Raw genomic sequence first — 144179 nt, 5'->3', positions numbered from 1 at the left:
GAGGAGGTGTGGAGAGCTCTCACTTAGTCCCTCTCCAGCGGCCAGTCCTGCCCAGTTTCTCTCCCCATGTCCTTCTGTCTTGCCACCCTAAGCAAATGCACTACCCCTACTATTTAAATTTTCAAGATTTTTTAAAAGAATAACAACTATTTTCTTTCAGGTGCCTTCAGATTATTCTTTCACAAACATCTTATATATAAATTGACTAATACTATGCAGTGAAAATGGGTTCCACAGGGCATCTAAGTACATTTAAGAATACTAATGACATTTTTCTCCATGGGGCACTAGTATGAGTTTCTGAAAGTGTTAGAAGAGCTTTAGACACACTGTGAGGGACGAGCAGCCAGCTTTTGGGATGGCCTTTTTATCCCTTTGTTTCCACCTTTTCTGACTTTCTCTCTGATAATGTGAAGAGATGGTCCACTCACCTCATGGGATGGTCAGTGCAGACTCCTCGGCCTGGTCACACTGACCTCTATCCTCACATCTTCAGGTAAACTCAACAGGTTCCCGGGGATTTTCATCTGTGTTTGAATCTGCCAACGGGGGCTCCGAGTTCAAGGGATCATTAGGAACTGTGTTCCTAGGCATCTGCTTTTCTTATTCCTCAACACATTTTATTTAAGGAAATGAAGAACTGTAGCTCCTAGGGTGTGCGTTGCACCCTTACCTAGGAAGCAGGCCCAGAGAAGCAGGCCCCATGGAGGACAGAGCTGGGAGGCCAGTGAGGGAGCCAGGGTGCAGCCGAGAGGGCCCTCCGCAGGAGAGGGACGTGGCTTCGCAAAGTGGCAGACCGCAGAGCCGGGGTGAGCACCCTTGTCCCACCTACGTGGACAGCGAGGCCGCAGGCCAGGAGGATTGGCTCAGGGCTCCAGGCCAAGGCAGTGTGGACCGTGAGCAGCTCTCCTTCACCTTCAGCAGCTTGATTCGTGTTTCAGAGAGAAGCTCAGGAAAACTTGTGAGTAGCAGTTGAACTAGGAAACACTGGTCCGATGACCTCTGGCTCAAATCTTCTCTCTGCAGAGCTTCCTGGGAGCACGCCTTCTCTCAGCTCCGTGGACTGACTACATGTGACATTCACCCAGATCTCCTGGAACGGAAGTCCAGGATTGCCCCCCAGGGAGAGAGGGTGCTGGAGGGTGCTAGAGGCTCCCAGAGGACGGAAGGGCCCATGCCTGGGTGGGGCCCGGGAGCCAGGTGGGAAAGCAGGCAGGGCCTCAGGGCCACCAGGTGAGTGTGTCTTCTCCAATGGGTGGATATTTGCACTGGTTGGAGGCAGAGGCACCTGGGAGGCAGAGGCTGTGGGAGGTGAAGAGGAGGCAGTGGGTATCCCTGGGCTCTGCCTGACCGTGAAGCCATCCCTTCCTACCAGGCACACAGGAGCAGCGTTTGCCACAGGACGGCTGCTGGAGGGTTAGGGTGCTGCTTTCTACATATCACTTGTGCCAAGAAGGTTGCTGCGTCTGTGCCAATTTGGACTTCCTTTCAGATTAGAAATTTCTTGGAAGAAATCACATTTGGGAAGTGACTTGGTTATAAGTGGAGTAAGAAACCAAACATCAGCTGTGGGTCATGAAATGGTACTCCTTTATTACTGCACGGAAAGAATCTAGCATTTCTAGAATTTCCAGAATTAGACATGGCAAGTGTCCTGAATTCGTGGATATAATTTTGAAATGTATGCCTGGATCAAACCCTTTTCAGGTTTAGCTCAGTTATCCTGACACAGTACCTGGTTGTCTGTAGAATTAAGCCCTGAAGGTCTTGACCACACATTCCTAAAACCAAACACCCCGAACCTCAGAACTTGAAATACATCTTTATTCCCTTTTGTGCTCAAAAAGGGAGAAAGCTGAATTCTGTGCTCAGGCCTTCTGTAAATATTTACTGAGCACTTATTCTATTTGTAAGTACTTACCAAGCACTTATGACATCTACAAAGACTCACTGAGTACTTACTACATCTATAAGTACTTACTGAGCACTTACTACATTCAAGTCCTGGCTAAATCACTGTGGGAAACAAAGGTGGCCCTGTGGTTCTACAACTGAGGAGGACCTGAATTCAGTCAGCTACCTGGAAATCTGATTGCTTCTTAGTCATACAGTGTCCTATAAATACTGCTAGGAAGAACAGCACCATTCCTACCCAGGTAGCATCCACACAGATTAAGTAGTTTTTAAAAATCTACCCGTGGTCTGCACAGGATTTGCCAGGACTGAGCCAGACTTGGCACAAGTGGGAGTGACAGCGTGTGGTGCGGGTCCCTCCTTCTCCTCTAGATCTCCTTCCTTGTGGCCCTTCCCTTTCCTCTCTAAAGCCCAGGTCCGCATCCCTCTGCAGGCCCCACCCCAGGGCTCCTGCTACTTGGCCGATTTGGAGGGCAAAGCTCTTGCCAACCCCCTCACTGTGCTCCTGTGCCCTACACTCTTGCTAAGCAAGGCCTGAGCTGGGTCACTTAAGCATCTAAAATTTAAGCCCCCTTCCGGGGCCAGAAAGGTGTCCTTTATTCAGCAGGATTTCGTCTTTGTCCTGCGCAGTGCACATTCACTGAGCAAGTAGAACACAAGTGATCACAGCCCATGTCCTCAAGGCAACGCACAGGCCAGTGGCGCCAGGTGCCCGCCACCAGCAGGAGCTTTGACAATGGCTTGTCACCTCCACAAGGAGGGTAGCATTTAACCCACCTATTTTTTCCATTATGTGAAGTCATTTAAGAAGGCTTATTTCTTTTTAATAGCAAAATGAGACAACTGAATATTTATCCTTTTAAGCATCTTTTGAAAATCAAAATTACTCTTTAATCCCAATTGTGATTATTAACCAATTAGTTCTTTCACATCTCACTTAAATAATTTATTGCAGAACACACTCAAGGACAATTCTCAGACCCAAGCACTGCTTCAAGTTCATATAATCACGGCAGCCTTGGAACAGCATGCATTCCCAGCCCGAGGGCTCCCGCAAGGCTGCATGGTTTCACGGGGGCAGCTGCCTACCTGCTCGGGGAGGGGAAAGTGATGCCTCAGCAATCATGTGCAGAGAACCCAGCAGCAAGCCAGGCTGCACCGTGCCAAGTGTAAGTGCCAGAGAGGGCCACGTAGTAAGAGCACTCGCAAAACCACCCATGGGCCTGAGCCGGAGTGTTTGCTCCTGCGCAGGTGTGTGGGCTGGGCTGGGAACGCTGTGCAGAGGGCGCAGGTCGCAGGGTAAAGAGGTGGGAAAGCAGAAGCCGAAGGCTCTAAAGGACAGTTTGGTACTGGCTCCCGACCAGGTTCTGTGATGGGCAGGCAGCAGAGACCACCTCTGTGGTTGCCCTCCTTTTTTGACACATGGTCAGAGTAAGATATCCATAGATACTACGGCCACTGTGAACCAAGACCATGGATCTCTTGGTATGTCCGAGAGAGGAATTTGCATATTCCTGAAACCCTTAGAATCACTGTTTTTTTTTTAAGGGAGAGAGAGATTGAGGAGGAAAGGTTTTGGAGGAAGCTGATAAGACCCGGCCTGCCCTCACTGGCCTGTGGACCTGTGGCCTGGAAGCAGGGCGCCCACCCCTGGCAGGCTCCACAGACAGAGGACAGCCTGGGCCACCCGTCCACCTCCTGCACGCCATTCCCCTTCCCTGGATGGGGCCCTCGAGGGGCTAGCGGCAGGCGCAGGGAAAGGAAGCCTGCTCTTGTGCCAGGCAACCCAGCAGGCTCACAGCTCCCGGGGAAGTGGGAGGAGGCGCATGGGATCTAGAGTGCAGGATTGCCTGGCCCCACAGGGTCCTCTTTTCCAAAGTGTGTTGCTGCCCTTCCTCTGCAGTGGACCTGCACCATGGGCCTGAGAGGACCCAGGAGAAGTTCACGGTGGGCATTTCATGCTGAAAGACACTGTTGATAGATGACTTCACATGAAAACACTTCTCAACACAAAAATGCCAAAATTTATTGAGACCTTGAAGGTAGAGTGTAAAAAAAAGTTTAATGAATGTGTGAATTTTATATTGAAGACTCTCTGGGAGTCAGAATTAATACGGCAGAGCTGACTGACGAATGTGAGCAAGATTATTAAGCATGTCAAGAATTCTGAACTCCAGTAAGCCATAAAAATCACATTTACAAAATAAAGGTTTGGAAGAATCATTATGTGATCCAGGTGTGTGGTTTTATATTAAGAGACATAATTTGGAAGACTTCTTATTGAAGAAGGGCATCCTTGAGCTATAGAATGAAGTCACAGGTGTCCAACACACGTACAGTGGACTTTCACAAGCAGAACACGCCTGCCTTTCCCGGAATTCTCTTCTAGCCCCTTGAGCCCACCACTGCTGCCTGCTCCAACGGCAGCCACTGCTCTGACCATGACCCCACCTTGGTTTTTCCTCTTGGAATTCTCACAGTAGAGTCTTGTAGGAGGCAGTCGCTGGGCCTGGCTCTTCATCCTAAGATCTGTCACATTGCTGTAAGAAGTCACAGCTCAATGGTCCTTGCTGCCTTAGAGCTTCATGTGTAACACCAGCTCAACCACGAGTCCCTGCATGGTCTGCAGCTCCCAGCTGCTGAGACATTGCTGTTCAATATTTAGTCCACCAATTCCCTGTTTTCCAGAGTGTTACCATTTACAAGATGACGGGCGTCACCATTCCACAGCCCCCGGAGCTGACGGTGAATCTCTGTTGCATGTTATCTTTCCAGATGGGGAATTCAGTTTCCCTCTGAAATCTGATGTGCATGTTCCTGATGGTAAAGTCTGGTGCCTTTCACTGTGTTCATTGGCATCTTGTCCTGTGTTTTTTCCCAATGATGTTGTTATTTTTTATAAAATTTGGTCAGATGTGTTACATTTTCGGGTGTGAATCTTTTGTTGGATGGGCATGTGGCAAATATTTTTTCCCTTGCTCTGGGGCTTATCCTTTGGCTCTTTCAATAGTGTCTTTTGATAATCACAAGTACTTAACCATATTGTGTCCAAATTCTTCAATTTTTTTCTCCTTTTTAAGAAATCTCTGCTTACTCCAATCATAAAGATGGTCTATTGTTTCTTCTAAAAACTTTGGCTTTATTTTTCACATTGAGATCTGCAGTGCACCTGCACTTACCTGTGAATTGATAGGGATAATCTGCTTTCCCTGTGGACGGCACATGGCCCTAGACCCTCGCCCTGTGCTGTGCACATGGGGAGCAGACTGGCCCCACACAGATCCAACCTGGGGACACACTGGTGCTTGTAGCCTTCAGGGATGTGGCTGTTTTCAGTGTCAGGTCTTGCACACTTGCGTTTGATTTATTTTTGTATGTTTTATACGTGTAGTTATAAATTTTTCCCACTATGCATTTTTTATTATATGGGAATTTGATTGATTTGTGCAGAGAGTTACCTTGCTAACTTGACTTTTAATTCTAGTAGCTTGCAGAAACTTCTGAACTTTCTAAACTCATAATCATGTCATCTGCAGAGTAATTTAGTTTTAAGACAATAAATACATCAGCTGGATTCTAGGCAAAGAGTGCTGATGGAAAGAGTTCACTCTTATCCCTCTACCTGTGTTTCTTTTATAAACTCTTCTTAATTCGGAAAATACAGAGAACACACAGACACACATGTGCTAAAATCTGCAGGTGTGCCTGGAGTGAAAGAGGACACAAAGTAAAGCTGAAGAGGGGACTTGGGCATTTCCGTTGGCAACTTCTGTGAGCTGTTTGATTGGCAATGCAGTGACATGCCGCACGGGAGATGAAGGGGCTCATGTGCCTGAGACGGCATGTGGTTCACTTTGCATCTGAATTCCTTCCCATCGTCATGAAAAATGTGTATTCAAGAGATTGATCTGCATGAGAATATTATGGCTCTCCTTTCTCAAAGAGAAAATAAAATCATAAACTTTACAGCCATTCTTTTTTTCTGATTATCATTACTTTTAATTAAAACATCTTTGGGGTTTTTTCATGATAAGGTGATATGAAGAAAACCTAGGACTAAGGCCTGGGCAGGTAGCACTTTTCTCAGATATTGACCTTAGGGTCTTGCATCTGGAGCCTGGAATTGCTTGGGGCCAGAAGCACAGTGAGCAGGAGATGCAAGTGGACCAGGGACCACCATGTCCAAGTGCACTCGGCTTCTCTCGGGAGATGGAGTGTGCCGCTCGGCTGGCAGCTTCAGGTGGGCCTGGTCACATACGTATTGAGATCTCTACGAGGCCCAGCACTTCAACACAGAGTGCTTGGTGCTGAGACTCCGAGCAGTGGAGCAGGGCCCAATCCTGGGCTGGCAGCTAGGCAGACAACTTGGAGGGCCGCTTGCCCCACACTGTTCTCCTGGAGCCTGGTGGCTTTCTCCATGAAAAGTTGATAGAAAAGGAAAGGAGAGGAGGGTATGGGGGCACTACAGGAGGACGGCGAGGAAGGGGTTGTCGCGACCCCTCGCCAGCAAGGGAAACACAACACAGGATTCTTCTTTCAGCAGTTTATTCAGGACCCTTGAAGCATGATAAGAAAACAGGAAAGAACTCGAGCGGTCAGTCTGCCCTGGCTTAAGTACCCAGCCCTGCCAATGAACTAGCACCACGTGGAAAAGTCTAATAGGTACAGCGCAGCGGAAGCAGGCCAGAGCCCAGCCCCACAGCCTTACAAGGAGTTGTTTACCTCTAACAACTCTAACTGCTAAAGAAGCAGAAGCAGGAAACCAGCGCCATTTTCAGGGTGCGGTCGCCAGCTCCCAACAAAGGGTGGACATTAAACTTGCTGTTAAGTAAGAAATAGGACCGGAGCAGCTCAATGAAGAGCACTTTCCTGGCACACGCAGCCCGGGCCCACCCCCAGCCCTGCAGGTGCACACATGAACACACGTGCACACAGAGAGATGGGCACACATGCACACATACACATGCTCAGGTGCACAGACACACACACATGTACACGCACAGGTGTACACAGACACACACATGCACACATGCATTAACAGGTGCACACAGAAAGATGCGTACACATGTGTATGTGCACACATACATGCATGTGTACACATACACGCACATGCACACAGAGACACATTCACACACACATGCACATACACATGCACAGGTGCACATAGAAATGCACACACATGCACATGCACACACATACATGCACATGCACACAGAGAGACATGCATACATGCACACACGTTCATGCACACATGTACATGCATGTGCACACCCATGCACATGCACACACGTACACGCACATGCACACAGAGAGACATGCACACACATGTGCACACAGGCATGTGTTACATACATATAGGCATGCATACTCATGCACACATGTGCTCACACAAGCACACATATGTACACACGTGCACAAGGAAGCAAAAAGAGCCATAATTCCTTCAAAAGACTAAAGAGCATTCATCTCTCTCCTGTTTTGCTGAAGGGAACCATAATTTGGACAAACATGAACAGAAATCCTAGAAAGAAGTTGACTCTGCCTGGCACATAAGGCCCCCCAGGCTACCCCACCTGCCTGGTGAGTTCCTGTTATTGTTTTCTTCTGTTTCATCTTATTGCTTGTTTATTTGTTTATTTGTTTTTTGGCATTTTCCAGAAGATGCCTCTGTAGGACTGTCAAACAATTATAGTGTAGAAAAATGTAAAATGTCATTTCTATGTCCTTAAAAATAACTGGACATATAAGGAATAGGAGAAAAGTCCCGACTTCAAAATAGAAGTGGGAAAAAGACCCTTTATAAGATGAGAGAAGTGAGTGATGGCCCTTCTCTCTGCAGCAGGCTTGTGGGGCTGCTCTCTGGGGTTCATCTCATCTGCTTAGACATCAAGAGGGACCAACAAGCGTGGCCTTTGAGGGTTGCAAGAAGAAGCTTAGGGCAGATCCTGGAGGACAGTCTCAGAGTGGGGATCCACTCAGGACAGGGAGCATGGTTAGTAGTTCTGGAGGGACGGCCAGGGTGCATAGCACAGCCTGGTGACTGGCACCTTGGGGAGGGACGTGTGACACTGAGTCCTCACAGAGCTGCCGTGGGCAGCCTTAGAGGGAAGAGCGTGGAGGTTCAGGGAGCAGAAATGTCAACCCAGGAATCCTATGGGCAGAGACAGCATCAGGGTCCTCCACGCCAGGACACCTGGCCCCGGTGAGTCAGGGAGTGGGGAGGACGTCCCTCTCCACCCCAGAAATGCCCCAGCCACTCGGGCCACTTTCCTGCTTCTCCAGGGTTTCTTCTGGCCTGATTCATAGTCAGCTGGTTTGTCCAAGCCATCCCTGAGAAAATCGCACGCATTTCCCCATCAGAGACCAAATCGCCCTGAAGGCCTCCATGATTAGAGCTTCTGTCACTTTGGGTACATCGTCTTAAAATTTGGTGAATCCTGTCTATTTTTACTCCCCAAATTGTGAACACACACCCAGGTACACACTCATGCCCACCCTACCCCCATGCTGTGCTAGGTCCAGAGACCCTGGAAGACCTGTGGGGTTGAGGGTCTCGGTCACGGCCAAGTGTTTTATATGCTGCCTATAATTCAGGGCACAGTGACTGTGGGCCCAAGCACTGCCCACTCTACTGGTGGCTGATGCCCAAGTGAAGGATCCACAATGCACTCCACCAGGTGTGACCACACATGACTTCTGGGTTGACATTCGAATTTGTTCTTCCCTGGTATGGTAAAAGTGCTTGTTTTTACTTCACAAATAAGTAAAAAACAACAACGACAAAAAAACATTGCATTTCAAAAGCCTTTGCATTTTGCCCTGTGACATCACACCCTCACCCACCGTTGACTTCTTCATGCTAGGCTTTGGATCCTGTCCCCACAGCATGCCATCGGGAGGTGCCAGCCTTTGGTCCCTGGGGCCTGCCTCTGAAGGGACACAGACCCCAGCCCCTTCTCACTCTCTCGCTTCCCCACCAGGAGGGTGTGGCTCTCTGCCACCTGCTGCAGCCTTGGTGTGTCATGCCTCCCGGGCCTGAAGGCCAGTGGCCACCTGATCACAGACTGGACCACAGTTTTCCTCATAGGCCAATATGGCAGGGGCTTATTGTGGTTCCAGCACAGTGAAAGTGACCATGGGGCAGTGAAGAGTGCTGGACAGCCTGACCCACACATCTGCTGAGCTGGGGCAGGTCCCCTCCCTGTGCAGAGATGCTCTTGGAGAAAGTGGCCTATGACACCCCCTGGACACGGGGTCCATCCTTCCACGGGAGCTCAAACTGAGAAGGTGGTGCAGAGAGCCGATCACAGGGTTCAGTACATGCCAAGCCTGGGCAGGTGCAGATCAAGACTGGAGATCTTTCTTAAGAGAAGGGAGTTCAGAAAGAAAAGGCTGACCAGGAACAGCCTTCCCTGAGCGTAGCAGAGCTCTGTCTGTGCTCGAGTGGTGAGGTTTCTTCATATGCACCCGATTCCTGTCCGACAATGCAGTGCTGTGGCTCAGAACGATCGACCCTGCGTGTGCAGAGCCATCGCATCACCACCTAGTGCACATCTTGTCTTGCTGTTGAGTGCAACCCTGCAGGATGTACATGCCCCACAACTTGGTGATCCAGATACGTGACTGGGCATTAGGCTCATGAGGGGCTATGACGTTGACTTTGACACTGGACCTTCCTACCATGACACTGATGAGTCACTGTTAAGTGGTTAATGTCAACAAATGTTCCCATCACTTCTGAATTCTTGCCAAGCCTAGAAGTTTCCTGGGGACTAATGTTCAACAACACCAATTTCCAAGAATTTCTTCAAGTTATAGAAGGACTCCTGGTACTTACTAAATCTGTGAAACCAAATGACTTCATTTGTGTACTTTTTCTTTGGGTTTCAGATGTGAGGAAATAACACAAAAGCAACAATTGTGACTGAGGTGGGTGTGACAGTCCTGGACAGGAGACAGGCGCAGACAGGAGCCCAGAGGGACTGCATTTACTGATATTTCATCACTCAGCAAATGCCCTGAGCCAGCTCCACCATAAGGCACCAGAGAATAGAAATTCTGGGAACTGCAGGACCCACCTAGTGTCCTTAGCTCCCAAAACCATTTCAACCAAGAGCTGGCTCTGGGGGAGGAGTCTCTGGCTTTGTCACTAAGTGAAGTTGGACAGGGACATCCCCTGAACCTTCCCAACCCCTAGAGAGGCATTCAGACCACAATTGACATTTCACCTCCCCCAGGGACAGCCCATGTGGCCTGGGGATGTTGCTCTGGGTGGCTGACTTTGAAGGACACACAAGGACATTGTTTCAGGAGGTGGATGGGTTCTGCACTCTGTCAGGAGGTGGCTGCATGTACACACAGGAATTTCCACCACCTGGATTCGCAGGTTCATTTTCCACCACAGGTCAATGGTGTCTCAGGGAAGTGGTCGAATGGCTGCAGGCAGATGTCGCAGGTTTCTTGTAGTGTGTGCAGCCCGAGATTGTCTGTGGCCCAGTCTGGGAGACTGGTCCCATAGTCACGCTTAGCAGTGACCTCTTGGGGTTAATTACATTCATACACATGAGTTAATGGTTTACAGCAATGTTCGTCTTCCCATGAATTATTTATATAGCAATTTTATTAACTTCATTTGTCCATTATTTTATCCATTATATGAAAGTCTACTGTGGCCCAGATAATACAGCAATCACTGTGGAGGCAAAAGTGGCTCAGACCTGGGCCCTGTCCTTGAAGCACTTTGCAGTCAGTAGGCAGATAAGGACAGGAATTGTGCAGTTACCCTCTCTCTGGTCCAGCAGGCACCAGAGGAGGGGTCAGAGAGGATCATTCTAAGGCACCTGCAGAGGAGGTGATACTTATGTGAGGGATGGAGTAACAGAATTTTAATGACAGATGCAGAGGTCAGGCAAGTGGGTGAATAATGCGAGATGATAATGAGACAAGGTTATGTGTGTGCATGTCTCTGTGCATGAACACAGAAGCACACACACATGAATGTGCACATGAACACACATCCACGTCCTCAAGAGTGTGGCACGTTTGTAAGCACACCAGTGAGTACACTGGCAGAGATGTCCCCACTAGGTCCTGAGGTCAGGTTCCTGGCTGGCCTGGTCAGCAGCAGGGCCTGGCTGTGCTGGGGTGGAGAGGAGAATGGGGCTGTGGGCTGAGTGGTGGGAATATCCTGAGTGGTGGGAATATTCTGAGTGGCAGGAGCTGGAGCATGGTACATGACCGCCCTGAGCCCTGGCCTTTGGGGCCAGGAGGGGTAATGGGGCCCAGGACCCTTGGTGCTGCACTCTGACCTGAGCCTCTCATCATTTCCCCAGAAGGCAGAGAAGAGAGGTCTACTTCTCCCCTAGGGTGTGTGGGGCTGCATCTGGCTCCCAGGATGCTATTCTGGGGGGCAGGTCTTCAGGCTGGATTAGAGATGTGGGTTTTCAGGTTTTGATGATAAAAGGTATTCCTTAGTAATCCAGTGCTTCTCGGCATCAAGCTCCTGCACAGGTATTGTCTCTAGTTTTCAAAAACGGCTTGTGAGATTGACTTAAAATTTTAATGATACAGTGGAAGAAATGTAGGCACAGAGATCTTTCTTTGCCCAGAGTGACCAAGTGACAAAGGCTTGCCTAGGAACACAGCCCTTGTCACACTGCTACGTTTCCAAACTCAAATCCCAGGCTTCTCAAGACCCTCTTGTGTGAGTTGGCCTGTTCCACTCCTGGTCCTTCTGGGCACAGCACAGAAGGCCCAGTGACACAGGAGGTCAGTGACACAGGAGGCCAGTGAGGTGCACCCTGCCTGGTGGCCCTGGCCTGTTGCTCTCCAGCCCTCCTGAGGCTCAGCCAGGAGGCAGGTTGTGCAGTCTCTATGACAAGATTTCACACTCTGTCCAGCGGCTCTCAGAGTGGCCCCTTGGATGGGAAGCTGCCCTGCCTTGCTAGGGGAAAGGGGCCGTTCACTCCCTTCCACTCCATGTTGTGGCACACTCTGGACTGTGGCCATCGTCCCTGGTCACACTCTGGACTGTGGCCCTCACCTTCCACTCACTGAGAACCGCTGAGAGCCTTCTCCTGAGTCTGCCGCTGGGGGTCATGTCCACAGCCCTTCCCTGGCCTGGAGGCTGAACCCAAACCCCCACTCAGAGGGTCAGGGTTCCCTCCCCACCCTGCACATGAGGCCTCAGGGCACACACATAGTGGCCTTGACACAACCCAGAGAGAAGGAAGCATTGCCCACTTCACAGGTGCCCAGCGGTGGTGGGGGGCACGTCCCACCTTCCTGGAGGAGCTGGAGGCAGGCCTCAGACTTGGCAGGTGCAGACCACCACTCTAGGTGGGTTCCTCTCAGAAAGAAAACAGTTTATTCCAGGTCAGCTTCAGCTTTAATCTGTGTCCATTGATTAACTTTAATGTGTGTATCCACTGTGGGAAAATGATCAGATCTCTCAAAAGATTGAAAATCCAATCAGAGACTAGACTACGGGTCTGGAATTGGGACCAAGGAACCTCATCTGCAGTGGACTAAATCCTGGAAAGACTAATGAGGTCTCCCTGGAATCCGATGCCATCTCGGCCTCTGGTCTGGAAAGCCACCGGCCCGCTCTGCCCCTTTAGCATCACACAGCTGGGAGCTCGGGGGCCATGCAGACCTCCTCAGTCCTCAGCATCTCGGTTTCAGCAGAAAGGTCAGGCAATACACTGACCTCAGGGTGAAGGGCAGGGATCCCAGGGCAGGGCTCCCAGGGCAGTGCTGGGGCAGACTTCGGAGACCAGAGGGGACTCTGGCCTTGCAGGGCCCACCAGCCCCTTACCAGGCCTGGGGTCCCCTCTTGGCCTGCACCTGCAAGTTCAGCACCCTCCTCCTCCAGTTCTGGTGCACAGTCAGTGTGGACCAAGAAAGGACTAAAACTGAAGGGACCTGAAGAGACCCCCTGGGCCCAGTATCTCCCCGTACTGCCGCCAGAGAGAGCACGGCCTGAGGGTCCCAGAGGAGAGCCCTGGGGTTCTTCAACCAAACCTGGCCAGACCTGAACTACCTGGCATTGGTGAGGTCAGGTTGAAAGGCAAATGCACTAACCTAAACAAAAGAGTGTCCACCTTGAGAGGGCCCCACACCTGGTGACCAGGCACTTGCTGCCAGAACGAGGTCTTTTTATTCTTCTTTCCTCTCTTTCTTACTTTCTGCATTCTTTGGGAAACCATATCTGGTTTTAATTCAAATTTCAAGGAAAATACCAAAATTTTGCTTTAATTGTCTTTGTCCAACTTCCTGGGAGTCTGCGAGTGTGTGCTACCCTACTTTCATATCCCCTGCATCGCCTGTGTGGAGTCCTTCCGTGGGGACTTCCCAATTGTCAGAGCTGAGCAGCTACAGGCCCACTGCTCAGATGACCAGCAACTTACCAAAGTGTCTGCATGTAGCTGTGGGGACAAGAGCCCCCACCCCTGTCAGGGCCACCTTCCTCTCAGCCCAACACTCTTAACTCAACAAACAGCCATGTTCCATGAAAAAATGTGAAGCTCTTATGTGACTTAAAGTGCTCATAGGGAGTTGAGTTTGCACTGGAAGCACTGGACCACGGCCACCTGGGGGGGGGCAAGGCCTCCTTCCTCTTCTCCTCTGAGCCCTGCTGAGACCCCTGGGCTCACCTGGTAGCCCAACCAGCAAGCAAGGGTCTCGGGGAGGAGCCTGCCTCTCGGGATCAGGGCCTGAGCTCACCCTTGCCCTCCTCCTGGCCACACTTGGCTTGTTTGGATGCTGTCCCCCACTGTCTGACCAGCCACCACCCAGGGCTGTAGCTGGAGAGATGCTGGTGTTGGTGCCCTGGGAAGCAGCCCACAAGTGACTATGTGTTCAGGCAGCCCTGGTGCTGCCCACATCCAGGGCTCCTGCAGAGAAAAGTGGTAGGGCCATGAGAGAGGCCATGGCTTTGCCAGGCCCAGTGGAATCAAGGGCCGAGGCTGAGACAGGGCAGAGACCTGACCTAATAACCTGGCAATGCCCCGAGGGCCTCACATCCCAAATACAGGGAATTCGAAGAAATCCCACTTCCTAGGGCCTGCATAGGCCAGGGGTGAGGTGGGACCCTGTACTTCTAACGAGGGAGACTCTTGGTAAATCGGCTGAGAGGCAGCGCTGTGTGCTCCAGGTCCTAACTGGCCTCCAGCTCAGTCTCTGCAGTGCCCCTGAGAGGAGCCCTGCTCATTGTGTTGTGCTCCGCTGAGAAGGGCCCCGCAGAGCCTCTGAGTTGTCCAGAAAGGAGGTTCTCAGTGCTGCATCACCGGGGCCTGTGCCCCAGAGCCACAGATTTCTATGCCAGCTCCATCGCCTGAGGCTGGGCTACATCTTCCAGAAGAGCAAGGCATCCAGAGATCCTCAGAGATCCACTGCTGGGTGGGCACGTGCTCGGGAAGCAGAAGGAGCGCTGAGCACTCGGAGGACCTCCAGAGAGGCCACCCCATGCTGCTGAGTGTGGGGGACATGAAAGAAGAAAGGGTTGGAGAGACACAGGAAGCAGGTGCAGATCTCCCCGGTTCCCCTCAACCTGCCTCTGTGAAGGGACTCTGCAGCATCCCTGGACCCCTCCCTGTGGCTCAGAGGTCAGACGTCACTCTGTGTCCCAGTGGGCAGCATGAGAAGCTCACTCCATCTCCTCGTGCCACGTCCAGAGGATGAGATCCCTGGGTCCCTGGGGTCTGATCTCCTGCCAGAGACCTACAGGTGCTGGCTCCCCACCTGCCCCGGCCCTGTTGGAGGAAGGTCTCCTTCATCGTCATCTGCTCTGACCTTACACAGAGGAAAAGGAGAGGGTCTCCCCAGGCCAGAGGCCAGCTGTGCATCTGCTGCAGGGTGGATCAGGCCCGGGAAGGCCTGGTGCTCTCCTGGAAGAGGCGGGAGGCCTCTGCTTTGCTGTTCCAGGAATCCACTGCAGGAAAGAGCCATCCTCTGCCAGCGCGAGCTCATTAAATGGCTTCTGCCGTATTAATCTTTTGTTTCTGCTTAATGGAGGTTACGGTGCATGGGAGAAGGTAAGTGTAAAGGGCAAGGGCTCAGTGCAGAATCTCCATGGGAATGGCAGCTGGGTCTCCAATTGGTGGCTAGCTCCCTGGCACCCACCCCCGCACCCTCTTTATGAGACTCGGTGGGCAGCACCCCACTCAGCAGCCCGCAGGTCGCAGCCCGGGAGGTCGCCAGCTGCGGAGCCCGGCCCACCAGCCTGCCCAGGGCCTGCCCTCCACATCTCCAGGGGTTTCACCAAGTCAGCAGAAAAGCACTGAGTTGAGAGATTTCCTGTGAGCAGAGAGCATGTCTGCGCAGCGACGTTTTCAAAGAGGGGAAAGAGGACTTCTGCCGGGTAGCAGCAGGCTCTGCAGGGCCCGCCAGGCCAGGGCAGGACTCCGTGAGGAGCAGGAGCATCCCTGGGAGCTCCCGGGAGGCTGACCACGGCCTGGGAATCAGGACTTCCCGCGGTGCTGCTGGGGTCCAACAACCCCCGATGAAGGGGCTCCAGGCCACTGGGTCCTGAGTGGCCTTCCCAGAGGAAGCCAGCGAGCAGGACCCAGAGCAGACTTGGAGGCCAGGGAAGGCCAGAGGCTGAGAGGAAAATCTGGAGGTTCTGGCCAGGGGGACACATCTTCCCCCCAGAATATTTCAGCTTCATAGTCTCTATAAATGTTCTCTTTTCACATTCTGGGGTGCTGGGGCTGCTGCTTAAACATATGCTCTGGGGGAGACACAACTCAGCCCAGCACTGTCAGGCTCCTTTGTGAGACCTGCTTCCCTGCCTGGTGGCACTCTGGGTCCCATCCCGGCTCTCCTCTCTGCCCACTCGTGCCCTCTCCAGACCTCTCGGCCACCTACTCAAGCATGTGGTCAGGGTTGTCGGGAGACTTCTCAAGCTCCACGCCTTCAACACCAAAGTGAACCCTGGTCCTGAAAGCTGTGCGTCGGCTCCTGAGTCTGTGTTCTGCCTCTCCGTGGATTTAGTTAAGAGTTCACCCACCCTCCATCTACCCACACCAGCAGTATTTACCAAGCTCTGGGTCTGGACTGCGTTTACACACAGAGCTCCCAACAGAAGGGGAATGTCAGGTTTGAATTAAATAATCTCATGGACCAAGGGGAAATGTCACCAGCAGCACCACCAAGAGACAGAGAACAGACCCACAGGGCACAAGTCTGGGGAGCCTGGCCAGGACACTTTCCAAGGGACCGGGGATAGTGTGGGAAGGACTGGGGAGCCACAGGAGCACGAGGGAGGGTGTCTGCTGAGGACGTGGCTGGCTTTGTCTGCTGAGGACTAGGGTTCTCCACTGTGGTGAGTACCCAAGAGCCGTCCTTCAGCTTGGAAGAGTGGTGACTGGGTCAGTGGGACAGAGACCAGCCTGGAACAAACCCAGGGGAGTGGGAAGAGCTCTCCCAGGAGGCACACCTTCGTGGGGAGGGGCGGAGGGGCAGCCAGGTGGAGCTGATGTCAGGATGGTCCTGAACTGCACTCACCTGTCCTTAACAGGTGAAGAGAGGCCGTGTCTGGGAGCTGCCCACTCCTCCACCCAGCCATCTGTTGCTGCAGCCTGAGTCCCTCCTGGGCAGTGCCCTGGTTGCAGAGAGCTCTTTCCCGCCTCACTGCCCTTCATGGGACATCCTCAGCAACAGCTGGCCACTGCAGGGCTATTAGGGCCCAGCTCCCTTGCCTCCAGAGCAATCCAGGACATCTGCTGTCCGGTCTGGAGCTTTGTTGGCCACTGACTGCACTCCTCACAGTGCTGACCCTGATACCACTGCTCCCAGGCCACCCTCCCCATGTCACTAGGCCAGGGGCTCCTCTGCAAAGGACACTCTGATCCTCTGTTCTCTTTGGTACACAGGGCCTTCCTTGCCTTGAGGAACAACAGGAAGGCTGGACTCAGTGCTCCCTGGACCCCCTTCCCCTCCTCATAGCGACTCCCTGTGCAGCTCATGGGCAGCTTGCTGAGGGACCACAGCCCTGCAGATCTCTGAACCTGCACACGGTGGCTAGAGGTGCCAACAGTGCTCGGCCTGCCTTCTGACCCTTGGGCCTGCTGTAGTCGAGTGCATCCTGCAGCCACAGCCCTCCTCCACTTCTGCCATTCCCTCTGCCTATGACAGGCAGTTTTGATGCATGAGGGCTGATAAAAATGATTCTCTTGAATGTGCCAAAATGAAATGAAGAAAGATTATTAACCTGCATGAGAAAATTCAAGCTTCACAAGTTGAGGTGGCTTCAAGGAAACAACCTAAGAGTGAAGGATAGGGCAATCAGTCAGCAATTAGGATTTGGAGCAAGCCTTCAATAATGAGAAGTATATCATCCACACCTCTCATCCTGGGAGAACTGAACAGCCATCACATGCCCCAGACCACCTAGGTAAGAACGTGGCTCAGAAACATTGGTTTTATTGGGAATTCAAAACTTATTGCTGCTGGGCATGGTGGCACACGCCTGTAATCCCAGCAACTCAGGAGGCTGAGGCAGGAAGATCACAAGTTCAAATCAGCCTCAGCAACTTAATGAGACCCTGTCTAAAATAAAAAAAATTAAAAAGGGGTTGGGGATGTGATTCAGTGGTTAAACACTCCTGGTTTCAATCCTTGGTACACACACAAAATAGTTATTGTTATCCTGAGGGTAGATTGTCACACCCACTCTTTGTAGGTACTTATTTCCTTGTTGACAGATTCTATGTGTGCTTGATTGTTGTAATTGTTTTTTGACATCTGCCTATTTGATTACAAGGGGGATTGTACAGGGTCAGGACTGTTCATGCCTAATATCTACCTTGGCATAGGTAAGTGCTTAATAAACATTGGGCTGGGTGAATTGGTTGGATGAGTGTATACATGGATAGAAGGGTACATGAATGAGAGGGTATACAGATGGATTAGTGGATGAATGTAAGATGGATGGAAGAATGATGGAAAAAATGGTTGGTGGGATAGATGGATGGATGGATAGATGGATGGATGGATGGATGATATGTAGATAGGTAAATGAAAACATAGCTGGGTTGATGGATAGAAGAATACATGTATGTAGATGCCCTCTTAACTTTTGAAAAGTGACTAGTGAGACAAACTGTCAGCATGCGCACACACGAATTATCCACACTCTGGGGATTAGGGGCACTAAGCTTCTATATAGCGGATATGATCACTGCTATAATCTAACACCTAACTAAAGACAGTCTTACTTTTGAATGGTCTCCTGTCCAAAATAAACCCATTTGCCATAACTATGGATTATTTCTTTCTCATTCCTTCAGGGGACCAACATGATATATGTTTGATGAGTTTGACAACCTGGGCTTTGCTCTGATGACTTTGGCCATGGTTGGAAGATGGTCTTACATATCAGTCCCCCCATCACTGGATTCCTTTTCTGTTTAGACATGGTTACTCACCTTCAGGTGCCAACTGTGAGCTCTACCAAGCTGACCTCCTGCACACTCAGGCTGGGAAGCACATTACTTTATACTAGTATTTTGTCTGTCCTTACCAAGAACTGACTTTGCCAGACACCTTACTAGATGTTTCATCCCGAAGGAGTCCTTGTCTCCAAGTCACAATGGCCTGTGCATGTCAGTTGTGAAAACTGTGGCCTGCATAGATCAAACCTTTTTGAATAGATGTAGACAGATAAATGGAGAGTTGGAATCCTCATCAGTCTGATGCCAAGCCAGTTCACTAGGCTTAATTAATCTACCACCAGCCAAGGGAAATGGATGCTAATTCACTGGGCAGTTGCTTTGTTAAGTCTAAGCACTAGAAAGAAAAGAAAGACTCGCTTTGTGAAACTAGTTTCGGGACACAGTGGTTACGTGACCTGTGCAAGCTATACAAGACACAGCTAGTAATTCTGTTCCAACACACAGAGGAGAGGTCACACTCCTATCCACCAGGGTGTGGGTCTACTGCAGGGTCTGACCAAGGGCTTGCTCCTGCCCCACTTCACATTGCTCTTGGAACACACTTAGCTCTGCTGACAATGCCAGGTGCTAGCTCCCCAGGTCCCTCTCCAGTCAGACAGCCTCAGGGACAAGAGAGTGGCATGTTCACTTCATTTCTACCACCTGTGGACTCCCCAAGGGCACACCCTTGCTCCTGGGGAGACCAGGGGGAGAGAACACCCAGAACCTGTCATTTCAGTTCATCCACCATCAGCAGTTTGGGGAAACTGAGTCATCTCCTATTACGTCAGTTCCACTTGAAAGAAGACGGAATACCAACCTGGAGAGGTCACTGCCACCGTGACATGAAATACCATATTAGAAATCACAGTATAAGCCAGATGTGAGGGCACCCCCTGTAAGCCCAGCAACTCAGGATGCTGAGGCCCAGGGCTGCAAGTTGAAGGCTAGCCTTAGCAACTTAGCAAGACCCTGCTTCAAAATAAAAAATTAAAAGGGTGGTGATGTGGCTCAGTGGTCCAGCACTCCTGGATTCAATTCTCAGTACCAAAAAACATGCTGCGTTATGAGTTCTGGAGTAAAAAATGGTGCATTATTGTGAACTTGGCTTAGCAGTGTGTCACATCACAACTTCTACTCTCCCTCACCAGGAGCACAACCTGTTAACTCCAGGGGTTACAGAGAGAAGAAGCAGAGACGTGCCGCCTGTCCAGAGCTCCACAGATTTGCAGGCCCAGTGTCTACGTACACTCCCTTTAAACCAGGTGGTCCTGGCACCGGAGAGCAGCCTGCTGCCCAGCGTCAGGTTCAGTCCCTGCTCCATGGGCCTCCTCCTTTGAAACTGGTGCTGGGTGCTCTGCTGAGGTCCACAACCCAGATCCCACAATCAGCATATAGATAAAGACTCTGGACGTTGTTACTCACAAGTCAGGTTCAAGCACAGCACAGTGAGCAGCACTTCCACCCAGCAGGATGGCTAGACCTGAAGGGCTGGATGAACTGTCGGTTCCTGGAAGGTCAGGAACCTCATGTGCGGGAGGGAGTGCACAGTACAGCTGCTTTGGAACACACCTGTGCATTTCCTCACCTATGAACATGGAGTTAGCTACTGTGTGACCCAGCAGTTCTCCCAGACACGTTCCATGAGGAGTGAAAACACATGCACACACACTGCCACACGGATGTTTATAACACCATTATTTCAAAAGGTGGAAACGACCAAAAGTTTGTTATTTGACAGGTGAATAAAGAATTTGTCAGACCAGGCAGTGGGATCTCATTTGGCCACAAAATGAAATGAAGAACTGACATCTGCCTCGATGTGGATGAGCTCTGAGAACAGGTTAAGCAGGAGAAGCCAGTTATAAGAGCCTGTAGCACAGTATGCTGTGGTTCAGAGAAACCCTTGGAGCAGGTGTTATAGAGACATGAAGCACTGTGGTGGCCGCCGGAGCGGGGTGCGGGCACTCTGCCCCACTGGAAGTGATGACAAAGTGGATGGGATTTCTTCCTGAGGAAATTAGATTCTAAAACTGGCAGTGCTGTGGGTTGTGCATCACCATGGAATGCCAAAGCCCACTGAACTGCACTCTATATGGGTCAACGATATGTTGTTTTGGGACTTGAATCTCGACTACGCTGCTTTTGCAAAACCCCACTCGCCCAAAGCCGCACACACCAGAGTTTTTGTCTCAAGCCTCATGAGGGTTTTCGACCCCCCCCCAGCTTGTCAGAAGTAATGGTTGAGAGGAGAGCCATTAAGATGATGATAATTAAGTTAAGCTGTCTATAATTGCTGTGACTGGATGATGCTAGATTGAAACAGGCTGTGTATTCAATTGTTATTAGACCCCTGCTGTCTGCCTGGGCGCCAGGTGGGTCTGGGTCTTCTGTGAGCCTGATAAAGGTCTGTAGGACAGACATGTTCTGGCCAGGTCAGTCACTGTGTGACCCTCCCCAAACTCAGGCTCTGGATTAGAGGGGAGCTGAGCCTTTAGAGTGCACTTACTGTAGAACCCTCACCCCCAAGCCAGGGTGGGCGTGTGGGGCAATCAACAGCCACCAGGACCCTCTGTCCCACATGCTGTTATCAAGAGCAGCAGCATCCAAGGGAGGCTTAAGCTAGGTCCAAAGTCCTGGGGAAACCAGTCAGCACACTCCAGGCTGACCGCTTCCCTTCTGTGTGATGGATTGTGTTCACTGACGCAGGGAGCCCCCAAGGAGGGAGCAGATAAATGGAGTCCTAAGGAGCCCTGGAAAACATCACAGTACTGAAGACACGCGGCACGACCACAGGCCCCCGATTCCTTTGAGGACAGGAATGGAGTCAAAGCTGAAGTCTCTGGGAACACCTGGCTGAGCAGGGCTGGCCTTGGCCGGACATCAAAGCCAGCATCCGATGAAGGGTGCTCAGGACCACCCTCAGATGCGGCCCCACGCTCCTGTAAAAGGGTGCTCTGGGTGGTCCTGCGCTCCTGTGGAAGGGTGCTCAGGACCACCCTTGGGCACCGCCCCACACTCCTGTGGAAGGGTGCTCTGGATGGTCCTGCACTCCTGTAAAAGGGTGCTTAGTACCAACCTAAGACGCCACTCCACGCTCCTGTGGAAGGGTGCTCTGGGTGGTCCTGCACTCCTGTGGAAGGGTGCTCAGGACCACCCTTGGGCACCGCCCCACACTCCTGTGGAAGGGTGCTCTGGATGGTCCTGCACTCCTTTGGAAGAGTGCTTAGTACCAACCTAGGATGCCACTCCACGCTCCTGTGGAAGGGTGCTCCGGGACCTCCCTTGAATGCCACCCCAGACATGCCTTTTCCAGGAGGGCGAGGAGAAAGACTGGGAGTTGAGGACAGGGTTAGCGCTGTCAGCAGCTCAACTGCACTGGGGAGGGCGCAGGTGGCATCGGAGGCAGACGGGCATCCTGGGTGTCGCTGGAGCACCCTTTCCTTATGGAGGAGCACACTTTCTGATAATTATTTCCTTTCGATCCACGATGCAGTGATGGCCTGTGGTGAGCTAGGGTCTGTACACCGTGAAGCTCTGGGTTCTACTCTCCTGGGAGGAGCCGGCTCCACGCAGGAGTCTCCCTGTCTGATGTGCTTCGCCCTTGCCTACCTGGGTGGGGGCTGCAGTCTTCTTGGAGGGACTCGGGACTTGTATTTCTGAACCTTCACTAGTTTCTTTCTCTTTTCCCAACTCATCTTTCCTTAAATTAGCGTTTCTCTGTTGGTTTGAACAATCACAGCAGATGTTCATTGAACGCTGATAAACGCTCAGGTCTGGTGCCGTCTTTCAGGGTTCTTGGTCAGGTTCCTCCTGAAGCCCGTCCTGTTCTCGCCCCCTCCGGCTCATGTGCTAATCACTTTTCTGTCTCCTCTGTGCCTCTTCAAAGGTAGGTAGGTTGGGAGCCTGGGAATCCTGCTGCACAGGACAGCTGCTGACCTCAGGTTTCCATCCTGTTCTGCAGGGATTACAAGCTAAGGCACCAGAGTATCTGACGGATTTAATTCTGGCATGAAAACAGTTCATGGTAGAAAACTGACATTTCAGATCTGCAAGTGATCTTGAGACTCATTTAAGACAGGTGTGTCATTTTTAAAGGGAAATCATGACTTTGGACAGTTAGGAACAGGATGTGGCCCAGTTCCTGTTCTTGGAATAAAGGCCAGGGAGTGGGTGGGGGGCTTGAAGGGCCCCTCCCACCCCAGCCCCTCCTCCTCAGGATGTGACCCTGTTGGGAAAAGAGGCAGCGCAGCTGGAGTCATTTTGAACCGAGGCCGTCCTGGAATAGGGGCCTCTGGTGCACACTCCTGAGGGCCAGTCCTGGGGAACAGTGAGGACCGTGCCCTCCCCCTGAATACTGAGCCCAGTCTGTCTCCCTCCTCCTGCCCTCCAGAGCTACTAGGAAGAGCTTTCTCCCTTCCCTCACTAGGACGAGACCTTTGGCCTCTATTTTTCCGCAGAAGGACTTCTTTCTCTCTGCAGTCCTCCAACACTGAATCTCCCCCTCCCCCTCCCACCACACTGAAGCTCAGGGTGTCTGTCTGACCTAAATCGCCCTCTTCCCATGTCTCCGCGGTGACAGTTGCTACAGCCCTGACACGGGATAGGTTAAGATGACTCACACAGTTTTTCATTTAACCGGAAAATATCGAGGAAATAAATCACATAAAATGGGTCCGGAGTGGCTGTCCCAGGCTGCTCCCACTCTGGACTGGCTGCGGCCACCAGCGACTGTGAACCTTTTATGATTAACACTTAATATTTGTATTTTTCTTTCTATTTTACTTCCCTTTTTATTAGTGTCTCTATTTTCCAGCTGACTCAGTTATTAGTCTTAATTACTTAGCATATAGCATATTTTGGAATGATAAACATGAGTCCTTAAAGTTTGTTTTTATTTATTTATTCATTTTTTAACAGAGGATTGAACCAGGGGTGCTTAACTACTGAGCCACATTCCCAACCATTTTTACTTTTTGAGACAGAGTCTCACTATGTTTCTTAAGGTCTTTCTGGCCTCAAAGTAGCAATCCTCCTGCCTCAGGATTATAGGCATGTGCCAATGCATCTGGCTTGTATTGTTTTTCTTTAAAGGCTGCTTTAAATATTTTGTATTCCTTGAATTTTCATGCAAATTTTAGAATCATTTTGGCAATTTCTGCAAAAAATGGGATCTGGGATATTAATAGGTATTGTGTTGACTATGCGGGTCCATTTTGGACATATTGTCATCTTAACGATGCTGAGTCTTCTGATCTATGATCAAATGACACTTTCATTCATAAAGGCTTCCTCAAATTAATTCAACAGTTATAATCTTCAGAGTATAAGTTTATAATTATTTTGTTAAGTTTATTTTTAATGATTTTGTTCTTTTCAATAGTATTGTGAATAGAATTGTTTTCTTAATTTCTTGATTTTTGTTGATGTGTGTAGAAATATAATTTATTTTGTATGTTGATTTCATCAAACATCTTTATTCTGATGAATTTTTAGCTGTTTTCTTGGGATTACATACATATAATTAAGCAAGGTAAAAATAGAGTGCTACTGTACCCCCTTCTCATCCAGATTTTCCTGTACTGTCAGGTGACCTTGGCCAGACCTCCAGTACAAGGTGATAGGAGCTGGGAAGCCCAGATGCACTGAAGTCGTTCCTGATGTAGGTAGAAAGCACACACGATTTTATATTTAAGCATGACGCTAATTGTCTACCTTTACAGATTCCCTTTACAAAGTTGACCTGCACATGAGGTACATAATGAAGTACAATGCTAGTTGTGAGCTCTTACCCAGGACAGTTAACAAATGGCTTTGTTCCTGGCGTAGGTAGCGAGTACTCAGTATATCATAATTATGTGTGATGTACTCAGTATATCATAATTATGTGTGATGCTAGTTGTGAGCTGTTACAGATGCCCTTTACCCAGTTGAGTTGCTCCTGATTTCCGCAGAACCTACTCAGCTTTTCATAATTAAGTATTATGTTAGTTGTGAGTTTGGACAGATACCCTTTACCAAGTTGAGTGATTCCTGATGTTAGTAGGAAGGACTCGATCCTTCATACTTAAGAAGGTGCTAGTGATAAGCTTCACAGATGTTCTTCACCAAGTCAGCTGCTCCTGAGGTTTCAAGAAAACACTCAGTCTCACGATTACGCCAGGCTCCTGAGAACCTTTACAGATGCCCTTTACCACCATGAGTTGTATCTGATGTTAGCAGAAAGTACTGTTCCGTAATTAGCTACGATGGGTGTTGTCACCTTTTAGAAATGCCCATAACCAGGCTGAACTGTTCCTGAAGTTACCAGACAGTGCTCAGTCTCTCTGACCTGTGTACAGTGCTAGTCTGAGATATCGCAGGGTTGTTTCTCCAAGGTGCGTGGCTGCTGGTGTGAGAAGGAGCACTTGTCCTGCATCATTAGGAGTCAGGCTGCCAGGGGGCTCTTGGTATTCCCTATTTCACTGGCTCCTGGTATCCGTGGAAGGAACTCAGGCTTCCATAATGACATGGGAGGCTAGTCGTAGGTCAGCAGAGGCTCAGTCTTTATAACTAAGGATCTGGCCCTTGGTGCCCTCAGAAACCCTTTCCCCTTGCCCCCTTGAAACCCTCCTGACGTTGGAAGAAAGCAGTCTGCCTTACATCACGCCCTCCCTGTGACCTTGACAGCTGCCATGTAGGAACTCGAGTGACTCCTGATTTACTAAAAAGCAGTTGTTTGTAACCACGCATGATGCTAGTTGAGCACTTTCACACATGCCTTCACCAAGTTGGAGCAAGTCCCTGCCAAGCCCCTGGGTAAGTCCTCTGTCACGGAGGGGGAGCATTTTGTCATACTTCCCATCTGTTTTGTAAGCACGTCTCACGTGTCCTTTGCTCTATTGATAGGATTCATTAGAGCGTTATGTGTACGCGTGTTGAGACTGTCTTGTGTCCCAGGATCATGGTAGTTGGGCACGAGCCTTTAGCGTGTTCTGCCTTGGTTGGCTGTGAAGGATTTTCACTCCATAGTGCAGACAGTGTTTGTTTTCACCTTACAAATCGGCACAAGTGGGACGAGAGGAGGTCGTCCCAGCCCGGTGTGTCACAGGTGGGAATGGTGGCCTGACTGGAGCCCATGTTCCACATGACCACTCTCTGGAACATGCCAAGTTCAGGGGACACATTTGCTCGATGCCACTGCAGATTCTAAATCAGGATCAGCATGTTGTGTATCCCATGGTCTCCCAAGGGTTCTGTTTTCTTCTATGGCAGATCATTTTCTCAACTGATGTCATTGGGAAAAAAATGTAAAATTGTTTACTAAAAATCTAATATGCTAGTCTAATGGAGTTTCTGCCCAGCTGCCACAGGTGATCATTTCACACAGTACGCATGTGGGAAAATTCCACGTGAACATCCTAAATGTGTCTAATTTTTGCTTGACAGTGACACCTCAGGCAAGTGGGAGACTGGGAATCATGCTGCAAAGCTACACATGAAACCAGGTGCCCCTGGTCCCCGTGCGCCAGCCAGGGTGCCTGTGGAGAGAGGCTGGAGTAGGCCCTGACGCTGCCGGTGCTTGACTCTGAGTAAAACTTTTCAATAAAACTCTTGTTTGGCTTTATTTCAAATAGGCCAATTTCGTATTTTTCCCTTAGCATCTGGCACAGTGCTGTGTATAAATTAATCTGATTAAAATTTTCAAATTGATATGAAATTAATCTATAATTTCTAAAAGAGCGTACAAATGTGAGCAACAAGTGATGAAGATGCTATTAACACCTAGTACACGTGTGTCAAGTTTCAGGACTGACCATTTGTTTTTCCAGCTCTTCCCATCTAAGGGTCACATTGATGAGGATGTTGGAACGCACGTTGGGTTGGGTGTGATCCTTGATGGAGGATTGTGATGAAGTGTGACAGGGACGGCTTGTCACTCATTGACCCAAAAGGCCAGGCTGCGGGTAAAGCTCCGTGCACGACAAGTACTGAATCCCAGCTCACAGCAGTGCAAGCCTGTTCTCAGATGAGCTCCCCACACTAGGGTGAACACTTGGCTTGGGGCCCCAGTGCTTCCAGTTCAGGGAGGCTCTCCCCCACTGCTGTGTGTCCACTCACTGGCCTATCTTCATGGCTCATGATGACAGTCACTCCAGACAGTGCATCTGGGCAGGAAGGAGGGCCCAGGTGTGCTGACCCCTAAGCCAGAAGGAGGCCAGAGCCTGTGCAACCACATCCATCGGCCTCCTCTTGGATCTGCTTGCCCAGGACCGCCCAGATGCCCAGCCTGGGCCCTTCAGGAGAGGGGACTGAGAAGACCAGGGATGGCTTAAATCAGGGTGGACAGACACAGCTAGCAAAACCAGGAAGACGAGGGCAGGATGCTGGGTAGATAGCCCAGAGTGACACCTCAGAAACAAGGATGAGCCCAGCCTTGGGGGACAACCTGTGAGTGGCATAGAGCTGGCCTTGACTGAGTCCTGTGTCCAGGGGCCAAGCCAGTTACCAGTGTGGCTGCCACCTAGACTCCTCTCTTTGCCTGTTCCTGCCCTGACCTTTCTGACTGCTGGAGTTGTTCAGAAGCTGCCAGAGTTGAGGCTGCCTTCTTCTGACAAGAGTGTAACAGCTCAGCTGCAGCCGTCAGGAACAGCATCCACACTACTATGGAACAGAAACAGCTAGACCTGTGGGTGGGCACCGCTGTCCTGCCCTCTCTCCCTGGCTGCCACCCAGTGACTCTCTCCTGGTGGGAAATGGAACCCTGAGGCTGCCCAGGAGCAGGCTCTTCCTGAAAGCTGGCTGCTGCCACGTCTCACCCTTGGTGCACTCTCCAGCTGGGAGCTCTCTGCCTTGGGCTGCAGGCTTTTGTCCCCGAATCCTCGGGCCATTCTGAGTACCTGCTCTGCAGAGGTCCCTGATGGCCATGTGGCACTCGATGCCTCTTCTGATGCTCCCAGAAACCCCATGAGGTGGTGCCCCCACCCCAGGTGGATGAGGAAACTGAGGCCATGAACCTCGTGCAGGAGGCGATGTGGGGTGAGGACTCGGTCCCGCCTCTGCCTCCATCTTCAACCGCAACGGCCATCTCCAGGGCCTTCTCCTAGCGCCTGTTTCTGCCCTGCGCGAGCTCTCCTCTGGGTGCCTGGGAAGGTAGTGCTCGCAGTCCATTCTCAAGCTGCAGCTTAGTGTACATGTATAAACCCCAAGAGTCTTTGCACAAAGTTCAAGGAATAATGCCCGATTATTCCACCCAGGAAGCCGGAAACACCAAGGTCAAGAAAGAGAACCCAAGCAGCCCCCAGCCACCCACTCGCCCTGCACGTTTCCTGTGGTTTCTTTTGGTTTGAAGGCAGCCGCCAGGCCCATTTCTGAAAGAACAGAGCCCTTAATACATGTCTGTGAACATGAAGTCCTGGGTTGGCGCCGCTGCCCCTTTCGCTGCTTCACTGTGAACATCTCATTGTGACATTCCTCCTAGTCCCTGTGTGTCCCCCTCCACGGCAGTTAGCTGTAGAGTGACCCCAGCCAGGTCTACCTCTTCTACTTTGGAAGGAGGGTGGTGGAGTGCAGTTTTGTTCTAATAAGTTCAGTTCTCTTATGACTACTCTCCTCCTTTCTGTGGGAGCCGGTGCCTGGTTCTGAGAATTTGCCGAGTTCGTAGGTGCATAGTTCCCTGTGCATACTGCAGGCTTTCCAACGTGTGTTCTGATTGTCCCAGCAGGGTTGTAGCACTTACTCCATCTGCTGTGTAGTGTGGCATGTTATGAAGGCCCCTGCTTATCTGTCCACTGTGCTTTCTGAGTCTGGTGCCCCTGTGTGCCCACTTCTCGTGCACACATGAAAGTAATCGGCAATGCCCGTGGTTTCCTGCAGCAGCCACACAACCTTCGACTCGTGAGAGCCTCCACTGACCCAGAGCCATACCACCTGCTTTGAAGGAGATGTATGTCCCATTTGTTGCACACGCTCACCAAGGACCCGGGAGGCAAGCTGCTGTGGGGTCACCAGCAGGGACACTGGCCCCGAGTGTGCAAGCTGTCACTTAGTTTTTAACACTTCTTAGTTTCTTAACATGAAGAATGCTTCATAAGTTACTAAATCAATGCATGAGTTAGCATGTCTCCACATAAATATGGTACATATACTTTGTGGATGCTCCATAAGTGCTCTTTAATATGATTAGACTGCTAATTCTTAGTTTATTAAATTGGGCATTGCAAATTTATGTTGTTCTTGATAAACAAGCAGAGGTTTTATATTGCTGTCCCCGGTCTCCCTACCAACCCAGCTACAACAATGATTCTTTAAATTAATAAATAGTGACTACATTATGTGTTGGTGTCCCAGGGCTGTTGTGACAAAGTGCCGCAGACTATGTGACATCTGTTAACTCAGTCTGCGTGCCGGAGGCCCAAAGTTGGGGTCTGCAGGGCCGTGCTCCCTCCAAGTGCACAGGATTTTAAGATCTTTGCCTCTCACAAGGTTCTGGTGGTCTGGTGTTTCACAACACTGGTCCCTACGTGTGTCATTACAGGTTGTTTTCTTTCTGTGTCTTTGTTTTCTCTGATTTTGTAAAGACACCACTCATACTGGATCAGGTTTTTTTTTTTTTGAACTTTTTCATCTGTCTCTTAGGAAGTCTTTAGTAAGTCCTTAGTAAACACAGATAGGGAATATATTTTTAATTTTCATTTTTATTTTCCTAGTTTTAGTGGCATTTTACAGTCATATGAATGGTCCCTGTGCAGAGCATCCTGCTCTTGTTTTATAGGTATGATATAAGTTTTAGAATTATGATTTTCTTTCCCTTTTTGCAGTATCTCCCTTTCCTCCATACTCAATTCTTTTATTTTTCTCAATTACATTTTTCTTTTCCGATGTTAAGTGACCCCTATTTATATGTGTGAACGATGTGGGAGCACACTGACTGGGAGCTCACAGTGTGTGGGTGAGCTGGGTAGACGGCTGGATGTTATTACAGATTGGTCAGGCTGAGCAGCCATTTCATCTCAGGACCTTGAATGCCCAAGGGTGAAATTGGGATGATGTAGTTTCACAGAGATTAACACTCCAGCTTCTGCTCGGTACAGGGATCCTAGGAACTGAATAGTTAATCGTCTTATGAGCTGTCATAATATCATATTAAAAGACCACCTTGTTCTCAGCCTCTCATCTCACCTCCTTGTAATATCATGACATAAACCCATGTCTATGCTCTAGATTGTGGACAGGCCTCTGGGAATGTGATTATGGCAGTTATGCGCCTTCTGCATGAGGGAATGCACCTGTTTTTCTCATTACCCAGCATTATTAATGATTCCAATGATTTCTTCAAGCTTCACCAGAGCTGTTTGGCAGACTCTCTTTCATATCACCCTATGCAGATATTTTCCTTATATTGCCTTCTCTGTTAATAAATCATGACTTCTTCATACACAGGTCCCATTTATCATTCGTTGTTATGGATTTATAGACTTTTAAATCTCCCACTATTTTAGGAAGCATAAAGTGCAAAGGTATGTTGTCAGTCCCCAGCTTCAACCAGAAGACAATCGCATTGTTATTCTGTTTCATTTTTCAGTGTGAAGTATCTGTTTCCTTTCTATTGGTTCACTGTGATAATATGTGTTGGAGGGGTTCCTTGTTATAGATTCGTACATGCCCACAAAATGACTCAGTTCATTTTATTCCCCATCACTTCCATTCCTTCCCCTCCTCCTGCTCTGCATTTGGCCTTTTCCACTTAACATAAAAAGTTCCATCTGTTTTCCTGCCTGTGACATACTTTGTTTTTCTTTAAGGCTGAATAAAACTCCATTGTGTATACAAATACTACATTCTCTTTAGCTGTTTATAGGTGCCAGGCCTGGCTTCATACTGTGACCCTTGTGCACTGTGCTGCTATAGCCAGGGGTGGACATTCGTGGCTGCAGTTTGGCAACTTTAAGTCTCTCGGGGAAATCCTGAGGTATGGTAGAGCTGGGTCATATGGTGGCTGCATTCCTGAATGTGTGAGGAACCCCCACCGTCTTTTCCACTGTGATCATATAAATGACAGCCCCACCAATCGTGTATCAGTGTAACTTTACCCCACATCCTCATCAGCAATTACTGTTATTTGTATTTTTGATGATTTCCATTCTCAATGCAGGGAGATGACATCAAAATGTAGTTTTGATTTGCATTTTTCTGACAACTAACGATGTTGGATGTTTTAAAATTTATTGGTTGGCCGTTTTTAATTCTCCTTTTCAGAAATGTCTGTTAGTTCACTTGCTCACTTGTTTTTTTTTTTCTTTAGTGTTGTTGTGGACTTCTTTATATATACTGGATGTTAATCCTCAGTTGGAAGAGAAGCTAGCAAAGCTTTCTTCCATTCTGATCTTAAATTTTTTATCTTTTGTATAAAAATTAAACTTTTTCATCTGTCTCTAAGGAAGTCTTTAGTTAGTCCTTTGAAGACACAGATAGGGAATAGATTGTACTTTTCTTGGCTGGGCTGAAGTTTTTAAATTTGATGATATCTCTTTTATTAGTTCATAATAAATTAACCCCAACAATTTATTAATCCCAATAATTTATTGATTATTTCCTGAGTTCTAGGAGTGTTATCCAGGAGGTCATTGCCTACCCCTACGTGTTGGAGGGTCGACCTCTGGTTTCGTGCAAAGCTTCTGTTGTGGTTCTGAGATCATTGACCCACTTGAGTTGATCTGTGTGGAGGCTGAGAGAGAGTGTTCTAGTTATTCTTCAGTGTGGATATACAGTTTTCTGGTGTGGGCATTTGAGCTCAGGCTTTATCACTGAGCTATGCCCTCAGTCAGGGATTTTAAACTGTTTTTCTTTAGGTGTTTTGTTTGTTTGTTTGTTTTGTGGCCTCAACATGTGGTGAGAGGGAGGAGCTGCATCTTATTCATTTGTTTTATTTCAAATAATTCCAATTTCAACAGGAGAAATTATTGAACAATGAATTTTTACCCAATGATATGTGAAACGATTTTTTAAAAAAATATGTTGCATTCTGTTTCAGATTTCTGTCCTTTAAAAATGTCATTGGTATCATTTTGATATTAAACTTACACATATTTTCACAAATTTGCAAAATATAACAAAGTACCTAAGAGAACCAGAAACTGGCATCTGTTCATGGTGCCTGGCGTCTGTAATGCGTGTGTGCTCCACTTCAGCTGGACACTGGCATTGCTGTGAGTGCTGAGGAGCCCCACTTAGCCACTTCAGGTCACATGGTGAACCTTGCTCTTGGGCTAGATTTTCTTTTACAGTGTGCCTGGTCACTGCTTATGAGGATTTGATCTTACAAATATGCCAGAATTCATTTCTGCAGGTGATTTCCAACACTGGGCATCACGTCAATTTTAAGTTGTCTATTTACAGTTTCTGACTTGCTCCTGCGTTCACTCTGGGATCCTCGGTGTCTGTGGATTAGCCCTTCTCTTCTGTCACTGAGCATCCTCTGTCATCGCTGCTTCCTTCCACGCTCTGGAATCTGGCCAGTTCCTGGCCAGTGGGCTCCGTGTTCCACCCGTCCCAAGGCAGCTCTGGATGATGCCCCACAGCCCCAGGCTGGCCCTGCACTCTTCAGGCCCCTGACCAGGGTCTCCGCCCTCAGCCTTTGGAGTGGACATGGCCTCCTCCAGGCGTCTCTGCCAGGTAGCTCCTCCTCCTGTACCACATCATCCCTCGGGCTCCCAGATCCTCAGATGCCACCTTCTAGACGAGGGTTGCCCTTACCACTCAGACGCTCGAATCCTTTCTCAATGTTCCTCATCCACTTTTGCCCAACTTTTTTTTTTTTTTCCCGGTAGCAGTTTCAGCGTCAAACAGACCATGTAACTCATTTCTGTCTCCACCTGCCTTTTCCCTGTCCTCTATCCCCTCAGAAGGGGACCTCCAGGAGGACAGAGTCACCCTGTGCCTGGGCCTACTTTCACAGTGTGTGACACACAACAGGCCTCAACACCGTTGTGAATGAGTGAGGCCCATTCGTTGTTTTTCTAAAACGCCCTGTTTTATCCTTGTGTTCCTTTGTCCCTTGCTGATGACCTTCCATGGGTCCTTGGCAGGGGATGAGTGCAGGCTCCTGGACCCTGCAGGGGGCAGGGAAGGATCTGGCTCAGGAAGCCCAGGTTGCAGGAGGGGCTGGTCACTGAGACAGCAGCAGGAGCAGGGCAGGGGTCATGCCGGGGACTGTCCTGGAGCCTCCATGCGCAGTCCTCGCTCTCCTGGAAGGTGTAGAGGAAGGTGCAGGATGGAGCTCTGTGGTCAGGTGGGAGCGTCCTGAGTTTCCTTCGCTGCTCTGCGGAGGGCCACTGGGGGGGAGAGGGAGCAGGGGTGGGGACCCCTCTAAGGAGCCCCTGTGCAGGGGGGTGCTCAGGTCCAGGAAGGGGCCTCAGCAGCAAGACCCCAAGGCAAAGAAGTGTGCCCCTTGGCAGCGTGGCCCCCAGGACTGAAGGATCAAGGCTCTGTGCATCGTTGCACAGGAGGAAGGCAGAGGCCGAGGCCTGGCTCCTGGTCTCTGATCTGAGGGTGCATTCAGCAGCGTGTTCCTGTGTGCATGCAGGAGGTCAGAGTCAGGAGTGCAGTGACTTCCAACCCACATGTCTGAAGGCTTGGGCTGCTCAGGTGGAGCTCTTTGAGGATGCTCAGAGGGTCTGGAACTGTGGCAGCCTCTGGAACAGAGATGGACGCTGAGGTCTGCAGCCTGTGAGTGGGGCCTGAAGTGCTGGGCAAACCTGAGAACCTAGGGAAGGGAGAGGGGATGGGGAGAAGACCCCCCAGAGGAGGGTCTGGAATGGAATGGAGACAGCCAGCAAAGAGGGAGCCAGCAGAGGCAGCCCTGGGAGAAGGGGCAGCCCACCGGATGTGAGGCCCGTGGCCTGGAGGGTAGCTCTGGAAGTGATGGCCAGGAGCCATGACTTGACATTCCTTAAGGACAAGGTCGGCAAGCGGGATGGAGAGTCGGAAGAGGTCTGCGGTCCTGCTCTGGGCTCTGAAGAGGAGCGTGCATCCCAGCAGTGGAGCTCCATGAGGGTCCGGCAGCTCCTCTGGACAGACCCTGGAGAGATGCCCAGGAAGCCACAGGGGGCTGTCCCTGCTCTCTGAAGCTCCTTCCACACTCATGCCCTTAGACTGTGGCCCTTCACAGACCTCATCAAGGTGGACGAGTCACCTGTCACGTGAGAGGTTCTCTTGGTACAGATGCCCTCCAGAGGGTCAGCCTAGGCCGTGGTGCCTCAGCTTGCTGCAGGTGGCACTGGTACAGGGACACTCTCTGTGCAGTCTTGGTCTGGAGGGGCTATTGAAGACAGCACACGGGGGCCATGGGAGTGCAGCTGTTTTACCAACGGGACAAGAGTCCGAGGAGCTGCTCTCTGACATTCTTGATAAGCTCGAGGAGCACGGAGCACTCTCTCCTGGCAGGTCAGCCAGGGTGGTGTGGCTTGGAGGTGGTGGCGGCTGCCCTGTCACCCCCTGCTGCCTGAATCCCATCATGGCCAGGGGGTGACGAGGAGGTGCTGCGCTCCCTGTTCTGCTGTTCCCCGTGCTGCTGTCACTGCACTCAGTGCTGGCTCCCTACTTGCCAAGGCCAATGTCTCGGCTTGGCACCAGAATCACGAGGCACTCACAGCTTTGTAGGTTCAAACAGCAATTCTTTATTCCCGCTCTCACACCGCCTCCACACAGGTCCAGGGGCAAACACGTTCTGCTGTCTCCCGCACAAACCACCTACTCCACGAGGCTATCTCCAAATCCCATTTTAATCTCACGAGAACTCAACGGGAACAAGCAGCAGGAACACCCTAATCCCAGCAATAATCTTCAACTTCCAACTTCCCTAAAACCCATTATCTTAAACTGGCAACGCCTTAAACTCAAGGAGCTGGTTACTTCCTCAAACCTGATCAGCTCTAAACCCGGATCTGCCTAGGTCCTTGAGCAAGGTCACCTCATTAAAGCATGCATGCAATGTCCCATCAAATGTCCTCTAAGCAGGATGGGGTACGCTTGGCAAGGAAATTTCGATGCGTCATTCCTACTTGGTAATGGCCCTCAGCACCTACTCTGTCACTGCACTCAATGCTGGCTCCCTACACTGCCACTGCACTCAGTGCTGGCTCCCTACTCTGTCACTGCGCTCTGTGATGGCTCCCTCCACTGCCACTGTGCTTGGTGCTGGCTCTCTACTCTGTCACTGTGCTCGGTGCTGGCTCCCTACTCTGCCACTGCACTCAGTGCTGGCTCCCTACACTGCCACTGCACTCAGTGCTGGCTCCCTACTCTATCACTGCGCTCTGTGCTGGCTCCCTCCACTTCCACTGTGCTTGGTGCTGGCTCTCTACTCTGTCACTGCACTTGGTGCTGGCTCCCTATCTGTCACTGCACTCAGTGCTGGCTCTGTGCGCTGTCACTGTGCTTGGTGCTGGCTCTCTTCTCTGTGGACCTGGAATGCAATGGTGTCACCCATGTCAGAGTTGGGCCGACAGAGCCCTGAAGGGAGAGCCTGGGCCTCCTGAGCTGGGAGAGTGCAGCTGGACAAGGGACTAATGGGCACTGAACACACCCAGGCACCCTTTGCGCTACCTGGAGAGAGCCCATCACACACAAGTGGATGACCCTGTGCGAGAGGACAGCACGGCAGGGAGAGGTGGCCGAGTCCCCAGATTCCTGCTGGTGGTGAGACTGGCACTCGAGTGGGGCAGTCTGGCCAGGTCTACCCGGTTTGCCCCTTTGTGTTGAAGAGCGTGCCAGTGTGCACACTGTAACCCACTTTGCCTGCACACCTGTCACAGCCACCTGCCTCTAGCAGACCCGCACTCCTACTCATTCTGGAAACTGTCGCTCTTTGCAACATTACTGGTCAGCTCCCGTCCAGACTCTCCAGCTGATTTTAGCAAGACGGTCTCCCCTCAGCATGTCCGCCTGATGAGTGGCGCTCATGGCCACCAGTCATTAGCAGGAGCTTCCTGAATCTGGTGTCCCTGGCACGATGCAGAGGGAGTGGGCACTTCAGATCCACATGACAGACGACCTGCTCGCTCAGGTGCGCCTGTGTTTCCTCCGCTGACAGCAATGTCACAATTCCTGCTTCTTGTCTGAATATTAATTAGTATTTAAGACTCATTAAGCTGGTTTTAGTGATTTATTTCATCCTGTAATTAGATATTATAATTAGATTATATCTATCAGATTTTCAACTTTCCTTTAATAAGAAATTGTTCAATATGTACAGATAAAAATTTATCAAATTATAACACATCATTTGAGCTAGATATAAATCCGGTTTTGCAATAGTTGAATAATAGCATAATGACAGTGTGGAGTTTTGTTTTTATGGGAATGTGTATTTTCTAGGGGTGGTGAGTTGTCCCAGGCATTGTGGAACCTTTCCAAGTGACAACTGTCCCTGGAACTAAGCCTGACCTTCAGAAGCGGGAGGACTCTGGTGCCATACCCAGCAGCACCTCTTAACTCTCCTGTCCTGAGACTCCCCGTGGGAACTGGCCTAAAGGGTATGTGTGGCAAGTGGGAATGAGGACCAACGGCAGTCCCAGGTCCTGTGTTGCAGTGCAGTGGTGTCCACACACTGGTCAACCAGTTCCAAAGGCAGATGCAAAGAGCAGTTACTCTCTCTTACTAGGTACTTTAAAGTTTTAAATAATTTTTACAAGGAAACCACCCATGTGTAATCAACAAAACTGTAATCCTTGGCATAAATATGGAATATCATTAGTTTTAATTCAAGCATGGCAGATTTGAAAAACAAATAGAAGTGTAAAATGGAAGGATAGGCCAAGAGAAAATACTTAAAACGGGAAAAATTTTAATAACTACACAAAAGATTATCCAAATGGCCAGTGAACATATATTCAAGCTCATTATTACTGCTCAAGGAAATACAAATTAAAACCACAAGATACCATTACATACACACATATGACAGAACTTAATAATTGAAAATATGTATAAAGAGCAATATGATCTTTTATGTATTCTAGTAGCAGTGAAATCTGTACTAGTTTGGAAAACTGCTTAGTATTATTTCTTAAACTTGAAGATATACATACTTGATGACAAAACATTTTTATCCCTGAATATGTACTACAGAGTAATTAACTGCATAAGTATACCAAGAGACAGGCACAAGAATAAAATTATGTCATTTGCAAGTGTAATGGTGGAACTAGAAAATATCATGCTAAATGATATAAACCAATTCCAAGAAACCAAAGGCTGAATGTATTCTCTGATAAATGGATGCTGATCCACAGTGGGAGTGGGGGTAGGGAAGAATGAAGGGCCTTTGGATAGTGCAAAGGAGAGTGAGGGGAGGGTGAGGCATTGAGGATGGGAAGGACATTACAATTAAACAGATACTATTAGCTTATATACATGTATAATTACAGTACTGGTGTGACTCAGCACCATGTACAACCAGAGGAATGAGAATGTATGCTCCATTTGTGTACATTGTGTCAAAATGAATTCTGCTTTACTGTCATGTAAAACCAGTTAGGACAAAAAAAAATCACAGTACCTGGCACATAGTAGGTGTAAATAAATATTGTTAAAATAATTTACACAAAAGAATGTTCATAATAGCAAGTTTTATCAGTAATAGAAAAACATTGTTGGGCTGGGGTTGTGGCTCACTTGTAGAGTTCTCACCTAGCAAGTGTGAGGCTCTGGGTTTGATCCTCAGCACCACATAAAAATAAAATATAATAAAAGCAAAAAAAATTTCAACCATAAAAAAATAAATTACATCTTATGCAGAAAACTGGAAGAAAATTTAGTACCACAAACACCATTATCAGTGATGCTTACATACATAACTTTGAGAGATGACAATATTCTTTTTTATATATGTACCACATTTTGTTTATCTGCTCATCTATTGACGAATTCTTGGGATTCCTTCCACCTTTTGGCTACCTTGCACATCTCATTCCCTAAGGATTAGTGGTGTTGAGTACCTTTTTGGCCCTTTTTTTGAAAAAATATCTATGTAAGTCCTGTGCCCATTCTCTAACCAGAATTTTTAAATAATTTATAAATAGAAATTCTTTATACATTCAGGACATGTATTGGAGACATGATTTCCATGATACTATTTAGTATTTTAATACTAATTAGTACTCATTCAAAATAAGTTCAGTTTCCTGATACTTTGGAATGAGAATCATAAGAAATAAGGCTGGACTAGTGTGACTTAAGGTTATCACTTTCTTTAGGAATATAAAACACAATATCAGAGTAGATTTAAGCCGCTGTTTTAATTTAAAGTGGCTATCTACTTCAGTGACAAGAAAAATCTATTTGTGAACTTAGTATTTAAATAGTTTTTGAATTTTGTTTCCCCAAAGCACATACATTATATGGTCAGATGGAAAAACATTTATATAATGAGAAATTGTTAGATATCATACATACACAGTTGCCTAAAATTTATTTTCAAATATATTGCTGAATTGCTGTTAGTGATAGCAGTATTTTAAAGTTCTTTTTGTAGAAAACATTTTTCTTTTTTGCTGTTTACAAATCGGTCCCCTCACATGGTTGATTATAAATCTTGTTTTTCATTTTTTCCTCATATTAATTCATATGAACTACTCTTTATAAAGATGAATTTTAGTTTTTAAAACATTCTTCAATCATTAATAGGAAGAAGAAAATAATCTCATTTCCCAATTCACAAATTCTTTATGATATAATTTTACATTCACATGAAAATATCATTCTGTCCTTCATTGCTAAAGACATATGTACTCTCTGACTTCAGCAAATTTAGAGAAAGTATTGTTTCCTTTTTTTTTAGGAGGTCTCTAGTTTAAAGCTTCAGGGGAAGGTGTATTGTTACACCTCCTAAACCTTTTAGGCACATTCTTCACTTCTCTGTGGTTTACTTCCTTTATTTGTGCCATGTTTATGATAAAAAGGCTTATCTTACAGGGATGTAATAAAGATTAATAAGATAATGCATGAGAGAACATGGACAGAGAAATACAAAATAGTAATCTTTCTTTGGTTTAATATCTAATTTTTAAGTGTTTATAAAATATGTCATTTATTTTAGTAAATTCTGCCAGGTTTTTTTGGGGGGGTACTTCCCATGTGTAGGAACTCTAGTAAAAATCAATAGAAAAACTATATTTTAAGGTGTTTACATTTTAATGAAGAACACTGAATTACAATATAAGTGGTTAATACAAGTAATATTATGAGACCACCATGGTAGATCTCACTAAATCTGCATAGAGCAATCAGATAAAAATTCATGTGAATTTGTTGGATGAATAATGATTTACCTAGTTAAGTGTGTTTGACCTTAGTTATTTGAATAAGTCATGAAAGATAAATACTGAAGAACTATTTATATTGAAAATTGAAATGGGAGAATGTAGTAAAATTCTGACTAGATCTTATAATGGGGAAAAATATCCTAAAAATGTTACTGGGAATACTGACAGAACTGGAATATGAAATGTAGATTAGGTAATAGATCTTTATCAATATCTAATTTCCTGAAATGTATCACTGTACTGAGCTTCTGCAAAAAAAAAAAAAGATAAAAGAAAGTAAGGAAGGAAGAAAAGAAAGAAAGAAAATACTTATTCTAAAATATACCACTGAAATATTAAAGGAGTCAATATCAAATATCAAATATTTGAAAATTTGTGATACATTTGATTTTTTCATGTATTCCAAAAATGATCTCAAAAGCAATCAGAAATATTTCCTGTTCTTCTCCAAGGAACTGGAAAGTGTCAAAAACTACTCTTAAAAGGAGTAAAATGGTGCACAAGAATGATGAAGTTTGTGGCAAAATGTTAAAAACAAATTACTGACCAAATATATAGGAGTTTATGTGTTATTTATGCAACTTTTCTGTGAATGTGCTGTCGCTTCAAAAGAAAAAAAATAGAGAAAAGGCTTACTTGGAATACAAGTTCATTTAAGAGCCATTGTAAATATCCTAAAGGCTAAGTTCATTGGGTATTTAGCAAAGCCAACACTTAGAAAGCATCTGGAGCCCATGAAAGAGTATGATTAATTTGTAAGTGGAGGCTCGGCCTCGCTCAGTGGCGCCATGAGAGGAAAAGTTTGCAGGAGCGCTGCGGGGCCTCGCGCGACCTGACGCCCGCTCCCTCTGCGGCGCCTGGTCATGCCCAGGCCAGAGCGCCCAGTGGCGTCCTGGCCCCGAGCCTCCTCCTCCGACCCCAAGGGTCGCCTGGGGGAAACACCTTGGGGCTCCTCAGGCGGGTGGAGGAGCAAGTGTCCCAGGAAGACCCACGGTTAGTGCGGAGGGTTGGGGGCGCGTGGCGGGGCACTCCGGAGGGCAGGCCCCGCGCGGCCCTGGCCCCCGCCCCCCGCGCGGCCCTCGCCCCCCCCCCCCCGCGGCCCTCGCCCCCCCCCCCGCGGCCCTCGCCCCCCCCCCCGCTCCCCCCGCTCCCCCCCCCCCGCGGCCCTCGCTCCCCCGCTCCCCCCGCCCCCCCCCGCTCCCCCCGCCCCCCCCCCGCTCCCCCCGCCCCCCCCGCCCCCCCGCTCCCCCCGCCCCCCCGCTCCCCCCGCCCCCCCCCGCTCCCCCCGCCCCCCCCGCTCCCCCCGCCCCCCCCGCCCCCCCCGCCCCCCCCGCCCCCCCCCGCTCCCCCCGCCCCCCCCGCTCCCCCCGCCCCCCCCCGCTCCCCCCGTCCCCCCCCGCTCCCCCCGTCCCCCCACTCCCCCCCCCCCCCGTGCGGCCCCCGCCCCCCCCCCCGTGCGGCCCCCGCCCCCCCCCCCGTGGGGCGCCCCGCTACCCCCATTGCGCAGGCCCGGCCGCCCCAGCGCGCATGCGCTGGGCTCGGGAGCGCTGAGTTTCCTGCGTGAGCAGCGGCGGGGGCGTTCTCCCCGCGCAGGGGCGGGCGACGTTCCGCGCCCCCACTTTGCTGCGACCTTTGCGGGCTCGCCGGCGGGTGCGGGCGGTAAGCGTCTGCGCGGGGCGGAGGGACGCCGTGCTGCGGGAGGGAGAGCTCCGTGTCAATTTTTTTCTGGCACCAACCGCGGCCGGAGCCTGTGGCGCGTGGGCGGTGAGCGCGGGGACCCCGGCGTGGCAGAGCCATGGATGGACCGGATCGGGGCCTTGGACTCTGCAAAAAGCTGCGGTCACGGTCGCAGCGAGACCGGGAGATGCGCTCCTGGGTCCGTCTGGGGGTTGGCTCGTCGGGCGGTGGGGCCGGCTGGACTCCAGCGCCCTCGCTCGCTTTGTCGTCGGGCTCCTAGGAGGAAGACAATGGGAAGCCCCTGTCCTCCGCCTGGTCCTGCTCAGACCCCCGCGGAGGAAGCGGAGCGAGTCCACCTTGGCCAAAGAGGACATCATCGATGGGTTTGCCAGGACCAGCTTTGTCCCTTTTGAAGGGCTGGAGGTAAGCTCCCCCTGCCCCCCCCGCCCCCCCCCCCCCCCCCGTCTGTCTTTACGCACAAAAATTGGAAAAAAATGGTTTCTGTGTTCCTTCCAGAAACAGCACTGTTACTTGCACTTGGCTTCTGCTCCTAACTTTGCTACTCTGTATGTATTTAACCCTAAGCAAACTTCATAATCTTTTGTACCTCATTTTATTTTATTTTTTTTTTAAAGAGAGAGTGAGAGAGGGGGACAGAGAGAGAGAGAGAGAATTTTAACATTTATTTATTTTTTTCTTAGTTCTTGGCGGACACAACATCTTTGTTGGTATGTGGTGCTGCTGAGGATCGAACCCTGGCCGCACGCATGCTAGGCGAGCGCGCTACCGCTTGAGCCACATCCCCAGCCCCTGTACCTCATTTTAAAGGTGTTGAATGTATAGATTGCTACTACACCTTCCAGCAGTGGAAGTATGTGATTTTACAGATGACTGAATGCTCTGAATAAGATTAAGAAAGCTTTTTTTTTTTTTTTTTACAGTGTCTACAGGTCAATCCAAAGTACTGTAAGTGTCCTCAGCTCTTAGGTTGTTTGGTATCATTGAAAACTATAGTATGGAGTTGTTTTTTAAAATAGGCTCAAATTTTCACTTGTCTTAGTGTTTCACTTTGACTTGTAGTGATACCTACTTAGAACTTTAGGGAAGATGGGTTAACTAGTGCAGAGGATGATAAGATGTCTGGAAAAATCATTATTTGAAATACTCTCCAGATAAATAAATAAATATTCTCCCAGTATTAGGGATTGAACTTAAGGGTGCTCTTCACTGAGCTACATCCCCAGCCCTTGTAAGAATTGCTTTATTTTGAGGCATGGTCTCCCTACATTGCCCAAGTTGGCCTTGAACTTGTGATCCTCCTGCCTCAGCCTCCTCCATAGCTAGAATTGCAGGCATGTGCCACCATGCTTGGCACTCTGGTTATATTATTTATTGTGCTGCCATATGAATTTTCCACCTGTTCTTCTAACTAAACTTAATTGTGTGTATGTTTATATATTTATCTATTAGGGGATTCTATCTTAAAATGAAATAGCGGCATAAAAAGGAAAAACCACAAGTATTACAGAAAGTCTTTAAATAGATATTGGTTTTAGTTTTACCATGTATAACCTGTGTATCTTTGTGCAATTTATTCAAATCTCTGATCACCTGGCTCCTTGGATGTGAATTCGAGTGATAACATTGCTTATATTTCTTTATATCTATAGAGTAAATGTTGGCATTACTCAAATAAGAAGGGCTTAGAATTATAACTGTTGATAACTCCTTCAAAAAGATGTTCCAAGAAGTAAAATGAGCCTATGAAAAATTCTTTAAACATAAAGTCCTATCCACCTGTTCATCATTATTAATTGTTACTATTGTTAGGCTTTTGATGCAGAATGCATGCTACTTAATTAATATTTGGATTATCAGATATGAGTTTTAATTTGTGGAATATAGTTTTTCTTTAATGCTATCAAGACATATTGCATTAATATTTATTGGTACTATCTTTGCCTTCCTAGAGAAGTCCCTACATTATCATGATTTATTTAATTTATTGAACGTTTATTTTAAATAAACATTTAAGAATGTATATTTGCTATGCTCTGCTTTAGCTATATCAAATTTTGACACACAGTGCTTTGTTTTCAATGTCATTGAAATTACATTGTAATTTGCTATAAAACCCTTGTTTTTTGTAAAAGAATGCTTTTGAAATTTATTCCTGTCCTAATTTTTTTTTTATTTGCAGTTGGTTTGTTGACAAAACCAGGTCATTTATTTTATAGTTTGTCTTACTCAAAATTTTGGTAATGTATCCTTGTCACATGTTTCTTTGTCCCCTCTATTTCCTGAAATTTGACTATTAAATCTAGAGCCTTAATCAGGTTTTAGTGACACATCTCTGGAAAGAATATAGTAGCCAGGCATGGTGTAACTCGCCTGTAGTTTCAGCTACGCTGGATGCTGAGGTACGAGGATTGGTTGAGCCCAGGAGTCAGCCTATACAACACAGGGAGACTCTGCCTCCAAAAAAATAGAGAAAAAAGAAAGAAAACTTCATAGGTATTATTTTTGTGTTACCATTAACTGACAGTAACATGTTATCATCTTTTCTAATGTTAGCCATCAACAATTATTGTCTGCATCTTAAACAGTAATTGATAAAGGACAAGAGTGTATGTAAACATTACTTTTAACTGTTTGTTGAGATATTTCTATAAAACAAATGCACTCATATCAGCAATTTGACTCCCCAGATCAAATTCAGTCAGAGAAGGTCATATGAAAATGGGATAATTTCTTTCTCTTTACTGGATGTTTTTTTTAAATAATGGACTTGTTCTCTAGCATGAACATGATGAAGCGTTCTTTTCTTAGTATCATTATGAAAGCACAGAATGAAACTTATGTGATTGTTTCAATTATGGAATCATGACACCAAATTTGTTCAGATTTTTGCATTAGAAACCATCCTGAGTCCTTCTAACATAAACTCCAATATATTTTCATAGTTTTCTTAATTGTTTCAAGATCATCTTGTGCATTTTTATTACTATTATTATTATCAATATATATTATACAAAGTATTGGGTTTTACTCTGACATTTCCATATATACATGTATCATATTTTGATCATGTCTACCCTCCATTCTACTTTCTCTTGCTCTTTGCCCACCCCCCAGTATCCTTCCCCCTTCCCAATAATTTTTTTTTCTACTTCAATTCATCTCCTTCCCACTTTTTACCCTTTGAAAAAACACTAAGGCATGGTCTATTTGGATTTTTTTTCTTTTGGTGGTGGTGGTGGGGAGGGGGGAACTAGGGATTGAAGCCAGGGGTACTTAGCCATTGACATCCCCTATTTATTTTTACTTTGAGACAGGGTCTCACTCAGTTGCTAGGGCCTTGCTTAGTTGCTGAGGCTGGCCTTGAACTTTTGATGCTCCTACTTCAGCCTCCCAAACTGCTGGGATTACAGGTATGCACCACTATGCCCAGCTCTAGTTGGATTTTATGGTAAATCTATTTTTAGTTTTTTGAAGAATCTGTAAACAGTTTTCCATACCAGCTATACTAATTTACATTTTCATCAACAGTTTATACAGATTCATATTTTTTCCACATTTCAACTAGCATTTGTTATTTTATTTTTTGCTTTTGCTTTGGTTTGTTTATTTATATGACAAGAGCCATTCTGAATAGGGTGACAGGAATCTCCATGTAGTTTTTTGTGATTTATTAAGGCTAAAGATATTATTTTTACATATATTTGTTGTCTTGTATTTGTATTCTTTTGAGAAATGTCTGTTCAGATCATTGGTCCAGTTACTGATTGGAATATTTGTTCTTTCTGAAGATTAATTCTCTGTCAGATGAATAGCTGGCAAAGATTTTTCCCCATTCTATAGATTTTCTCTTCACTCTCTTGGTGGTTTCCTTTGCTGTGCAGCAGAGTTTTGATTTATTGTAATCCTATTTGTCAATTGTTGCTTTTGTTTCCTGAGATATCAAAGTACTATTCAGGAAATCATTGCATGTTCCAGTATTTTGAAGTGTTTCCTATATGTTTTCTTCCAGTAGTTTCAAAGTCTTAAATTAAGATTTTGATCCATTTTGAGTTGATTTTTCTTCAGGGTGATTGAAATCTAGTTTCAGTCATCTGCATGTGGATATCCAGTTGTCTTAGTACCATTTGTTGAAAAGGCTTTTCTCCAGTATATGACTTTTGGAACTTTATTGAGATCAGCTGTCTGAAGATACATGGGTTTATTTCTGGGTCCTCAATTCATTTATATTTATATATATATATATATATATATATATATAGAGAGAGAGAGAGAGAGAGAGAGAGAGAGAAATTGTAATGAAAATTGTATTATCTGTAAATAGGGAGATATATCTTATTTATGTTTATATTCTTTTTTAATATTTATTTTTTTAGTTGTAGTTTTACATAATACCTTTATTTTAATGTGGTAGTGAGGATCAAACCCAGGGCCTCACATTTGTGCTAGGCAAGTACTTTGCTGCTAAGCCATAACTCCAGCCCCTTTATATTCTTTTTTTTTTTTTTTGTATCCATGGATATCTGTTTTTATGTCTATACCAGGTTTTTTTTAATTAAATAGCTCTGTAGTATACTTTATTTATTTGCTTGTTTAGTCATTTGTTTATTTAATTTTAGCATTACAATTCTTAATACACCTTTATACCATAATTTATCATATTTTTGATTGTATATAAGGTATGTTGACACCAAATTCACATCTTCATATTTTGTATACTGATGAGGGTCTCTATAGTATATTTTAAAATAAAGGATTACAATGCCTACATCCTTAGTCCTTTTACTCAGAATGATTTTGATTATTTGTAGTCTTTGTTCATTCCAGATGAATTTTAGGATTTTTTTTTCTATTTCTGTGAAGAACTGTGAAAGATGTCATTGGTATTTTGATTGTGATTGCATTGAATCCATAGATCACTTTCAGTACTATGGCTGTCTTAACAATATTAATTCTTCCAATCCATGAACATGGAGGATCTTTACATCTTCTACTCTCTAATCTCTTTCTTCACTACTTTCCAATTTTCACTGTAGTAATCTTTCGACTCCTTGTTCAAGAAACACTGATTTCTTTCTCAGTCCATTCATTACTGATATATAGAAAAGCTATTGATTTTTGTATATTGATATTGTATCCCTACTACTTTGCTGAATTTATTTATCAGTTTTGAGTCCTTTGGTGGAATCTTCAGGATTTTCTCAGAATATAATTGTATTATCTGCAAATAGGGATAATTCAACTTCCTCCTCTCATATTTATATCACTTTATATATTTTTCTTACCTAATTGCTCTGGCTAAAATTTCAAGCAATGTACTGAATGAAAAGGTTGAGAATAGATACTCTATTTCCTGATTTTAGAGGAAATGCTTTCAGTTTTTCCCCATTCAGAATGATGATGGATATAGTTTTATCATATATAGCTTTTATCATAATAAGGTATCTTCTTTCTATATCTAATTATTCAGAACTTAATCATGAAGGACTGTTGAATTTTACCAAGGACTTTTTCTGCATCTATTGAGATGATCATGTGATGTTTATTCTTGATTCTATTTATGTGCTGTATGCTGTATTACATTTATTGATTCATATATATTGAGCCATCATTGCATCCTAGGAATGAAACCAACTTGATCATGATATATGCTCTTTTTAATGTGCTGTTGAATTCCATTTGAAAGTATTTTATTGAGGATATATATTATCTATGTTCATCAGGGACATTGGTCTATAGTTTTTTGTTGTTGTTGTTGTATCCTCATCAAGTTTTGGTAACTGGGTGATATATTGCAGAATGAGTTTGAAAGGGTTTCTTTCCATTTTAATTCATGGAATAGTTTGAGGAGCATTGGTGGTCGTTCTTTAAAAATCTGGTAAAAATTCATCAATGAATCTGTCTGGTTCTTATACTTTTTTGTTGGGAAACTATTTATTACTGCTTCAATCTCATTGCTTATTATTGATCTATTTAGATTTTTTTATGTCGTATTGGTTCGATTATGGTAGGTCATCTGGGCCCAGAAATTTGTTAATTTTTTCTAGAATTTCCAGTGTATTGGTATATAGTTTTACTCAATATTGCTAATGATCCTATGAATTTCAGTGATATGTGTCATATTATCCTTTTTTCATCTCTTTATTTGTTTGGTTTTTTAGTAGCTAAGTATTTGTCAATTTTGTTTATCTTTTCAAAGAACCACCTTTTAGTTTAATTGATCCTTTCTATTCTTGTATAAAATAAGTGGTTTTTATTTTGAAATTGCATATAGACACTGTCTTTTTCTTATAAGACTGCAAGTGCTCCTGCAACCCCTCTAATAAATAAGCACCACCCAACTTTTCTGAGGTCCAATACTATTTCCAAACCACATGTTTCAAACATTCTGCCATTGGATGCACCCAAGAGGAGGTGTGATTATAAGTTGCTATTTTAAGGAGCTTTTTTTTTCAAGCAAATAGCTGGTCTATAAACATTAAGTCTTACTTAATGCATATATTACAGATGAAAATGCTTATTTTCAAATGAAAATGTTTTTAAACAACAGTCTTTGTGCTAATTCATGGGCTTCTAATTTGTATGTCTTCTTTACCTAATTTTGAGATTCTGCAGAGGAAATACTGGTGTGTACCTAAAATCAATACTCTATTTTTTAAAATGAGCCTTTTAATAGAACATATTGTGATTACCTTTATGTGTTCTTATGTTCAAAGCATTGTTCTATGTGTACCTTTTCCTTTAAGTTTTATTTTTATTCTTTTTCTTTATTGTCTTATTTTTACTCTCCCAATTATTATTGGTTCCCTTTAATCCTAAATTTGGGAATCTATTAGCAAACAGCTTTTTATGACTAAGCAATCTGAACATTCTTGCTTTATTCATGTGGAAGGTAGATGATTTTTCAAGTAAATGTGATTGAACATAAGATGATGTATTATGTTGCTTGTAATCACACAATGATTTTAATGACTTTGAGAGCAATTTTTATTTTGAAGTATTCAATACAACAGGTGGTCTTCTCATATATGGTTGAAGGATTTTATTTCCTCCTCAGAAATTTACTAAATTCTAGCCTCAAGAAATGAACTCTTCCCATCACCTAATATGCATTTGGGTACTTTCTTAATTTAAAAAAAAACCCAGCAACTTGATTATAGTTTTTTTTTTTGTAAACTATCATGTGTCTTTAGAACATAGCAATTTGAATAGAAACACATCTTTAAAGAAATGCTTAATGAAGTTGTTACTTAGAAAATCAACTCTCTTATTTCTATTAAGACATCTAATTTAATGTTTGTGGTGTAAAATCTCATAAATCAGGAATTTTTTTCTGTGATGGAGTCATTTTTCTGACAAACTTTTCCAGAGTTACTGCTTGGTAGTTGAGTGAAGCTTTGCAAAAAAGGTGATCATTGAGTTCAGTCTTAAAATGAGTGTGGGAGTCCATCGGTCAGGTGGAGGACCCTGTCCAGAGATTCAGTTCCTGAATACAATAGCTTGCCTGGGTGTGTGCAAGGATCAGATTGAACCAGCAAGGAAATCTAGAACCAAGTTAGGGTCAGAGACTTCATTTTGTGCTTGTAGCTTCTTTGCATTTCTTCATAGCAAAAGCATTTTCAGGGTTTTTTTTATACTTGTATTTACCCTAAAATTACATCCTAAGTGTGTAAGTTATTATACTCTCAAGTAGTTACCAAAGCATCTTTTTCTGTATATAGAAATCATCATAGCCCCTGCTTATAAATCTTTCTTCTGGATTTCCTCATTTAATCCATTCCAGTGAAGTTCCTTTGTACTTGGATCCCCAGGAGGTCTAGGTTGTCTCTTAAAATTCTGGACTGTGCTACCAGTGACCTTACTGAAAGCTATTTCTTTTGATTCTCGCCCTCTGCTCTATGACCACTTGGTGCCCTCTGTTAAGTAATCTTTTTTTAGTATGTTGCCTTTGGCAAACTACACATCTTTATACAATTTTTGATTATTTTTTTTTTGATCTGGACATCTGGATAGTTCTTTGGTGTATTGTTCAGCAGAACCCAGAATTTTATTTGTTTTTCCCTAGAGAAGCTGAAGAACCATTTTTTATTTATTCATTACAAAAGTGCATGTATGCACACACGTGAATTCTTGGTTTGCCTAGGCATCTTAGTGCCTTTTCCTTACATTCCTGGCCATATTTGATGTGAATAGTCACCCTTTGGTCCTGATTTTTTATCTTCTGCTGCATCTCACTGTGTACCTCCGTACCTTGCACAGATCCAGGAGGAGTCAGTTTTTGTTGTTGTTGTTTTTTTTTTAGATGGGGATTGAACCAGTGATGCTTTATCACTGAGCAACATCAAAGGGTCTTTTATTTTTGAGACAGAGTCTCGCTAAGTTGTTGAGGCTGGCTTTGGACTTGCAGTCTTCCTGCCTGAGTCCCTGGGATTACAGGTGTATACCATGGTACCCTGCTAGGAACCAACTTCTTATACTTTAACCACATCCTATTTTTATTTTCCTTATTGTCACTCTTTTACCCATTGTCTGAATTGGAGATACCTGAATTCATGATTCACTATGTTCACTCTACTCTTTAAGAGGCAGCACATCTGTTCTTTTGTTAAATCCATGGGCTGATAATTTTCACTATGTGATTTTAATAGTGTCCCCCTAGGTCCAGGTCTTAAATAAATGAAGTCATATTTAAAACTAGTGTTTTGTGGATGTACTTATGGGTGTAGAGATGAGAGCATCTTAATTTTAAGTTAGACCCAAATCCACTGGTGAGTTTGCCAATGATGAGTCCACAGAGAGGGCACATAAGGTGAAGACAAAGCAAAGGTGATGTCATGCTGCTGCATGCAGCTAAGGAGCACCAGCAGCCAGCAGAAGCCATGGGATCATGGCCTTTCCAACACCTTGATTTCCTTGATTTCAGATTTCTGGCCTTAGAAACCATGAAAGAAGAACTTTGGGTTGATCTAAGCTACTCAGTCATGGTAATTTGTTATAGCAGTTATAGGAAACCAATATATCAGTAACTCCAATTGTAACTCCATTCCTGGTATTCTTCTGGTTGTACCTTGACCTCACTGTTACTTAGTGACTCATTACACGAATAAATCAACATATTTAAAACCAAAATCATTTTTTCCCTTTTAGACTGAAAAGCTAAAGATCATTTTTTAGTTTTTTCCTTATTCTTTCACATCTACTTAGAAACCAATTCTTCACATAGTCACCCTTCATAATGTCCTCCATTTCCTTTGCTGAAGTCATTCCTAGGAAAATACAGGCAGAGTAAGGTGAGAAATAGTATTGAACTTATCCTCAGGATGCTCTAAATGGAGGAAGCTGCCACATTTCTATTTGTTAATTATCATTTCCCAGTTCAGAAACCTCAGTTTGCTGTGATTGATTTTCTGGGTCTCAAGTTTCTTTACAGACTGATCATAACTTTTAAACTTTTAATCCTCATCATTTTCAGGATGCTTTTAACTCTGACCACAAGATTTGACTTACTGTCTCTCATGTGAAATCCTGCTTCCTTTCCTTTCATAATTGAATGGCCCGATTGCAGGTACAAAAGTGCATGTATGCACACACATGAATTCTTGGTTGCCTAGGCATCTCAGTGCCTTTTCCTTACATTCATTCCTACTATCCCATTCAGTGGATCCTGGTTTTTTTTTTAACTTAATGAAGAATTTTTTTTCAGATTTTATCATAGAATACTTTTTACTTTCTTTTAACATGTCTCCCTGTGCCTTTTTATTTTTTTTATGTATATGTTTAGGTAGCATGTTCATATATTACATAATGCTAAAGATAAAAAGGGGAATACAGTGAGAATCATCATTTTCTGCTTTGTCCTCAACTAAATTCTTCTGCCCAAGGCAACCAATATTGACAGTTCAAGTCCCTTTCAAGAGCTAATGAATGTATGCAAATTCAAGTCAATACTCATACTACCTATTGTTCTTTTCCCATGGTCATGTGCTACCTATACCATGTTATTCCTCACTTTTGGTACTTAATGATTCATTTTGGATATCCTTATTAGAACATAGAGGGCTTCCCTTGTTTAAAGATTGAATAATATTACATTGATGGATATAACAGGATTTACTTACCCTGTCATCTAAAGATAAATATTAGGGTTAAATTGTTATTGTTTAAAGCGTAAAGCTCTGTTAAATTTTCCTTTTGTCCTCTTCCAGCTATAGGGCAGGAATTGTATTCTCCAGCAAAATCCTATAACACTGTAGGTATTCAAGAGAATTGGTGGTATAGTACAGAGAATTGACAAACATTAATAAGTAGAGCTTCCACATATCCAAGTATATTATATACAATGAGAATTTGTCATATCACAAAATTTTAGTATTTATTTCAGTTTTGTATTTGTTGAATTTTCTGAAACACTTGGATAACATAGGTTGCTTATATTTAGTTTTATGGTAACTGGACCACGTGGCTTTTAGAAATGTTTTCTTAGGCTTTTATAGAAAATCCAGAATTTTGACAACCTTATATTTAAAAATCAAGGATGAACACCTAAAACATTATATTATATATTACACTGTGCATATAAATATAATTAAGCATTGGATTGACATTACTTATATACAGACATTCAGAAAATTCAGCAAAGCATATCAATTACTTAGTTTACTGATTACTTGCTGAGGCTGGTCTTGAACTTGCAATTCTCCTGCCTCAGCCCCCTGAGTTACTAGGATTACAGATGCCACCACTCCTGGCTGAACTTTGAATTTTAACAAGTCACTATTTTATGTGATTGAAAGTACAGGCATGTTGGGGAAAATGTAACTGGAAGAAAAAATATTTGTACAAATCTGTTCTTAAGTATGCAGAGAATTTTAGATACACTTATGTCCTATGATTTTCATTGTCTGTGATGCAAAATAAACTACAAGGGTGCACTGTTTAACAGAAGTACAGTGTTGCAATCTTTTCCATTTTTTTTCTTCCAAACTATACTAAAGCAGAAAGCAAATATTGGAAATATTTATGTGATATTAGAAATACAAATGTTTACTTTGTATGAGTAAAGTGACAGAAAATAAGTAAGAGAGATAAATACCAGTAATGTCTGACAGTGATTTATAATTAGCAGTTTTATCCATTTTGAGCTTTGAGTTCATTTTAGTGTTCTTTTAAAGTCACTAATACTATGTTTCCCACAATCAAGGCTTACCAATAAGTTAGTTCAACTGTATCTTGAAAAAAATTGTCAAACATATCTCTTTTATATATTTTTTTGGCTGCCCGTATTTAATAATTTGCCTAATTCCTCTAAGACATTTCTCAATATCGACAAATTAAGATATTTGGATTGTGTTTTTAGAAATTATACTGAAATTATTCACATTACAGGCTGTTGATTTTCTGAGCTGATTTTGGAAACTGATTGTGCAGTTTCCAAAAAGAATTCATAAAAGTTTAAAATTAGTAAAATAGTCTAAATTTTTCTTGGAATAGATCTGTACCTAAAATTTTCCCCATTTAAGACTGTATTTTATAGAATATATATTTCACTGTCAATTTCATGTCCTTAAATTTTTCTGTACTTTTTTCCCATTATTTCAGGCTTCATGTCATTTTCTCTATAAAGGTGGATATATTCCTATCTACAAAAATGTTCATTTGAAAAGAAAAACTTTCCAATTAGAATTTTTCTGGCAGTTTTTAATGGAACTTTTGGAGCATTTTGTGCTTTTAATGATTCAAAATGTCAATTCTGTGACAAAATATAAAATATTTGACTCATTCTCTTATTTATGCAAACCATATCCCATGCATTAGTATAGAAAATATATACAGTTGTATATAGTAAGACCAACATGTGTGAAACAGGAAGTCAGAAATGCAGTGACTTGACTTAAATTGAAAGTGACTTATAATTCTGGAACTAAAACTAAGTTCAGAAATCTAGTTTCTGCACTGTATGTGCAGAAACTAGATTTATTACATTAGAAGAAGAGGTAAAAAAGTTGAATTTGTGGATAATCTTGACTCGGAATTCATAGAACCTTTGGGAGAATTTTTCATTTGACATATTTGGTGTGTCTTTGCGGCTTAGAGCTATGTGTACACAACACCCACCAGCTTTTCCACTGACCACTAACATGATATGCCATTTTCTTGGGATATTGAGTTGTGACTGAAAACACAGTCGGAATAATCTCTAGTGGATATTTCATTTTGTCTCCTTTTGCATTCTGCTACAAACACTCAAAGATTGAGCAATTGAGACTTTTGACATCTAGTATTATGCAAGTGAAATTTAATACCTAGAGTATTCATTTTTAATAAGTAACTTAATTTTTTCAAAATATGTGCTGTCTTCATCTTTTACTCACTTTTATATCAATGGCTTACAAGCAGATGATGTATCTGCTTGTATGAGTAGGTATATATTTGTTTTCATTTTACTTAATTGATTTTAATCCTACTTTTCAACAGAGTAATTAAGGTTGTACTCTTCTATATATAAAGTTTGTATTTGTAGTCTTTAAGAAATATACTGTTTTTTAATCCAGATCATCAGGTAACATTTTATTTTCCCCTCCACTCTCCTCTTATCATATGGAAAGTGGACCACACACATCATTCTACAATTGCCTAGGAACAGTGGTTACCATGGCATTTGCAGTTTGATACATCAAATACAGCTGTCTGTACTTCCAAAAATATGACTGGTTTCAGTAGAGAAATGCACTGGCACAATATATTTAATCTTTCCCAGATATAAAGCATATTTTGTTATTGTGGTTTTCATAAGGTTCATTTCAAGGGTCAGAATAACAAAAGCAATGGTGAATGCTTATATTATTGACTATTAATATTACATATCAAGTTTAAAGAATATTACCCAGTTAATGTCCACAATAACCCTCTGTATCACTACTTTTTAGTTTTCTGCCCAGTTTACTTCTGACCGAAATGTAAAAAAAAAACTATGCTCATTATAAATTTAAATTTTAAATAAAAATATTATTCAAAGAACAATGGGTTGTGGGATTAATGTGGATTTCTCTTCCTTATCTATTAATATGCAAAAAAGTTGTTTCTCTCTAAAATTGCACAAGATATTCATAAAACCATATTGAAAACCATCAGTGTTAGGAGGCTTTCTTGACCAATCCTTGTGGTTCAAAGTTCGCTTAGCCTGTCTGCCATGGGAGAGATTCACCTTTCAGTGGTAATTGGTTTGTGATAACAGAGGCCAGGGCAGAGAGAAGTGGGCATCTTTCCTAGAATGATGGTGATAAGCTTATAGAGGTGGGGCACTGTCTGGAATGAGACCAGCTATACATCTTTGGTGCATTTTTTGGAATCAACTGAATTGGCCCCAGTTTGTTTACCTGTTGGTGTTGCATATTCCCCTACCCTGTCCCTAGAAAGACTTCTGCTAAAATGATAACAGAAGACTAGAGTTACCACCATTCCCTATCTTTAAGCTTGATCATGGGTTCTGCACTCTTCTGGTTCATCCTGTCTTTTCCCCACAAGATATACTATTGAGAGAGGCCCTCATCTTTGGTCTTTAACAAAATGTAATAAGCAAAGGTTTCTCAATAACAAGAATTGGTTGTATGCTATCACACAAAATTGTAGGGCTTATGAAATGAAAGTGCATGTTGCTTCAAGAGAAGTGTAAAAACATTTTCAGGTCATAACGCAAGTTGAAAAATTTGTAATTTATTTCTTCTTTGCATAGAGAAGGGCTGGAAAAAAGAAGTATATTGTGGCAGAACAGGAATTGTCGTGGTTTGGAGTATGGTTACATTCTATTCTTGGGCCTATGATTTTTTTTTGTCCTTGTCATTTTCTTTTCCATCATCGTCTTCATTGAATTTCTCTGTGGCTTGGTTTTCTTCTCTGTAGAATAAGGTTTTGTAACTGTGTTCATCAAAGTGTCTTCCAGCTCTAGTATTGTAAAATTATTTTGATCCTTTTATTGTCTTTTAAAATTGGATGAAAGGGCTTTGTTGTGGGAAGCTTTGATCAGTGGTAATGAGATGGTGATGCCTACTTCAACTCTGTGAGGATTTATGAAACCTAAACTATAGAAACAACTTAAGGCATTGAATAATGGACATCTTTCTCCCTGGACTCCTGAAGGACCACGTGGGTATCACTAAAAAGTGCTCAAAGACTTAGTTTCATGAAGATGTGTTCAAGTTAATGAAGTTGCTTAGATATTCGAGTTAATGAACTTTAATATTTCATACTATCTCATAGTATTTACAAGGAATATATAGCTGGCAAAGAATAATGTTGATCTGTACCATATATATATATATATATATATATATATATATATATATATAATTTATAATAATTTTACAGGATTTCTTAGGTTCTCTCTATTTACCCCGATCCTCCCCCCATGTGAAAATAATATTGTAAACAGATAATAAAAAAAACTCCTAATAGATACATTAAATAACATTATTAAAATTAGGCTACTGTTTATATGCCTTAATTGATTTTTTTCTTTTTGTGTTCTTTTCTAGAATGCATTGATTCCAGTGACCCACATCTTATGATTCACCTAATGATTAATAAGTGACCTAGTAACTAGTGCAAAGCTAGTCCTCAGCTAGTCATCAGTCTTTTGAACATTATTTAATTCTGTTTTCAACTTTTATTTAGTTTCATTTGAACCAGTGAATTTTGATTTGGATGAGAATTGTGGGACATTAACGATCTGGCCTGGTTTTCAACCTGACGTTGCCCTTTTTGCTAGAGGATTCTGTTTTTTCCTTTTAGTGTTTCCCTTTTCACAGAGCACACGGTTTGGTGATGTGTGTTTCTATTACAGGTGCAGTGGTCACTAATGGCAGACAGACTTATCAGTAGCTTTAACTAAATTAAATAATTGAATATCTCTAATGATTAACCATAACAGTTTCTCCTGGTAAATAGAAACCTATTTTCTCATATTGTAAACCCTTTAGACTTAAAATAATTAAATTTTAACCACTGTTAAATATATATGTATGTATGTATGTGTGTATATCTATATCTATATCTATCTATATATATATATATATAATTTGACCAAAGGAAATGTATCCTGGTTATAAAAGGTAAACATTTATAAATTATTCTTTATTTAATTCTTCATGTAAACTTCACCTGTTAGATTGTTCAGATTTATATACTCTAATGCATATTCACGTACTCATCACCAGCATTTAACAAACTAGTGTTAATTATTTAACTTTTATTAAAGTCCTTCATGGTATGATGAAATAACTTGAGGTGATTAAAGGTGGAGAATTTTAGAACAGCGAATTCGGCTTATGCAGCAGACTAAGCACAGGTTCCTGAATATTGAACACTGTTGGGTTTTAAAGTTGATCATAACTGAGATTGATTCCAATAGGACCCCCAATTCCACTTTCACCAAAGAGAAAGGCAGTCATAAATATTTCCTTTTTTAAATATCCATACTTTTCACTTTAACCTTAATAACTATCATGTTTTTATTTTGTTTACGGAATACATTCACATGTCATGTAATAACAGCTGATAAATATGGAACATGTACTGTGTACTAGGCACCATTTTATATATGCTGAGATCATTTAAGGATCACAGCACCTTTTAACATAGATATGGTTACTTTTTATAGATGAGGAAACTGAAGGTCACAGAGACAGTAAATGACACATTTCTTGGTTCTCCCCCTAGTGTTGACCCCATAGTCCATTTTGGGGATCACCATTATGGTGAGCTATCTTCCAACATAAAAAAAAAACTTCTATGAACCTCCCTCTGGTTCACACTAGGTGATTGAATTCTGATCAGTGCAAAAGTACAGTTACTTGGAGACTATTGGGAGCACATCCTGAAGGACACAGGAGAATATATTCTAAATGGAAACTTGTGTATTACTTAAAGAACTGTCGTAATTTAGGAAGTCTACTTTCTTGGCTACAATCTAACCAAGAAGTACTAAAGGGTTTTAATGTAAATACTCCATTTTTCCTGCAGACTTTCACCCAAGAGGAGGATATGTTCAGTAGATACAGACCATCTTTTCCTCAAGACCAAGTACTCCTCCAGGTTTTCTTAGTAGTGATATTTTAGTCAACCTCAAAAAACTTCAAATTTGACTTTTAGTAACTTTGTTTGGCTGTTACCTTGGCTGACTGAAGCTCTTTTCTGAGAGTCTCTTTTTATAAAAACAACTAACCTCTTCTGTATCCCATAGGACGACTGAAAATATAAAGCTATTTTTTAAATGCTATTACTGGTGTTACATCTCAAAATTTACATTTCTATTATTAATCTTGTGTTGATTAACTAATCTCACAATTCTTATTAATTCAGAACTCCTGCTTTTGGATCATCTTATACTAATTGTTACATTTATATTTTGTCTCTTTATTTAGCAAGTTTTCACTATTAATTATAAGATGGAATCTAGTTATGACAGGCACAAGTTCTACCTCATATCAATTAGTAAGAATCATGTCTCTCCTAATGTCCTTGTTCTGAGGGTCTGTGGTTCAAACTGCAACTCTAGAAATGTACGCCCATTTATACCAGTGTTTTGTAGAATGACTGTACCATATATGCTTCCCAAGGTATCCACAGCTTTGCATTCCCTCAATTGTCTTCATAAATGCTGTTTATTTATTCTGACAAGTTTTAAATTCCTTGTTCATAGAAATATACATATTCTGTACAAAAATGCTAGCTTATTTTAGGATCTCCAGACTGATAAATATATGAATATGTGGGTATTCTGTATTTGAGTTATGGATATGTTTACATGAATTTGTGAGTATAAAAATTCCTCTATTTTTAAAATTTCTATGCTGTCTGCTTTACTGTATTATGAAAGTCTTTAGCTCTTAAACACTATTGTCTGTGAAGTTCATATCATGACTGCTTTTAGCATGTAATAGGTGAGATTCATAAGTGACAGTGATTGAGAATATGGCCAAAGGTGGAAGTATTTTTATTATATACCTCATGAAAGCAATCAGTCAAAACATGAGAAAGATGAAACTAAGGAGGAAGATCAAAGATGTCATTCCTTGGTGTGCTTTTACTGCATTGTTACTAATAAACCAGGTCTGCAGTGATAGTGATGCTTGAATAAGGCTAAACTAAAGTCAGTTTCTCAAGAAATAACATCTTTAGATTTTTAGAGAAATATTTTAAAATGTTCTTTTAGCATTTAACCACTCCTTGAGTTTCTCTGAATTTGCTAATACTATGAGAGATCAAGTGAAAGTTTCAGACCACAGAGGCATTATAATCTACTCAAATCAGTATTTACTGCTAATTCCTCACTATGTTTCTATATCATCTGTTTATTACTGAGGATCCTTCTCTTGAATTATTTTAGAGGTCTGTTGGGGATCCATCCCATGACCTCCCGGTGGGGGATGATCACGATAGTTAATTAGAATTGACTTTAGTGGTTCAGAATCAAAATATGAGTTTGAGTGGCAGGTTTTCTTTTCTTGCTAGATTATTAGAGGTTTGAGTTCTGAAAGAAGGAACAGCGTAATATGATGGCAAGGGCTAGCTATAACTATATATCAACTGATATGGTAGAAGTTTAATATTTGGGGGGATGATGAGATCACCAGCCACCTTATCTCTCCTTCCTTAAGAGGAATTATGAATGAGGGGTTTGTATAGTATAGAATCTGCCATGTAGGCTTGTGTTTCTGTCTCTGTAGTGATCCATTGTTGTCTTTAGTATCTCACACAGTTGGCAATGATGATAGCTTTTAAATCATTTTTTTTCTTTTGGGGCAGGTTTTTTTCCTCTGGCAGAAGTATTAGAAAGTTATTAAATAGTAAATTCGTCACTTTTTTCTGGATGTGTAGCAAAGCACAAAGACAGGGAACTTCTTATGTATTGGACTATTTTGCTTGGATCTACTTACATGGTCCTGTAAGAGTGGAATGACCCAAATTTACACAAACATCTAGTCCACGTTTATTAAGACTTCTTACCCATGAAGAAGAAAATACAGAATTCATTTTCCACTCACTTAAATATTTATTGAGAAACTTCTGTATGCCAAACAATTGTTCCAGAATTACAGCAATGAGCAAAATAGAAAAACAAGTTCCTGCCCTTATAGCCAATTCCAGTGGAAGCAGATAATAAACCAGTAAATAAGCCAAAAGCTGTTAAAGGCTTATAGTAAAAAAATAAAGCTTGGAAATGGGATAGAAAATTTTGGAGTCAGGGAGGAAGGCATTGAAAGGTGACATGTGAGAAATAACCAGAAGGAAATTAGGGAGAGAAACATTAAGCTATCAGAAGGAAGAATGTTCTAGGTATAGGAACAGCCAGGGTAGCCATCCCAGGAACTCTCCAGGCACCATGAGAGGCAGCAAAAAAGCCATTGTGACTGGAGTGAGCTATTCTGTCCTTGCAGATGGTCAGAGACATATAGGAACCAGGACATCAATTAAAAGGACTTAGATTTTCTGTGCCAATTGGGAAAATACTAGAAGGTTTTGAACAAAACATCCTAAAGTGACTTACACACTTTAACAGGATCTTTTCTTCCTGCTATGTTGAGAAAAGAGAGTAGGCATGCAGTGTACAAACAGAGCCCTGTTAGAGTGTTGTCATTGATTCAGACTCTATGGTAGAAGTCAAGCTGATGCTCAGTGTCTTTTAAGGGAGGAGCCAACAGGGTAGATTTGTTATGGATGATGAGAGAGGAAATGACAGCAAATAGAAAAATGACTTGCTGTTTGCTGAGATAAAGACCATGAGAAGTACAGGGTTTGGGTCGAAGGAAGAAAAGGAATGACTGCTAAGATTTCAGGTTTAGACGTGCTAAGTTGAAGTGGCCTTGACGTGGAGACCAAAACAGGTCATCAGATGGAGTAGACATGAGTTTACAATCATCAGCATGTATATAAAACTTACAGGTAACAAGTCATCAAGAAAGTGTGAGTATAGATATTAACAAGAATATGGCCAGAGTTCTGGTGACACCAATGTTGGTCAGAAGATGAAAACTAATGCACCAAAAAAGCAGAGCAACCAGAGTATGGATCTGTTGAGAGTGAGAAATGTGGTGTTCTGGGTAAGAAAAAGCACTACAGAAGGGAGGTCATGTGTGTTTATTGCTGCTAACAGGTCCAAAAAAAAGTGTTCTGAGAAATGACCACTGATTTATTTGTGGTCAAGGTCATTGGTGATTTTGATAGGAAAAGTGTTAATGGGTCAAGGGTTGGTAAAAGTTTAATTGGGAAACTCAAGTGGGAAAAGAGAAATTGCAGAAATAAAGTATGAACAATTCTAAGTTTTGTTATAAGTCAAAGAGCAAAGATGGTGTGGCAGTTGGCCAGGAGGCATCAATCTGCCTGAGGAGGCAGGATAGTCCTAGGTTCTGCAGACATTCACCTGCCAGGAATGTGAGCAGTAGCCACTTGTAGTCTGTGACCTCAAGGACCTTATCTTGGGCAAATATAAATTCTTGAAACATTTTCCTCTGATACACTGGTGCTAAAAAGAGATAGATTAACTAAGACAGCAATTAGTGTACCAGTACTCTTCTCCTTTTTAACCCTTACTTTACATTCAATAATTTCTCTGATTCTTCTGTAAAAGTTAGTTTTTAACTGTATTTCTCAAAAGCCTTTTACATTTCAACTTGTTATTTTCATATTTGTCCCCTGTCCTAGTCTAAGTTAATTGGGGAGGGATATATTTTATTTTTCCTTATATTTTACCTTACTTCTGCACAGATTTTCTTTGTTCCATAACTATTTTTTTTAATAAATTACTATTGTGCTTCATTTTGGTAGATGATGGATTTGTTTTAAAGATCAGTGTCTTCATAAGGTTTGCAATTAATTTCTATTTATAGGATTGTGTTTGGTGGTTTTGTTTTTTACAGAGTCCCTGTGAAGCAAGCATAGTGAGAACAGGCTCACTGCGGCTCAGTAGCTCCTCCATTGGGGAACTTCATCTTTGAGGAGAACAAAGTGAAAAGCACCTTCCCCACCCTCCAAAGCAGCCCAGCGTTCAAGCGATGGAAATGGCCGAGTGACTGGTAATGTTACTTTTCCCATTAACACTTTCATTTGTATTATGTTCTGCTTAATACAAACAGAAATGATATGTTTGTCTTTTTATTAAATAATGATATTTAGGATTTATAAATAGTCCCTGATTATTCTCACTTGACTACTTTCTATGAATCTGCAACACAAAATAAAATGACAAAATTATATGGCTTCATTATCCGAAAATGAGCAGATTGTAATTTGTAAACTTATTTAGAAAACATTGCCACTCCAGGATTGACTTATATAGTCAGAGAAATGAATCTAAGTGGAATTTTGTCATTTCACAGTTGGGTAGTAAAATGACTTTTAGCAAGGTCAAGGCTCAATTCTTTCTGGATTATTTATAAAAAAGCTACAGTGAAGCTGTAAAGGTGCTTTATGTATGAGGCTTGTTTATAAATTGTGTTGTTCCTTTCAGCCCTGCAGTTAGTAGATGGGATTCCTCCAGACAGTGCTTTGGAAACAAGCTCTCCTGAGGGGCCATCCAGCCCAGGTATGACACCTTGACTCCACTCTGTGTCAGTACTGAAAAAGAATTTCCATGACAGTTGAGGAATAGATTTAATTAGAATGCTCTATGAAAGAGATCAGATTTTTTGACCTCATTTCCCAAATTTATTTCATGGAATGAATTCTCCTTCCCTACTCCCCCTAGGAGTAGGGATTAGAGTCTGAAACTGGCACAAAATCAACATTTCAGTTCTGGAATTATACCTGGAGGACTTTCCCTGTTTGGTCTCTTGTTTTTCCTTATTCAATGTCAGGTTGACATTTGTTAACCTCCTTCCCAAGAGTACTGACACATCATAGTTAGAAACGTTTAGTATGTTTTGGGAAAAAAATTTACATTAAAATATAAGCATAGTTTTTTAAGCAATGCTTCTAGGTATGGATTCAATGACCAGGTATCCTACTGTCATGGTAAAAATTTGTTACCCTGAAAATACTTTCTATTATATAACTTGCATTATCAGTTCTCCTCAAATAAGTAACTGAACTAAATTTTATTAAAAGCATGTGCACTATGATAAAATTTTATGTGCATTTTGACTTATATGTTCAATTATCAATATTAAATTTGCATATATACTGGTATATATTGTTTATAGGATATATTCTTCATCCCCATGTTTACCAAATTTGTATTTACATGACTCACATTTTACTTATGCCTGTATCAACATGTGGTTTTATATATGCTTTCATACATAATTTCACAGTATATTCTTATGAATATTGATATTTCCCAATTCACATATTCATTCTTACACTAAAACCCTAACACAATCCAAAATTTTATATTGACCTTTATGTTACTTCTACAAGAAAGGCAAATTTTACTTCAATCCTTGTACACCAATAAGAATTTTAAAGTGTATTTTGACTTTTATTTTCAATGATCAATATTAAATTCACATACATATCACTGTATATAATTTATAGGGTATATCTTTGAAACTCCCTATTTACAAAATGTCTCATCATATGATTCATATAACAGTCTCCCTAATGTCATACCATGCATGTTTTTTATGTATTTTTAACATATTTTCACACATTCATCTTATGAATACAGATATTTCCCAGTATACATGTCCATTCTTTAACCCTAATCCTAACTCAAACCAAATTTTTTATTATCTTTACATTACCTTTCTATCTAAATCCAGTTTGACTTGAATCCATGTAGTCCAATAAATTTTAAATTGTATTTTGACTTCTATTTTTATTGTTTAATGATAAATATGCATCTATACTAATATATGTAATTTATAGGTTATATCATCACCTCCACTTATATACAACATGTATAATCACATTACTCATATTGTATTCTTCTCTGTGTCATAACATGTATGTTTATATATGTTTCGGTACATTTTTAATGTAAATACTTAGGACTGTTCATATTTTCACATACACATGTTAATCTTTAACCCTACCACTAACTCAAACCAAAATTTCATATTAACCCTAACCTTACCTCTACATATTAACCAATTTTACATAAATCCATGTGATCAGGTGTATATGTATCTGTGAGTGCTAGCTGTGCTTACTGGTTCAGATATGTACGTGTGTGTATGTATATATACATATATATATCTGACAGGAGACCTCAGCAGTCTTGTGCAGCCAAGCAATTGCATCATCACGACCAGGTCCCTGGATTGGCACCGGCAGGTTTCCATGTTTGGCCAGAGTTATTTAGTGCTGAGCACCGCATTGGCCAGAACTCCAGTCCTCCCAGAAGTTGAAGCCAGGAGGGCTGTGAGAACTACCTTGGCTCCAAACAGCAAAAGTTGTGCATGGACCCCAACCTCAAGCGCCACTGCAGGGGAGCGGGGGTACGACACAACATTCCTGCACTGCCTCCTATACTGTGGCCCAGACAAGGAACCGGCACCCTACGCCACCTCCTGGGCAAGTTCTGCAGCGCCCCCTCCTGCAACACAAGCCATCCTCCCCATCTTCCCGGCAACTCTACTTCCCGCTCGCCCTCCCTGCACATCATGTGGCCCCACCCCTATATTGTTGGGCACAGCCCTGCCCTCAACTCATAAGTGAATGCATGATGCGCACACGAACGAATGCAAGACGCGGTCATGCTCCCCGCGCACATGCACGCACACACACGCACGCACGCATGCACAGACGCACTGCTAACTACTTCTGTGCAGTGGGTTTCCTGTGGCCTAGAAGTTTCAGGCAGATGGTGGAGAAGCGCGTGTCTTCAAGTAGCTGAGGACCTACCTTTGCAAGGCTGCCTGGCCTGCTCTGCTCCTGGCCAAGAAGCTTTGTCGCCCTCTGGGATGAAGTCCCTTCTAGCTTTCAACTTTGCGGTTCCTGGTGAGGATGTGAGGCTTCCCACAAAGGCAGCCTGGCACTCACCACTGTGCTCCTGTTGGACATTGTGCATCCCAGTGGAGAGCCTCAGGTAGAGAGGGCACCAGTGTGTCCAGCAGTTTGTGGGGTGCAGCACTGGCTGGAGCGGCGTCATGGGACCAGAGCTGGGTAAGTAATGCATGAGGAGGAGGCAGAGTGTGTCTCTCTCCCTGTAAGGTGGTTCATGGATGCGTGGACCCTGCTGAGTCCTATTTGGGATAGGAACCTTGCTGGATAGTTCTTAGGGAACCAGAAGCAGGGTGGGGTACGAGGTGGGAGGGGTAGAGGTGGGTGAGGTAGGAGCTCCGTGGGGTAGGTGCTGGGTGGGATAGTGCAGGGGAGGGTGTGCTCTGTGCTATCCATGGGAGGCAGTGACTGAAGGGGTGACCATGCTGAGGCTTGTGGTACGAGGTGGGAGGGGTAGAGGTGGGTGAGATAGGAGCTCCGTGGGGTAGGTGCTGGGTGGGATAGTGCAGGGGAGGATGTGCTCTGTGCTATCCATGGGAGGCAGTGACTGAAGGGTTGACCATGCTGAGGCTTGTGGGGGAAGGGTCCTGGCTGGAGATCTTAGGGGACCCGAGCTGGGTGGGGTAGTGTCTGGGGAGAAGGCGCACTGTGCCTGTTGTTGCTAGACATTACCTTGTAACATTCCTGGGCAAAGTCCCACCCTCAACACACAGGCGAGTGCGTGAGGCACACAAGCTTGGGTGGGCATATTGCAAGCTGTTTCTGTGCTCTGAGTTTCCAGGCATCCAGAAGTGGCCAGTAGACAGTGGAGAAGCATGTTCCTCAAGTACCTGAGATCCTTCCTGCTGAAACTGGGAGCAGAGCCAAGGTAGGGAGACTTCCAGTGTCCTCAGCAATGTGTTGTGTATGGCCCTGGCTGGAGAGGTGTTGGGGGACCAGACTGGATGGGGTAGGTGCTAGGTGTGGTAGTGTGTGACGAGGGGGCACACTGTTTCTGTAAAGTGTTGCCTGGAGAGGAAGCTCATGCTGAGGTCTGGAGGGGGCGCACAGCCCTGGCTGGAGAGGCATTGGGGATTGGAGCTAGATGAGTTAGAGCTGGGTGGGGTAGTGTGTGTGGAGGGGGCATGCTGTGCTGGCCCCTTGAGAGGGGCCTCTTTCTGAGGCCTGTGGGGGTTGGACCCTTGCAGGAGAGGTGTCCTGGGACCAGAGGCTAGGTGGGGTAGGGTGTGGGGAGGGGGCACTCAGTGCCTGTGGCTGCAAGGTGATGACTGGAGCAGACACAGGTGGTGAGGCCTCTGGGGGCGCCACCCTGGCTGGAGAGGTGCAGAGGGACTGGCAGCTATGTGGGGTAGTGGCTGCCTGCTCTGAGTGAGTGCCTGGAGGGGGCATTAGTGCTAAGGCCTGTTGAGGTGGGGAAGTGTGGCATAGGAGTTAGTGTGCTGTTCCTGGGTGCTCTTGACATGAGCTGAGTGGGTGTGGCAGAGGTTGCAGGGCAGTGGGGCAGAGGCACTTGGGTGCTGTTCCTGGGTGCTCCTGGAGGCAGCTGAGTTTGTGTGGTAGAGGTTTTAGGGCTGGTACCTGGCTTCAATAGTGGGGCCTTGTTGGGGGAGTAAGTGTGAAGGGAAACTTTGGTTGGGGGCTAACCTGAATGGGGGGATGTTGAAGGGAGAAAGAGGAACACCTGGTTTAAATGGGAGTATGCATGTATCATTTTTAAAGTTGTGCATATGGTGTATCATTTTAAAAGCTGTGTTCTAAACTTTATCTGCCAGTGTTTTCTTTTGTTTGTCCCCCCAAAAGAGTAAATTACAAGTTTTCAGTGTAAGTCTATTCTCTACATTCTGTACATATAATTTATGCGTTTTTCTTGTACCTTTTATTTTATTACAATTAGGTGATTTGTAATGATTCATTGTTTATATATCAATGACTTTCATATTTTAAATCAATCATTTTTATGGAAACCATTTTTGTAAGTCCTCATTTACTTTGCTTTTTAGTTCACTATTTCCCAGTAAGTACAATTACTCATCCATTGGCATTTCCCTTTTTGCTGTGCAAAGTATTTCATTCTGAAATACTTTGATGTGTATTTTGTCCAGTGTGTCTTACTCAAGCTTCATGGAAATTTAATTATCAGTTGTTTTTGTCTGATATTCTTAACTTCCACTCATTTACTGGCATATGTCATCACTTTGTTCTTCTTTAAAACTGAGTAATATTCCATTGTGCATATTGACCACATTTTCTTTATCTGTTCGTCTGTTGAAGGACACCTAGGTTGGTTCCATAGTAAAACTCTTTTGTGAGTTGAGCTACTTTATAGCATTGATGTGGCTGCATCACTGTAGTTTGCTGATTTTAAGTCTATTGGAAATAGACTGAGAAGTGGGATAGCTGGGTCAAATGATGGTTTCATTCCAAGTTTTCTGAGGAATCTCCATACTGCTTTCCATGATGATTACATCAATTTGCAGTCCAACCAGCAATCTATGAGTGTGTCTTTTCTCCCACATCCTCACCAACATTTATTTTTGCATATGCAGTAAGTTAGGAGAAACCAGAATGACAACACTTTACCTTCTCAATCAAACAGCATCATGCTGAATGATCAAAGTTCAACATTAACTGTACTTGACAACAGATGTTAAGTTTCCCACCCCCTACTCCATGAAATAAGTATCATCTGTCCAATTCTTGTAGAAAATGTTTTGCCTAAAACAGATCATGAGGAGGCAATCAGAAACATTCAAATTCTGCAAAACAACTGTTCATGACACTTCCACAATGTCAGTGCTGTATAAAAAATGTCAGAAAACCATTATAGATTACAGGATTCTAAAGAAAAATGACAACAAAATGCAACATGTGATCCTTGATCATATCCTGTATATTTAAAAAATCCAGCTATAATGGATTTAGGAAAATTTGAATATGGTATATATACCTTGATAGTAGTTTCATATCAATATCAAATTTCCTCAAAGTGATATTAATATGGTGGTACAAGAAAATTTTCCTATACATACCAAAATATTAAAATTGATGAATTTAGCTGAATACATATTGGTGTCATGCTGATCTTCATTTTTGCTTAACCTCATTTACATATAGAAAAGTATACAGATTATGGTGCACATTATTTTACTGTTCTTGAAACTTTCCTATAGGATTGAACATTTTAAAATAGCATTTTAATGGGAAAAAAAGCAGTGTTAGACAAAGTTCTACATAGTCTGAGTTAGTTGCACCTACCGAAGCACACAGATTCTAAAACTAACTTTGCTTCTACCAGATGGCTCTTCTACTTGGGGCAGTGCTCTGAGGTCAAGGTAAATTGCTTTGCCTCTTACTAGCCCTTGCCTCAAGCCTCAAAAATCTTTGGGAAGTAAAACAGTGAAACATCACAGGTCCACTATGTCTTGTGGAAGCTTTGTACCACAGACAGAATTCTCCATAGCCAAGGAGAAGAGTTACACCTAGGATTGTTTACCACATGGAGATTTTCTTAGCCAGGTGTGTGTCCCTCCTGCACCCCACTGCCCTACCTGAGGGACAGGGCTGGCAAATTTGCAGAAGTCAGGGAGGAAAATTCACATGTTGGAAGTTCTCTGGTGGGCTGAGATGACCAAGTGTGGGGTCAGCTGGCAGGAAAGCACTCCAAGTAGCTCCTTCCACCTCCCTACAAGCTCCCATGGAGAGGCCAGGAGAAGCAGCATATGCAGTCAGAAAACAAAAGGACCCCAGTCTTCCCCAAGTGTGGGCTCCCTGCACTGGTTGGTGTGAAAGACTGAGGGGAAGCAGGGAGTCTCCTCAGGCAGGACCCTATGGGTTTCTTCCTTCCCCTCTTTTGCCAGCACCAAGCTCCTAAAGGCAAAGAGAGCTGGAGAGAATTCTTGGGCAAACCCAGTGGGAAGTCCTGAAGGAAACAACATTTCCTGTGAACTTGCTTGTGGGGTGGCACAGTGATTAGTTAGAACTTTACAAACAGATGCCGGCATATTTGTCTTCCAAGCTGGTAAAGCAAGTTTTAGTGTAGCAGGGCTCAAAGTCATTTTCAAAGTCAAATGTTATCAGTCTATTCCCCATTTGCCAATCATACACCCATGCACTCAGAGCAAGCACATATGTTCAAATGCTCAGTTACCTGTCTCCCCCCTCTGCCATCTCTCCATGCTTTGCCTTCCTCCCAGGTGCACAGGCTGTGGAAGTACTGACTGTGCCCAGTGAAAGACAGGAAGACGAGTCTCAAAGAACCTGGAGCTTGCTCTAATAACTTGGCTTCTCCTTCAAAGAGCCTTCTAAACTCCCTCCACTCCTTTCCTCCCACTCAATGAAGAATAGTAAAGCTCAGATTTTGCATAAAATTCTTGTTCTATTAAAAAAATCTGTCCTCTCTTATTCGTAAAGCAATCCAAGAGAAGGATTATGCATTTGATTGAATTGGTTGGTTTTGTATCAGGTCTCTGAGACAGGACAAACATTTTAAGTGAAATCACACATTCAAATTTTGTTTGTATAGTCCAGTTTCACCTGGAAAAGTCAGTATGTTACTAAGAATATTTTCTTCCATCTTCAAAGTGGTGAAGTATTTGGAGGCCAGTACCCAGGGTTGTGAATTCTTCCCTCAATTTCATTATTTCATTGTTTTCATTTGAGCTTCTTTATAGCAATGTAAATATATGTATTTCAACAGTCCATCCCAGACAACATCAAATTGTATAATTTTACTCTTGACAACATCTCTATGGCACTGACTAGAAAGGGTTTATTTACCCTGGGAAGAATATCAATTAAAAATCAAATGTTCTCAAAACTCTTTACACTTATGTTGGAGCTAAATAGCACAAGAGCTACCAGAGTTCTTCCTGCTACTAATATCATGGTTTCATGGTAAGACCAGGCACAGTATGAAGAAATAAATTTCAGTAGCAAAGGTAGGTCCCTCTCTAACAATATATATATATATATTTCAACATAGAAGATAATCCTAGAAGAAGATAATGCCTGCATTCCAGCTATGGTGCTGCCCTGAGCGGCAGAGTGATAGAAGGGGATCTTGTCACTGCCCAAAACTTTTCCCATGCCAGGCTCCATCAAACAGAACCCTGAGGGCAGCATATGTGGCCTGGATGTATCGAAGGACCTTTCAAATGCCCTGGTGCCCACATTGCTCCTCCCACTGCCCACCCAAGACCTTCCACTGTCCCTCTTGTAACATCTTTGTGGACATGAGTGTTCCACCTCCCTGTCCGCTCACCAACCCATCCCTGGACACCTGGTCAGGACCAGGAAACTCACAGCATAAGTGGGCCACAGGTGGGTATGAGACCATCTTCCCAGTCTGCTAAAAGTGGCTCCCTGCTACTCTTGCTCACTTCCATCTGTTATTGCCTCCAGTTCTGCACCTGTCCTGGGAGGCTGGCCTTGCTTGCACAGGTGCTGACATGCAAAGGGCATCCCCTCTGTGCTGAGCCTGGTGGAGTCAGGGGGAGGAAAGGCAGTGACTGTGCCCTCCCCTGGCTTGCTGATACTAGATTCCCAGCCTTTTTTGCTGACTGCTGCCTGGTCCTGGGGATCATTGCATGCCTTGGTCTGGGTGTCCTAGTTGTAGGGTTTCCTGGTTCTGAGTGCGTTTGTCTGATGTGCCCACCCTACTCGGGTTTACAAGTGCAGACGGCTGGTTGGGCAAGGGTGTTTTTTTCATCCTCATCCAGTATCTGAGAAAACAGAGGCCCAGAGTTTTTATGTCCTGCTCCAAGTGACACCAGGCAGATCTTGTCTCTAAAAATCTCGCTCAGAACAGGTGACCTGATGTGCTATGGGGCTAACTGTGCCCTAACCATGGAAATGCCAGGTTGTCCTTGAGATGAAAACCTGTGTGTAGGGCCAAGAGCAGGAAGCCTAGGGGGCTGAGTTGGGGAAGACCTGAGCATTTGGGGGTGATGGAAGTCAGGTCAGATAGACCCTTGAGGTCTGCCTCCTCTCCCCTAGGAGTTGGACCACCACTGTGGGCAGGTAAGCAACAGCTTGAGGTATCTGAACATCTGGCATTTCCTGCTTCTACTTGTGTCCCTTTGCCTGTACCTGGGTGCCCTTCTGGTGATGTGCATCGTCTTCCTTGTGGCCACCACGGTGATGTCATTATCCTTGGACAAAGCCATGGCTAGCCACACAGTCCCAAGGGCCCACACTGGGAATAGCATTCCTATAGAGTATTTATACATTCACCAATTGAAGGATTGTTCATTGTATCTAGTTTTTCCACAGTGTTTTAGTTTTCTTTTGTTTGTACCAGGGATTGAACCCAGGGGTGCTTAACCACTGAGCTGCATCTCTGATCCATCTGCCCCCTTTATTTTTCTTAAAGGTTTTTTTTCTTTTGAGTCAGGGTCTCATTGAATTGCTTAGAACCTTGCTAATTTGCTGAGGCTGGCTTTGAACTTGCAATCCTTCAGTCTTAGCCTCCCAAGTGGCTAGAACTTAGGCACACGCCACTGTGCCTAGCTAGTTTTTCACAGCTATAAAGAAAGCTGCTACAAACATTGGTGTACAGGCATGCGAACCTAAGTTTTCATTTCTGTTGGGTCAATTCTTAGGGGTGGCATTGCTGAGTCATAAGGTAACTGTAGGTGGAACTCTGTAGAAAATTGCCATTTTTCTTTCAAAATCACTGTACCATTCCTAATTTCTACCAGCAAAGTATGAAAATTCCAGTTGCTCCACGTCCTTACCAACATTTCACACTGTCATTTGTTCTTGTTTTGTTTTCTCTTTTTATTGAAGCCTTTCTAATAAATGAGTAGTGGCATCTCATTTAAGCTCCAGGTTATGTTTTCCTAATGAGCAATGATGTTGAGCTTATTTTTATGTCTTCTTGTCTTTGGCAAAGTGTTGGCTCCAATCTACTTCTCTTTTAAAAAATATTGTTTTCTTTCTTTACTAAGTTATAAGAGTTGTGTACACTGGGTTGAGATCTATGTTTTCCAAATTTTTCTTGCAATCTGTGGCTTTTCATTCAGTTTTCTTCATAGCATCTTCCGAAGAACAGAAGTTCTTAGTGGTGTTGTTTTTCCAGTTCTGGAGATTGAATCGAGGTGCTCTGCCACTGAGTATTGTTATTTATTCTACTTGGAAAATCATGTCCTCTGTGAGGAACAGTTTTATTTTCTTCTTTCCAACATGTGTGTTTTTATTTTTTTTTTCTTCTTAGTGTTGACTAGGAATGATAGGAGTGGGCATCTCTGCCATGAGATTCCTTTAGTATGGCAATCGCTTGATTAAAGGCTCTTTCAGGAAGACTGGTGGGCAGCATCAGTGGGGGGAGGTGAAGCTGCAGACTCTGAGACAACTGAAAAGACAGAGGATCCTGTCTGCTCATCATCTCCCATCCTTTTATTCAGCACCCCACCACTGCCATATGTGGTTCCCTCCCACCTGTGACTCTTGAGCTTGGCCCTTTTTCCTCAGCCCTGTGGTCTGCCTGTCTTCTCCTCTGTCCAGCTTCACTCCATCATTGAGTTTGCCTGGCAGCCTTTTCCCTTCCTCCATCCTGTGGTTCTTCCAGCCCCAGGTCAGGCCATAGGCCCTTCCTCCTCTGCTCAGAATGAGGCCCTCCATGTCCAGGATCACTATTCTCAAGGGACCTAAATGTGGTCTGCCCTCTGGGATTCCCCAGTCAGGGTTCCTTTCTATTATTGGAAGCACCCATCTCAGGCATTGATCCCATGCTCCAACTTCACTCCCTTTCTACTCTGACCCCTGACTGCAACTCCTCCTGGAGTCCCTTGCTTGGTGGTTGGTGGCAAGATCTCTGGAGCCAGACCTCATAAGTCCAAATCACAGCTCTAGAACTAACCAGCAGGGAGACCTTAGGTAACTACTTAGCCCCTGGTCAGTCAACTTCCCTATCTGTAAAACAGAGATTGTGGTATAATTCATGTAAACCACATAGAACAGTGGCTGTACCAGAAAGTGCCCTGTGTGTTGAATACAGACCACAATAAATGTTGGTGGATGAGGATGTGGGGGGAAAGGTACACTCATACACTGCTGGTGGGGTGGGACTGCAAATTGGTGTAACCAATCTGGAAAGCAGTATGGAGATTCCTTAGAAAACTTTAAATGGAACCACCATTTGACCCAACTATCCCTCTCCTAGGTCTATTTCCAAATGACTTAAAATCAGCATATTACAGAGACACAGCCACATCCATGTTTATAGAAGCTCAGTTCACAATAACTAAACTGTGGAAACAGACTGGATGCCTGTGAATAGATGAATGGATAGAGAAACTGTGGTATATATATACCTAATGGAATATTACTACTCAGCATTAAAAGAAAATAAAATTATGTGCAGGTAAATGAATGGAGTTAGAGAATATCATGCTAATTGAAGTAAGCCAATCCTCAAAAACCAAAGGCTGAATGTTCTCTCTGATAAGAAAAAAATGGAGGAACTTTGATGAGGCAAAGGGGAGGCAGAGGTGAGGATGGGGCATGGGGATAGGAAAGATGGTGGAATGAGATGGACATCATTACCCTAAGTACATGTATGAATGCACATATGGTGTGATGCTACATCAGGTATAAGCATAGAAATGTAAAGTTGCGCTACAGTTGTGTACAATGAAATAAAATGCATTGTGCTGTTATATATAACTAATTTAAAAAACCAAAAAACAAACAAACAAAAAAAGAAAACCTAAGGCTAGCATGGTCTGCTACAAAGCTCAATAGACCTGGTATTTATGATTCTAGAACCACTCCTGACCTTTTTCCATGACCCAATGCATGTCATCCCTTCTTGTGCTAAAACAGAAATCGACATAAAATTTGAAGGTAGACTGTGACTCAAACATCATTGCATTCTCAGTAGAAACACAATTGACCAAGAGAAAGCTGAAAAAAAATGTTCAACATTACTAATCCTTAGAGAAATGCAAGTTAGAATCATAATGAGATACCCTCCCACACCTATTAGAATGACTATTATCAAAAAGACCAAAGAACCAGCGGCACATGCCTTAATACCAGTAACTCAAGAGGCTGAGGTGGGAGGATTATAAATTCAAGGTAAACCTCAGCAACTTAGTGAGACCTGATCTCAGAATAAAACTTAAAAAGGTCTGCAGTTGTGTATCTGGGTAATGTACCCCTGGGTTCAACTTGAGTATAAATAAAAGAAAAAGAAAGACAAAAGATATTAAGTACTGGTCTGGATAGGGAGAAACTAGAATTCTTGTAGAATGTTTGGTGGAATTTAAATTAGTCTAGTCATTAGGAAAATCAATATGGGAAGTTTCTTTAAAAATCAAAAATAGAGCTCAGTTGGTAGAGTGCTTGCCATGCATGGACAAGGCCCTGGGTTCAATCCCCAGCACCAAAAAAAAAAAAAATTACCCTACAGTCCAGACATCCAACTACTTGGTATATATCCAAAGGAAATGGCACCAGTGTATTAATAGATATCTGCACCCCATGTTCATTGCAGTAATATTCTCAGAACCTAGAAATGGGAAAAGCTGTGTCTATCAGTGGGTGAGTTGATATAAAAAATGTGGTTTAGTAATATAAGGGGACACTATTTAGTCTTTAAATAAAATTAGGAAGTCCTGTCACTTGTGGCATTGAATGAGGGAGGCCAAAGGACATTTTACTGGGGGAAATAAGCCAGGCATAGGACAACTATCACATGATCTCACCTACATGTGGAATCTATAAAAGTTGAACTCATAGAAACAGAGAGCAGAATGGTGACTGCCAGGGGCCCAGGAGTGGCTGGGCTGTGGATGGGGGAGATGCTGGTCCCAGGAAGCCAAATTGCACTTAGATGAGGGGGATGAGTTTAAGGGATCTGTTGTACAATAAGATGACTACAGTTAATAATAACATACAACAGAATGAGTACAGTTGATAATGTTATATACACTGGAAAATGACTCAGAGAATAGATTTCAAGGGTTCTCAACACAAAAAAGAATATGAAATAATGTATATGTATACATGTTTCAAAATATGTTTTATGCCATAAATATGTACAAATTATTATCATTATGTTATCATCATCATCATCATCAGGGATTGTACGGAGGGTTGCTTAACCATTGAGTCACGTCCCCAGCCCATTTTATGTTTTATGTTGAGACAGAAGTATGTCATAAAACCCACCCTGGAAGTGAAGGAAACTGGGAAGATATTTAGTTGGTAGCTTGCTACCTCCTCCCCAAAATGGAGCTTTGTTACAACAGAAAGGAAGAAGTGGCACTAGGATAAGCGAGGAGCACTTATGCCTACTTCCATTAGCACTGGGCCTGAAAGGGGGATAACTAACCATCACCAAACTTCTCCCCATAAACCATATGACATGGTCTCTGTATTAGATGCTTTCTGTTGCTCTAACAAAATACCCAAGAATGGGTACTTTATAAAGAGATGAGGTTTATTTAGCACAGAATGCAACATTTGGTAGCCCCTGAGACTGATCTTTGGTGAGAGTGATTACAACATGGTGAATGGCATCATGGTGGGAAGACATGCAAGGGGTCGAGACTGAATGGCCAGAAACTGGGGAGGATGAGTCTTGTTCATTTTATAACACCCCCTCTCACAGGAACTAACAGGGACCCATGAGAAGTTCATTACTCCCTTCCAAGGGCCTCATCCCCAGTGGCCAAATTACCTCCCACTAGGCCCCACCTCTTGCAGGTTCTACCCCCTCAACACTGCCACACCGAGGACCTAGCCTCCAGCCTAAGAACCTTTGGGGGATAAACTACATCCATCCTCACAAGCTCCAACAAAGCCACATTGTAAGAGCAGGATGTCCCCGTCCAGAAGTGTGTATCTGAGGCCAGGGGAAGGTTGATATCAGTGGGCACAGGAAGCAGCCAGAGCCCCCATTCCGGAACCTCTCTGATGTCACATTTGTAGTCATGGTACTCTGGGTGCCAAGCCAGGAGAAGGAGCAGTTGGCTCTCATTTGTTTGAGAGCAGGCATCGCAGCATGACTGTATCAAACGATTTATTGTCCCCACCCCGACCCCCAGCCAGATCCTGGCTATTCTCAAGCCTCTGGGCTTGTTTCCCTGTGGCAGCCCTGGTGTATCTAAGTGCTGTGTTCTTTATATTTCCGTGAGTCTCCGGGCCAGCTGTGGGTTCTCAAAAAGAGACAGAAGGGAAATAGACAGTGAGAGTGCAGAGGCAGGGAGGTGGAGGGAGGCCAAGAGGGGAAGGAGGATATTTAGTGGGAAGCACAGAGATGTGGGGAGCCTGAGGATTTGGGGGGACTGTTGGAGGCTGGTAATGCTGGTGACATTTGGTGGAGGGAATGGGGTCTGTCTCTAGCCTGGATATTCAGATCTGTCCTTAAGGTGTGTGGGTCTGACCTCAGGTGAGCCGGGCCTCATGGGGACTCCGGGTTGCCCCCGACTAGAACGGAGTCTGGCTCTGATTTCAGAGGCCGAGCACTGGCGCAAAATGGAGAGTGGGCCTACCCAGTGGTCTCCGGACTTTTCTGCCTCCTGAGTTTGTATAGCCTCATTGGCATGAATTTTTCAGACCCAGGAATCTTGCACAGAGGTAAGGCCTCGGACTCCTGGGAGAGGGAGGTGGCACCCCAAGGCTGGTGCCTACAGGGGTCATTTGTAAAGGGCTGACCCCATCTGTGGCCTCAGGATCCCTTCTTACCCTGTCACTATTACTTGGGCCCTGGCACTTCATTTCCCAAGCCACTGAAGTGTGAAAAACAGAATCCTGGAGGTTTTCCAGTTGCTTTAGAAGGGAGGACGGGCCAAGAGAGGCAGCAGGCTCTTCCAACCACGCAGTTCCCCCTTCCTCCTTCCCATTTCACATCCAACTCCAAGCACTGATCACTATTCCACAGGGGGAGCTCCATGTAGAGCTCCTGTGCTGGACAGCCCTTCTCTCTGACTGCCACCCATCTGAGTGGTCAGCTTGCTCAACAGGGACTGGGGTTCCCCTGCCCTCCTCCTCCCCACCTTCTTGATGCCCAGTGATGCTATGGGGCTGCCCTGAGCATCAGAGTAATACAAGGGCCTCCTCCATTCCCACACCTCTCTCCCTGCCAGGCACCTTCAAGCAGGACCCTGAGACTGTATACATGGCACGAGTGAATGGCAGGTTGTACCACATGCCGTGGTGTCCCACGTGTTATTTTCACCGCCTGCCCCGAACCTTCCACTGCAAAAGGTGTGACATCTGTGTGGAGGTGAGTGCTCCTCCTCCCTGTCCACTCACCAACCTATCTCCTTGCACCTGGCCAGGACCAGGAACCTCACATCATGAGTGGGCCAGGTGGGGGTATCAGACCATATTCCCAGAGTGCTTCATGTGGCACTCTGGGAACATGGTTCACAAGAGCAGACAGCCGGTAGTGGAAGGGCATTTTTTTCATCCTTTTCCAGTACTTGAGGAAATGGAGGCCCAGAGTTTTCATGTCCTGGTCCACGTGACACCAGGCAGGTCTTGTCTCTAAAGACCTCACTCAGGACAGGTGACTTGATGAGCCATGGGGTCCTAACTGTGCCCTCACTGAGATGGGAACCCTTATGTAAGGTCAACAGCAGGCGGCCTAGAGGGCTGCGTTAGGGGAGGCCCCAGGATTAGGGAGTGATGGAGGCCATTCCAGAAGGACCCTCAGACCTGTCTCCTCTCCCCTAGGAGTTCGACCACCATTGCAGGTGGGTGAATAACTGCGTGGGGCGCCGAAACATCCGGCTCTACCTGCTACTCCTCGTGTCCCTGTGCCTCTATCTGGGTACCGTGCTGGCCACCTGCGTGGTTTTCATCATATGCAGGAGGAACGTGGCGTTTTTGGACAAAATCATGACGTATCCATACACTCCCAAGGGCGAGCACTGGGAAGTGCTGATGTGGTGGGGAGGGAGGGGCAAACAGCCCAGTAGGGTCAGGGTGACAGGGGAGGGGCTGACGTGGGCGGGGCTAGAGGGAGAAGTCACTTGGCAGGACCTGTGAAGGACATTTGGAAGGCCAGTGGAGTCAGGAACATGGACGAGATAGGATGCCTGTGGAGTTAAGAATCTAGGGGCCCTCAGAGTAGGGTAATGAAAGTTGAAAAGGGACAGGTGGGAGGACAGTGTGGTGGAGGGAGGTTTCCCTTGGTTGTACTGGACTAACTGTCCAGTCCATGGAGGGAGAGCCATGAGCAGTGCTACCTGGGGTGGGAGGTAAGGAGGGAGCAGTGGGGTCGAAAGCGGGCCAGGGAGGAGCTCTTCCATGGCTTCCATTCTTAGCCTGTGCACAGCATCCTAGTGGCTGTACCCACTGGGGCCCTCCTGGTCCCGCTCATCCTGCAATTGTTCATCAAGGCAGTGGCGGTGGGCACCGCAAGGCGACCCTATGAGGAGAAGGTAAGTGGTGAGTGTGTGTGCCCTTGGCTGTGTGGAGGCATCTTGCACCTCTTCAATTAGACACTTTGTGCACTTTCTCCACTGCCCTTGGCCTTGATGATGCCTCATGAGTCCTTCCAGACCCACCTCTGAAGATGCAGCTCAGATATTTCTATACCCTGGAGCTTGGGGCCATTCTGCCTCCTGGGTGCATTGCATTGAAAGCCTACTGTGTGGGCTGGGGATGTGGCTCAAGTGGTAGTGCGCTCGCCTAGCATGCGTGCGGCCAGGATTCAATCCTCAGCACCACATACAAACAAAGATGTTGTGTCTGCCAAGAACTAAAAAGTAAATATTAAAAAATTCTTAAAAAAAAAGAAAGCCTACTGTGTGCTGGGTGTTCTAGGTGGTAGTTATTTGAGGGATGGGTGTAGGGGTGAGTAAGTACATCATGCACTTGTGTTGATAAGCAACCTGCCATCAGAATAACACTGGGAGACACCAGGAACACTCTGAGCAAGGGGTCAGTCCTGAGTGGTGTAGCCAACTGGAAGAGACTGGGAGTTTGGCGAAGCCCACGCTGTAGAGGAGAACATGCCACTCTTTGTGTCCTAGGTGTGCTTTTGGAGAGGCAGACAGGAGGGCATTGACTGTGAGAGGTACAATTTTGTATTAAGGCACAGAAATCTGAAAGTAGAGTGTTAACAGAATGATGAAGAAATGGATCCTAGTTCAAGGACAAGGTGACATGGGCAATGAGGTTGACCCTATGGGGGTCAAGATTAGAAAGGCCCAGAAAGCCAAGCTTGGAATTTTGTTTGGAAGAACTGGAAACCTGGGAGCCATGAAAAATTTTGTGAAAATGTCATTCATTGAAGGGTAATTAGAAACAGTAAATTCACCCTTTTTCATCTATAGTCAGGGATTTTGACAAATGACATTGTGTACTCTCCATCAAGATCAAGGTTAACCAGTTTTACTACCCCAGAAAATCCTTTCATCTCTTGTTGTCGTTTTCTCTCCCTGAGTCCTTGTGGTTTTTCTCTTTCCAGAATCATGCATTAATGGTGTTTTGGGCTTTCTAGTCTGGCTTCATTCACTGAGCATGATGCATTTGAGATTCATCTATGTAGTTGCTCATATCAGTAGTTTATTTTCTTTTGTTTCTTGTAGTATGTATTTCCCTACAGACTATTTGTACATTCACCAATTGAAGTATTTTTACTTTGCATCTAGGTTTGGGCAGAATTTTTGTTTTGTTTTTGTACCAGGGATTGAACCCAGAGGTGCTTAACCACTGAGCAACAATCCCAGCCTCACCCACCCCACAACCAGCACCCTTATGTTTTCTTTTTGAAAAATTTTTAAAATTTTGAGAAAGGGTCTTACTAAGTTGCTTAAGGCCTTCCTAAGTTACTGAGGCTTTGAACTTGTCACCCACTTGCCTTAGCCTCCCAAGCCATTAAAGTCATGGGGAACTGTGCCCAGCCAGTTTCAGGCAGTTATAAATAAAGCTGCTACAACAACCATTGATGCATAGACATGTGGACATAAGTTTTCATTTCTGTTGGGTAAATTGTTAAGGGTGGCATTGCTGAGTCATGAGATAAACTTATGGGACATTTTAGAAAACAACTCTAATGTTTCTATTTTGTACCAGCAATGAATGAGAATTCCAGTTGCTCCACATCCTCACTAGCATTTGATACTGTCATTGGTCACTATTCTTTTTTGTTTTCAAATTGTAGCCTGTCTAATAAATGAGTAGTGGTATATCACTAGGGCTCCACTCTGTATTTTCCTAATGACTAATGATGTTGAGCATATTTTTGTGTCTTATAAGCCATGGGTATATTGATGGTGAAGTGTTTGCTCCAAACTTTGCCCATTTTAAAAAAAACTGTGTTGTTTTCTTATTGAGTTTCAGGAGTTCTGTATACTGGATTCAGATGTATGTGTTGCAAATCTTTTCTTGCAATTCATGGCTTGACATTTTATTTTCTTCATCGCATCTTCCAAAGAGCAGGAGTCCTTAGTGTTGATGTTTTTCCAGCACTGAGGATCGAACCAGGGGTGCTCGATCACTGAGCTTCTTCCCCAGCATTCGTTGTTGTTCACTCTAAAAGGAACCTCATGTCCTGTGGAGCAGTTTCTTTGCTTTCTTCCCCATCTGTGTCTTTATTGCATTTTCTTTGAGCATCCACTAGGAATGATATAGTGGGCACCTTTGCCCTGGGATTCCTTTAGTATGGCAATCACTTAACTAAAGGCTCTTTCAGGAAGACTGGTGGGCGGCATCAGTGGGGGAGAGGAAGCTTCAGACCCTGAGACAACTGAAAAGACAGAGGAGCCTGTCTGCTCATCACCTCCCATCCACCACTGCCATATGTGGTTCCCTCCCAGCTGTGACTCCTGTGCTTGGCCCTTATTCCTCAGCCCTGTGGTCTGCCTGTCTTCTCCTCTCTCCAGCTTCTAGTATCATCATTGACTTTTCCTGGCAGCCTGTTCCATTCCTCCATCCTGTGGTTTTTCCTGCCCTAGGTCAGGCCTTAGTCCATTGCTCTTCCTCCTCTGCTCAGAGTGAGGCCTTCCATGTCCAGGATCCCCAAGTCTCAAGGGACCTAAATGTGGTCTGCCCTCTAAGATTCACCAGACAGGGCTCCTTTCTATTAATGGCAGCACTAATTTCAGGCACTGATTTCATGCTCCAACTTTCACTCCCAGCATACTCCATTCCCTGACTGCAACTCCTCCTAGACTCACTTGCTTGGTGGTTGGTGGCAAAGACTCTGGTGAAGACCACATAAGTTCAAATTGGAGCTCTAGAACTGAGCAGCAGGGAGACCTGGGGTATGCTACTCAGCCCCTGGTCACTCAATTTCCCTATCTGTAAAACAGGGAATTGTGGGTTAATTCATGTAAACCTCATAGAAGAGTGGATGGCACCAGAGAGTGCCCTGTGTGCTGCTGTTACATCACTACCATTCCTTCCCATGGTCATCTACACATGTTTGTGCTCATCTTAAAAGTCATACAAGTCCCAGCCTTAACATCCCAGGCCTCCACTCCACCTGTTGTACCTTCTGGGCCTTATTTCCTGAAAGAGTTGATCTTGTTCACTAGCTCCCCCTTCACTTTCTGGCCCAGCTCAGCCCAGCCCTTGCTGTCAGGATGATGCTCTCATTAATGGCCAAATTCAGCAGACATCTTCAGACTACTCTTTCTGGTCTAGACACAGCCTCTGAAACCAGAAGTTTCTGTCTCAGCACTTAACTCTCTTGGCTTCTCCTCTGCATGTACCTGGGTGGTGTGAGCTGGGTTGCCTACATGGTTCCCATGATACTCTCTCTATGCTCTACCCTTTCCACTCCCCTTGGTGCACAGGGCCTCAGGTTGTAGCTGCCCTCACCCACTGAAAGTAGGCTGGCCATGCTGTTTGTGGTGTGCTTTCCATCCCCAGTGCAGTGACGGGGCTTTGTTTTTTTGCTACTCGGTATTAAACCCAGGGGCACTTTACCACTGAGCTACATTCCCAGTCCCTGCTACTTTTTATTATGAATCAGGGTCTCACTAAGTTGCTGAGGCTGGTCTCAAACCTGCCTTAGTTTCCCAAATCACTGGGATTACAGGTGTGTGCCACCCTTCCTGGTTGGACCCAAGCATTTTTGATGCCCTGAAATATTTCTGATGGGGGTGCATCTCCGTGGTAGAGTGTGTGCTTAGCATGTGCAAGGCCCTGAATTCTTCAATCCCCAGCACACAGAGAAAAGACATCTGAATCAATGAGTGAACCATCAAACAGAAGAACCAACATTTGGGGATAGAAGGAAAGAGGAAAGGAACAGAGAGAAGAATTGTGTCCTGACCCCCCAGGATAAGGAGAAGAAGGAGAGACAACAGGAAGTTGGGCAGAAGATGGGGCAAGAAGAAGATGCTGCTGAATTTTGGTCCTGTGGAGTGTGAAGGTGTTTGAGACACAGAATTGGAACAGGAGCCCCAAGAGTGGAGCCAGTGAGAGAGGCTGGTCTGGGTGCCTCAGAGCTGTTGGATTCCAGTTGTGTGTGATAGGGTCCCATGTGGGGGGAGGACGGTATTCACATTTACTGCTCAGTTCTTCCAAATTTACTATCATTCCTTAAACATTTTCTATACTTTATGTACAATCAATATTTTCTACACATGATATATATCTAATCAAATATTCTTTCTCAAAGTTTAAGGATTCTGTAATTTTTTAATGCTCTGCTATTTATTTCTTCTGGTACTAGGGATTGAACCCACAGGTGCTTTACCACCAAAGCTGCATCCCTAATCCTTGCTCTATTTTGTTTTGAGATAGGGTGTCACTAAATTGTTGAGGGCCTTGCTAAGTTGTTGAGGCTGGCCTTGAACTTGTGATCCTCCAGCCTCAAAATCCCAATTCCCTGGGGTTACAGGTGTGTGCCACTGTACCTGGTGGTATACTCATTTCTTATGTGCTGTGAACACCTTAAAGGAAGCAGAACCTCATAGAGGACATTGATTTGAGTTGCTTTTTTGGACATATTCCAGAGCTGTTCTGATGTGGAATCATCTTTCCTTTGGCAGAGGAGAGTGTTGAAGATGAAAGTCTTCATGTGTAGGCCATTGGAGACTTGGGGTGGATAGAGGTGCTGCTGGGCCACTTTCTACTATAACAGAGTATTTTCTACCTAAAGCTCATGAAGTTGGGGTGAAACTCAACCTGTTCTGGAAGGAGGAGTGGTCGAGGCTGATGGATGGACTCAGGGGAAAGAGAAAGTAGAATAAGGGAGAGGAGAAGCCAGTCAGAGTCCTGGGAAGGACATGACCTTTGAGCTTGGCCTTTCCTGCTTTGTGTACTGAAGGTCTTCAGCTCAGATTTTCTTGGAAAATCTGATTTTTGACTAGGGAAATATGTCTGGGCATCCCCTGCTGCCACTGGTCTCCCAGATAGTGAAACTCAATGAAGGTAGATTTTTAGAAAAATCGAGTGGTAAGACAGTCAAGTGGGAGTGGGGTGGTGATATGATCTTTGGATCAGTTGAGCAGAACACCAGGAGACAGACCTTAAAAGGTACCTGGAAGGATGAGGTGAGAGGACAGGTGAGGCCAATGGAGACAGAGCAAGGATCCTGCAAAGGGAAGCACTAGGGGTTGAGAGCCCTGAGAAGGCAGGAGAGGTGAGTGCTCGGTCAGCACTGTCTGGGGACAGCTGCTCACAAGTGGGTCGAGGGAGGTCACGCTTCCTGGGAGCCTGGGAAGACAAGAGGCCCTGGGTCACTCTTGGGCACTCCTGTACCTAGAGCCTGGCCACAGGCCCAGGTTGAGCCCTGGATTGACTGACTAACTTAGCAAGTGTCTCTGAGAGATGACCGTACCCAGTCCTGCTGATTCTGAGCTCCTCTTCCCTTCCTCATCTCCCTCCAGTATGACAAGGCATTCAATGTGGGCTGCCCAACAAACTGTTACATCGCACTCTGTGCACCCTTGGGACCTAAGTAAGTTGGTAAACCAAGGGCTCAAGTGGTGGACCCTGGGGCTGGTGGGGGGAGTGAAGCTTGGTCTAGTTCCCTGGTCCCTGTCCCCAGCTCCCAGCCTTAACACTCCTGTTCCTTTCCTTTGGGGTTTTCTCCAGGGCACTCTGGGAGTTTCTGGGAATTTCACTCTTCCTTGGTGTTGTAGGTTCTTGCCCCAAGAAATGTGCTTGAGGGGAATGGCAGCCTGGATAAGGCTCCTGGGCTCTGTGCTTTCCCAGCTGAGGGTGAGAGTGGTCAGGGAGTCCAGGCCAAGGTGGGTAGTGACTCCTTGCATTTGGCCTGTTGCTTCCCAGGTACATGTCCGAGGCGGTCTGCATTCAGGTGGACCAGGGGACCAACTGGGGGCCAATAGAACACCTTAAAGACCTCCTTTGGCCCAGGTGCACCACTCAGGCCCCCCCAAGGAGTGACAAGGCTGCACCTGTACAGAAGGAAAGGAGTATCGGGTGTGCTTTGAATCATGAGGATCTGTGGTTGCACATGTGTTGGGGGAAGCCCGGATGTAGGGCTGGCCCTGAAGCTGAAGCACTTGGAGCATAAGGAGTGGGATTATGGACCTGGAGGGTGCAGGGTCCAGGTCACAGGGCTTCAGAGCACACCCAGGTGTCCCTGGATAGAGAAAGAGAAAAGACTGAAACACACTTTCTGGTTGGCTTGGTGCCAGTCCTTACTTTTTTGGTCCCCAGTTTCCTCATCTATTAATGAGGACTGAGACTAATCTAGTAGTTTATGTTTTAAAGAAAATTCTGTTTCTTTTATATGTGTTTGTGTATGTGTGGTATATGTGTACATGTGTGTATGTATGTACATGTATAAATATCAGTTGTAGATGGACACATATATTTATTTTATTTGTTTATTTTTATGTGATGCCATGGATTGAACCTAGTTCCTCATGCATGCGAGGCAAGCACTCTACCCCAGAGCCACAACCCCAGCACTCCAGATTCTTTATTTATGGAAATTTTTGACATACAATGTGAAACATTTGTGTGGAGCATTAGGTGTACAGTGGGGTGGGTAACTCACAGTGTCCCCCATGGTCTCTTGCAGTAATGTGGTGCCAGCCCTCTCCCTTGTCCTGACTTTTGGCACCAAGGGACTTGACTGTGAGTTGTGGGGTGGAGGGTAGGGAGATCCCCCATGTACTGACTCTGTGTTTACCTTCTGATCAGCCCAGTGGTGCATTGGGAGGCTTCCAAGGGAGGCTTGGCCTCCTATTCTCCCTTCACACCCAGCAATGCCAGGACAAGCACCAGAAGTTCATCTCCTGAGCCCCATTTTGGGGTCTCTTGTTCCTGAGCCCTCACTCCCCTGTTGAGAGTGCCAAGAACCCCATGTCTGTTATATACACATGTTTGGTGCTGCTTCCTATGGCAGCTGTGCCTATGTGTCCTAGGTTCAGGGAAGTGTGGGTGGAGGCTCTGAGGGGCTGGGACAGAGCCCTCCTGGAAGGGAAGATCCTTGCTCTCTGGAGACTCAAGCTCATGAACCAACACTGCCTGACTCTTGGCCGGAAAGGATTCCATATAATAGGAAGGGAACTTGTTTATTATGAGTCCTAATAGGCTATTAGATTAGTCAGAAATTACAAAGTTTCAGTTAAACATGAGTAAGTTTTGGAGATATAATGGTCAATAAGGTTTTTCCAGTTAATTTACTGCACACTTGAAAAGTGATAATACAGTTGGGCACAGGAGTGCCCATCTATAAGCTCAGCTACTCAAGAAACTGAGGCAGGAGGATCACAAGTCAAGGATCAGTAACTTAAAGAGAATTGTGTTCTGTATCAAAAAAAAAGTTTTGGGGATGTAGGTCAATGGTAACACACCCCTGAATTCAATCCTCAGATGTGGAAAAGGAAAGAAAAATTGACCATCAGTTTTGTGGGTTTTCTGTTTGTTTGAGGTGGAGTTCCCAGTATGTTGGCCAGGCCAGTCTTGAACTTCTGAGGTCAAGCAAACCTCCTATGTAAGTGTGCTGAGTCCTGGAAGGCAGGTGTGCACCACTGGACTGGCTAGAAAAGGGATTGTAAACTGGGTTTGGTGGCACATGACTAATTCCAGCAACTCAGGAACTCAGGCAGCTTTAGGCCAGCCTCTGCAATTAGCAAGACTGTATCTCAAAATAAGAACAGCTAGGGATAAAGCCAAGTGGTAGGATGTCCTTAGGCTCAACCCCCCAGTGCTGGGGGAAAGTGTACAAACACATACACACACACGCACACACACACACACATAGATATGAAGATATATATATATATATATATATATATATATATATTTCATTATATAGGAGGATTAGGAGATTTTAGATTTCTGCTTTGGGGCTAGTATGAATAAGCATGAAAACTCATGTCCTTGAGCATGCTAGGCAAGAGCTCTACCATTGAGCCACACCAGAGACCTTACATTTAAATTTGTGTTATTTTCTCACTGTTAGTTATTAGAGTACCCCACTTTTATTTCTTTTTTTTTTCCATTTTTTGTGGTATGAGGTTAGGCTTCCTCTGATGCTCAGACTGGTCTCAAATTTGTGGGCTGCAGTGACTCTCCTGCTCCTGATTTCTGAGCAGGGGGGATTACAGGTGCATGCCACCACACTTGGCTGTACAATCTCATATTGATAAGACATTTTACATGGGATAGGAATCCCAGAATAAAAAAGAGCAATTTAAGATGACTGGGCATAGTGATGTCTGCCTATCATCCCAGTAGCTCAGGAGGCTTAGGGAGAAGGATCATAAGTTAGAGACCAGCCTGGGCAGTTTTAGCAAGACCCTATCTCAAAGTAAAAAGGGCTGGGAATGTAGCTCAGTGGTATAATGCTCCTGGCTTCAATACCTAGTACTTCCAAAAGCAAATTAAAGAATAAAAACATTATGGCTGGGGATGTGGCTCACTGTTACAGTGCTTGCCCAGCAGGCATGAAGCCCTGGGTTAGAGCATTAGTACTACATAAAAATAAATAAAATAAAGGTATTGTGTCCATCTACAACTAATATTTTTATTAAAAATAAACATGAAAGCTTGGCTTTGTGGCACATGCCTGTATTTCCAGCTACTCTGCAGACTGATACAAAAAGATAACTTGAGTCCATGAGTTTGAGATAAGCCTGGGGAAAATGGTGAGACCGTAAATCCTGAATAATAATAGTAATAATAATCATTATAATAATAACTTGTGTAGCCAAGCACGTTGGTTGGTTCACCCTTGTAATCCCAGAGGCTCCAGGTAGTGGTAGGATGATCACAGGTTTGATGCAGGTGTTGGTGTCTTAACAAGACTCTTGTCCCAAATTTGCAAAAGGGTAGAGGGACTGGGGATGAAGCTCAGTATTAAAACACCCCTGGATGCAGTCCCCAGTCCAGCAGATGGGGGAGGAAAAAAGCCAATTTGACTCCATAACATTAAGAACTTGGGACTACAGGTAACTTGTGGTAATGTTTAGCAGGTGCTTACCAGCTTGATGCCCTGGGTTTAATCCCAAATACCAAACAGCAAAAAAAAAAAAAAAAATTAAAAATCCTTTATGTGTATATCCCAAATCACAAATGAATATCGTACTTTTTCACATACATACATTTTGACTCAGAAATGGAATGTTTAGCATGTGTGTCTTTGGGGAACCAGAGAACAGCACATATTATGGGTTTTGTCCCATTATTTAGCTAGCAAAATATATTCAAAATCAACTCAAATATCATTAGTAGTAAATTGGTTAAAAATATGGCATGACCATGTAATGTACTACAAGATTATTTGAAATGAATTTAGGGGAAAAATTTTGTAATGTTTTCCTAGGTTCAGTAGGGCATGATTGTAATCCCAGCAGCTTGTGAGACTGATTTAGGAGGTTTGCAAGTTCAAAGCCAGACTCAGCAACTAAGCGAGGAACTAAGCAATTTACTGAGACCCTGTCTCAAAAAATAAAAAGGCTGAAGGTATGGCTGAGTGGTTGAGTGCCCCTGAATTCAATCCCTGGTACTCCTCCTCCTCCCCACCAAAAAAGATCTGAAACAGTAATCACTGTATAAAGTGGGTTCTTGGTTTCAAATCCCTACATTTGTATTCCCTGAATTGCTGAGGTTGGAATGGACATGCCGTCCTGGGTTCTCTGTCTAAGCCTAGGGAAGAACCAGACATAAGAAAGGATCCTTCTTTCTGTCTGCTGTCTCCTGACTTTTGCTCATGGCTTAAGCCTTTTCAATTAGGAGCTACTCTGGTGGGTGATGAACAAGGGGAAATACAGGTTTGACAGTTATGTCCCTCTCCCCAAACAAACCCAGCACTCCATTCCCATTCCTCTGTTTGGACCTTTCCTGTTGATTTGCAAAATAAGTATGGAAAAGTAGAGTTTTAGAAAAGGAGACCATTTAGAATTTAGTCAAATCTAAAATTATGTGTATGGGTTTGTTTTATGTATGTTGATATTTGTGTCTGAAAATTGATGGTATTAGAGCAATTCAAACCACAACTCATGTCTGAATTTCCCTTTGTTAGGGCATGAAAGAGCAGGGGGCTCAGTTGCCACAAACCTTCAGGGTCCTCAAAGGAAAGCCAACGGAGCATCCTCTAGCTGTGCGGGGTGTCAACAAGTATTATAACGCCAGCACCTTGAAGAAGAAAAATCTCAGATTTCCTCCTACTGGTGAGACCTCAGAGAGTGGTAAAAGACTGAATCCCATGGAAACTTGTGAAGCACTGATAGATAAAAAGATCATGTCTGGAAAAATAAAAGGTAAACTGTATTGTTCCTACTTTCTCCTACATAGATACTGCTTTTTGTCAACTCTCGGGAAGGCTCTTGAACATCATCTGGAGATTGAGGATTTCATTGATCTCATAATTTTGTTACAAATGGAATTGGATCTGTTACATTTTCCTCCATATTTCTTATACATTATAATTCAACATGATAGTGGGATTCACAATTGTTCCATGTTGTTACATTTACTTGGGGTTTTCTTTTCCTCCTCATGGGTTTAAATGATTTTTAGTTGAGAAGGAAAAATTGTGGATTTCTAGACATGTTTATGGTTTATGCTAGAGATATGTTTTTTGTCATTGGCCTAGAAGGAATTCTTGTTTATAAATGCATAGACCTTGAAATAAAATCATTTTCTATTCAAAAATTACATTCAAATACATAAAAATAAATACCTTACCTCAAAGAAGTACTTATTCCTCAGAAATAGAATGTAAGTGGGTAAGAGTTGAAGTATACTGGATTTTTAAAAACAGTTTGTGTAAGGCAGCATCGGAATGAAGTCCACATGGTGCAGTTGGCTGACTGATCCCTGGTATGTCTTTGGAGATTTATTTAGACTCTCCTTCTCCACGCTGGTTCTCCTGCTTTCACTTTTTGCACTATACATTAAAAGATGCAAAATCATTTCTCCAATTTCTCTCTGGGTAGATTTTGCCCATAACAACCCCAAGATTCATAATTTTTATTTAATATGTTTTCCATCTCTAAAGTCATATATATAGTTTTAAAAAATAATCTAAGTATGCAAAAATCATATGTGGTTGGATTAATTATGTTTAATGTGTTTACATCATCACAGAGATAAAGGCTATGTTTAAAAAAGAAGTAGACTTCTTTTCAAGTAATACTGATCTTTACTTTTTCTATAAAAAACTTACCTGGTATCCTTAGGAAAACATCTTACTTTTACCTAGAACTTCTGTGTCAACTAGTAAGTTGCATTTTACAAAGAAACAAACCATGTCAAATATAATTCTTTTCCCAGTTGCCATGTTTGTTGGCTTTATATCCCCTTGCTCCTTCGTACTCAAGAATATTTATCATATCACGTTTACTGCTTAAGAAAGTATCTTAAACAAGGAATGTTTTATTTTAATACAACTTGGGTGGGTATGGTTTTCATTACACTTTGGTGGGGGCAGGGTACCAGGGATTGAACCCAGGGGCACTCAATCCCTGAACCACATCCCCAGCTCTATTTTGTATCTTATGTAGAGGCAGGGTCACATTGAGTTTCTAAGCACCTAGCTAAATTGCTGAGGCTGGCTTGGAACACAAGATCCTCCTGTCTCTGCCTCTTGAGCCCCTTGGATTATAGACTTGGAATTACCAGGCCAGGACTCATTACATTTTAATAACTTGATTGAAGTATAATTTACATACCATGAAATCCAGTTATTCGAATGATCAACTCAGGGTTTTCAAAATGTGTTTTTAAGGTTTCATTAAGATTAAAGAGTTAGTAGCTGAGTCTTATATAAATTTTATTTTTAAGTTACTATTACTATCATTTCTAGATAAGTAATTCTGCTTAAAATGAAATTGGTTTTAACACATTTCACATGCTCCTCTTTTATATTATTTTTCTTTTTGTCATAGAAATGGTTTCTGTGGTAAATTGTTAACATTCCTTTCTCTTTCATTTTCAGAGAAGGATTGCTTCCCTTTTGGAACACCTGCAGTAAGTTGATGATGTATTTCTTATAGTTCTTGCTCTGATTAAGGTTACCCAAAGAAATCTGTTTTTCATTTTTTTAAATTTCTAAAATAAAAGGTAGGGCTGGGGTTGTGGCTCAGTGGTAGTGTGCTTGCCTGGCATGCATGAGGCACTGGGTTCGATTCTCAGCACCACATACAAATAAATAAAATAAAGGTTCATCAACAACTTTAAAAAAATGTTTAAAAAAATAAAATGAAGTAAAGAAATATTTAATGTTTCTAAATAGCACTCAAGAATATTTATCATATATGCTTATTTACTTTTCCATATTTCAGAAAATCATCTTTATTTTTTAATTGAAAATATTGTAACCAGTGAGGTTTAGTCATTTAAAAATTAGCTATGGAAAAAATAACTTCTTAAAGTTTGTTTAATAAAAGGAGACCTGGTCACATGTTAATCTTTGTCTTTTCCTGGCTTCCTTTGCTCCTGAACACAGCTGAACACCAAGGTGCCAGATACATTAGCAATAATAATGGAGGAAAATGATGGTGATGGAGAGGTGCGGCCTTTCACTGCCCCAGGACATGGCCACACAAGACCAGTGAGTGACTAATGACCTAGTTTGCACATCTGTGTTCGAAAAACAGCTGTTTGCATTTGACTTTCAGAGATAATTTCAAAAAGCTTCAAGTTTGAAATATTTTACTCTGAGAAGATTAATTTAAGATTAAAGTTTTTGCCTAAAGAATAATCATCAAAAACCACTTTTTTGAAAAATAAAAATCAATGGCTTTTTTAAAAGTTAGAATACTTAACTCACTGCTTTTTTCTTTCCATGTTTTGTCCCGTTTTCCAGAGAGATCATCTGTTGCTCTGTTTTTTCTGTGTTTCATATTGTGGATAACTCTTCTACCTAAAACGTAGATCTTTCGTCTTCCCCAGATTATGTACTTTATTTCTCATTTTGACATTTCTCTCAAAGCCTTGATGGCATTTTAAAGACAGTTGAGAGTTAAATTCCTCACCTGATGAGGGAGAATTTCAGTAATAATGAGCTCAGATGGAGCCAGGGAGAGAAGTAGTAAGGGGGCTGGACTGTGATGTGGTGGCTCTGAGGACTGCCATTGGATTCCCATTTCATGACAGAAGGCTGTGTTTTCTATATTCCTTACAACTGGCTCTTTGAAGTGAAAGGGAAGGTAGGCAATATATTTGTATAAAATGTTTTGAGACTGGATTAATGATAGATTATTGTAGTGGAAACTACCACTGTGAAACATAAAGATACAATTGAAAACAACTTTTAAATGCAATAGCATCAGTGAGCTGTGAGACAGTTTCAAGGGTTTTCATGATGTGTAATGAAGTTCTGATAGAAAAAAACAACCCAAGTCTATCTCCCAAAAGCTATTAACAGCTTCGTCAAATAAAGTAAAGTCAAAAGCACCTCTACCAACCTGAATAAGTAAATGTCTTGTCTCTTATAAAAGTATCTTTAAAAGATAAAACCATTTAACTAAAAATAATAACAGTGAAGGCAGGAGATATGCTTGTAAAATGACAATTAGAGCTTCCAGGCCAAGAACAACAACCCTAAGATTATTGTCCTGTGTGACATGGGGTGTCACATGATGGTGGAGTGTGATCATTCAAAGATGCAAACATTCAAAAATAAGAGGGAGCGTTACCTAATCACTAAGCACCTTAAGGCCTTGGTTTAATCCCAACCACCAAACAACAAAAAAGAAAAAATAAAAAAAAATGTGTTTAAAAATCCCTTCATGTGGGGGCTGGGGATGTGGCTCAAGCGGTAGCGTGCTCGCCTGGCATGCGTGAGGCCCGGGTTCGATCCTCAGCACCACATACCAACAAAGATATTGTGTCCGCCGAGAACTAAAAAATAAATATTAAAAATTCTCTCTCTCTCTCTCTCTCTCTCTCTCTCTCTCTCTCTCTCTCTCTTTCTCTCTCTCTCTCTCTCTCCTCTCTCTCTCTCTCCTCTCTCACTCTCACTTTAAAAAAAAATCCCTTCATGTATCTATTGCAAATCACAAATGAATATGTTACTTTCACCTACATACCTTTTGACCTAGAAATGTAATTTTTAGCATGTGTGTCCTAGGGAAACCATGGAACAGCATAGACTATGGTTTGTGTCCCATTATTTTGATAGCAAAATGTAGGAAAAAGTCAACTCAAATATCATTAGTAGTAAATTAATTAAAAATATGGCATGACCATGTAATGTACTACTAGATTATTTCAAATGAATTTAAGGGAAACAAAAAAGATGTAATGTATTGCTGGGTTCAGTGGAGCATGACTGTAATCGCAGAAGCTAGTGAGGCTGATTTAGGAGGTTTGCAAGTTCAAAGCCAGACTCAGCAACTAAGCCAGGAACTAAGCAATTTAGTGGGACCCTGTCTCAAAAAATAAAAAGGCTGAGGGTATGGCTGAGTGGTTGAGTGCCCCTGAATTCAATCCCTGGTACTCCTTCTCCTCCCACCTAAAAAGATCTGAAACACTAAAAACTGTATAAAGTGGGTTCTTGGTTTCAAATCCCTACATTTGTATTCCCTGAATTGCTGAGGTTGGAATGGGCCTGCCTTCCTGTGTTCTCTATCTGTGTAAAGCTAGAGCAGAACCAGACATAACCAAGCATCCTTCTTCCTGTTTTCTGTCCCCTGACTTGTACTCTTGGCTTAAGGCTTTTCAATTAGGAGCTACTCTGGTGGGTGATGAACAGGGGAAATACAGGTTTGACAGTTCTGTCCCTCTCCCCAAACAAACCCAGCACTCCATTCCCATTCCTCTGTTTGGACCTTTCCTGTTGATTTGCAAAATAAATATGGAAAAGTAGAGTTTTAGAAAAGGAAACCATTTAGAATTTAGTAAAATCTAAAATTATGTGTATGGGTTTGTTTTATGTATGTTGATATTTATGTCTGAAAATTGATGGTATTAGAGCAATTCAAACCACAACTCATGTCTGAATTTCTCTTTGTTAGGGCATGCAAGAGCAGGGGGCTCAGTTGCCACAAACCTTCAGGGTCCTCAAAGGAAAGCCAACGGAGCATCCTCTAGCTGTGCAGGGTGTCAACAAGTATTATAACGCCAGCACCTTGAAGAAGAAAAATCTCAGATTTCCTCCTACTGGTGAGACCTCAGACAGTGGTAAAAGACTGAATCCCATGGAAACTTGTGAAGCACTGATAGATAAAAAGATCATTTCTGGAAAAATAAAAGGTAAACTGTATTGTTCCTACTTTCTCCTACATAGATACTGCTTTTTGTCAACTCTCGGGAAGGCTCTTGAACATCATCTGGAGATTGAGGATTTCATTGATCTCATAATTTTGTTACAAATGGAATTGGATCTGATACATTTTCCTCCATATTTCTTATACATTATAATTCGACATGATAGTGGGATTCACAATTGTTCCATGTTGTTACATTTACTTGGGGTTTTCTTTTCCTCCTCATGGGTTTAAATGATTTTTAGTTGAGAAGGAAAAATTGTGGATTTCTAGACATGTTTATGGTTTATGCTAGAGATATGTTTTTTGTCATTGGCCTAGAAGGAATTCTTGTTTATAAATGCATAGACCTTGAAATAAAATCATTTTCTATTCAAAAATTACATTCAAATACATAAAATAAATACCTTACCTCAAAGAAATACTTATTCCTCAGAAATAGAATCTAAGTGGGTAAGAGTTGAAGTATACTGGATTTTTAAAAACAGTTTGTGTAAGGCCACATCAGAATGAAGTCTACGTGGTGCAGTTGGTTGACTGATCCCTGGTATGTCTTTGGAGATTTAGTTAGACTCTCCTTCTCCACGCTGGTTCTCCTGCTTTCACTTCTTTGCACTATACATTAAAAGATGCAAAATCATTTCTCCAATTTCTCTCTGGGTAGATTTTGCCCATAACAACCCCAAGATTCATAATTTTTATTTAATATGTTTTCCGTCTCTAAAGTCATATATATATAGTTTTAAAAAATAATCTTAAGTATGCAAAAATCAAATGTGGTTGGATTAATTGTATTTAATATGTTTACATCATCACAGAGATAAAGGCTATGTTTAAAAAAGAAGTAGACTTCTTTTCAAGTAATACTGATCTTTACTTTTTCTATAAAAAACTTACCTGGTATCCTTAGGAAAACATCTTACTTTTACCTAGAACTTCTGTGTCAACTAGTAAGTTGCATTTTACAAAGAAACAAACCATGTCAAATATAATTTTTTTCCCAGTTGCCATGTTTGGTGGCTTTATATCCCTTGCTCCTTCGTACTCAAGAATATTTATCAAATTACGTTTACTGCTTAAGAAAGTATCTTAAACAAGGAATGTTTTATTTTAATACAACTTGGGTGGGTATGGTTTTCATTACACTTTGGTGGGGGCAGGGTACCGGGGATTGAACCCAGGGGCACTCAATCCCTGAACCACATCCCCAGCTCTATTTTGTATCTTATGTAGAGGCAGGGTCACATTGAGTTTCTAAGCACCTAGCTGAATTGCTGAGGCTGGCTTGGAACACAAGATCCTCCTGTGTCTGCCTCTTGAGCCCCTTGGATTATAGGCATGGAATTACCAGGCCAGGACTCATTACATTTTAATAACTTGGTTGAAGTATAATTTACATTCCATGAAATCCAGTCATTTGAATGATCAATTCAGGTTTTTCAAAATGTGTTTTTAAGGTTTCATTAAGATTAAAGAGTTAGTAGCTGAGTCTTATATATAAATTTTATTTTTAAGTTAGTATTACTATCATATTTCTAGAGAAGTAATTCTGCTTAAAATGAAATCGGTTTTAACACATTTCACTTGCTCCTCTTTTATATTATTTTTCTTTTTGTCATAGAAACGTTTTCTGTGGTAAATTGTTAACATTCCTTTCTCTTTCATTTTCAGAGAAGGATTGCTTCCCTTCTGGAACACCTGCAGTAAGTTCATGATGTATTTCTTATAGTTCTTGCTTTAATTAAGGTTACCAAAAGAAACCTGTTTTTAATTTTTTTTAAATTTCTAAAATAAGAGGTTGGACTGGGGTTGTGGCTTAGTCGTAGTGTGCTTGCCTGGCATGCATGAGGCACTGGGTTCGATTCTCAGCACCACATACAAATAAATAAAATAAAGGTTCATCAACAACTTTAAAAAAAATGTTTAAAAAAATAAAATGAAGTAAAGAAATATTTAATGTTTCTAAATAGCACTCAAGAATATTTATCATATATGCTTATTTACTTTTCCATATTTCAGAAAATCATCTTTATTTTTTAATTGAATATATTGTAACCAGTGAGGTTTAGTCATTTAAAAATTAGCTATGGAAAAATAACTTCTTAAAGTTTGTTTAATAAAAGGAGACCTGGTCACATGTTAATCTTTGTCTTTTCCTGGCTTGTCTTCCTTTGCTCCTGAACACAGCTGAACACCAAGGTGCCAGAAACATTAGCAATAGTAATGGAGGAAGATGATGGTGATGGAGAGGTGCAGCCTTTCACTGTCCCATGACATGGCCATACAAGACAAGTGAGTGACTAATGACCCTGGTGTGCACATATGTGCATGTGTGTTGAAAAAACTGCTGTTTGCATTTGACTTTCAGAGATAATTTCAAAAAGCTTCAAGTTTGAAATATTTTACTCTGAGAAGATTAATTTAAGATTAAATTAAAGTTTTCACCTAAAGAGTACTCATCAAAAACCACTTTTTTGAAAAATAAAAATCGATGGCTTCTTTAAAAGTTAGAATACTTAACTCACTGCTTTTTTCTTTCCATGTTTTGTCCTCTTTTCCAGAGAGGTCATCTATTGCTCTATTGTTTCTCTGTTTCATAATGTGGGTAACTCTTCTACCTAAAACGTAGATCTTTTCTCTTCCCCAGATTATGTACTCTATTTCTCATTTTGACATTTCTCTCAAAGCCTTGATGGCATTTGAAAGACAGTTGAGAGTGAAATTCCTCCCCAGCTGAGGAGAATTTCAACAGTAATGAGCTCAGGTGGAGCCAGGGAGAGAAGTAGTAAGGGGGCTGGACTGTGATGTGGTGGCTCTGAGGACTGCCATTGGATTCCCATCTCATGACAGAAGGCTGTGTTTTCTATATTCCTTACAACTGGCTTTTTGAAGTGAAAGGGAGGGGTAGGCATTATATTTGTTAAAATATTTTGAGACTTGATTAATGATAGATTATTTTAGTGGAAACTACCACAGTGAAACATAAAGATAGAAATGAAAACTTTTAAATGCAATAGCATCAGTAAGCTGTGAGACAGTTTCAAGGGTTTTCATCATGTGTATTGAATTTCTGATAGAAAAAAACTAACCCAGAAATGTATGTCCCAAAAGCTAAATAATAGCTTCCTCAAATAAAGTAAAGTCAAAAGTACTTCTACCTACCTGAACAAATAAATGTCTGTCTGTTATAAAAGTATCTTTAAAAGATAAAACCATTTAAATAAAAATAGTAACAGTGGAGGCAGGAGGGATGCATAAGTAAAATGACAATAAGAGCATCCGGGCCAAGAACAAGCACCCTAAGATTCTTGTTCTGTGTGACATGGTGTGTCATGTGATAGTCGAGTGTGATCATTGAAAGATGCAAACATTCAATAATAAGATGGAGTCTTAGCTAATCACTAAGGAAAGAAAGAATAAAAAAGTGAAAAATGAGAGATGGAGCAACAGGAATGCTCCTGCATTGCTAATGGGAGGCTCCACTCCAGAAGAGGGTTTTTTCAGTTTCCCACAAAATGAAACATGACCTTACCACATAACCCAGCAATGTGTTTCTAGGTGTTTACCCCCATGCATTGAGATGTGTCCACACATAAACCTGTGCAAAATTTTTATAGCATCTTTATTCATATTTGCTAAATCTGGAACAAGATGTGTTTCAAAAAGTGAATGTGAGGACTGTGTGCAGTTCAGTGGTAGAGCACATGGCTAGCCTGCTGAGGCCCTGGATTCCATCCCCAGCACCACAATATAAACAAAAGAAATCCAATGTATGTGCTACATCCATACAGTAGAATAGTATTCATGGATTAAAACTGAGATATCATAACACCAAAAGGCATGAAAGAATTTTATCTTATCTCTTTATTTATAACAGGGAAATAACTTGGATAATTGACTACATGCCTATGGTGTGGGCATATTATTCTCTGAAAGATCTTTAAGAGCATAGTGCTTAGTGTTGCCCTTCCATCTAAAGGGGCTAGATGCTCTCCAATTCCAAGTGTAGCGTGTGGGCTAGAAGTGTTCAATCCATGGTAGGGTACTTGCCTAGCATGTAATTTAGGACATCTCAAGTATGAGGAGTTTTAAAAAATCATTGATTGCAGGGATTCAGGGGTGTGAAGAGGATGAGTAGTAGGTTTTTAGGGCAGCGAATTTATTTAGTATGATGTTATAATGGTAGATACACAGGACGATATTCATTTTTCAAATCCCATAGAATTATATAACCCAATAGAAAGAGTGAACTCTAATGTCAAGTGTTAGCTTTGGATTAATAGACGTAAGTTCGTATTTGTTCATTTGTGGTAGAGTGCTTGCCCGACATATACGAGTCCCCATGGTTCAAGCCCCAGCACTTCCAAAAATCAACAAAAGTGTATTAATATATAGATATGTATCCACAATAGGTATCATTGTAGTAAGTATACTGCACTGTAATGCAAGATATCAATAAGAAAATGAGGGGCCAACATGGGAAAATTTCAGGATCCACATTTTAAGACCCAGTATGCATTTGGAAAAAGCATTTGCAAGGCTATCTAGTTGTCTTTTCAGTTTTGGAGAAGGTCAGCGGGATCCCTTAAGTGTCCTTCCTGTGTCAGAGGCAACTTAGCGAGGGTCCCTATTGTCTGCTCACTTTTAAACCTAAAATTTATACTAAAAATTCCATTAATTAGAAATAATTTCACTTCTAGAAACTTAAAGGTAATAATCAAAAATTAAAGAATACAAAGATTTTATAAAGGGGATTGGTTAAATTATGAAAACACCCATATTAAGGCACTATTCAATTTAGCCATTAGAATCATTTTATGGTCAGTTCTTAGGAACGATGTAACTGGCATATAGCTTTTGAAGGAAGAGAGTGTCAGTATATCCAAATCATTTTGAAATGTGACTTTTAAAAAGCTTGTGAAGTTTTAACAGGATAGTCCATATTGATAGAAGGATTGTCATCATTTTTCTTAATACTTTTATGCATCCCAGGTTGATTTTGTTTTCTTTAAGCAAATGTATTGTATTTATACTTAACCCAGAAAAGATGAAGCTGCCAGGCCTTGGGGGCACACACCTGTAATCTCATCTTCTGGAGAGGCTCAGGCAGGAGGATCTCAAATTGGAGCCTGCCTGGGCCACTTAGAGATACCCTGTCTCCAAATAAAGTGAAAAGAGGGCTGGTGTATAGCTCAGTGGGAGAGCACTTATTTGCCTAGCATATTCCTGGGTTCAGTTCCTGCACCACCTCCTACAAAGAAAGGGCAGTGGTGGGGGGAGTTGGTGAAGAAAGAATTGAGGGAGGAAAGGAGGGAAGTTGAAGAAGGAGGAGGAGGAGGAGGAAGAAGAGGAGGAGGAGGAGAAGGAAGAGGAGGAGGAGGAGGAGAAACAATAAAGGAAGGGGAAGGCGGGAGGATACAAAATTCAAGCAGGAAGAGAGAATGATAACCTCATTTTACTCACTGTAGTATTTATAGTGATTTTCTTTGTAGAATGCAGAGGGGCTAGAGATGTTGTTCAGTGGTAGAGTGCTTTGCCATCATGCACAATGCCCTGAGTTTGGTTCTAACACCACACACACACACACACATACACACACACACACACACACACACACACACACACACTCAAAATAGTTCCAGTAACTTGATAAATTATATTATAACTTGTTGAGCTACCTTATAAATGTCATAAATGCTATACTCAATGGTTGTACACCTGTGATCCCAGTGACTGGGGAGCCTAAAGAGGGAGGATCACAAGTTTAAGTCCAGCCTTAAGAAGTGGGGTAGACCCTATCTGAAAAATTTAAAAGAAGGTTTAGGGATGTAGTTCACTGGTAAAGCCACCATGGGTTCAATCAAATATCGTGTCCTTTTGATACTGACATGAGTGTATTAATGGTCTGTTTAACTGTTGACTTTCAGAATTTAGAACAATTAAAAACAACTGTTTTCCAAACAGCTTATAAAAGTTATGGTTGTGACTAAGAGAGGTTTGGGGCAGGTATTAAAATATGGGTTGTTTAAGTCAACTGTATTCATAAGTAGTCTTCAGGCCTTAGTTGAAAGTACATAAAATGTTTTGCTTCTAAATTATGCACTTTTTATTTTCTCTTTGCAGTACCCACTCCTGAACATGGTGAAATGGCTCACAAGTTAATGCCTCACATCTTGGGAGCCAAGGAGGTTCTCAATAAAAAAAAACTATGAATGGCATCCTACTCTTTTAATTTTCTGGAAAGGAAAATGTTAAAAATTTTAATAATTAAAGGGTTCATTGTTTTAAAGGACTGGTACCATTAAATTTGCCATTTTAGCCCTATTAAGTGGACAACTCAGAGGCATTAATTACACTCACAATATTGTACAACCTTCTGTTTCCAGCACACTTTTGTCCCTCCAAACAGAAGCTCTACCACCATGTAAGTAAGAACTCCCATTCCTCCTTCTCCACCCCTGGCTGCCACCATTCTTTTTTCTTTTCTTTTATTTGTTCTAATTAGTTATACATGGCAGTAGAAGGCACTTTCACACATCATACACAAATGGAGTATAGTTTCTCATGTTTCTGGTTGTACGTGATGTAGAATCACATCAGTCATGTGGTCACACATGCACCTAGGGCAATAATGTCTACTCTTCTTCCCACCCCATACCTGGCTCCCCTCCTTTCCCTCCCCTCTGCCTAATCCAAAGTAACTTCATTCTTCCATAGCCACGCTCTTTATTGTGAATTAGTGTCAAATATCAGATAAAACATTTAAACTGTGGCTTTTGGAATTGGCCTATTTTGCTTACTATGATATTCTTAACTTCCACTCATTTACTGGCAGATGCCATCACTTTGTTCTTCTTTAAAACTGAATAATATTCCATTGTGCATATTTACCACAGTTTCTTTATCTGTTCCTGTGTTGAAGGACACTCAGGTTGGTTCCATAGTAAAACTCTTGTGAGTTGAGCTACTTTATAGCATTGATGTGGCTGCATCACGGTAGTATGCTGATTTTAAGTCTATTGGAAATAGACTGAGAAGTGGGATAACTGGGTCAATTGGTGGTTTCATTCCAAGTTTTCTGAGGAATCTCCATACTGCTTTCCATGATGATTACATCAATTTGCACTTCTACCAGCAATCTATGAGTGGGTCTTTTCCCCTACATCCTCACCAACATTTATTTTTGCTTGTCTTCTTGATAATTGCCATTCTGACTGAAGTGAAATGAAATCTGAGAGTAGTTTTGATTTGTATTTCTTGAATTGCTAGAGATGTTGAAAATTTTTTCACATATTTGTTGATGAACATACATCTTCTGAGAATTGTCTGCTCAGTTCCTTAGACCATTTATTGATTGGGTTATTTGGTTCGGGGATGTTAAGATTTTTGAAATCTTTATATATCCTGGAAGTTAGTGCTCTATCTGATATGTGTGTAGTAAAGATGTTCTGCTACTCTGTGGGCTCTCTCTTCACATTGTTGATCATTCCCTTTGCTGAGAAGAAGCTTCTGAGTTTGAATCCATCCCATTCATTGGTAAGGAATATCATTTTATGGCCCAGAATATGATCTGTTTCAATTAATTTATGAATTGCCCTTAAAGGGAACGGGAGTTCTGTAGTTGTTGGGTGTTGTATTATATAACATCAGTTAGGCTGAGGTAGTTGATACTGTTCCTCCATCCTTCTATTTACCCATTTAATGTATTTACTGAGAGGCACGTATCAAAATCTCCCACAATGGTTGGTAACTGTTTCTCCCTTTCATTCTGTTGATTTTTGTTTTATATATTTTGAAGCTCTGTTACTTAGTGCAAGAGCATTAATTATTGTCATATCTTTCTTCAGGATTTCTATTTATGCTAATACTTTTGCAGTTTATTTAATCTTATATTAATACAGCAGTTCCAACTTTTCGTTCTTTATTTTTGCATTATTATTTTCCTGACTTTTTAACTTTCAATCTATCTGTATCTTTAGATTTTAAGCACATCTCTTGTAGCCATGATTAAGTCTTGATTTTTTAACCCATTCTGATAATCTCTGCCTTTTAACTAGGTGTTTAATTCATTCTGTCCAATGTACTACTGATATATTTGGACTTAGGCCTCATATTTTGCTCTTTGTTTCCTGTTTGTACCATCTGACCTCTGCTCTTCTGTTCTTACTTTTCTGCAGTCTTAAATTTTAACCATCAACTTAGAATTAATGTCTTTATTTAAAATGTAAAAACCTTCTAAGTCCATACACTATTACTTTATATTATTTTTTTGGTACCAGGGGCGTACCTAGGGGCACTTAATCACTGAGCCACATCTCCAGCCCCCTTTTTTTTTAATTTTTAGAGACTGGGTCTCAGTACAGTTTTTATGGCCTTGCTAAGTTGCTGAAGCTAGCTTTGATACTCCTGCCTCAGCCTGAGTCACTGGGATTGCAGATATGTGCCACCACAGTCACCCAGTCCATACTAATTTTAACCTCCTATTATATGCCACAGTTCTGAGAAAAATTCCAGTTCCATACCTGATAAATCCCACCATACAATGCTGTCATTTTTCTTTAAACTGTAGGATATTTTTTAAATGAATTAAGAGAAAATGTGATAGTTTGAAACTATGCTCCTGCATAATTTACATAGTTACCATTTCTGGCACTCATATCTTTCTGAGGATCTGATTATCTACTGGTATCACTTTACTTTCATCCAGAGACCTTCATTTAGTGTTTCTTGGAGTACAGGTCTGCTGGTGATGGGTTCTGCCAGCTTTTCTTTATCAGAATTGTCTCCATTTTCTCTTAATACTTTATATATTGATTTCAATATACAAAGTGTATACATATATAAAGTATATACATATATACACACATTATGTGTATTCATGTTTATGAAGTTATTTGGGTTTTTTGGCTTGATATAGAATTCTAGTTTGACAATTTTTGCTTTCAGCTCTTGTTTAAAAAATTAAACTATTCTTAGAATAGTTTTTTATTTAAAGAAAAATTGCATGGATATAAAGACATAGTTCTCCTATGCTCTACACCCAGCTGTCCTTATTATTATACCTTTTGTTAATATGGCACACTTATTAGAATTGATGAACCAGTATATTCTGGAGAGATGATGGAGAAATAGTACACCACTGAGGTCATTTAGTTTTTCAAATTTTTCATAGAATTCACCAGCAAAGCCAAAGAAACCTGATGTTTTCTCTTTTAGAAGGTTGTGGGCTTTTTATTTATTTTCCTTAATAGAAACAGACCTATTCAGATTGTCTATTTCTCCTTGTGTGAGTGTGAGTAGTTTAGTTTGTCAAGGAACCCATCTATTTTAGCTGAGATATCAAATTTGTGGACATAAAGTGGTTTGTAGTAACTTTCTATAGTTTTTAATTTTATTGATTTTTCTTTTTGCTTGCTTTAGGCTTAAATTGCTCTTTTGGCTTTGGCTTTTAAAAGTTGATTACTGAGTTTATCCCACTCTTCTTCTCTCATCTGTGTCTTCAGTGCTATAAATTCCACTAAGTGCACTAAATGCTTACAGAGTTCATTGGATAAATTGTTAATTTTGATAAATTGTAATTTCTTTTGTTGAATTCAAAATATTTAAAAATTTCCCTTGGGACTATTTTTACTCATTTGTTATTTACAAATGTATTATTGAATTTTCAAATATTTGTGGATTTTTCAGTTCTTTTTCTATTGGTGATTTTCAGCTTAATTTCGTTGTGATATAAGAATATATTTGATTTTCAATCTCTTCAATTTATTGATGACTATTTTATGATACAGGACACAGTGTGCCTTTCTGAATTTTATGTAAACTTGAAAAGAATGTGTACTCTATTCTTTTGGGGGAGAGTATTTCAGAATTCCAATAAGATCAGGTTGATTGACAGTGCCATTCTGGTCAACTATATCCTTACTGATTTTCTGCCTGCTTCATCTATCAAGCCCTGACAGAAGTTTTTGGAAGTTTCCAACTATATAGTAGTAAATTTTGTCAATTTCTCCTTGAGTTATATCAGTTTTGGTGTCACATATTTAGATTTCTGTTGCTAAATTCTTACATATTTAGAATTGCTATGTCTTCTTGGAGTTTGTCCCTCTTTATTGCTGATAATTTTCCATATTCTGAAATGTACTTTATGTAAAATCAATATAGCTATTGCAGATGCCCACTGATTAGTTGGTATAGTGCATCTCTGTCCATCATTTGGCTCTAATTGTAACTGGGTCTTCCTAATCAAAGTGGCTTTTTTTACAGACAATATATGGTAGAGTCTTGTTTCTTATTCCGTTTGACACTTTGTTCTTTTAATTGGCATATTTAGAGTAGTCACATTTAGAGTGATTATTGGTAGAGTTGGAGTAGTATTTATTGTATTTATAACTTCTTTCTCTATATTGCCTTTGTTCTTTACGCATTTTCCCATTTCTCTGGTTATATGAGCATTTTATATGATTTCATTTATTCCCTCTCTTAGAATATCAACTATCCTCCTTTATCAGATGTTTAGTAGTTGCCCCAGAGTTTGCAATGTACATCATAAGAATATAAGAACATCCTCAAATAATACTCCACCCTTTCACGTGTAGGGCAGGTACTCTATGATATTGCTCTCATTAATTTCACTTTTTCCTATGCTATAATCACCCAATATATGGTTACTGTTACCGCTCTAAACACATGGTTATCTTTTATATCAGGAATAAGACAAAGAAAGATGGCATTTCACATTTATTTCTTCGCCAGTGCTCTCATTTTCTTTATGTAGATCCAGGTTACATCATTTTTCTTCTCCTTGAAGAACTTGTTTGAACGTTGGCTCAGAGCAGGTTGCTGGTGATAAATACCCTTTGTTTTTGTTTATGTGAGAAACTCTATTTCTGCTTCACTTTTGAAAAATAATTTCACTGTTTTAGTCAGCTTTTGCATCACTGTGACCAAAATACCCAACAAGAAACAATTTAGAGGAGGAAAAATTTATTTTAGCTCACATTTATAGAGGTTCAGTCCATGGTCAGCTGATTCCATAGTGCTGGGCTCAAGCTGAGTCAGAACATGAGGGCAGAAGGTGGCAGAAGAAAGCAGCTCAGAACATGACAGCCAGGAAAGAGAGAGAGAGAGAGAGAGAGAGAGAGAGAGAGAGAGAGAGAGAGAGAGAGAGAGAGAGAGAGAGAGAGAAAGCACTTCAGTTCACCAGGAACAAAAATACAAGCCCCAAGGCATGCCCCTAGTTGACCCATCTCTCTACAGATATCACTGGGTTAATTCATATCAGTGGATTCATCTACTTGAGTAGGCTACAACTCTCACAATCCAACTTTCCACATGGAGGCCTCTGGGTCCTGAGTCCTCACCCACTCCCTCATGATGTTTTCACCTTCATAAATAATATATATTATTTAACCCTGGCCTGCCTGTCTATTCTACATTCAGAGAAACCTGTTTCCTGAGGGTATGGGGAGGCTCTGAGGGGCTGGGACAGAGCCCTCCTGGAAGGGGAGATCCTAGCTCTCTGGAGACCCAAGCTCAGGAACCAACACTGTCTGGCTCTTTGACCTTGGGCAAGACACTTAACATTTCTCTCATCCTTAAAATATGGTGACAGTAATAATCACAGTGACTGACATGGCTTGCTTCCTGGCAAGGGCTGGAGATGAGAGGAGAGAAAACCAATCATCCAGGATAATACCAAATGTACCTCAAACACAGAAATAAAACTTATTATTAGTTTTAATTGTGTGTATTCTTTAGGAGTGTGTGTGTGTGTGTGTGTGTGTGTGTGTGTGAGAGAGAGAGAGAGAGAGAGAGAGAGAGAGAGAGAGAGAGAGAGAGAGAGAGTGTTAAGAGTCATTATGTGTGGTACTGGAGATCAAATCCAACCCAGGGCCTTTTGCATGGTAGGCATGCACTGTACCACTGAGCTACAGCAGTCCCAGCTCTTTTTTATTTTCAGACATGGTCTCACTAAATTGACCAGGCTGGCCTCCAACTTGTGGTCCTCTTTTCTTAGCCTCCCACACAGCCTCCCAAGACTTTACAGGAATTCAGTGTCATAATTGGCTTAGGATTTGCTATATGTAAGATCTTGCTATCTGCCAATAGATAATTTTTCTCCTTTTTTTTCCAATCAGATATTTAATTTTTTTCTTGCCTAATTTCTTTGGCTATAACTTTTAATAAATATAATGTTAGGTTTTTCATAAATGCCCTTCATCATGTTGAAGAAGTTTTCTTTTGTCTTTGTTTTGTGTGTGTATTTGAAGTATGGAAAGGTATTAGATTTTTTTTCAAATGTTTTTCTGCATCAAATGATTATGTTGAGTTTTTCCTTCACTATTAATGTATAGTGTACTAGATAATTGGCATTATTCCAAGTTAGTGTTTAATAATAATTAAGACCAGGGTCAAGACTTTAAGATACTATATTCAAGAAACTGGGGGGAAAATCACTCCATAAACTCACTACATGGTATGTCATAAGAATGCACCTTATAATATAAAATCTTTCTACACATAGTAGTTAGCTGCAAGAAACCATTCTTAGTTTAGGAAAATAGTGTTCCAAATTTCAGGGTAAACTACTAGCAACCTTCAACTCTTCTGTGTGGCAATATCCGATTTTTGTTTCCAAACTCTTCCACCCTAGCCTAAATTATGGAGTCTGGAGTGCTTTTCTCCAACCATGTGATTACCAATATTGTCAGTTTTTGCAATGATCTGATGAGATGTAGTCTGACGTGTATCTTGCATTCATTTCCTGAGCATGTGCTCAATAAGGTGAGATCCTGCATGATGTTGGGGTCAGTCTTGGTCATCTCCCCAAATAATGCATCAGACTATCACCTATATGACATTTTTTGGGGAGGAGGTTGTGTGCTAGGGGTTTAACCTAGGGATGCTTTACCACTGAGTTTCATCCCCAGGTCTTTTTACTTTTTATTAGAGACAGGGTCTCATTAAGTTGCAGAGGACCTAAGTTACTGAGGTTGGCTTTGAACTTTTGATTCTCCTTTCTCAGCCTCCAGAGTCACTGGATTTATAGGCATGCCCCACCATGGCCAGCTACACTCCAATCTTTTTTGTACCAGGGTATTTTTGGTACAGGAGACTGAACCCAGGAGTGCTTATCACCGAGGTACTTCTAAAGCCCTTTTTATTTTTTATTATGAGAGTTGCTGAGGCTGACATTGATATTTCCATCCTTCTGTTTCAGTCTCTCAGTCACTGGGATTACAGTTTGTGCCAGCATGTCCCAGGTGATAAGATTATGTTTTAAATGCTAAATTTTAAAGCTTTTGATATTTTCATTTTTCATAATTATTATTGTCCTTTAATCATTTTATAGGCCCATCTTTGTCTCTATTAATAGATTTCTACTTTTAAAAGTCTGTTTATCTAATATAAGTATAGCTATTTCTACCCCCTAAATTTCTGTTTGCATGAAATAGCTTCCTTCATCCCTCAATTCACAAGTTTTTACTGCACAGTTAAAAACACATGAACTGTAGCAGCATAACAGTACATTTTGTTTTATTATTCATTCTGCCAGTCTTAATCTTTTAATTGGGTACTTTAATTTACATTCAACTTTTGTATAGTTAAGAACATATTGCTATTAAATCATTAATTTTTTCCTGGTTGCTTTCATTTTATTTCATTTGTTCCTTACTTGCTTATTTATCCTTGATTTGGTGATTTTTGTATGGATAAGGTGATTCTTTTTCTCTTTTGTATATCTGCTGTCCTAGTGAGTTTTGTAGTTTTACATGTTTTAATGACAAAGCCTTCACATCTGGAAATAGGACTCTGATAAGAATTTATTTATTTATTATAATTAGGTATATGTGACAGCAGAATGCATTTTGATTTGTTGTACACAATTTCAGCACAACTTTTCATTTATCTTGTTGTACACAATGTAGCATTGTACCATATGTGTAATCATACATGTACCTAGGGTAATGATGTCCATCTCATTTCACTGTCTTTCTTGCTCCCATGTCCCCTCCCCACCACTTCCTCCCTTTTGCCCAAAGTTCTTTCATTTTCCCCATGCCCACCCCCTCTCCCATTATGGATCAGCATTCACTTATCAGAAATAATAGTTGGCCTTTGGTATTTTGGGATTGGCTGACTTCGCTTAGCAAGATATTCTTTAACTCCATCCATTTACCTGCAAATGCCATAATTTTATTCTCTTTTAATGCTGAGTAATCAATATTCCATTGTGTATATATGCCACAGTTTCTTTATCTATTCATCTATTAAAGGGCATCTAGACTGCTTCCACAATTTAGCTATTGTGAGTTGAGCTGCTATAAATAAACATTGATGTGGCTGTGTCAACAAAGTATGCTGATTTTAAGTCCTTTGGGTATAGACCAAGGAGTGGAATAGCTGGGTCAAATGGTGGTTTCATTCCAAGTTTTCAAAGGAATCTCCACATTGTGGTAAGCATTTCTTTTAAGGCTGGTCTGGTGGCAAGTTTTCTCAATTTTTGCTTATCTTGGAAAAGATTTATCTTTTAATTCTAAATGTTAGTATGCCTGCCTGCCTGCCTTCTTCCCTTCCTTATGTTTTGACTTTAAATACCTTATCCCAATCTTTCCTTATCTTTACAGTTTCTTCTGAGAAAACAGCTTTTCATTTATATATGTCCTGATGCTTTTCTCTTTCTGCTTTTAAAATTCTCTCCTAGACTTCTAACACTTTGACTATATTATGCCTCAAAGAAGACTTTTATTTTGGAAAATCTGTTTGGGTTTTTTGGACTACATGGGCTTAGATTTTCACATTTTTCTTAAAATTTTGATGATTTCAGTTATTATTATGTTAAGTAGGCTTTCTATAACTATTTCTTCTTCTCTTCGTCTGGAACATAATAATGCAAGTATTTGCTTAGTATTATCCCATAAGTGTAATAGTCTTTCCTTATTCCTTTTTACTTATTTTTTAAACTTGTTCATCTGAGTAAAAAAAGATATTTCAAAAGATATTTGAAGACATTTCAAAGAAGTGTCTTGAAGCTGAGAATTTGTTGTTGTTGTTATTCTGCTTGATCTAGTCTATTGTTGAGGCATTTGACTACATTTTTGAATGCAATTTGTTGACTGCTTTAGTTCTAAGATTTCTGTTTGGTTCTGACCTCTGCTGAATTTTCTTACTGAAAGCATGAGCTGATTTTCTAGTTTTGTTAAGATGTCTAGTTTGTGTTGATTCTCATTGAGTTTCCTTTAAGTCACCATTTCAAATTATTTTTCAGGTAATTAATTAATTTCCATTTCCCTGAGATCTGTCTTTAGAATTATTTTATCCTTTATAAGCATAACATTATGTTGGTTTTTCATATTTTTTGTCACTTTAATTCTAGGTGGGCACAGCAGTTTGGTCTCTATGTAGTGTTTCCAGCTAGAATCAGGCTAGTGATACTTGTGGATGTGTGGGTGGTTTACAGAATTGCTTTGTGATCTGGGATTCAGCTTTCTTATGAAGGGCAGGTTTTCTGGTGGCTCTGGACACAGTATCTGCAGCCGTAGGTGAAAGGTACTTGTAGTTTCTGTAGGTCATGTAGGAATGGGGCAACTCTAGTAGGCCTAGGCATGTGCCATGTGGCTGGTGTGACAACAGAAGCAAGAAATTGTCAATTACTAATAAACCCATGGGTGAGGGGCTGTTCTGGAAGGCCCAGGTGGGTTTGGCACTGTGTGTATAGTAGTAGGGCATGGGGTACCCACTGATGTCTGAGGACTGCATGGAGCCAGATCACTCTCATGGCCCTGGGTAGCATGAAACAGTGCCCCCAACAGTGGGGATGGTGTATTTGTCTTTGTCAGAGGACAGTGTAGGGACCCAACCTCACCAGTGTGCTCAGAAGGAGCCTGTCAGTGTCAGAGGACTGTGTTGATTGCCTTTGTTTGTGCTGATTGCCTTTGGTTATGCCACTCACAGGTCTCTTGGTTATTTCTTCAGTTGTGAGTAGGTAATTCAGGCTATTTTCTAGTTTTTCAGGGCCTCTGTGGGCTGTGATACTTAAAGAAGGCCCCCTCAGTACATTTTATTTATTTATTTTATTTATTTATTTTTTAACCTGCACATGCACATAGGACTTTTATTAAAGTACCAGAACTAGGATTTTTTTTTTTAAATTGTTGGTCGTTCAAAACATTACACAGTTCTTAATACATCATCTTTCACAGTTTGATTCAAGTGGGTTATGAACTCCCAACTTTACCCCGTATACAGATTGCTGTTTCACATCAGTTACCCTTCCATTGATTGACATATTGCCTTTCTAGTGTCTGATGTATTCTGCTGTCTGTCCTATTCTCTACTATCCCCCCTCCCCTCCCCTCCCCTCCCCTCCCCTTTTCTCATCCCTGTTTAATGTAAATCTTCTTCTCAAGCTCTTCGTCCTTACCCTGTCCTTGTTTACTCCCCTTATATCAAAGGGGTCATTTGGTATTTGTTTTTTAACGATTGACTAGCTTCACTTAGCATAATCTGCTCTAATGCCATCCATTTCCCTCCAAATTCTATGATTTTGTCGTTCCTTAATGCAGAGTAATACTCCATTGTGTATAAATGCCACATTTTTTTTATCCATTCATCTATTGAAGGGCATCTAGGCTGATTCCATAATCTTGCTATAGTGAATTGTGCTGCTATGAACATCGTTGTAGCAGTGTCTCTGTAACATGCTCTTATTAGGTCTTTAGGGAATAGACCGAGAAGGGGAATAGCTGGGTCAAATGGTGGTTCCATTCCCAGCTTTCCAAGAAATCTCCATACTGCTTTCCAAATTGGCTGTACCAATTTGCAGTCCCACCAGCAATGAACAAGAGTGCCCTTTTCCCCGCATCCTCTCCAGCACTTATTGTTGTTTGACTTCCTAATGGCTGCCAATCTTACTGGAGTGAGGTGGTATCTTAGGGTAGTTTTGATTTGCATTTCTCTAACTGCTAGCGATGGTGAGCATTTTTTCATGTACTTATTGATTGATTGTATGTCCTCCTCCCCTCAGTACATTTTAGGTCTATGTATAGGGGGGCAGGTTGGCCTGCTTCTTGGGACCATGGGTTGGTAGAATTCCAAAATGGTTCATGTAGCAGGAACTTAGTGGGAGAGGATACAGCATAGGTTGACCCCTTTCTCTTGGGTAATGTAGCAGCTTGAATTCCTTAGAAGCACCCCAACTTGAACGCAGGAGCTGTGAGGACTTTAGGTCTCTCTAGCGGCAAATATGTCAGTTGCTTATTATGTTAGTGAAGGCTGCTGGGGACCTCCTGATTACGGATTCTCGTATTAAATCTCTTGTATTTGGGGGTTTATCTCAACTAGGCAGTTAAGATGGTAGATGTTTTGGGTTTATTCCCTTCTTTACAAGGCTATCCTGGGTCTCTGTTCTCCATAGCATTCTGTCACATTCCTAGTGTACTCTGGCACTCTCCTTCAAATGCTTCAGTGGAATATGTGTTATTTTTATTTGTGTTTTTTTCTTCTGCTTTGGAGGGAAGTGCACCAGACATCTCTAATCAGCAGTCTTGCTGATGTCACCCCTCCATATGGTTGCTCTTTTTAGTTTTGAGGAAAAGCACACCAAACCAGATTCTAGGGCTACCTTCTTTTTGTACAGTCCACAGGGTTTCCTTCTGGATAATTTGTCCTTACATTCTCAAAGATCTTAGGCTTCCAAAGAACTTGTGCATCTTGAGAATATCTTTAGAGCAGTTTCAACCTTCAGCTTGCAGATAGGAAACACAAAATGGCTATTAATCATTCTCACGGGGAAAACAGCTTATAACTAGAGAATTCCAAGGCCTATTTAGTCTCTATTCATGGGAACCAAAGACTGAAAAAAAATGATTGTCATTTTTCCTTGTTCAGACATAAGACAGACAGACAGATAGATAGATAGATAGATAGATAAATGGAGTTCTTACATCATGTAACATTATGTTGCTAACATGAATTAAAGCCTTACAAAATTTTACAAATAGAACTAAAAAATTAAGTTTTTGTCATTGTAGATAAAATAGCATGGTCAGAGTTTTCTGAGTATTAAATAATACATAGACTTGAAATTTTTATAGAAACAATTGACAGAAATGTTAAGCATGACTTAGGAGGGACAAAATGAAGACAGTTATTTTTCAAAAAGGGTTTGTGAATGAAAATGCAGAGAGCAGAGTTAGGGATAATTGGAACTATTTTTCTGAGTGACTGAAAGAATATTTGTGCTATTAACTGCACTAAGAAAAATGTTGTACACACTGGGCCTATTCAGAAAGTGGAGTCTGGCCTTTGGGCTGTCAATCCTGTATGTTTCTACCACTCTAAATTTGGCATGCAGATGGTACTCATCATTACAATTGTTGTTTAACATTTATTGAATATTGACAGTGTGCTAAGCCTGGTGTGGAATATTGGAAAGGCATTCATTTCTGCACATTCCCCCTCCCACCTCCATCTGGTTCCTTCATTTTAGTATTGTCATGTTTCTTGGCACTTTGAAGTTGGTCATTGGCTTGTTATTCACTTAATAATTACCAACGACATGACACATGATGAAAAGATTTGAAGCATTTTAAAAGCTCATTCATTTATCAAGCCACCATTTGTGGGAGATGGGTGCATGACATTAGTTTAAACTTTGATCGAATAAGGGTTGTAATGTTTTTAGTATGCATGCAGTTTTATGAAGAGTTTTACCTTTATTAGGTTACCTTGATCTTAACAAAAATGGAAAATATTGTTTTAGTTCAAAATCTTTAAAATCACAGGGAAATGCACAGGATTATATAAGATTCTAATTTATAATGCAAATATAAATTTATAATATAAATATAATTAAAATTATAATCTATAATTGTACAATTTATAAAATTATCATCAGTGCTCCCCACATATGCATAATATGGATTTTTAAAGTAAAATTAAAGATTATGGAAAAATCAGAATCCTTTCTGTTTTTACCACAGCACAATTTACCTCTTCCCTACTCTTCCAGAAGTAAACATCATCATAACTTGGCAAATTTTTCATCCTTTTAGCCAGATATACATGTTTCTTTTTAGAATATATAATATAGTTTACTCTGTTTTAAATTTTAATTATTTTGCTCTATGCATTTCCTTTTAAAAAAGGAAATTTCTATGTTCAACATTATATTTACGGTATCTATAATTAAGCTTAACTATTGTTTAGCACTCTATCTCTAATTTTGGAAATAAATTATATTTTTTTCATACAGTGTTTTAAATAGACATTTTGCTTCCAATCTTTGCTATTACTTTTTAAAATTTTTATTCTTTGCTTTTATTAGTGCATTGTAGTTGTGCATAATAGTTGGGTTCATTTTGATATGATCATACATGCATGAAATTGACTTTACTCCATTTCTGTCCCCTATGCTTGCTTCTCCTTTCTCTCCCCTTCTCCCTCCCCTTTCTCTATTCTACTGATCTAACTTCCACTCACTTATTTATTTTTAATGAGGCTTCATAGATATACATATAGCTGGAATTCATTGTGGTGTATTTCTGCATGCACATAGAGTTATTTTGTAAAGTACACAGAAGAAAGGATATTATAAAGATAAAAGTATAAATTGATACAATCAAATTATTTGCTATCATTTAGACAGAATATTTCAGAGAAGCAAAATAGAGGAAAATGTTTGGCTTACTTTATAAGTCTAGTATAACTTGATATTAAAAAGATAAGGACAATGTAAGAAAATTATAGAATAACTTTTTTTGTCTACATAAATGTAACTATATTGAAAAAGTTAAGCAAACATAATCTAGCAGTGTATGTGAATGAGTGTGTAATGTATTATCAACAAATGAGCTATCATTATGCATTTATTAAAATAGCTAAAAGTAAAATGACTGATAATATCAAGTACCTGTGAGAGTGTAGAGCAACTAGAATATGTATATGTTATTAATGGAATACAAATTGATAGACATTTAAGAAATCAGTTTGGTTATTTGCAATTTTGTTGATAATTTGATATAAGTGGAGAAATGAAGTATGTATTTATTTAAAAAAAAACTTGGGTGGCAAAGTTTATTGCAACTTTATTTATAATGGCTAAAATCTCGAAACAACTCAAATGCCAAAAAACTGTTGACTAGATAAACTATGGAATACATGCATTGGAATGCTGTTTAGCAGTAACACAAGTAATTACTAATTCATGCAGTTTCATGGACGAACTGCACATTCATCATGCTAAGTAAAATAAGACTGATTCAAAAGGCTACAAATTGTATTATTCCATTCATGTTATGTCCTGGAAAAGTTACAACTATAAGAAAACAGTTTAGCCAAAGGACTAAATGTGAAGCAAGTAGATTGACTACAAAAGACCATGTGGTAATTTGTGGGGTGATATGAATATTCATTCTCTGTTTTCTCTCATATGCGGAAGCTAACCCACAATAAAAGTAGAGGGATAAAAAAGAATAGAATTCAGTTGAGTAGACAAAGGGGAATGAGAGAAGGGAGGGGAGATGGGAAAAGGAAAGAGTGGAATGAATCTGACATAACATTCCCATGTACATAAGTGAAAAATACCATGGTGAATCTCACTATGTATACATCCACAAGAAATTAATTTTAAAAAACTCACTATGGGTAAGTGGCAGAAAGATCAGAAGAGGGAAGGGAACAGGGGTGGGAGGAGGGATGGGGAAGGAGAGACACTGGGGACTGAATTAGAACAAGATATATTCCATGCTTTCATAATTATGCCAAAATGGATTCATGTATAACTAAAAATATAAATTTTAAAGTTTCATTCTCTTAATTTTGACAGTTCTTGTATGGCTGTGTGCATGTCTTAAAAATTATAGAACTGAACTCAAAAAAAAAATAATTCTATCATATTTGAATTATAACCAATAAACCTGACTTTGTCGGTAGGTTTTATACACACTAATGGGAGTTTTATTCCTACATGCTTGATATCAATAATGTTATTTTAGATGAAATGCTTTCCAAAATCCAGTCTTGAACTCTTGCTAAAGCATAAAGTTTTGTTTAATTTTATTGTCTTGGATAAATCCCAATAACTTGCGGAACTTTTACATAAATTCTAATTTGTAAAAATATGTTTGGATTTTTATTTGTGCACAATTATCTCAACAGTAGCTCATAAAATTTTTTCTCATTCTTAAAAAATAATTTTAAAAACGCAGAAAATAAAGTTCACAGATATTGTCATTCACTGAAGTCTATAGGGCTTAAACATGGCAGAACTGTAACACCTATGCTGATTTTTTAAATACAACCCCAGTGTTTTCTAATTAATTTTAAAATAATTTGTTTTAATTATTTCATTTAACATATTTGTATTGAAAGTGTTATGTTTGCAAGGTTGCAGTGGATACCTCTTTTCTGGGCCAGCCTAACACTTTTTTATTTTTAAATAATACATTCTCCATTTCCCTTGCCCTAATATCACACTCCATCTAGGAATTTAGGTGGGGGTAATACATGTATATCTATCTTATCAGGGTGCCACATACTCTGTTTATAGTAAATGGATTAGGGATCATTAAATGGCACCATTATTAATATTCAATCCTAGAAATTTTACTGGATTAATTTGATAAGAGGAGCAATCTCTCTGTCAGGCCTGCAGAGCTATAGAATATAAACTCAGTGTTGCCAGAGGCTGAGGTGTGGTGAAACTTTCCTAGGGTAGAGAACCAGCACAGAAGACAACAGAGCTGCGATGAACTTCTGTTGGCATCATTCATTCAATATTCCCTGAAGCCATAGAGATCCCTGGAATTAACACTTATGTGAAATAATGAACTTCCTTTTCTTTTTGGAATGGGCTTGAATATGAAATCATCTCCTGATTTACTGAGTCACAAAATGAGACATTAGCTCACATGTAATTTATGCCCTCAAGAACTCAGGGACTTGGAAAAATAATACACATAAATTTATTATAGTAATAACGTTGCTATGTTACTTTAATTGATTACCTCACTTAACTGATTATCTCACATTCCAGAACATTAGTAAGAATAAATTGAGTTAAGTAAATAGGAACCATTTTCTCATGCAAGCCAAAAAGTTAGTAGTATTTTAAATTTAAATAGAGGGAAATTTTAAAGACGATAGTCATCCAGTAAAGAGATATAATACAAATAAACTAAATTCAGATTTCATCTTTTACTGTTGGCAGCTTTTTGGACATATTTTATTTCAAAGACCTAGATTTCTTAATATAAATGTTGAAGGTCAGATGGAGACTAGGTCATTCCAAACATTTAAAGATAAATGCTTTTTCCATTTGTTGGAAAAAAATCACAAGGCAATAAACTCCAGATCTACTATCAGGAGAGAAGAATGAGACAAGGACCCTTCCCAACTTACCTAGCCAAAGACCTCTCATTCATTGATCACTGCTTTCTGCCATTTGTTTGTCATATATTGTTAAATAAAAGCTGAAGAAATAAATATCAGAATCTACAACATGAAAAGTATTGTTAAATAACATTTTTAGAAATTCAATAAGTTGGAAATCAATCAAAAATGAAAAAAAAACACTTTAACTCAAATGATGATTTATATTAAAACCTTGAATTTAAGAAAAAGTAAATTTTTTAGACAAAACTTGTGTGATGTATAAAGAAGTTTACTAAATGGTAATAAGGCTAAACCATGAAAACTTAGGTAAGTACTTATCACTCTCTGTAATGCAAGTACAGCATATAAGCTGGTCTGTTTTATTCAGCTTTTTCATCTGTGACCAAAACACCTGATAAGAACAACTTAGAGGAGGAAAAGTTTATTTGGGACTCAGGGTTTCAGAGATCTCAGCCCACTGGTAGCTGACCATTGCTCTGGACCCAAGATGAGGCAGTACATCATGGGGGAAGACGCCCAGCAGAGAAATGCTGCTCAACACAAGGCAAGGTCAGGAAAGAGAGGTAGAGGGGTGGGGGAGGGAGAGGGGGAGAGAAAACTGGAGAGAGGGGAAGCTTGCACATGGGAAAGATGCATCATTCTAGGGCACACCCCCAGTGACTCACCTCCTCCAGCCACACCCCACTTGCCTTCAGTTATCACCCAGTCAGTCCATTCAAACTAGGATAAACTGATTAGGTTACAGCTCCCCCAATCCAATCATTTCACTTCCAAGCACTCCTGTATTAACACAGGAGCTTTGGGGGGAACACTTTATATATAAACCTTAACACTGCCTAAATGTCAAGTATATCTTCAATGCGCATTTTGTTTTAAAGAGATGCATTAAACCTAGAGAACAATTCAGAGAAAATTGACATCTTTATTATATTGAGTTCTATACCCCATAAACATTCTATGCCTCTTCCTTTATATAGGTCCTCTATTTCTTCCAATCTCATTTTGTAATTTGTAGGATGCAAATCCTCTGTTATATTAGACTTTTGCTTAATAATGTTTCCTTTTATGTTTTTTAAGCTATTGTCAATTGTGTCTCAAATTTTATTTCTAGTACAGAAAAGTGTAGTTGATTTTTGTAATTTATTTGTAAACCCTGAAATTTTGTTGAACTCACTTAACAGTTTTATGATTTTTAAAAATACAATAGTAATCATGAGAGGTTGGGAAGGTTGTAGGGGTAGCATAGATAAAGAAAAGTAGATTTGATCAGTTTTTCTGGTGTACAGGTGTTAAAATATGACACTGAACCCCATTAAAGCATACAATTAATGCATAAACATTTTTTAAATGTGATATGTGTGTGTGTACAATGAAAACTACATAGCCTTTAAAAAGAAGGAAATTTTGTCTTTGTGAAAATAGAATCCTTAAGATTTTTCATATAGACAATTATATCATATATGCAAATGAGGATAATTTTATTTTTACTTTCCAATTGATAATGCCTTGCATTTCTTTCCCTACTTTTACTGCAAGGACTAGAACTTCTAGGTGAACAGAGTAGTGAAAACAATACTTGAAGGGAAAGTATACAATCTCTCAGCTTTAGATAGGGTATTAGCTGGGATACTAAGTATAATTGTAGGTATGCTTTAATTAATGAACTAGCCCAATTTGTTCACATGTATGAAGAGTTTTAGTCATGAATTATTGTTGGATTTTATCAAATTCTCCTTCTGTTTCACTTTATGTAATCACTTGATATTCATATTTAGCTTGCTTATGTGATTAAATTGATTGATTTTAAATGTCAAACTTGCCTTCCATCATAGAAAAGATTCCACTTCCCCCCTGGAGGTGGGAGTGTCCTCTACCCTGTGTGAGGTAGTGGTTTGGGGAGCTCCTCCCTGACACCCAGGTTAGAGGGGCCTCTCCCCTTTAGTGGGGAGTGGTCTCTACCCTGGGTGTGGTATTGGTTCAGGGAACTCCCACTTCACAACCAGGTTAGGGGGGGCCTCCCCCAGAGGAGGGAGTGCCCTCTACCCTGGGTGTATTAGTGGTGTGGGAAGCTTCCCCTGGACACTCAGGTTAGAGGGGCTCTCTACTGGCAGGAAGACTACCCTCTACACTGGTTGTGGTAGTGATGTTGGGAGCTCCTCCCCGCCCCGAGACCCAGGTTAGAGGGGTCATCTCCCTGGAGGGGGGAGTGGTGTCTACCTTGGGTGTCTTAGTGGTGTGGGGAGCTCTCTCTGGACACCCAGGTTAGAGGGACCTACCCCTGGAGCGGGGAGTGGCCTCAACCCTGGGTGCAGTAGTGGTTGGGGGAATTCATCCTGACACTCAGGTTATAGGGGCCTCACCCCTGGAGGGGGTAGTGGCCTCTACCCTTGGTGCAGTAGTGGTGTGGGGAGCTCCCCCACAACACCAAGGTTAGAGGGGCCTCCCACCTGGAGGGGAGAGTGGCCTCTATCCTGGGTGTGGTAGTTCTGTGGGGAGCTCCCCCCGACATCCAGGTTCAAGGGGCCTCCCCTCTGGAGGTTGGAGTGGCCTCTAACCTAGGTGTGGTAGTGGTGTGGGGAGCTCCCCCTGGACAGCCAAGTTAGAGGGGCCTCCCCCCTGGAGGGGGGAGAGGTCTCTATCATGGGTGAGGTAGTGGTGTGGGGAGCTTCCACTCCACATCTAGGTTAGAGGGTCCTCTCTCCTTGAGGGGGAGTGGCCAAAAGCATGAGTGCTTTAGGGGTTTGGGGATCTCCTCACCAACACCCATGTTAGAGGGGCCTCAACCCTGGAGAGGAGAGTGTCCTCTACCCTGGGTGCAGTATTGGTGTGGGGAACTCCCCCCTGACACCCAGTTTAGAGGGACCTCACCCCTGGAGCGGGGAGTGGCCTCTACCCTGGTTGTGATAGTGGTGTGGGGAGCTCCCTGGACACCAAGGTTAGATGAGCCTCCCCCCAGGAGGGGGGACTCCCCCTCTGTCCTGGTTGCGGTGGGGAGCTTCCCACCAGTGCCCAGATTAGAGGGGCCTCCCCCTGTAGGGGGTAGTGGCCTCTACCCTGGGTGCAGTAGCAGTATGTGAAGCTCCCGCTGACACACAGGTTAGAGGGGCCTCCCTCCTGGAGCGGGGAGTGTTCTCTACCCGGGGTGCAGTAGTGTTGTGGGGAGCTCCCCTACAGCACCCAGGTTAGAGGGGCCTGCGCTGTGGAAGGGGAGTGGCCTCTACCCTGGGTGCAGTACTCGTTAGAGGGGTGGCCCCCCTGGAGGGGGGAATGTCCTCTACCCTGGGTGCAGTAGTGGAATGGGGAGCTCCCCGAACACACAGGTTAGAGGAGCTTCCCCCCCTGGAGGGGGGAGTGGCCTCTATCCTGTGTGCACTAGTTTTGTAGGGAGCTCTCCTCCATACACCCAGGTTAGAGGGGCCTCCCCCTAATTGGGGAGTGGCCTCTAACCTCTGTGTCATAGTGGGATGGGGAGCTCCCAGCCACACCCAGGTTAGAGAGGCCTCCCCCTGGAGGAAGGAGTAGTCTCTACCATGGGTGCAGTATTAGTGTGGGTAATTCCCCCCACACACACACTAGTTAGAGGGGCCTCCCCACTAGACTGGCGAGTGGCCTCTACACTTGGTGAAGTATTGGTGTGTGGAGATTCCCCCAACACCAAGGTTAGAGAGACCTACCCCCTCGAGAGGGAGGGGGGGAGTGTCCTCAACCCTGGGTGGGATAGTGGTGTGGGAATCTCCCCACCACACCCAGGTTAGAGGGGCCTCCCCCCCGGAGGAAAGAGTAGTCTCTACCATGGGTGAGCTATTGGTGTGGGGAACTCCCCATCCACACACAGGTTAGAGGGGCCTCCCCACTAGATGGGGTAGTGGCCTCTACCCGGGGTGCCATAGTAGGGTAGGGAGCTCTCCCCTGACACCCAGGTTAGAGGAGATTTCCCCCCCCAGCAGGGTGTGGTCTCTAGCCTGGGTGCAGTACTTGTGTGGGGAGCTCCCTCTGGACCCCCAGGTTACAGGGGCCTCTGTACTGGCAAGGGACTACCCTCTACCTTCCTTGTGGTAGTGATGTGGGGAGCTCCCCCCAACACATCCATGTCAGAGGGGACCTGCCCCTGGAGGGGGGAGTGGCCTCTACCCTGGTTGCTGTAGTGGTGTGGGGAGCTCCTCCCGACACCCAGGTTAGATGAGCCTCCCCCAAGGAGGGGGGACTGCCCCTCTGCCCTGGGTGCTGTGGGGAGCTCTCCCTGACACCCAGGTTCGAGGTGCCTCCCACTTCGAGGGGGGAGTGCCTCTCTACCCTGGGTACAGTGGTGGTGTGGGGATCTCCCCCCAACACCCAGGTTTGATGGGTCTTCCCCCTCGAGGGGGAAGCAGGGCAGGGGGCACTCCTGCCTCCAGTGGGGAGAAGCCTCCAACCAAGGTGTCCAGAGGAGCTCCAAAAGGCACCCAAGGCAGAAGGGCACTCCCCCCTCCAGGGGGGATGCCCCTCCAATCTGGGTATAGGATGGAGCTCCCCAATGCACCCAGGGTAGAGGGGCACTCCAACCTACAGGGGTGAGGCCCCTCAAACCTGGGTGTTAGGTGAAGCTCTCCACTGCACCCAGGGTACAGTGGCACTCCCACCTCGAGGGGGATGCCCTTTGAACATGGTTTTCAGGTGTAGCTCCCCACAGGACCATAGCACTTAAAGTAGAGGGGCACTCCCCTCAGAGGAGGGAGGCCCCTCAAACCTGGGTGTTGGGTAGAGCTCCCCACCGGACCCAGGGCAGAGGGACAGTCCCCCATCCAGAGGGGAGGCCCTTTCGAAGCTGGGTGTCTGGTAGAGCTCACCACAGCATCCAAGGCAGAGGGGCACTCGCCCCTAGGCCCCTCATACCTGGGTGGCATGGAGAGATTCCCACCACACCCATGGTGGAGGGGCACTCTCCCCTCGAGTGGGGAGGCCCCTTTAACCTTAACCGGGTGTCCGGGGAAGCTCCCCACACCACCACTGTACCCAGGTAAGCAGCACTCTCCCTCCAGAGGGATGCCCCTCGAACCTGGGTGTGTGTGTGTGGGGAGCTCCCTGCACCACCACAGCACCCAGGGAAGAGGGGCACTCCCCCCTCTAGGGGGGAGGCCCCTCTCACCTGGGTGTCAAGGGGGAGCTCCCCACACCGCCATCTCATGCAGGCTAGAGGGCACTCCCTGCTGTATGAGGGAGGCCCCTCTAACCTGGATGTTGGGGGGAGCTCCCCACCTCACTTCCTCACCCAGGGTAGAGTGCACTCCCCCCTCTAGGGGGGAAGGTCCTCTAACCTGGGTGTCAGGGTGGAGCTCCCCACACCACTACCCCACCAAGGGTAGAGGGGCTCTCCCCCCTTGAGGGGTGAAGCCCCTCTATCCTGGGTATCTGGGGGTAGCTCCCCACACCACCATCTCACCCAGGGTAGAGGGGCACTTCCTCCTCCAGGGGGAGGCCGCTGTCACCTGAGCATGGCGGGGGGCTCTCCATACCGCCAGTACACCCAGGATCGAGGGGGACTCCCCACTCCAGGGAGAGGCCCCTCTCACCTGGTTGTCAGGGGGGAGCTCCCCACACCGACGCCACACCCAGGGTGTGGGGAAGAGCTCCCCACAGAACTACTGCACCCAGGGTAGAGGGCACTCCCTGGTTGAGGGGGTAGGCCTCTCAAACCTGGGTGTGTGTGGGAGGCGCTCCCCACACCACCACCACACCCAGCGTAGAAGGGCACTACCCCTTCGAGGGGGGAGGCCCCTCTAACCTGGGTGTGGAGGGGTGGAGCTCCCCACACCTCCACTGCACCCAGGGTAGAAGGGCAATCCCCCCTCCAGGGAGGAGGCCCCTCTATCCTGGGTGATGGGGGGAGCTTCCCACACTGCCACACCGCCACTGCACCCCTGGTATAGGGGCACTCCCCCCTCCAGGGTGGAAGCCCCTCTCACCTGAATATGTGGGGGGGGAGCTCCCCACACCGCCACCACACCCAGGGAAGACGGACTTTCCCCCCCTCTAGGGGGGGCCCCTCTAACCGGGGTTTGAGGGGAGGAGCTCCCCACACCGCCACAGCACCCAGGTTAAAGGAGCACTCCCCCAACTAGGGGAGAGGCCTCTCTACCCTGGGTGTTGGAGGAGCTCCCCACAGCACTCAGGGTAGGGGGCACTCCCCCCTCTAAGTGGCAGGCCCCTCTACCCTGGGTGTCTGGGGGGGGACAACTCACTGCACCCAGGGTAGGAGGGTACTCCCCTCTCTAGGGCTCAGGCCCCTCTACCCTGGGTGTCAGGGAGGACCTCCCCACCGCGATCCGGGTACAGGAGCACTCCCCCCCACTATGAGTCCAGGCACCTCTACCCTGAGTGTTTGGGGGATCACCCCTCTGCATCCAGTGTAGGAGGCCTCTTCTCCCTCTAGGGTGGGTCCCCTCTACCCTGGGTGTGTGTGGGGAGTTCCCCACCGCACTACTGCACCCAGAGTAGAGGGCACTCCCCCATCTAGCGGGGAGGCCCCTCTAACCTGGGTGTGGTGGGGTAGAGCTCCCCACACCGCCACCGCACCAGTGCAGAGGAGCACTACCCCCTCCAGGGAAAGGTCCCTCTAACCTAGGGATGAGGGGGAGCTCCCCACACTGCCACCACATCCAGGGTAGAGGGGCACTCCCCCCTCCAGGGGGGGCCTCTCTCACCTGGTTGTAGGTGGGGAGCTACCAACACTGCCACCACACCCAGGGTCGAGGGGGACTTCCCCCTCGAAGGGGGAGGCCCTTCTCACCTGGGTTTTGGTGGTAGCTTCCCACACCACCTGCTTACCCAGGGTAGAGGGGCACTCCCCCGTCGAGTGGGGAGGCCCCTCTCCCCTGGGTGTCTGGGGAGTTCCCCACATGGCCAAAGCACCCAGGGTAGAGGGGCACTCCCCCCTCTAGTGGGCAGGCCTCTCAAACCTGTGTGTTGCGGGGAAGCTCCCCACACAGCCACAGCACCCAGGGTATCATAAGCATAAGCAAGAAGAATTTTTAGTTCCAAATGCCATTAGAGAAACACAGATTCTGTCAAAAAATCCTTACTTTGCTAAATATTTTTTAACTAAGCAAAGGACTTTAGAGATTAAGTAGAATGAATCCAAGCATAAGTGTCATTTACATCCAAAGTGTGATTTTCATGTACAAGCTGACTTCAGATGAAACCTCTCAAAATCATATTCATCTTCCAAAGGAGATGAGAGAGCTGTTCATATTTTCCAAAATCTCAATCTCTGGGTTCAAACTATTATGTTTATATTACTGGAAGATTTCTTTTTTATAAAAGATTGCAGTGTTTCAGCCAATGGTTAGGAAATAAATTGTTCACTGTTTGGAAAACAATTGACTTTCTCAGGTAGCTAGAGGGTTTGGCATGCTTTGGGACTTCGCAGAAAAAATAGAACTACATTAACATAACCCAATTTCAAACAGACATACTTGGAACATTGGAGAGCTGAAGGGGCCTCTGAGAGTATTTAGTCAAGAGGTATGATTTTAAAGATAGGAAAACCAAGGTCTAAAAATAAAAGAAAGATATCCAGATTTATGCTGTAAGTTGAGTTTATCTCATTCTTCTGAGTTTCAGTTCTTCAGGCATTGCATTCCATTAATATATCATTTTCCATTCTTTAACAGTTAGGTTTTAGGACATACAGTGTGCCAAGCCTACTGGAGATACAAAGAGAGATATATAAGAGAACCTTTGAACTCAAGGAGTTTAATAACATGGTGAAGAAAAAACAATAACTGCAAACCCAACAGAACATTTAAAAAGTTGCTATATTTAAGCAAGTGGGATTATATCTGACAATGGTTGACATCTGCAATGTGTAAGGAATTACAAAAACTCGATGCCAAAAAAAGAAAAATTTTAAGTGAGCAATAAACCTAAATAGACATTTCTCAAAAGAAGATATAAAAAAGGCCATGTATATATTAAAAAAAAACCTAATCATCAGGGAACTACAAATAAAAACCACAATAAGATATTACCTTACTCTGGTAAAAATGGCTTTCATCAAAAACACTAAAGATAGCAAGTAGTGATGAGAACTGGTGGAGAAAAGGGAACTCTTGTACATTGTTGGTGAGAATGTAAATTAGTACAAACCTTATCAAAGACAGCTTAGGGTGTCTCAAAAAATTGTAAGTAGAGCTACAATCCCACCACTGGGTACTTATATCAAATGAAATGAAATCTGTATGTTAAAGAGACACCTGTTCTCCCATGATTATTACAGCACTGTTTGCAATAGCCAAGAAATGGAAAAAATCTAAACATCATCTGATGAATAGATAAAGAAAAGGTGGTGTATATATACAGTGGAATAGTATTCATAAAAAGAATGAAATCCTTTTATTTGAAGCAATACAAGTGGAACTGAAGGTGATCATGTTAGGAGAAATAAGCCATGCACAGAAAGCCAAGTACCACACAATCTCACTCATATGCAGACTTTTAAAAAGTTGATCTCATAGAAGTTGAGAGTAGAATGGTGGTTGTAAGAGGCTGGAGAAAGCAGAAGTTTGGGAAAGGTTGATCAATGGGTACCAAGTTGAAGTTACTTAAGGGTAAGAAATTCTAGTATGCTGTTTTTGCACAGTAGTGCAACTATAGATAACAAAAATGTACTGTATATTTCAAAAACTAGAAGAAAGACTTGAATTTTTTTACCATAAAGAAATGATAAATGAGGTGATAATATATTTAACCTGATTTGAACATTATGCAATGTTTACATGAATTGAAAGGAGATGAAGTGTAGATAGCAGTAAGATAACAAGTTTATGTATATTGTGTGATGGGTTTGAGCTTGAACTATAGATTGTAAAAAATATTCTGAAAAGTTTAAGTTGAGAGAGTGATATGATATTATTTTCAATTTAGAATTACAAGTATATCAATGTGGAGATTTTACTGTAGTATAAAAAGACCAGCAGCAAAGAGAACAAATTGGAGGAAACTGCAGAAAGGAAGCAAGAAAGACAGATGTTATAAATAAAGAGTAGCAATGAGGATTCAGACAAGAGAAATGGAGGTATACATTTCATAGGTGTTCATAATTGATTAGATACAGAGAGTAAGGAAAGGAAAGCTGGAGATAACTCTAAGATTTCTGTGTCAGACTTCTGTTGGATTAACATTTATCCCAATGGGGAATCCAAAAAGATAAGCATGATTGGGAAGGGAATTTAGGGCATGCTGATTTCAAGATGCTACAGTGCATTTCACGTACAGTGGATATATATGTCAAAAATCCAGGAATTTTCTCTGGGATAGATCTACTTAAGTACATCTAGTTGCTACTTAAGGATATTATTTCCAATAATATTTTGACCTAATTGGTAAGTATGATCCCAGATTCATTATTGTGTAATTCTCCTGGACCTCTCCAGTCTAACTTAATTCTTCTCTTCCTTCTTCTTCTATTTTCCTCATTTAAGAAAACACATTAGGTTGGGTCTAGAGTTATAAATTTGAATTTTGAGTAACTTTTCATTTATATTCCAGTCTCATAATTTTGGTCAAGTTGTACATTGTGAAAATTGGATTCTCATATCAATAAGATATCAGTGATCTACAGCTCATTTTAGATACAACTGTAAAATGAAGTAATAAATATGAAAGAAATTTGGAACAAAATGTAGATTGAAAGGGAGTGTATTATTGTGATGGTGGTGATGCAAAATCACACTCCAGTAATATACCATGGCCCGAGACTATAAAAATAAGTGCATGCACTTGCACACATATACGCATAAACACACTCTGCTCATTTTGGCACCCACTGTCTTTATTGGATCTTTAATATATTCTATTTGGATTATTACGTTCTCTTTTCCTTTTTCTATTTATTATTCTCTCCTAATGACCTATGTGCTACATTAACTCAAAACTGTTTTTCTTTAAACATTTTCATGTCATGGCTTACTAGCTTCCTAGGTCTTGTGCAAATCACTTCAACCAGTTCACTCTTCTATCAAATGTGGTTACTACCACTTAACATCACATGGAAGTTGTAAGAACAGAAAAAGATAATGCATAGGAAAGACCTTACAAATTAAATTATTATATAAACATATATTTTCTTAACTTTATTTTTATTGTTGTTAAACCAGTTATCATGTCATCCTTCTCAAATATATTTTTTTAAAAAAAAAAAAAACTTCTTTTAGGGGCTGTAGCTGTGGCTCATGAGTAGAAAGCTTGCCTTGCATGTGTGAGGCACTGGATTCAATCCTCAGAACCACATAAAAATAATATAAAGATATTGTGTTCATATGCATAATATATATATATATATATATATATATATATATATATATATATATATATACTTGTTTTCATGTCAAGACTTGATTTATCTTCTTAGATTTCAAAGACTAGATTCTCCCTATTGCAGAATACATTCCCAACATTATGTTCATAATCCTCTTTGACTCAGCTCATATGCTCATCATCCTCTGATCATTGACCCTGTTAAGACCATATGTTATTGCTAGGACAATTTTCATCTTAAAAACATACTCCTACCTGATACTCTGTTATTTTCCCTATTTCCTTTCACTTATAGCTCCACTCCCCAAAAATTCCTATTAGCTGTCTAAACTTCCCCATCCTATATTCTTTCCACAGCATTTGACAGAATTGCTCCCAGCATTGTGATAAATCATCTTTATTTGGAATTTAGATCACCATCTTCTCTTGGTTCTTTTCACAGATTAATCACAGTTTACTCTCCATGTCTTTTGCTAGGTCCTCCTGATTTTCTTGATGTCCGAATGAGGAAGTTTCTGAACTATGTCATTGAACACATTCCCTGTCTCCAGTGCTTCCTAAGTGAGCTCATTCTGTACTATGACATTAATTACTACTTATACACTGCTAATGACTCTTTTTTTGATGTTGTTAATAACTCTAATCTCCACCTCCAGCCCTGAATCGTCCTTTCAATTCCAGACTCACAGTCTTCTGATTTGCTACCTTTAAATGCTGATAATAATCTTAAACATAACATGTCTAAACTATAATTTTATTTTTCTCCTCTAACGTTGTTACTGTCCCAAAGGTCTCCATCTCAGGAATTGGAAACACCATGTCTTCACTTAAACAAAATTGCCTCCAGTTTTCTCTGGCTCTTCTTTTCCTTTCACATGTGACATCAAGCCTTTGTTAGTTTTGTGAGCCTGCTGTTACCAGGTATCTCAAAAGATTACTGCCTTAAAATTTATTCTCTAACAGTTCTGGAGTCTAGAAGTCCAAAATTAGTTTAACAGACCAATTAAGGTGCCAGAGGATCTGGAGGAGAATCTGTTCCTTGTCTCTTCGGGTGAGTCCTTGCATTCCTTGACTTCTGACTTAGAATCAACCTCTACTTCGGTGGTGGCATTGCCTTCACTTTTTCTGTTTTCATGTTGAGGCTCCCTGTACCTTTCTTATCACACTGTAATGGCATTTAGGGCCCACACCAATAAAGCAAGATTATCTTTTTTTCCTCAAAATTTTCAACCAGATCTGCAAAAGATCCTTTTTTTCAAATAATATAGCAGGTTTCAAGGATTAAGAGCTGATATTTTGGATAAATGTTATTCAGCCTCCTACAGTATCTATAAACACATCCTAAATTATATCCAGCACTTTCCCATGGCTTCTTCAGTGGCTTCTAAATCTGTCATCTCTTTCCTAGATTATAGCAGCACTTCTAGCTTGATCTTCCTGCTAAAGAACTTTTCCTTTTGAGGCTATTTTTTAAGACAGCAATTAGGGCAGTCATTTAAAAGGAATATTATTCAACCATAAAATAGATGAAATCTTGTCATCATGGAAACATGGATGGAACTGGAGGGTCTTTTATTAGATACAATTAGCAAGGCAAAGAAAAATATTGCAAGTTCTCATTCTTTCACAAAAGATGAAAAGTCGAATCTCATAGAAGAAGAGTGGAGTGATCACTAGAGGCTAAGAAAAAGAGGAGAGAGGGGATCAAGAGAGATTTGATAATGAGTACTACAGTACAACCACATAAGAGGAGCTAGTTTTGTATTCTATAGCACAGAAGAATTTCTGCAGTCTATAACAATTTATTATATATTTCAAAACAACCAGAGGAATCTGAATTTTCCCAATTCACAGAAATTATAAATGTTTAAGTATCTGGAAGTGCTAATTGCCCTGATTTTATTATTACATATCATATGCATGGGTCAACTATGCATACAATATATGTATGTACAAATATTGTGACAATTTACAAACCTGAGATCATGCAACTGTTCCTGCTCATAGCATTCTAAGGCCTTGTCTTCCTCAGAGCCAGATTTACAGGCTCTGCTTCACCTGTTCTCCCACCTTTGCTCCAAATCATCTTTTATTACAACTTCTTTTCTAGGCTACTCAGTGAGACATCTGGTTTCCCTGATGCTTCTTGAACACACCAGATCTGCTATTAGCTCATGCATTTTGTTCTTCTAGGAAGGCCTCAAGTTATCATCAGATTTCCCCCCTCACTTTACTAAAGATTTCTGTTCAAATATATTTTCAAAGTGGCTTTGACGAACCACTCAATTTAAAGAGCAAGCTCTCTCCCTATATTGTTCTTTAATCAATAGTTAGGGTTCTTTTATTTTCTTTTAATTTTGGAACACTTATCACCATATATTTATTTGTTTATGCACTGTCAATCACATGCAATGCAATGTAAGCCTCCTGTCAGTTTTGTTCCTGAACATTAACATCATTTTCTTATTACCAGAGAATAAGCCTTATATATTCAACAGAATGGTATAATGACACTCTTTGTTCTAGTGTTGGTTTACACTCTAAAGACTTTTGATAAAGCCAGAAGTTCTAAGCACCCCTACATCACAGAGATAACCAACTCTACTGGTGTATCTGATTAGAAGAAAGAGAAATTATTGTATAAATAGTACATCATGGTCAAGAGAATGCCTCCATCATTTAAAAATAATTGAAATATATTTATATTATCAAATTCAGGAATAAAACTTAACTATAAATAATGTAAGAGCATTGTGACAATCCTAAACACACAGGTAATGAATTGTTGGAGTCTGTAAACAAGTCAGGATGGTGCCTGGCATTTTGCCAGGGAGAGTGGTTTATGAGGTGGCGCCAGCGAGCCATTAAGTGTGGAGATTTCTTATTGATTGACTGCTGTATCTAGTTTATGTTAATTAAGATAAGCTGTGTGGAATGTATAAATACCTCTGTTGTCCTACAATAAAGGGCTCCCACTCCTGCTGTATCAATCTACACAAGTTATTCGTCACCACCCAGTTATTTTGCTGTAGCCGGACTGCAGCAATGAATAATTGCTTGACTAAGCAAGTAGACATAGGAAAGAGGGACAAGAAGAAAAAGGTGAATATTAGTTGGTTAATTGATGTAATGGGAGGGATCATGGGTCTAATTTATTTTGGTAATGTGAGAGTCTAGACCGCGGTATATGCTGATGCAAAACATTTATTAGTTGAATGAACAAATGATAAGTGTGGGATATATCTTCTTGGGCAGATTAGTGATATTATAAGCTAACAGCATTTTAAATAAAAAAATACTAACTAAAACCTATGATTACTCAATGGAAGACACTTCTATTGGCCACCCTTTCCTTGAGTCTTCATTCTCAGAATTAAACATCTATGGAATTGATACAAAAATGCATTGGAATAGCAATTTTACATTCCCATGCTGGGTAGAGTTGCAATACTTCATTTTTTTTTATATCCCAATGCTGGCATACTACACCCATACAATTTTCAAAACAGGCAAGAGAGAAAAGGCTCTCAGAGTTATATAGATTAGAATACAATTCTGAGCAGAGATTCTTTTCTAGTTGGGTGCCCTTGCCCAAGTCAGTTAACTTATTTGAGCCTCAATTTGATAATAATCTTCCTAAGAATGATAAGGTGATAAATAAAAAATATATTCATTATTTTTGTTCACTTTATGTGAAGCACTGTGCTAAGCACTTCATAAATTACATTGCATGAAATTTGCTAAACGTCTCTAAAATGGATATACTAGTAATATTTTAATGTTGACCTCATATTCTGTAATAATTGCAGTCAACTGAATGAAGAGATCTTAGGGAAATCTACAATTGGACTGAAGTTCCCTTTAATTTCTTCTCTGCATAACTCATCCTTCAGCTGAGTTTCCCATCATATACATCCCTTATCGAGCCAACGGATCTCGGGTGGATACTCTCCAGTTATGATTCAGTCCTGAATCTCTAACCAATTACTTTCTACCTTCATTCTGTCTTTTTTTTAACTCACCTGGAATACATTCTTCTGTTTTATTTCCACTTTCCAACTTGGTTTGCCTATGATTTCTGTGTCCTCTTGCCCTCCTTGCCACAGCATTCTATTTATTTTAAACCTAAAATTAAAAACTTATTTCTTTTTACAGAAAAGTGTGACACAGTCAAGGGAAAAGGTTTCTGTTAGAATTTGTGCATTTCAAAAATATTGTTTCCTACCACTATTTTTTTCTTCGTAATGATATTTTTAAAAACTAGATTTTAGTTTTTGAAACGGATTTAAATTCACAGAAAAAAATGAGCAGAAATTACAAAGACAGCACACCTTCCCCCTGTATTTCTCATGCTTAGCCTCCCCTATTAGAAATATGCCCCATTAGAATGGTGTAGTTGTTATAATCACTGAATCCATATTAACACACAGTGATCACCTAAAGTTCAAGGTTTACCTTAGCGTTTTCTATTGCTCTGTATGTGCCTTGGGTCCGGGCAAATGTGCATGACCTACACCACCACTGCAGTATCATGTAGAGAAGAATCCCTGCCCTAAAAATCCCTCTGTGCTGGTCTTTTCATATAAAAATCCTTCTGTGCTGGGCTATTCATGTAATGTCATTTAAAAATGATTACATACTATTCCACTAATGGAACAATTATAATTTACTTTATCTGTCTCATGTTAGAATCTATTTAGAAACTGTTTACAATGTTTGTTCTTACTATTAGTCCTGCTCCATTGTGGCTAAAACTTTGTGTCTGTTGAGAGTTAAAAGCCTTAGGATAAATCACTGAAATGATCGAAACTTGGATACATTACTAAAAATATTGAGATGATTAGATTTTATGTTTACACTTTCTCATATCCTAAGATTATACTAAATGTTTTGAAGAAATCTTTGCCAACTTCTTAGATGAAAAAAGCTTTAAATTATGTAATTTGCATTTTTTGATTAAGACAACATTTTAATATATCTTTATCCATTTATGGTTGTTTTTTTGTGTGTGTGTGATTTCTATTGGTATCACTCAATCCTTTCTTAATTAGAGCATTATTTTTATAAGGACTTGAAGGAGATCTTCAAAAATTAAGGATATTGATCTTTCATGAGTCATAACTTAAAAATAACTTTCCACCTTGTTATCTTTCTTTTTTCCAGTTTTATTTGAAGATTACTTTGGATTTATAGAAGATGGAAAAACAATCTAGAAAACTCCTGTCTACTGTATATCCATCTTCTCATTGTGTTAACATCTTATATAACCCACAAAATAATGATGAAAACTAAAATATTAAATTTGTTGGAATTCTATTAAATAAATAGCAGTACTTGAATTTTATTCATTTTCCATAAATGTCTTTTTTTTTGTTTTAATACCAAATCCAGTTCAGGATAACACATGGCACTTAGACCTCATGTCTCCTTGGTCTATTAAAATCTGTGTGGTTCTCAGTCACTCCCTCTCACAGAGGTGACTTCTGACACCTTTGAAGATCATGCCTTTAACTTTTAAATGTTAGTTTTAGAGATATTTACATCGTATGCATTTTTATGCTAAACACATTAGTAATCTCCTTCATGGTTTCTGCCTTTGGTACCAGATATGCAACTCTTAAAAAGTATTGTCTTGCCACAGATCACACAAATATTTAATATTATATTATGGTAGGTTTGCTGTTTCATTTATTTATAATGAATTTTAATTTCTCTGGAATTTATTTTGGAATAAGCCATGAAATAGAAATATAAGTTACTCTTTTGTCCCCAGGTGATCAAACATTTGTTCCATTTTATTGAATAACCTGACTTATAAAAGAACTTTCACATCCTTTGTGATTCTTATTATTCTTTTTAATCACCAATCCTATTCTGTTTTATTTATAAAACATGTTTTATTTGTAAATGTCTTATATTTATAATATGTTTTATTTATAAAATGTATTTATAGTAACATGTTTTAATATTGCTATTTTATTATTATTATTTTTTTGGTAATTCCAAAGTTTTCTTCCCTTGAGGCACACAACACAGGTGAGGGGAGGACTCACACATTCACCCTAACAAGACACAGACCTGAGCACCACCTCTTGGATGGCAGCATCCATTCACAGCACACACAGCCATAGCCGTGGGCACCAGGAGGGGCCAGCAAGCAGGGCATGGCGCCAGTCTGTGGCGGCTCTGGGTGCCCGTCAGCATAAAGCAATAAATACTAACACAGGACATGCAGAAGGGAAGCCTAGGCTATGAGGGAGACAGGGGTGGGGGTTTTCTCATACGTCCAAGCACAGTGGTAACATTTCAAATATTGCAAGGAAAACCACACGTTTCGGTGCATGTGTGAAGTTTGTTTTATACTGCTCTACCATGAAAGTTACTAGCCAACAAACAGAGCTTTCAGTCACTGTTTTATGAACTCATTTTGAAATATGAATCTGTGGCCAAAAGTCAACACATCTGATGAGAATCTCTAACAGAGAAGTAAGGGAGCACAGCAAATCAAAAGAAAAAAAAAAGACACAATGAATGGGGAAAAAGATAACTTCAGAAAACCATAAATAATCTCCTGAAAGAGTTGGCAGGGTCAACATCAAAATATTATAAAAATAAAATGTAACATTTAGAAATAAGAAAGTATGAAAAAAATGTTTTCCTTAACTTTTAAAGATATAATTACTGAAACAAAAATGTTACTTCAAAATGCAAACAATAAATTAAGGATATTATCCAGAAAGTAGGAGAAAAAGACAAAAAAAGTTGAAAGAGAATAAATGATAAAAAAATAGATCAATTTAAAAAGCTCAACATCTGATTCATATGATTTCAAATTACAAAAGAAAAAATTGAAAGTAGGAACATACCACAGAAATAATATAAGAAAAAGAAAAATCAGGATTTGTCTCCAGATTAAAAGGTTTACATTACACAGTGCCCTGCAAAATGAATTTTTTCAAATTCCACCCAAGACAAATGAAACTTCAGAATATCAGTAATAAAGAGATGACCCTAGAAACTTTCAGAGAGAAAACAAACAAAAATATATCTCAAAAGGGAATTCTTTAAAAACAACAGTATGTAAATAAATAACAATAAAGAAACGCCTTCAAAAAGTGAAAATGACTAAAACTATATTCAATAAGACTACTACTGAGCTGTTAGCTTTATATCAAAGCATTTTCAGGCTGGTGAAGACTCAAAAATATTTCTCATGATTCCCTAGCAAAGTACACCATTAAGAGAGAAAGAAATCATAATACCAGGAAGCAGGGTATTCAATACATTTTTTTCCAGAAAAAAGCAAAGAATTTCAAGGTGAGAACAGCAAGGTGTGGTAATCCTGAAGAGAAACCACTCCAGACAATTTCAAGAGCAATGCCAAGAGAGGGGAGGCACCCCCAGACTCCCCGCAGAGCTGCCACCTGGAAAGCTATATTAAGAATGTTTAGCCATTTCTTGGGAGGGTTGTAAAGATTTGATCAAATGATTGAAGAAAATGCAGCAAATAAAACAGGGCAAATATTAACCACATGAAAAAAATAAATCAATGTTTTTGTAGCCAAAGGGACATTAATAATATTTAGTTTGGAAAACCTACTCATTCTTTCATTCAATAAACATATTAAAATCCTAGCATACCCTGGGATCTGTGACAAGGATGAGTGAGATGCAACCCTCATTCTCAGCAGTAGGGTCCTTGACCTTCAACCCTGCCACATATATACCAAGGAGTTACAATCCATAACACCAGCCTACAACCTCACCTTTCATGATATGCACATGCTCCTATCCAACACCCTCCTCCCAGAGGAGCAAAGATGAGTCTGGAAACAAGCCCTCAACTATGCTGATTAAGTCCACCAAACTACACCTGCCCATGAGCACTGAGTAGGTCCCTAACCAAAATACCAATTGGGATTATAATTCTCCAGAGGGTCAGACAAGAAGGGACCAATTCATCACCTGCCTACTGACAGGGAACTCATAAAGCAATCAGTTATGATCATCTCTAAGAGGTAATTCAAGATAAAAATGAAAACACTTCCTCCTATTTAAACCACCTGACTGAAGCCTTACTCCAATATACCAACTTAGATCCCAAGTCACCTGATGGTCCAAACTTACTCATGACGTACTTCTCCTATAGCTTCCCTGACATTAAAACCAAACTTAAAAGCTGGAGCAAGATCCCCTCACCCCACAGGCTCAAGTACTTGAGGAAGCCTTCAATGGCAGAGATGGAAAGTCCCACAAAGTTGAATATCAAATGCTAACCAAAGCATTTCTGCAATCTCCTGCTGCTGATACTGCCCCTTCAACCCACAGAAAACACTCCAGAACATTCTATAGGTATGGTCAGCTGGGCAACTGGGCAAAATTTTGCTCTAATTCTCGCTAACTTCCCACTCCCTGTCCTAAATATCCCAGGTGGACCATTGTTGATTGCCCTCTTGCCCAGAGAGATAGGAGGTCACACAGCCCCACCTCACCAGGCAGACCTTCTGGGACTGGCTACAGACAACTAACAGGGTCCAGGATCCCAGCACCCAAAGACTACCATCACAGGCACCCAGGGTAACCATTGTGGTAGCAGGAAGGCTCATCTCTTTCCTCTTGGACACCTGAGCTATATTCTCAGTACTTGTCCAATTTGGGACCCACTTCTACCTCCATAACCTCCACTGTTGGGGTAGAAGGCAAACCATATCAACTATTATTAACCCCACCTCTCACATGCTCCATTCACAAGATCCCTTTCTCCCACTTTTTCCTCATTATTCCCCAAGCACCATTCCCTTTCTAGGTTGACATCTCCTAAGTAAATTTGGATCTTCCACTTTTCCCAGGAGGGGCTCTCTCCCAGACTCTCCTCCACTCCAACTCATCCTCCTTCTAGCACCTACCACCACCCCCTCATCAATATCCTGGCCCCCATCCTTGGTCAATCCCAGTTATGGGACATACACAACCCCTCTGTAGCCACACACCAGGATCCCATCCTCATCACACCCCAAAACCCTTCTCTTATCTCATCCCAATCCCAATACCCCCTACCTCTAAAGAGGCTCAGGAGACTCAGACCCATCATTTATGACCTCCTAGCCAAAGGCCTATTACTTTCGCTTTGTACAGATGCCCCTTATAACACATCCATTCTCCATGTCAAGTAACCCTCAGGCACCTTCTGTTCGGACCAAGACCTCTGCCTCACCAACTCAGCAGTGGTCAGGTAAACCCCATTGCTCCAAGTCCATGTACTCTCTTGTCCTCCATCACCACCTGCACAGCACACTATTTAATTCTAGACCTTAAGGATGCCTCCTTCTCCATTCTCTTGCACAAAGATTCTCAAGACCCCTTTGTTCTTACCTGGCCTGACCCAGACATCCAGGTGTCCACTAAACTTGCATGGACAGTCCTTCCTCAGGGATTTAGAGATAATCCCACCTGCTTATACTTGTTACCATCATTCCTCCTCCAATATGTGGATGACCTTCTTCTCTGCAGTCCCTCCCTATATCAAAGTAAAACCCACACAGCCAAATTACTGAACTTCTTGGCCTTGCAACGATATTGTGTCTCCTTCTCTAAGGTTCAGCTCTCTCTTACTGCAGTCATTTATTTGGGCTTCCAACTAATCCTGTCCCACAAGGCCATTACGATGGATTGAAAAAAAACTCATTTCTCACCTTCCTGTTCCCACTACCAAGGCTGAAGATCTCTCATTCCTGGAATTAACAGAAGACTTTCAGGCATGGATACCCAATAACTGTTTGATGGCTCAACCCCTTTATGTCAGCACAAAGGGCCCCCTCGTGGAGCCTCTCATCACACCCATCAACACTCCCCTCGGCCTCCAGCAAGCCTTCCTGCAGGCCTCAGGCCTTCACTTGCCTGATCCGTCTCACCCCTTTTTCTGTATGTAACAGAAAACAAGGATTCTCCCAGGAGCTCGAGGCCACCAGGTGGGACCATCCTGTGCAGCAGTGGCATTTCTCTCGGAGCGTCTTGACCCAGCAATATGGGGACGGGCACCTTACCTCCGGGTACTGGCCTCCTCAGACATCCTGATCCAGGAGTCAAAGAAACTAACATTTGGGTCACCTCTAACTGTCCTCTTCCCCACCCCTTAACTGGATTACTCTCCTGTAAGGGTCTTGAGACCCTGCCCCCTTCCCACATTCTTTCCCTTCAGATCTCAATGATTGAAGACCCTGCTCCAACCTTCAAAACTTGCCCATCCCTCAACTCTGATTCCTCCTCCTAGTGACTCTAATCCACATCAACCTCTCCATTCCTGTTTAGAGACCTTAGAACGATTGCTCCCCATCCCTCCCATACTCAGGAAGGACTCTTGCCAACTCCCTCATATACCTGGTTCATGGATGGGAGTCCCTTTTTATATAAAGGCCTTAGAATAACAGGCCTTTATGTAAAAAAAAAAATAGAAGTTATAGAGGCTAACCCCCTACCCCCTAACACCACCAATCAACAAGCAGAACTAATAGCTCCAACCTAAGCCTTTATCCTAGCAAAGAGTATGTCTCTAACATTTATACAGATGCTAAATATGCCTTTCATATATTATTAGCTCACACAGCAATATGGAAAGAACGGGGACCCATGACTACCAAAGACTCCTCTATCTCCAATGTTTCATACATCAGTGTCATCCTAAAGGCTCTCTCCTTCCTCTCCTATTGGCAGAGTACACTGCAAAGCATATCAGACAGATAATTCTATTATGACAGCCGGCAACAGCCTGCCAGGCCAAATGGTCCAGCAGGCAGCTCAATTCTACCTCCCCAACAAAGAATCCAACACCATTTTTCTTTCTACACCCCCAGACACTGTCCAAATGACATATACATCCCCAAAACTACTCAAGGTACCCATTACATCCTCACTACCTACACCACTTACTTCCCCCTAACCTGTCTTCTCTAAGGGACTTTCCCATACAATCTCTAACCCTCACCCACTAACCATACCAAATTCCTCCAGGACCTCTCACCTTCTCATTACTATCAATTTCTTTTCATCCTATGAACAGATCTGGCCTCTGACCCAGGACTTCAAGTCCTCTCACTTCCAGCTCCTTCAGGACTTATATTTTCAGGGATCCTTCATTGACTTCATCTCAACTGAAACTAACCTCTTTCCTCACTCTCTCCTCTATGTCCTTTACTTCTTCCATATGCCATGATCATCCTATTACACCTCCTTCTCTGCTTCCCTCTCACAGCTCCCAGAATCCTCCTGGCACTCATTATGCTTGGCAGTTTAAGATATATGCAATGGGCAGAAAACCTCCACTTTCAATCATCACCACCTTCTGTCCCATTAAGGGCTGTCACATTCAACTTGCACAGATCTGCATCACCAAATGTTTTACTGGGCCAAATACACCCAAACAAGCTTTTCCTATCACCATTTCTATCTCTGGTTAACTTCTGATAACTCCAATACATGCAACTACATGGATTGGAAGGGATGTTCCAAATGGTCCTGCAATGACCATTATATGGATAGTAGATATGGCTCTTTCCAACAGACCTTTGCTTTTCAACAGACAAACCCCCTACTTCTCCAAACCCCTACGATAGGGTCCTGCCTTTACTTACTTTCAGGATTGATGATCCTTGAGACACAAAATGGGAAAAAGGAGTAACTGGCTCCATAGACCTTTATGTAGGAAACTCAGACCCTCATGGATCCATCCAGATAATCTGAACCTATGACCAAATACCACACACCCCATTAGAAATAGGTCATTAATATTGTAAAGGACAGCTCCCATGAAATCTCCCAAAACTTACAAAAGAGACACCCTCAAACTTCCTAGCTCTAAATCATGTATTATTCTCTCTCCGTCTTACACCATATAGTAAATCAGTCCCTTTATAAACAAGACTGCTTCATATGTGGCCCAATGGATGATCAACCTATGTCAGCCATTCTCCTATCCAATGTGGCCCTACCCATCAACTCTTGTATCCCCATTTTATAAAAATTCACTGACAGCTGTCCTTTCATACAGCAGGGCTAAACAGGTCTTGCTGGAACACCCCAACTAACACCCACACCAGCTCCCTTGCTCTCTACACCATATCATCATGGGGTCAGACTCTTCCATGAGCCCCCCAGGAACTCACTTCTTATGCCAAAATAGTTCCCTCAAAATATGCATCAATACTTCCACCCCAGGCCTTTGCATCTTGATTGTCCTTTCTCCCAGCTCACTCTCTATACTTCAGCAGAGATGGCTGTATTCATTTTCCCCTCCATTGTGACAACACAATCTAAGTGGGCAGTCGTCCTTCCAGTCCTCATAGTCATCAGTCAAACATCCTCACTGGTAACCCTGGGGACAGAAGAGAGAGCTCTTGGACATAGCCTTAACTTGGCCTCCCAACTTGACCAACTTGGCGAGGAAGTAGTCTAATCCACGGACACTTCTACTGAGGCGATCTGCCTCCTACAGGTTCAGCTCCTCTCCCTGGCAGAAGTCACCCTACAAAACAGGAGGGCAATAGACCTAATAATAGCCGAAAATGGAGGCACTGGCCTTTTCCTTGGAGAACAATGTTGTTACTATGTCAACCAATCAGGAAAAGTGGAACAAAACATAGAAACCTTACAGAATCTAACAGCTATGCTCAAACTCAAGTTCTCTCACTCCCTGCTTCCTCTCTTCCCAGTCTAGGGAACCCATCCTTACTTGGGGCTTACACCTTCTGGGATCTCTCTCTGCCATTTCTCTGCCTGATGTTTTTGTTATCACGTGTTTTAAGTGTTTACAGGAAGCCATCATGAAAAGAACTAAGACCTTGACCAACCAAGTGGTCAATGAGACACTTCTGAGGGAATATACTCTCTTGACAGAAGAAACCCCTCTAGGACCTGCCTCTGCCCCTGTCACCCACCCCCATGCCAGCAGGAAGTAGCCAAAGAAGAAGAAACCTCCATCCATAAGCCACCCTATAACCCCAATATTAAAACCAAAAGGAAGCTGTTGGCATGACTAAAGCCATCCTCCTTTCCCCACCCCCACTTTATGAATACTGTTCTTATCCTCAAGAAATAGAAACTTGCCCATACTTGAGGTAGAAACTTGCCAGTCTTTGGTCTTGTTCTCTCATTGAGAGATAAAGACTTGCCCATCTCTGTTCCCAAGAAACAGAAACTTGCCTTCCACAAGAAGGCATTTAAAGATATCCGTTCCTCTCTAAGCATTATTGGCTACATCCCATAAATTTAGATACACTGCATTTTTATTCCAATTCATTTCAAAAGATTTATAACCATTCATGTGATCTATTCTTCATCTACATATTATTTAGAGTGTATTATTTAATTCTCAAATATTTAGGATTTTTCAGTTATCTTTCTGCTACTAATTTTTTAATTCCATCATGATCAAAGAACTTAATTTATATGATTTTCATCCTCTTAAACTTTTGACAGTGGTTTTATGGTCTACATTATGATCTTTTCTAATGGCTATTCTATATTAATTTGAAAAATTATACAGAGATTCTACTTTGTTAACTACTTCTCCTTTTAGTTCTATCAGGTTTGCCTCATGTATTTTAAATCTCTATAATTAATTGTTCATATATTAGAATTATGTTGTCTTGATGAATTCATCTTCATGATTAGATATAATCCTTCATTATCCTTGATAATAATTCTTGCTCTGAAATCTTTTGTCTAATATTAACGTGGCCACTAAGCTTTCTTTTCATTAGTGGTTACATGATACATCTTTGTTCATCCTGTTACTTTAAACAATCATCCTATTTATATGTAAAGTGTGTAACTTGAAATCTTGCAAATAGCTCAGTCTTGCTTCCTGACCCATTGAGATGGTCTATGTCTTTTAACTGGAGTATTTAGACTACTTAAATTTAATGAAATCATCATTAAATGTCAGCTTGCTTCCTGTTTCCTGCTTTTTACACTGTTCTTTATTCCTTTTCTCTTCTTCACTTGCCTTGTTTGCCATATTTCTAGTATTCCATTTTATCTCAAGTTAAAATGGCTTGTTGTCTGTACCTCTTTGTTTCTGTTGAAATCCTTCTCATTGTTGTTTTAGCTGTTGCTCTAAGTTTTGTAACATACATATTCAATTTATTTCAGTCTACCTACAAAAAATAAAATACCACTTCACCTATAGTGTGAAACTTTACAACAGTATATCTAAGGAAGTTATATGCATGTGTGTACAGTAGACGGAAGTTCTACATCACAGGTTGCCCATCTTATCCTTTGTGCCTTACTGTAGTTCATTTTAGTTTTACATTGTAAATCCCACAGTGAACTTTTATTAATGTTGCTTTTAACACTTAAAAATGGAAAAAATAATTCTTATGCATTTGTATTTGTATATTTATGATTTATGATTCTCTTTAGCTTTTTGTACAAATCTAATAGCATTTTTTCTTCTGCTTAAAAAACTTTTGTCATCATTTATTTTAGCTTAGGTCTGATGGCAGTAAATTCTCTTAGATATTGATGCCTAAAAAATATTTTTTAGAGTACTGTGGATTGAATTCTGGCTACTCTACAACTGAACTCCTTCCCCACTCCACTTTTTTTTTTTTTTTTGAGAAAGAGTCAAACTAAGTTGCCCAGGTTGGCCTTGAATTTAGTACCACAACTCCAGCCTTGAAATGTCTTCACGTGCATTCTTGAAAGATTTTTGTTGGAGATGGAGTTCAATATTGTCAGGATTTTTTTTCAGCCCTTTAAAGATTTTGCTCTATTATTACACAGAATTTTTCAGGTTGCCATACAAAGCTCCACAGAAATTTATCTTCTCAAAGTTTTGGAGATGACAAGTTCCAGATCAAGGTGTTACTAGAGTGAGTTTCTTCTGAGAACTCTCCTTGGCTTGTGAAAGGCCATCGTTTCCCAGTCTCCGTGTAGTATTCCCTCTGTGTTACTGGGTTCTATTCTCTTCCTATGAGGAGACTAGTCATATGGAGTAGGACCCAACCTAATGGCTTTATTTTAACTTAATTCCCTCTAAGGTCTCTATGCTTTCTTAAGTATTTTGTGTTTAGAACTTCAACACACGAATTTGGGAGGTATATATTCAGACATGAGAATCGTTTTGCAACAAGAAATGTACTATGATTAGCTTTGAGCCTATGTGTGTAATGTTTTGTTTGTTTGTTTTGTTTTGTTTTCCTGTATTGGGAATTGAACCCAGAGCTTTGTGCATGCTGGGCAGGTACTCTACCACCAAGCTACACCACCATAGTTTCTTTGAATATTTTGTTTGCCACTGTTTTTCAAGAATTTGCTCAAGATGTTTCTTTCAGAATTTTTATTCTGCATTTTTTCTTCTTAGAGCTTGTTGAAATTTTAAATCTGATACTTTTGTACTCTAGGAAATTATAAATATATAAGCCCTTACTTCTTCAAATATTTTTCTGTCTCCTTCCATTTTCTTTTCCTCTACTTTCTTCAACACAGGACGTGTGTTTCTGGTGACTAGTTTAATGTGTGTCTACCAATTCCATTGGTTGTTTCTATGTTTGCTTCCATGGATATTATATCCTAACAAGTACATGTAATTCTATCCTGCCTCCTTGTAAATTTGATAGATTTGTATTGGATGTCAGATATTTTGAATTTCACATTGGGGCCTGGGTTTTGTTATTTTGTTTTGACTTGTTTTGTTTTGTACTGGTGAGGAGCAGGTTGTGCCCCACTCTGTGTGATTCTGTGATACATAAAACAGTAGTTTTCAGGCTGTGTTTAACCCTGAGTTATTCCATGTTAGAAGCACTTTGCTATAAGTTACTCTATTTTGAGTACAGGTGCCAAGATAGAAGAAATCCACACCTTGTTTATATAAGTAAACCACTGTAGTGGAGTAGGTCGCTCAGAAAACACCAAGTCTCCATTTTGTCCAAATTGAAGAGTTTTTATCCTGACCAGCTGGGACTGCTCCCTACCGGACCAAGTTGTTTCTGTGGGAAACAGCCTGGAACCTCAGTGTTTTAGGTTATTCAAAGGCAAAATCTGCAAAAACCACATCCAGGTTGAGGAAGCTGCAAGTACAGAACCTGAATTGAGACATTAGCAAAACAATGAAACGTCCTTAATCATATTTTCAGTCACATTCAGTTTTCTCATGGGATTTTCCATGATCATGATCAAAAGATAAATTGATCAAAGTGACCCTAGCCAAATACAAGTTAAAGAATGGATACTGAAATTTAATCAATTATTCCCAAAAAGGTATATTGCTGAAGAAAAATGGAGACTAAAGAGAACAGATGAGATAAAGAGATAAGACCAGGCACTAACATCACATGAATTATATATATATAATGTATAAGACATATATATGAAGTGTTTAAGATATTAAAAATTAAGATTGGGGTAATCCAAGATGGCAGGCTAGAGGGAGGCAGCATTCTGTGTCACTATGTGACCTGGGATTCAAGTAGTGAGAATACTGCTTTCTGCAAGCAATATTCCTATTTTCTGTGCAGGAATCATGGCCACCCTGCCCATGCAGGGCCCCAGGCCTCAGTGTCTGAGTAGGTCTCCCAACTACTTGCTCATGCAGGACTAATGGGTGCCTGAGTGGGACCATTGGCATCAGCACCTGCCAGAACTTTTGGCCACCCACCCAAGCACAAATCCCAGATTCAGCCCCCCCTGCAGGACACCTGGCTGCTACCCATATGCAGGAACTCTGGCCTCCACTCCCATGTGGACCCCCATATACCAACGTGGAGCCCCCCTGTCTCCTCCATCTTGGGACTCTGCCGCAGCGAAGATAGTCCCCTATGTGTGGTAGCCTGCCTGTACCTGGGAACTTTATCCAGGCTCTGAAGACAGCTGATAGCCACACGCTGGTATCTCTGCCCTCAGGATGGTGGAGCTAGTCTCTGAACTCATCGTTCAATGCCATCGCCTGGCTCTCCTCACCCAACTGACACCCCATCACTGAAAGCAATCGCCTCCATATTGGGTCACCTTCATCACCACCTTTAGTGGGGGCAACTCCCACATTGGAACTCAGGCTTGTCAGGTACCAGTTACTAACTCCCCCATCTCCCCAGCAGTCTCTAACCTGGCACAGTGACTGTCCAATGCAAAACAGCTCTTAGCATGGCAGGTACGCAGCATATAAGAGCCCCATAGACAAAGGACTCTTATTATAAAGCAGTAAGGGAGATGGTGAGTGTGATACAGTTTACAGGCGAACACAGAGACCAGGAACTAGAAGGTCTTCAGATGAGATAAAGAGATAAGACCAGGCACTCACATCACATGAGCATGCCCAAAATGAGATCCTTGAGGTGCAATCTCCCTTCGGGGACAGAGAGGTCCCATACCTCACTTCCAGGTACCCTCTACCCAGGACCAATCCTTCCTCCCTGGTTACCTTTGCCATCCTGAGGGCAGAGATACCAGCTAACAACAAGCAACCTCACAAAATCGGATGAGAAGGGAAGCAGGAAAGATACTGATCTCCAACAGAAACAATCCTTGTTTCTTCCTTTGAGATTTTTTTAAAAATCAAGAATCAATAAATGGGATTGATTCAAACTAAAGAGCTTCTTTTCAGCAAATGAAACAATCTGTGAGGTGAATAGAGTGCTTATAGAATGGGAGAAAATTTTTACCACTTGCACATCAAATGGAGCTGTAGTCTCTAGGGTATATAAAGAACTCAAAAAGCCAAATGCCCCCCCCAAAAAGCCCCACCAATAAATGGGCCAAGGAATTGAACAGACATCTCTCAGAAGGAGATATACAATCAATCAACAAATATATGAAAAAATGCTCATCATCTCTAGCAATCAGAGAAATGTAAATCAAAACTACTCAAGATTTCATCTCACTCCTGTCAGAATGGTAGTTATTATGAAGACAAACAACAGTAAGTGTTGGTGAGAATGTGGGGAAAAAGGCACACTCATACATTGCTGGTGGGATTGCAAATTGGTGCAGCTAATATGGAAGCAGTATGGAGATGCCTTGGAAAACTGGTAATGGAACCCATTTGACCCATCTATCCCACTCCTTGGTTTATACCTAAAGGACTTAAAAACAGCATACTACAGGGACACAGCCACATTAATCATAATTAATGATTATAGCAGCACAATTCACAATAGCTAAACTGTGGAACCAACCTAGATGCCTATCAGTAGATGAATGGATAAAGAAAATGTGGCATATATACACAATGGAATATTACTCAGCATTAAAAGAGAATAACATCATGACATTTGCAGGTAAATGGATGGAGTTGGAGAATGTAATGCTAAGTGAAGTTAGCCAATCCCCCCCTAAAATAAAAAAAAATGCTGAATGTTTTCTCTGATATAATGAGGCTGATTCATGGTGGGTTTGGGAGGGGAGCATGGGAGGATTAGAGGAAGTCTAGATAGGCAAAAAGGTGGTAGGCAAAGAGAGAAGGTATGGGGGTAAAAAAGATGGTGGAATGTTATGGTCATCATTACCCTAAATACATGTATGAAAACATGAATGGTGTGAATATACTTTGTATACAACAAAAGATATAAAACTTTGTGTTATATATGTATAATATAAGTTGTAATGCATTCTGCTGTGATATTGCAGCACAACTTTTCATTTCTCTGGTTGTACAAGACATAGCATTGCACATTATGTGCATTCACACATGTATCTAGGGTAATGATATCCATCTCATTTCACCATCTTTTCTTCCCTTCCCTCACTTTCCTACCCTTTGTCCAATCAAAGCTCCTCCATTTTTCCCAAGCCCCCCTCCATTATGGACCAGCATCCACTTATCAGAGAGAACATTCATGTTTGGGGGGATTGGCTTACTTCACTTAGCATGATATTCTTTAACACCATCCATTTCTTCTCAGTCAGAATGGCAGTTATCAAGAATACAAACGACATAGCTAATCCCAAAGAAACAATGCTGAATGTTTTCTCTGATATAAGGTGACTGACTCATAGTGGAATAGGGAGGGAGAGCATGGGAGGAATAGAAGAACTCTAGATAGGGGAAAGGGGTGGAGAGGAAGGGAGAGGGCAGAGGGTTAGCAATGATGGTGGAATATGATGGACATCATTATCCAAAGTACATGTATGAAGACACAAATTGGTGTGAATACACTTCATATACAACCAGAGATATAAAAATTGTGCTCTATATGTGTAATATGAATTTTAATGCATTCCACTGTCATTTATTTTTTAAAAATCAATAAAATAAAAAAATGTTTTAAAGCAAAGTTTTCATGTTCAGAAAATTTTCAAAAAAGGATATAAAATGGGTTAGTTTGAGATGTTAGTGTTTCTTCAACTGCCTAGTTTAAAATTCCTTCTCCTTTATGAAGCAACAGATGGGAGCAGTTGAAAAAAAAAAGAATACAAACAAAATAAGTGTTGGTGAGGAAGTAGGGAAAAGGCACACTCATACTTTGCTGGTGGGACTGCAGATTGGAGCAACCAATTTGGAAAGCAGTATGGAGATTCCTTGGAAAACTTGGAATGGAACCACAATTTAACCCAGCTATCCCACTCCTCAATCTACACTCAAGGCCATTACCCCATCAGGGGAAAAACCC

The 144179-nt window shown here is 42.2% G+C and overlaps 1 protein-coding gene across 7 annotated transcripts; it reads left to right on the top strand.

The window, feature by feature from the left end:
- Positions 1–39458: 39458 nt before the first annotated feature.
- LOC144374335 (uncharacterized) lies at positions 39459–129919 on the top strand. 7 transcript variants are annotated; one of them, XM_078037188.1, is made up of 17 exons: positions 39459–39643; positions 40608–40750; positions 60259–60414; positions 60849–60923; positions 62544–63445; positions 64058–64151; positions 74745–74866; positions 75376–75515; positions 75968–76137; positions 76572–76677; positions 86697–86934; positions 88614–88645; positions 89124–89228; positions 91636–91873; positions 93559–93590; positions 94075–94179; positions 98011–98176. In XM_078037188.1, the coding sequence occupies exons 5-16, from the start codon at positions 63430–63432 to the stop codon at positions 94159–94161; spliced, it is 1380 nt and encodes a 459-aa protein (XP_077893314.1). In that variant the 5' UTR covers positions 39459–39643; positions 40608–40750; positions 60259–60414; positions 60849–60923; positions 62544–63429; the 3' UTR covers positions 94162–94179; positions 98011–98176. The 7 variants fall into 7 exon arrangements, with proteins under 7 accessions (XP_077893314.1, XP_077893313.1, XP_077893317.1 ...); XM_078037187.1 differs by lacking the exon at positions 39459–39643 and adding an exon at positions 40158–40309; XM_078037191.1 differs by lacking the exons at positions 39459–39643; positions 98011–98176 and adding an exon at positions 129739–129919 and having other exon boundaries at positions 40173–40750.
- The last annotated feature ends 14260 nt before the right edge of the window (positions 129920–144179 follow it).

The sequence above is a fragment of the Ictidomys tridecemlineatus genome, unplaced genomic scaffold (assembly GCF_052094955.1).
Source record: "Ictidomys tridecemlineatus isolate mIctTri1 unplaced genomic scaffold, mIctTri1.hap1 Scaffold_64, whole genome shotgun sequence".
Taxonomy (NCBI): Eukaryota; Metazoa; Chordata; class Mammalia; order Rodentia; family Sciuridae; genus Ictidomys; species Ictidomys tridecemlineatus.
This window is presented reverse-complemented; position numbering and strand designations above follow the sequence as displayed.

Bases quoted from the DNA above. Each gene is read 5' to 3' on its own strand.
- LOC144374335 (XM_078037191.1), top strand. The intron at 76,138-76,571 runs GTATCCATACAC...GCCTGTGCACAG, and splicing joins TTTTTGGACAAAATCATGAC to CATCCTAGTGGCTGTACCCA. The intron at 91,874-93,558 runs GTAAACTGTATT...TTTCATTTTCAG, and splicing joins CATTTCTGGAAAAATAAAAG to AGAAGGATTGCTTCCCTTCT.